This window comes from Phycodurus eques, chromosome 3, assembly GCF_024500275.1.
Source record: "Phycodurus eques isolate BA_2022a chromosome 3, UOR_Pequ_1.1, whole genome shotgun sequence".
NCBI lineage: Eukaryota > Metazoa > Chordata > Actinopteri > Syngnathiformes > Syngnathidae > Phycodurus > Phycodurus eques.
In genome coordinates, this window is record NC_084527.1 from 13,254,053 (window position 1) to 13,398,231 (window position 144,179).

At 40.6% G+C, this 144,179-nt stretch overlaps 1 protein-coding gene across 2 annotated transcripts; it reads left to right on the forward strand.

The window, feature by feature from the left end:
* Positions 1–32,902: 32,902 nt before the first annotated feature.
* Positions 32,903–101,673, forward strand: rtn4r (reticulon 4 receptor). 2 transcript variants are annotated; one of them, XR_009768280.1, is made up of 3 exons: positions 32,903–33,451; positions 92,043–93,526; positions 97,160–101,673. XR_009768280.1 is itself a non-coding variant. In XM_061672140.1 (2 exons), the coding sequence occupies exons 1-2, from the start codon at positions 33,430–33,432 to the stop codon at positions 93,422–93,424; spliced, it is 1,404 nt and encodes a 467-aa protein (XP_061528124.1). In that variant the 5' UTR covers positions 32,903–33,429; the 3' UTR covers positions 93,425–94,084. The 2 variants fall into 2 exon arrangements, 1 of the variants encoding a protein (XP_061528124.1); XM_061672140.1 differs by lacking the exon at positions 97,160–101,673 and having other exon boundaries at positions 92,043–94,084.
* Positions 101,674–144,179: the final 42,506 nt, after the last annotated feature.

Genomic DNA, 144,179 nt, shown 5'->3' on the forward strand with positions numbered 1-144,179 from the left:
GGTTTTCTCCAGGCACACCGGTTTCCTGCCACATCCACAACCCAAAAACATGCATTCTAGGTTAATTTACGACTCTAAATTTCCCGTAGGTGTGAATGCAAGTGTGAATGGTTGTTTGTTTGTATGTGTTCAGGGTGTACCCCGCCTCCTGCTAGCTGGGTTAGGCTCCAGCACGCCCGCGACCCTAGTGAGGAGAATCAGCTCAGAAAATGGATGGATGGATGCATGGTTTAAGTAGGAGGCATTTTGGGTTATTGGGCTTTTTTTTTCAAAATTTTATCTCCCTGATTGAATTACTCGGTTTTGAGGGGGTGGTTTTGTCGCAAAAGCACCAAAAATATCAGGAAAATCCTACAAGAACTGCTGAAATGTATTTAGGCTCAATCAGAGGCTCTTTTAATGGTGGCAGGTGTGTGCTAGCTCCCATTAAACATGAGTTTGAATGTGATTGGTTAATTCCAAACACAGCAACATTTCCAGTTATGAGGGTGTGCACACTTGTGCAACCACATTACTTTGGTTGTTTATTTTTACTTCCACTCTAGAAAAGATGTATTTTTTCAGTTGAGTTGTACAGGTCAAAATGGGGGAAAAAGTTTTGAAAGTATTTATCTTGGGCTCATTTTTTAATATCACAAAGACCTGACCTTTTTGAATCCGCTGTATATGTGTAATTATCCACTGTATATGTGTAATTATTACACCAGACCATTTCCCCTCAAAGGAGTGGAAGTTTATACTTGATTATATACAGCTCTTTTATTGGATGTCATTATACTGTGCTGTCCAATTGGTCATAATGTTGCAGCTGGTTTGTGTATAATAAATCAATATAATCGCAGCATCAAATCTTAAGCCTTGAGAAGAATGGAGGATTTTCTCCTCGTAATGTTCGGGGAACTCACTTGGATAATGTCTTGCGATATAAAATAATTTCAAGACGACGTCTCAGAATAACGATGATATAAAATTACTGATTAGAAATCAGCGATGCGTTAAACCAGCCACATCGTATTTCCAAGCCTGCTTCCTACATCTACGAATCACCGACCATGTGTGGCATTATCTGGAGGGCTCGAATGAAATCGCCATTTGGTGTGAAAGCCAAGCTCCACCATCCAATAGCTATAGCCGCCCAAATGTCAATGGCTAATTACTAATGGTTGCCTTAGCGTGGTTCCCAAGGTCCCAGCTAATTGGTTATTTAGACCCGAGGAAATGGCATTGCCTCAAGGCCAGTCACCCCTGGATACCTGGGAATGCACACTGTTACTTTTCAGTGTAAGAGGCCAAGTTGGATTAATCAGTCAAGTGCAAGACAACGAGGTAATGACTTTGAAGATTACAACGTACGATATCTCGCAAGGTCATAGCACAAAAGCTAATGAGCCATTAAAATAGCAAAAAATGGTTGATTTAGATTGGTGTGGTAAAAGTTAAGTCAGCATGGTGTTAATTGCAAAGTTTACACCTTTAATTTGAAAGGAGCTCTAAAGCCATAAGAGGATTTGTGAAGACGGTATCTTGGAAAGAACATACAAACGCCATACAGGAGGGCATATCACATAAACTCACTCAACATCATAATAATTTCAAGGTGTGATGTTTTAGCACAGACAAGTTTGGGTCTGTATTAGTGGAGAAAATAAATTGGCGATCACAAGGACCCTGCTTTGTGTTATTCCAGTAATAATGCTTGTTGAAAACTGAGCCTCAAAGAAGTCCAATACAGTTGCCAGACAAGGACTTAAGTTACCACAAAAGGGCTGCTGCCCGTCCATAGAGGACTGTTAAATATGGATCATTTAGTGCAAAAAGATGAGGTGTCCGTATTGGAATGTATAGTAACACTAAATTAAGGCCTGTTTTTCACCAGTCTTATTGGACGGGCCTTCGTTCCTCGCATGGATTTGCCGTCTCATGCTACAGTGACACCTCGCGCAGCTGCCAGGAGGAGGCGGAGAGAAAGGAGACCTCAGCACAAGTGGAGCTCTGCAATCTAGTGTGCGAGCACATGAGTGGCGACAGATCGATCCCTGTGATTAATTAACTTCTAATGAGTTCAGCTGAGCATTGAGAGACTGTGAAAGTTGGATGCGTCCCATCGTGTCTTCCTCCGACCTCTCCCTTTCTCCCGCGTCTTTTGATCCATCCTGAAAACAGTTGAAAATCTTTTTTTTTTTTTTTTTTTTTTTAACTCTTCTGGGATGTTTTATAACAAAGTCTTACATAACATTCTGATGTTTAAAATTCTCTCAAATCTGTTGTCGGTGCCCAATTTGAGATCAATGGAGATTGCATTGTTAACCGTTGCCATTTTTGTGGATGAATGAGGCGACGCACAGTGAAGAGAAGCTGACCTGTTTCTCTGAGTCAGAGCGGCGCGAGTTGTAATAGAGCCAGTAATGGTGGGCACACACGTTCCCACGTGTGATAACACGACCGTCAGTGGCCTTTCGGAGAGTGAAGCGAAAGCGAGCAGCGGAGAAGCAATGGTGATGAACGGTCATGCGGCTCGAGTAGTGGCGAATGCGCCGCGTGTCACTCAATTCAGCCAGTTATATTTATCTTGTGGGGAAATTGGTAATCGCACCGCCATCCATCATTGCCTGCGCTGCTATTGATCACCAGGGCACGTTTGTTTGTTCATATGTGCCCGGCGATTGGCTGGCGACCAGTTCTGGGTGTACCCAGCCTCCCCCCCTAAGATAGCTGGGATAGGCTCCAGCACGCCCGCGACCCTAGTGAGGATAAGCGGAATGGAAGATGAATGAATGAATGAATGAATGAATATTAACACATTCACACATGGGTCAATATCAATATAAAGCACCTTTGGTGTCCTCATCAAAATCACTTAGTCATCGCGAAAATGTGGCAGAATAATGAAACTCTGAGGTCTTATGTACGGTGACCTAGAAGTGCAAAACAATATAACTAATTGTGAAACACTTTTACATTTCAGAAAACAAATTTACAAAAACCGAAACAATTGTACATTTCAGAAAATACAGCAAAAGCAGAAAAACTTTTACAAAAGACCAAACAAATCAGAAACGTCCACTTTCACAGACATTCTGAGAAATCCCACGCCCTTTCTTGGCAAGACCCGCGCCGCTTCAACATGATTGGCTCCTGCATCGGGGGAAGGGTCAAACAGATGTAACGAGATGTTCATCCCAAATATAACAAAAAAAATCATTATGGTGAGGTTTAGGAGTAGGGTTGGGGTTAAGGCAGTTTAGGATGAGTTAAGGTTAGGATTATGGAGGTTAAGGTTGGTGCACACCGAGCACCGCTGCCAAACCTGACTGAACTAGGGCGCCGTGTGCGTCGTTTGGCAATTCAAGATTATAATCTTCGTTGCACACTGTCTTCCCGTCCCAGTTTACATTCAATCAAAATGCACAGAAGCTTCCCCCTACGGTGAAAATACATTTCCGGGTTTGCGAGCCGTGCCGCTGCGTTGCCTCAGCTCAAGCCATATAAATAGTACGTAACACATCAAATGTTGTTTAACACCAATGCTAAACTATATTCATAATGTATAATGTGACTGTTGATGAAAAAGCATAGCTTGTGACCAGAATGTATGCAAGGTAGATCCCTCGCTCGGTAAGTTAAAAAAATGAATGGAGCCGGCATCTTTTTTTCAAATAGCCACACATTCCCTTTAATTCTCGCCAGCTTCCTCTCTCATTAAAAATGGATAGTTGCAGAATAAATATTTCTGCTTGTTTTCCATAATTGTCATCATGTTATGTGTGCATTAGGATGTTTGTCACGCTTAATTTGTCCCCTCTATCATAACGATATATCAGATGTTATAAAAACCTTTCAATCAGAAATTCAGTCATCAGTTTGTTAAACAGTACACAGTCATCTTGCTAACTGAATCATGTTGCTAAGTGACAGTCCACCATACGCTCATTAAATGTTAAAATTAGCCAAAAATGTCCACCTTGTCATTGTCCATTCTGTCAGCAAGCTCATATAATATGCTATTTTCAGATCATTTATTAAAGTAAAGCGTGGGACCTTGACCAATGTGCATTTATAACAGCATAATATCTATTTAATACAAGGAAAATGTTGTTCAGTGGAAAATCGCAAATTATTTTGGCGAAATAATAATTTGAGTCTCCTTATGGCCTTTGACTCACTTTTACCTGGTCTGACTTTTCTACTTCTCATTTGAACAAAAATACACTCAGAAAGAAAACAACTACAAAGTGGCGTTCTAAATGTTAATGCCAATTTAACGCTGCGCACACAGATTAGAGGTGCTCTTTGGAAGGTGACAAGTGCGGAGCAGGTTGACACATAAGGGATTTCATCTGGCATGGCTTGTTATACTGCAGTGACACCTCTGTGACAAATGTTTCACGCTGTTTTCTTGTCCTAAATAATATACAGAGAGGAACATGCTGATCCAAGCATCTTGCTTGTAAATGTTCCGAGGGTGAGGAATATGACCTACCTTGCAGAAAGAAGCTAAAATAAATATAATCTTTCTTTTAGCTGCAGCTGAGGAAACCCACTGTAAGCTCCAAAACAGCCTTTTTGTTCCAAAAATGTTCATTACACCAGCAGCCTTTTATCACTGATGTACCCAGAGGTCACTTGTCTCTGCATATTCATGTGTGTCCTTTTGCAGTTGCAGGATAACGGTAGGATTTGCAGCTGTGAGTTAGATCCCCTTCGGGCCATTAACCCAGTATATGCTACAAAGACAAACATGATAGAGACCAACTATTAGAATGCATATGTGGGAGTTTGAGAACTAAATATGGCCCTGCAAGAAACATGATGACGTGGGAGTAATATTTTACCATAACAACAGCAACTTTTTGGTAGGGATAGGCGGTATAATCGGCCATTAATCAATTAATTGATTCCTCGTTCATAATTCGGACGATTGTGGATTAATTGTGGCTTGAAATGAATGAGGCAAAATAGAGTGCACTACTTGGCTGCAACCAGCAGCGCTACTGTATCTTTAGTAGTTTGATGTCCTCATCCATGGAAAAAAAACAACATAACATCTACAGGTAACATTATATTCAATACAATAGGATCAATACAACACTGACATGGAAACATGAAAAGATCGACCCAGATTGTTTCGCACACATGCTAGTGCTAAATCAGCACGTCAGTACATCAGCTTGACTGTGTTCATGGTCTCATAGTTGTCATTCTCAACAATCACCAGCAAGCTTTATTATGTTACGTTGAGTTATGTAACACGAAAGTTTAAAGTGGCACCTCACCAACTTGGTCCATTGTATTGGTGAAATAATCATCCCCAAACACCAGAGAGTTGTTGTTCTTACAAAGACAAATCCATTGAAGCCTGAAGGAAATGTGCTGAAAATGGGACTTAGCAGAACACTTAAAAGGATTGTTACCTCACTTGTGGTCACGACAACATCTACCGCTGCCATTTTGAACAGGAATTCTTAAAAAAAAAAGATTTAAAAAAAGGGTTGGTTACCATTGTGGTGAGAATCATACATTAAAACCGGGTACATTGGTCAGTTCAGATAGACCTATGTACTTTTTTTATTTTTTTTTTACATGAAACATGGTAGAAATCTATACTTGGCTTACAACTCCAGCGAACCAAGTGAGAATAAGCGGTGCAGAAAATAGTTGGATGGATAATGAAAAGAAATGGCTACGTCATCTGTCCGTTATCTGTGTCTGCATTTCAGCCTACAAGAACTCCACTTAGAACTTGAAAAATAAAAAAGGCTGTCTCTGCATTTGCAAAATGTAATGCTGGGTTCCCGTGGAATAAAACCAGGAGGACAAACGCAAATTGAATGCAAATTGCAGTTCGCCCCATCCCTCTAATCCCAACCCCCTTGGGGCTGTCTTTTCCTCGCTGTTGAAAGGGTTGTGCACATTCAAAAGGGGCAGGGAGAAAAACAATCCGCAAAATGTGCACAGCACTGAAGATAAAGACATAAATTCGCAGAACTCAATTTGTTTTTGGGTAATGAAACAGAGGAAAGTGTTGCTGATGAATATGGGGAAATCCACCTTTCAACGCGCAACATAATCAAATTATAGAAATTATGCAATTAATAATCTCTGACTGGTGAGCCTTTTGTTCTGTTTCATGTGTGCAAATAAAGAAAATTAATTTAAGACCATTTATTCTGGCAGAATTTACCAAAGTTTATTTTATTTAAAAGAATAATATTGTTTTAAAGTGATATTTGATATTTGACTGTTTGAATTTGCATATTCCTATTTTATATTTGTTTGTGTATTTGCCATTTACGCGTTATTTAGAAGATAAAATAGTCTGAAGTTACTCACCAGTTTACAAAAGACCAAACAAATCAGAAACGTCCACTTTCACAGACATTCTGAGAAATCCCACGCCCTTTCTTGGCAAGGTACCAGGTACTTGAGTAGTTTTTTTCATTGAATACTTACTCTTACGCAAGTAATTATCTATACCTTTACTTGAGTTACTGTATATCCACTAAATCTAAAGTAAGAATAATTTTATTTGAGTATGATTCACCTCTCATTGGATGCTTGTACCAGTAGGTTGTGAGTGGAGATCAGTTGTGTTGCAACAAGAGCTCAATGTTAAACTTGGTGACGCTTATCCTTTGCGTAAACGGTGTAATTTATGAGCAGAGTGAGTAATGAGTATGGCAATGAGTTTCATGCAGTAACAGCCCTCAGGAGAGGCTCAACACCGGCCCAAAGCTCCGAGGTACTTGCCCCTTTTACTGTTTTGCATCCGCTTCACTCTCATTTTCTCCATTTACAAATCCCTAATCTCAAATCTCAGGAATGGGACCTTTCCGTGTGATTTTCCGTTATATACTGTAATTACATAGTTATGATGTGTAATCCCACAGACTCCATGTGCTCTCAAGTACACGTTTATAACACAGCTCACAAGACCCGCAAGGACACAACAGTACATATATATTGTCCATATATTAGGGCTCAGCCTTGCTTTTTTTCTGCTTTGAAAATAAAGAAGTGAACGTTCTTCCTTCTGCAGTTCATTTTTCATCCTGATCATAAACCCTTTATTCCTCTTCTGACTTTACATCCCTGTGGATTCCACTTTCACACACAGCGTCACTCATCCTCGATGCTTGCAGTGCGCCCCGGGCACCCAGCAGGGACCTGCGAGGGCCTTCAGCTTGGCTTCCCATCTATCATAACTAGCCTGCAGCCATGATAATACACACCTCTTCCATCCAGCATCATGTTTTTTACTCCCTGCAATGATCCCATCAATGAGCCTTTTAGGTCCACTTTCCAAGCCTTATGTGTGGGGGGCAAACTTTAGTATGTCTTGGGCTACCAAGTTATGCAGTACAGTTGTGAAATATCTTTCCTGTATAAAGAAAGTGCTGGACCAAGTCTGAGTCTGGAATTGATTTTTCTTGTGAATGGGACATTAACTCGATTGGTTCAGCTCAAACTAAACTGGAGCGAATTGAACTATTGTTCCGCTTCACAAAGCACAAATTAAGCAATGCGCTAATTTGAAATATTTCCGTGGCTTGAATATTTAAGACAAAGAAACAAGCATATACACAAGCAAATTGTACTGTAGTAATATTGCTGCTCTGAAATAAAAGAAAATAAGTAAATGTAGAATAAATAGCCTATAGATGTGAATGCGAATGTTTTTTGTCCATGTGCCCTCTGATTGACCAGTCCAGTGTGCGCATCATATCATATCATATCATATCATATCATATCATATCATATCATATCATATCAAATCATACAGCAGTAAACCAGCTCAATGCGATTTACTTTGTTCTTAACAGTGCTAAAACGTGTTCTCTTTGATTGTTTTGAAACAGGAATTCCTCAGCCATTTTGACCTATTTCACCTTCCCAAAGAGCAGCTTATAAACGTTTGGGAGATCTTATTATGATCTGCATGTGTTATTTGTCGAGGTGTGCCGAGGTCAGTCGGGCCTGAATTCAGCCTGATAAAAGAAGAAGACAATTTGGTGCAGGAAACATTTCCCTTTCTTGATAAACTGTATATTTCAATCGTTTTTTTTGTCATTCCAGGTTTTAGCCACATACTATATATATTTTCCATGTGATGATCTGAGGCCTACACCTGTATTTATTTGTTACAATGTCATACCTTTATTGTGCTGTGTTTGGTTTGGTAACATTATTGTATTTTATTATCTCTTAACCCCTTTTACTGCCAATATTTCAGTTTATTTAATTATGATGGTTCTTGCATTCTCCAACACTTTTGGCAGCAAAAAAAAAAAAAAAGTGGTGTATAAGTAAAATTGACCTGGACCTTGACAAATTATACTGCCTTACAGCTAAGACTTTAGAAAATCTAGTGAGACGCCATCTCTGTTGATTCTGTGTGGCTTGTTTGGTATAGAACTGTAAATTGAACTGCATTGCTATACAGCGATAGCATAGCTATGAAAGTGGGGCTCAGTAGTGCTCAGTACAATATGACTAAAAGCCGCAATACGTCCACATCAATAAAATAGAACGCAGTCACCATGTCAAGCATCCTTCTCTCTTCATCAAAGTTCATGGAAAGTGACATTTTATTGTTTTTGACTTTTACTACACATTGAACATTTTTTTATTTTTTATTTTTTACACTTCCATGTAAGCCTTAGGTTCGGGGGTTCCAACTTCGAATCACGACACAGGCCTTTCTGTGAGGAGTTTGCTGTGTTCTTTCCAAGTTTGTGTGGGTTTTCTTCAGGTACTCTGGCTTCTTCCCACATTCAGAAAACATATATATACTGTATTACATTAATTGAAGACTCTAAATTGTCCATAGGTGTAAATATGAATGCGAATGGTTGTTTCCCTATCCTGTATGTACCCTGTGATTGATCGGCAACCAGTCCAGGGTGTACCCCGCTTCTCGCCCAAAGATAAATTGTGGATATTTAGGTTATTTTTACAATTGCATGACAGTGAGAAATGTCTCAAAAATACTTGAATTGCTAATACAGTTAACAAAGGTTTTATCATGCCTACATTTTGAACAATTTAAAGAACTTTCCAAAGAGATTATGGTCTCCCTCGGTGGTTCCAGTTTATTTGTGTTGAGCTGTTGTCGTGTGTGTTACTAAACAGTGACCATCAATAAATAACTGAATGCTCGAAAGTGTTTGGCGGACTGCATACATCTCTGAATCTCTCATCTTACAGATAACTGAAATACAACCCCAATTCCAATGAAGTTGGGACCTTGTTTTAAACATAAATAAAAACAGAATACATCCATCCATCCATTTTCTGAGCCGCTTCTCCTCACAAGGGTCACGGGCGTGCTGGAGCCTATCCCAGCTGTCATCGGGCAGGAGGCGGGGTACACCTTGAACTGGTTGCCAGCCAATCGCAGGGCACATACAAACAAACAACCATTCGCACTCACAGTCATGCCTACGGGCAATTTAGAGTCTCCAATTAATGCATGTTTTGGGGATGTGGGAGGAAACCGGAGTGCCCGGAGAAAACCCACGCAGGCACGGGGAGAACATGCAAACTCCACACAGGCGGGGCCGGGGATTGAACCCGGGTCCTCAGAACTGTGAGACTGACGTTACATTATGGACTGTATATGGCTTAAATTCCTTGCAATTGTACGTTGAGGAACATTGTCCTTAAACTGTTCGACTATTTTCTCACGCACTTGTTCACAAAGAGATGAACCTCGCCCCATCTTTGCTTGTGAATGACTGAGCAATTCAGGGAAGCTCCTTTTATACCCAATCATGGCATCCACAAGTTAATGATTATGATGATTTTTGTAGTGTATTCAATTAAATATAGGTTGAACATGATTTGCAAATAATAGTATTCTGTTTTTATTTATGTTTAACACACCGTCCCAACTTCATTGGAATTGGAGTTCTATAAGGCAACATCATAATAGTTATTATTGTTGCCCATAATTTACGCTATAAGAAAATAAAATGCCAACTTCACATTTAAGAAAGACTACTGGGGACAGTGAATTTTCACATCAACATACGGTATGTTTAGCCTCTTAAGTGATCCTCACTGTTGGCGGTAACCATCTTGAAATATATGAATGAGGGCTTTTTATAGTCCAACACTGATGTCGGTTTTTGATGCAGTGCCGCCTGAGGGATCGAAGGTCACTGGCATTCAATGTTGGTTTTCAGCCTTGGCGCTGACATGCAGTGAGTCCTCCAAATTCTCTGAACCTTTTGATGATATTATGGCCCGTAGATGATGAAATCCCTAAATTCCTTGCAATTGTCCGTTGAGAAACATTGTCCTTAAACTGTTTTCTCACGCACTTGTTCACAAAGAGGTGAACCTCGCCCCATCTTTGCTTGTGAATGAGTGAGCAATTCAGGGAAACTCCTTTTATACCCAATCATGGCACCCACCTGTTCCCAATTAGCCTGTTCACCTGTGGGATGTTCAAAACAGGTGTTTGATGAGCATTCCTTAACTTTCTCAGTCTTTTTTGCCACCTGTCCCAGATCTTTTGGAACGTGTTGTAGCCATAAAATTCTAAGTTAATGATTATTTGCTAAAAACAATAAAGTTGATCACTTTGAACATTAAATATCTTGTCCTTTGTAGTGTATTCAATTAAATATAGGTTGAACATGATTTGCAAATCATTGTATTCTGTTTTTATTTATGTTTAACACAACGTCCCAACTTCATTGGAATTGGGGTTGTAGAAGAAATCACTATCCCCCTCCCCTGAAGAATATTTGTCTAACATTTAAACACTTACAGACTGAAAATGCGTCTGGGATGTCCTGTCATGTGTCACAGGGGGGAGTGCCCTCCAGTTGTTAAATACATCAACACATGAGGACTCTGTTTTTAGACTTCGCACGTGGGCGAGTGCACATTTACCTTTTCAAGGTATCCTCCAAGTCAACGCTTGCAAATTACGTACAAAAACAAAGAGACAGCGACTGAAGGTTGAAACCATTAATTTCCCTGGAGTGAAGTGTACACTCGGCATGGAAGGAAATGCTGACCTTTTGCTGACAAGACAGGAGCGTCTCAAACAGGCCCACTGGACAAATGGCAAATTAGAACACAAGCAGCGGATATATATACACGAATCACTGTATGCATGCCTGCTGGTGACCCATCTGTATTCATAGAAATAGTGGGATATTTTTATTTGTATTTATTTATTTAATTTTTTTGCTGCTACTATTGGACCCAGTTTAATTATCATGTTATATTTCATTTAAACTTATTTACACCTTTTCTTTTGCTTGCTGTGAAGCATCAAGGTCTGATTAAAGAGAAGCAAGCGGGTAAATTGTCTTTGGCACTCCTGAGGATTTTATTGAAGCATAGGAAAGTTCTAACGACATCGCTCTCCTTTAATCAAGCAACATTTCCAAAGTCGTTGTGTACAAGTGTGAATTTTTTTAATTCCAAATTAAAAACTCTTCCTTTTTCACATGCTTTTTAGAGCATTTCCACATTTAAATGATATTTCTTGCGCTTTACGCTGTTTTAATTGTACTTTTATTTATCTCCTTGTTTTAAATGTAATATAAGCTGTTATTTTTTCTTTGTTTTTAAATGCTTTTATTCATGTGAAGCACATTGAGATACGTTATGTATGAAATGCGCTATATGAATAAATTTGCTTTGCTTTGCTTTGCTTTACTTTACATCTTTATGTATGACATCATTCGCCAAGCTTCATCTCGGATTGTTATACAGTTTTGGACAATACATTTTAAAGTAGCAGCATGTTGTGGACTTAAATTTCTGGTTTTGGGGCAGGCAGCTTGTGGCAGTTTTGAGTAGATAGCTTTATTAAGCTCATTAATATTAATGAATATTGTGTACATTTGATGCCTAGCAGTTCCTCTACAGTAAGGACTTGAATGGTGGGTTTTGATAATACCATTTAAAGGCCACAATTAGCCTTAAAGCATGCGTGGGCAAAGTATGGCCGCAGGCCTTATAGAGCTATTACTACTGGTATCTACGGAGGCCCCAAGGTGACTTGGAATAAAAAGTATATAAAGGTTTAAAAAATAACCCAAAAAAACTTTCATTCAAGTTAATGTGCTTCAACTTCCGGGTAAACAAACATAGCATCCAAGGTACGGGTGCTTGTAAAGTCACTCTTTTTGTAGCCATAAACTCTCACTCTTTTGGAGCGAATGAACAGATATCATTTTATTTATTTTTCGGTCACTATTTGTTAAAAATGTATATATATTTTTTCTGTTGTTTTTGCAGCTGCAAAAACCATACAGATGTTTTATGAAGTTGCAAAATGAAATAGCTTAATGAAAATGTTTACTTTGTATTGTCTTCCACTTCCCAGTGTACAGCATCCCTGTCTGGTGAAATGCAATGCAATACAGTACATCACTTCCATTTAACATATTGCCATGGTGATTGACTTGATGCTTCTCTCCAGCACTGACTGCATTGAGGAGACACACACATTAAAAAAAAATACACTCATTCGACAAAGAAGAAACAACGTGGCACCTCGTTCATTAGAGGAACATGAGAAATTTTACAAGGGTCAGCTGCGAACCTTTAGCCAACCTGCTGTGCTGCTGCATTATTTGTAAGCGTGTGGATCAGAGTAATAATCCAATAATATACATCTGCAAGCCCCCCCCTCACACACACACAAATCAACACCAACCCACAACAGTGACTAATGGCTAACACCTACTTACAGTATTTGGTCTAAAGCACACAGCGGCCACTTCACTTCAGTGGATATGGTGTACTAATGCACATCTCTAAACTGTGCACTAGAAAATACAGTAACTTTATTGGTGCCGGGATACAGTATATACTGGTAGACGCTTATTGTGTAGAATTAATGAGTTTTAACAACACAGCAAAGCTTGTCCATCGCCACGTAATGCGGTATCAGGTATTATTTACATTAAATGTGCAGCCGGAGTTAATGGAATGTATTACAGTATTTTATCAGTTCTGATATTTTTGACCTCTAATGCAAGCATGTGCAATAGGGTAATAGTCACCTTAGTACACTTATTGATTTAATTTTTTTTGTCACCGCTCTTGTTTGTCTTCACTGCTCATCAGTGCAACACAATGTTGACGGCCATCGTTTTTTAGTTTGAGAAATCATGCATGATTTAGTTCTGAGTGAATTTTAAAAGAAATAAAATGTCCCTTTTTTAATAAAGGAAAATAACATACATGAAAAACATTATAAAATATGCCATATGCCTCCAAAATTATACCATTTGCAGTTCATGTGAAACTTTATGGAAAATTATGCCATGAAAGTTGAACAAATACTTTCTGATTGGATCACACTAACGTGAGACTTCAGTTATTGTGCTATATTTTAATGATTGACTGATTCTGATGAAGACACCCAAGGCACTTTAGAGTAATGACCCAAAAGTTGAAGCATTGTTGGCTGCTTTAGTCTTATTAACTAAATTTTAGACTTGTATGACAGATAAGAATAATCAAATCTTTCGGTCAGTCATACAGTCAATAAAGATGTTAGGATGGCAACATTTTGACCCTGTAACAGATTGTTTGACTTTATTGGTTCCACTATAGCACAGGTGTGAAACTCAAGGCCCGGGGGCCAGATCAGGCCCCCCACATGATTTTATGTGGCCCACAAAGGCAAATCATGTGTGTCAACTTCCATGATTCTTGTTAAATTCTGTCAACAAGATTTAAAATTGTCATATTTCGTAAATAACATTGAGATATTGCAAGCATTTTTGTGTTACCAAATATGAACAATAGTTGAAAGACCCATTATACTCGATTTCTGATTCCAAAACTAGTTTATACATTTTGGGTGTAATAATATGATGAGGTGATTCGGCTGTTAGGCTGTTATAGCCGAACAGGACAAAAAAAAATAAAGAAATATCCATGCATTTTCTGAGCCGCTTCTCCTCACTAGGGTCGCGGGCGTGCTGGAGCCTATCCCAGCTATCATCGGGTAGAAGGCGGGGTACACCCTGAACACATACAAACAAAGAACCATTCACACTCACATTCACACCTACGGGCAATTTAGAGTTGTCAATTAACCTACCATGCATGTTTTTGGGATGTGGGAGGAAATCAGAGTGCCCGGAGAAAACCCACGCAGGCACGGGGAGAACATGCAAACTCCACACAGGCAGGGCCGGGGATTGAACCCCAGTCCTCAGAACTGTGAGGCTGACGCTTGAACCAGTCGTACACCGTGCCGCCTTAAAAAAATATGATGAGGTGATTCAAGATTTTAATGGTTTCACAGTCATAACGGCCCGCTGAGGAAAACCGTAACTACAATGTGGCCCGTGACAAAAAAAAGCAATGTGGCCCGTGACAAAAAAAGCAATGTGAATTGGATTTATAATCAGGGTATAAATTCATAAACTTACATGAGTGTTTTATATGTTTTTGTATGAAATACTTCTAAGATAGCAATTGAATTCTACCCCGGACTGGGCTGAGTGAAGAGGCTTTAATTAGATGTGAGCATATTGACCACAGTCTGTGTAATGTGCGGTCGATTCACCCGAGGTTGCGGTCAAAGGCAAGAAGACATAGATATTCAGTTTCATGTTTCCATGCTCGGGACTTGGGTGAGTCTTATCAGTCATGAGCTATTGTGCCACAAAGCAGTTCAGCGAGCTTCTTTAAGATGTCTGTGCTGGAGTTAGATACTCTCTTTTCCGCCTCCTAAGAGAGGTTTCTGGTGATAGACTGCATCAAATAAACACAGGGATGAAGAGCGGGTTCACGTCACAGTTCCATTTGGACTGTTTTCTGTTAATTTTTAAATGGATTTGCTGTGGCTTCTGAATATATATCCATCCATCCATTTTCTGAGCCGCTTCTCCTCACTAGGGTCGCGGGGGTGCTGGAGCCTATCCCAGCTATCATCGGGCAGGAGGCGGGGTACACCCTAAATTGGTTGCCAGCCAATCGCAGGGCACACAGGAACAAACAACCATTCGCACTCACAGTCATGCCTACGGGTAATTTAGAGTCTCCAATTCATGCATGTTTTTGGGATGTGGGAGGAAACCGGAGTGCTCGGAGAAAACCCACGCAGGCAAGGGGAGAACATGCAAACTCCACACAGGCGGGGCCGGGGATTGAACCCGGGTCCTCAGAACAGTGAGGCTGACGATCTAACCAGTCGCCCACCGTGCCACCTTCTGAATATATATATATATATATATATATTTTTTTTTACAATATTAGTTCCTTTGGCTTTATCATTCATTTCACCTGGTGTCATCATCCAATGAGCCCCTTTGCTTACTCTGCTATTGTTTTCTACATACAGTAGTTCCTCGGTTCAGTCTAGTCATCTCTTTGTGATTTATCACTTGAGTTTAAGTATGTGGTGCCAAAAGAAATGCGTTGACTACATTTGGTCCCACTCATGCTCAGAATAAAACTTCTTATTTGTACATGTACTTTCTTTGTACTTTTGTCACAAACCCTCAGAGATGTCACATGAGGCGTCATACGTTTTGAAGCAGCTATAATAAGAGGTAGGGAAGAATATCTACCTGGAGTAAAGGATCTCGCTTTTCAAAGCTGTAAGACAACAGCATCACCATGAGTGTCGTAATTTAATACTGGGTTAAGACATTGCGGTTTATTTCTGCTTACTTCTTTTTACACATGTACTGTATCGCGCTATAAAAGTTAAAAAGGTCATCTTTCTATTGGGCCTGCTAGGGTTACTACAAAAGTACCGCAATACCTCACAGTTAAAAATTACACGATACCACATGTTTTTAATATCCATATTTTAAGAGTGACAGTGACGGAGCCCGCAGCAGGTAGCAGTCTGTGTGTCTGCACAGTGCTCACTGACTCCTCTATTTTGACATTTAAAAAAATTTAAGTAAAAGTATTTTAAACTTGTCTTCAAAGCACAGCAGCTTCAATAGAATCCTTTTATTTTTGTTTGAGCAAGTTCAATAGCGGTTAAATGTTTAATAATTGAACTGCTGGGCCATTATTTTTTTAAATCTTATTTAATCAAGAAGGCACATACATGGTAATTTTCATTCATATCCTCCACGTTTTATCATCAATAATTCCACTGTTCTACTGATTTCTGTAGATTTTTTCCCATAGAATCGTTTCAGTATCAGTATTGAGGTACTTTATGCAAGTACAGTGTCAAAGTCAGAATTTTAGTATCCAGACAACACTAGTGCCTGGATCGTTTGTCATTAAATTGAAGGCTGAGTGTTTTATTGTACAATTCTATCTGAACAATAAATGGGATTTGCAAATGAAGCAACACAAATCCACCACAAAATCAAATCCCTCAAATCCTTTGCATGGTGTGAGCAGTCAGCCTGCATTTGTTTCTGTAAAATGTTGCCACTAGATTAGCTGTGTGACGTTAAAGTTGTCATGTGAATTAAGATGTGTGTGTGTGTATATATATATATATATATATATATATATATATATATATATATATATATATATATATATATATATATATATATATATATATGTGTGTATATATATATATATCTTCTTCTTTTCCTTTCGGCTTGTCCCGTTAGGGGTCGCCACAGCGCGTCATCCTTTTCCATGTAAGCCTATCTCCTGCATCCTCCTCTCGAACACCAACTGCCATCATGTCTTCCCTCACGACATCCATCAACCTTCTCTTTGGTCTTCCTCGAGCTCTCTTGCCTGGCAGCTCCATCCTCATCATCCTTCTTCCAATATACTCACTATTTCTCCTCTGGACGTGTCCAAACCATTGAAGTCTGCGCTCTCTAACTTTGTCTCCAAAACATCGAACCTTGGCTGTCCCTCTGATGAGCTCATTTCTAATTTTATCCAACCTGGTCACTCCGAGAGCGAACCTCAACATCTTCATTTCCGCCACCTCCAGCTCTGCTTCCTGTTGTCTCTTCAGTGCCACTGTCTCTAATCCATACATCATGGCTGGCCTCACCACCGTTTTATAAACTTTGCCCTTCATCCTAGCAGAGACTCTTCTGTCACATAACACACCTGACACCTTCCTCCACCCATTCCAACCTGCTTTGACCCATTTCTTCACGTCCTGACCACACTCACCATTGCTCTGGACGGTTGACCCCAAGTATTTAAAGTCCTCCACCCTTGCTATCGCTTCTCCCTGTAGCCTCATTCTTCCCCCACCAGCCCTCTCATTCATGCACATATATTCTGTTTTACTTCGGCTAATCTTCATTCCTCTTCTTTCCAGTGCATGCATCCATCTTTCTAACTGTTCCTCCAGCTGCTCCCTGCTTTCACTGCAGATCACAATGTCATCTGCAAACATCATGGTCCACGGGGATTCCAGTCTAACCTCATCTGTCAGCCTATCCATCACCACTGCAAAAAGGAAGGGGCTCAGGGCTGATCCCTGATGCAGTCCCACGTCCACCTTAAATTCTTCTGTCACACCTACAGCACACCTCACCACTGTTCTGCTGCCCTCGTACATGTCCTGTATTATTCTAACATACTTCTCTGCCACTCCAGACTTCCGCATGCAGTGCCACAGTTCCTCTCTGGGTACTCTGTCATAGGCTTTCTCTAGATCTACAAAGACACAATGTAGCTCCTTCTGACCTTCTCTGTACTTTTCCATCAACATCCTCAAGGCAAATAATGCATCTGTGGTACTCTTTCTAGGCATGAAACCATACTGTTGCTCGCAAATACTCACTTCTGTCCTGAGTCTAGCCTCCACTACTCTTTCCCATAACTTCATTGTGTGGATCATCAACTTTATTGCTCTATAGTTCCCACAGCTCTGCACATCACCTTTGTTCTTAAAAATGGGCACCATTACACTTTTCCTCCATTCCGCAGGCATCTTCTCACGCACTAGAATTCTATTGAACAAGCTGGTCAAAAACTTCACAGCCACCTCTCCTAGATGCTTCCATACCTCCACAGGAATGTCATCAGGACCAACTGCCTTTCCATTTTTCATCCTCTTTAATGCCTTTCTAACTTCCCCCTTACTAATCATTGCCACTTCCTGGTCCACCGCACTTACCTCTTCTACTCTCCCTTCTCTATCATTTTCCTCATTCATCAACTCCTCGAAGTATTCTTTCCATCTAGCAAGCACACTGCTGGCACCAGTCAACGTATTTCCATCTCTATCCTTAATCATCCTAACCTGCTGCACATCCTTCCCATCTCTATCCCTCTGTCTGGCCAGCCTGTATAGATCCTTTTCTCCTTCTTTAGTGTCCAACCTGCCATACATGCCTCTTGTTTTGCCTTTGCCACCTCTACCTTTGCCCTGTGTCGCATCTCAATGTATTCCTTTCACCTCTCCTCGGTCCTCTCAGTGTCCCACTTCTTCTTAGCTAACCTTTTTCCTTGTATGATTTCCTGTACTGTGAGGTTCCACCACCAAGTCTCCTTCTCTCCTTTCCTGCCAGAAGATACACCAAGTACTCTCCTGCCTGCTTCTCTGATCACCTTGGCTGCAGTGGTCCAGTCTTCTGGAAGCTCCTGCCGTCCACCGAGAGCCTGTATCACCTCTTCCCGAAAAGCTGCACAACACTCGTCCTGTCTCAGCTTCCACCACATGGTTCTCTTCTCTGCCTTTGTCTTCCTAATTGTCCTCCCCACCACCAGAGTCATCTTACACACCACCATCCTATGCTGTCTAGCCACACTCTCCCCTACCACTACCTTACAGTTGGTAACCTCCTTCAGATTACATCGTCTGCACAAGATGTAATCCACCTGTGTGCTTCTACCTCCGCTCTTGTAGGTCACCCTATGTTCGTGCCTCTTCTGAAAAAAAGTGTTCACTACAGCCATTTGCATCCTTGTTGCAAAGTCTACCACCATCTGTCCCTCCAAGTTCCTTTCCTGGACGCCGTACTTACCCATCACTTCTTCATCACCCCTATTACCTTCACCAACATGTCCATTACAATCTGCAACAATTACGACTCTCTCTCTGTCTGGGATGCTCAGAACTACATCATCTAGCTCCTTCCAGAATTTCTCTTTCACCTCCAGGTCACAGCCTACCTGTGGGGCATAGCCACTAATCACATTACACATAACACCCTCAATTTCAAATTTCAGCCTCATCACTCGATCTGATACTCTTTTCACCTCCAAGACATTCTTAGCCAACTCTTCTTTCAAAATAACCCTGACTCCATTTCTCTTCCCATCTACACCATGGTAAAATAATTTAAACCCTGCCCCTAAACTTCTAGCCTTACTGCCTTTCCACCTGGTCTCCTGGACACACAATATATCAACCTTTCTCCTAATCATCATGTCAACCAACTCCCGAGATTTTCCTGTCATAGTCCCAACATTCAAAGTCCCCACATTCAGTTCTAGGCTGTGTGTTTTCCTCTTCTCTTTCTGCCGAAGAACCCGCTTTCCACCTCTTCTTCTTCTTTGACTTCGACCCACAGTAGCTGAATTTCCAACGGCGCCGCGCAGGTTGACGGCGCCGGTGGCGGACGTTGTTAACCCGGGCCACGACCGATCCGGTATGGAATTCTTTGGATGAACGCTCATATTTGTTTGGCAAGGTTTTAAGCCGGATGCCCTTCCTGACGCAACCCTCTGCATTTATCCGGGCTTGGGACCGGCCTACAGTTTGCACTGACTTGTGCCACCCATAGGGCTGCATTATATATATATATATATATATATATATATATATATATATATATATATATATATATATATTTGTTTTAATTTCTTTGGTCAAACGAGAGCAAACCATGTTCAAAATAACCTGCTTCATCACAGCGCATATGTAGTCAACAACATCTCTTGATAAAAGTGTTTTTCCGAGGCGACCGGCGTCGCCTCGTTCTCGTCTGGAGGAGCACATCCAATCATGACATCACAGGCGCATCACAACAAATTAAATCTGCCGCCTTTCCATCTAATGATGTTTATCGCCTGATGTGTAGATGCAGGGACTTAATCACATTTCCTTCACTCGGTGTGAGGCTAAGTGTTTATCCCAAAGACTTGATAACATTTTTGCTTCGTGATGCTAAGAGTGTATCACGAATGGAAGGCTATCAACAGAGGATGTTCAGTTACATCTCCAAAAGGGGGAGGCAGGTTTAACACACTCCATGAAAATGCTACCCTCCTTTCAGTCAATTAAGGGCTTTTGACGAAAACGTTTTCATCATTCATCATAGAGCACGTCAGTCTTGTCAAGTAGGTCTGCTCCCGTCCTGATAAAAGTGCTTTTTAACACAACAGCCGTGTGACTAGTGAAATGTGTCAGAAGCGCAGATAGTGTTAGCACCGGCCCTTGCCAACTATGTGCCCAGTGAAGATAGCTCACTGAGCTGACTGTAATTAAACTCTACTTCCCTCTGATCTCCAACATCTCTTATGATATAGTCCTTACCTTCTCCCTCATTCCCATCGTCCCTCTAAGGAGGTATCTTCCATAAATAAGCCAGGGTTCTGAGTAAAGGGGAATTAATTGGCCTGTTTTTATTAAACCAGGATGCTCTCCGTGACCTTTCACAGAGATAGCTAGTAGCCTGAAGGCAGACGCCTGCAGAGTGAGAGCTTTTACCCATGAGACTATGTAAGGAGCTGCACTACCTGGTACAAGGTCCTTTCTGTGTCAAGACAGGACTGACCACTTCATATCATCGCAAACCTAACCAACCACCACATTACCGACGTTGAGTAGATTTTATAAAGCCAACCACAAATTCAATAATCAAGCTTTTGTAACCACTGTTTGACCTCCGCGGCACGGTGGACGACTGGTTAGAGCGTCAGCCTCACAGTTCTGAGGACCAGGGTTTTTTTCAACCTTGGCGGAGGTAAAGCGTCATTCTAGTTATGGTCCTGCATTGCGGAAAACAACAAATCTAATGGTGGCCTAAGACCTTCGCACATTCCAGTAAGAGGTAGAAACGTCAATTCTAGTGACTGACAGAGACTACAGTATACTTCAGAATAGATCATGCAAACCAGTTAGAAGTGTGCCACTCTTTTTAACTTTGTATTCCCAAGAGTTCTACAGGAATACATGCCACAAGATTACAGAGGCTGAAAATGGCAATAATGCTTTGAGACAGCTACGGTATGCTGTATATCTGAGGTCGCTTTGCCTTATTCGCTTCGCCATAACTGCATACAGTAATTAGAACCATGCTACATTGTGTTAGTGAAAATAATAATTCATGGTGATCCAAATTCAGTGATACTGGGCACACTCAAACAAACATCCTCCTGCTTCACAGTTCTGCGGTTCAGGGTTTGAATTTCAGCTCTCGTCTTCGTGTGGAGAGTTTGCATGTTCCCCCCATGCTTGTGTGGGTTTTCTCCAGGTACTTTAGCTTCCTTCTACATTCAAAAACATGTAGGTTAAATGCAGACACTACATAGATATACATGTGAGTACTTTTTGTCTATATGTTCTCAGGCCCTTGAATCGATCGCTACTGAACTGTTTTGGTTGTCTTAAAAGATGTTTCGCCTCTCATCCGAGCAGACTTAATCAGTTAATGCACATAAGCTGGATAGAAAATTTCGAATTTTATCACTCTTATGAGATGTCAATCGACATTAAGGTACAGTGGAGAGAGGCCTCTGCCCGCAAACGACACTCATTTGGGTGGAATCACCCTCGCTAGTATTCCATTCTGTTGTAATAAGGGTTGTAGAGGCTCCTGAAGGCCAAAAGTGTCTGTGTTTGTTTGTTTGTTATTTGTTGGAGGTTAAATCTTCTAGGATAGGTGGTGCCGTAAGCCTCATCCTCTGTTTAGAGGGGCTTTATCAACCTTGACATAAATGGCATCTCTCACTCTTTCAAACTATCTGTCTTCACTGTGAAGAATAGAAATACATTTTTTGTCCTCAAAAGAAAGCCTTTTCTATGTGAGTTGCAGGTCGACAGCTGAGTCTTAACCCAAAGAGTTAGCTCATCTATTTTGAGCCATGCGCCTGCTCAGTGGTTGCCTGGTTTCCCTAATATATATATCAATGTATTCCTTTCTGCACTGGACAGCATACACCAGATTGTTTCTCTTGGTATGAGGTGCCCCATCTTTGGGGTGTATCAGCCTATATCTGTCTATCTGTGCTCTGCGATTGGCTGGCAACCAATGCAGGGTGTATCCCACCTCTCATCTAAAGTCAGTTGGGATAGGCACCAGTTCATCCGTGACCCTTAATGAGGATTATCAGTTAATACAGTAAATGAATGGATATTTCAAAGACATCAAAATTATTGTTTTTATTCAGAAGTTTTCCGTCGTGCACAATGTCATCAAATATTAACATTAACTTTAGTTGGACTGTTTGGACAATGTTTTACAAAAGCCTTAGGCACATCTAATGGTTCCCTTTTACACATATCTTTGTTTGATGTTCCTTTAGCTCTTGGAAATCTTACATTCAATGTTATTAATTCATGAAGAAGATAGATTTATGTGTCCTTATTTAACAGTGTGTGGCCGTCGCATTTGAAAGGACACTACTCCAACACTATTACGTCTAGTTTGTCTTCCTGTGTTAGGCACATATAGCAGAACAATTTGTGCATTTGTTAAATAAAGATGTCATTGTGCAGATCCAGGTCAATTTAGGTCATGTTGACAATCGTTAAACTGGGTTGAGGAAGGATCTTCCTGTTTCTTACATCACGACCATTCTCGAATATTTAGGGGGCTAATACTATCTCTACTGTAGATAAAGCCGATTACACACTCACTGAATGGAATTAGACAATTTGCCTCACTATAGAGTAATCTGCACCGCCAACCACAATTCAACTAGCCTCCCACTTTGACAATGCTTCTCCTTTACTACTAGAGCCTGAAAAAACAAGTCCAAACTGTGGCAAGAGAGACGGAGTAGTTTGGTTAAAGGCAGACGTCACGGTGCAGCTGCTACAAAGGAAACAGCTCCCTCGATTCCACCTGTCGAATTACACAGTATTAAGGTGGTTTATGATTTACTAGAGAATTCCAGGCTGCTTTTTGTTCACATGTTGCGTTGAGGCAGATCTCACTGCAGTTCTGAATCAGATTGGATTATGGGTTTTGCCTTTTTTTTCTGTTCTCTTTTGATATTAGTGTTGGCAAAAGCTTCACAAGGAGTGCCGTGATGCAGTCCTTTCTCCCACTACAATCAGATTTGTTTCATTTCTATCAACAATTACTGTCTGGAGTCATCATGTCACAAGAGCTGTAATGTGATACACGCTGGAGAGATATTTACTGTACGAACAATTTATCAATTGATCATTTATCATTTACCACTGGAGTCCTGTATTTATAAAATGTAATTCCGAGCCACTGTTACTGAGTTTGTTGTGTCAGATCATATCATGAGATCTGGATAGTAGCTGGAAGTATATATTGTATACTATTATGCTATGAAATCAACTATGTGTGACATACTATATGTGTATTGCAATGCGATATGCAGTCTGATGCTATGTTTTGTGTTAGAATTCAGATGTGGTCTGCTGTGGAATCTTACCAAGGAGATATTGAGATTGTGTGAAAATACACAAATCAATCTCACCAAGATTTTTTAATTTTTTTCCCTTAAGCTTACCAAAGAGGATAAGACATTAAGATTTCACATCATGAGCATCAAGATTGCGCTCTGACAGACAGTAAACGACGGCGGCTACATGATGATTATCCCACAAAAACATGCTATGTCTTGAAGATTAGAATTAATCTGCACGTCTGGTTTTTCCACAACTGCTCCTCTTCTTCGGAAATACAACAAAGTGAAGCCTCTAAGATCAACATATGAATATACATTTACTACATTTATTTTTACATTTACATTTATTACATTTACCGGTATACATTTCCGAGAGGCATTGTGTTAATTTTCATTGTATAAAAAAAAAAAAAAAAAAAAAAAAAAAGTCTCAATTGTTTTTTTGTTTTTCTTTTAACACGGCCTGTGTGCAACTATAGCTTGAATTTATGGCACATTTTTCTCCATCCATCACATTAGTAGATTTTGTTTTTCATCTACCGGACATAATTTACCATTTCATCCATCCATTTTCTTAGCCGCTTCTCCTCACGAGGGTCGCGGGCGCGCTGGAGCCTATCCCAGCTATCATCGGGCAGGAGGCGGGGTACACCCTGAACTGGTTGCCAGCCAATCACAGGGCACATACAAACAAACAACATTCTCACCCACATTCACACCTACGGGCATTTTAGAGTCCCCAATTAATGCATGTTTTTGGGATGTGGGAGGAGTGCCCGAAGAAAACCCACACAGGCACGGGGAGAACATGCAAACTCCACACAGGCGGGACCGGGGATTGAACCCCGCTCCTCAGAACTGTGAGGCTGACGCTCTAACCAGTCGGCCACCGTGCCGCCTTTTACCATTTCAATGAAAAGCAATTTTCTATAGCGCTTATTCTGTTCAGGGTCGGAGGGTGCCGGAGCCTATCTCAGCTGAGCTCTGGCAAAACGGGGACGACTAGTTGACTACACCTGGGACTGTTTGCCAGTCACTCACAGTGCACAAAAATTAAGGTTCCAGGACTGGTGTCACAAAAGACATAAACTACAAACTATTACTCGAAAAAACTTGGAGGAGCAACCACCCTATTCACCTGACCTGTCACCCCCACCTGCATTTGCGCAGCCATTTCCTGGCTAGCTGTTCTGTGTGTAATGAACCGATGTGGTACGGGAGTTGAAGTCAACTGGCAATTTTGCCGCCTTTCGAGAGGTGGAACACCCCCACTGCGTAAGTGTAGTGTGAAGTTTACCACCTGAGCTTCACCGCCCAGGCTCCATGCCCCTTTGAGTAGAAAGCAACCCTCTCTGTCACGCTGACATCACCACACATAAGTAAGCCGAATGTGTGAAGACACAACTACTGTGTGAACCCGGCATTTTCCAGCTTGTGAGTTCTGTTTGAAACCGACAGCTCTCTATAAATGTATACTATTACACCACGATTTCACACATTTTCCAGTGAAGGCTATGTGAAAAAGGCTAAAGTTTCCTACGTTTTACAATATAATTAATAGCAAATCTGAGCTTTGATTGATAACTGATTCTCTACTGAGAGAAACACTGCTGATTTTGTATTAACATGTATACTCTATGACCCATAGTACTGAGAATAAAATGACAATAAATGAAACAAATAGTAAGTTTATAGTAGTAAAACAGTAATTTGTACCTGATGGTTTAGCTTTTCAAAGAGCTAACCTAACCCATGGAAAAGTGAAGGTCAGAAATGAGCGTTTCGTGATTTATGGCACCCCTGTCAAAAATGGGTACACTCCATGAATCATGCCAAAACATACTGTATGTGACCCTTAAACCTGCCATCTGCAGGCCTCAAAAAGACATGGATCACTATAAAAAATGCATCCAGCAGCAGACTGACAGACAGGCATCTTTTGAAGTTTTTGCCGAGGCTAAAACTCGTGACTATATTTTATTTGCGAGCTGTAGGCTATTATAAATTAAGCCGGAGTTGAGGGACTAAAGTAACAATAGACTAATTTTTTTTTTTTTTGCCTTTCAGCCAATGCATTCTGACTGAGAATTTCGCAGATCGTGTAGCTGCCCAAATGTTGATCAATTTGTGGAATTACACACCATTTCTGGTCCCAAACTCTTGAGCCTATATGAGGCAAATATTTGCTGAGCCTACTTATGTAACTGGTAGGGCTCCAGACAAACCTTTTTTTTTTTTTTTTTTTTTTTTTTTTTACTTGTAGCACAGTGGCTCCAACTTAAAATTTTAGGGGCGCAAGCAGAAAAATGTTGGGGCACACACTGTAAATCGACTATCAGTCTACATTCATCCATCCATTCATCCATTTTCTGAGCCGCTTCTCCTCACTAGGGTCGCGGGTGTGCTGGAGCCTATCCCAGCTGTCATCGGGCAGGAGGCGGGGTACATCCTGAACTGGTTGCCAGCCAATTGGAGGGCACACAAACAAACAACCATTCACACGCACATTCACACCTACGAGCAATTTAGAGTCTCCAATTCATGCATGTTTTTGGGATGTGGGAGGAAACCGGAGTGCCCGGAGAACCCCGGTCCTCAGAACTGTGAGGCTGACGCTCTAACCAGTCATCCACCGTGCCGCCAGTCTACATTCACATGTCCTTTAATTACCCTGTTAACGATAAATACTTGGAAAATAAATTTAGTAACAACAGTGTTTTAAATTCACATTGTATTGTCCAAGTTGACACAACATTAACATAATAAATAAATAAATAAACAGCTGAAATACTAAAAATGTAAAGTTAATGTTTAGGTCAGTATTATCACCCGATTTTGTGTTCCCCGCATGTTGCGGGTACCGACAGCAGAATTTGCAGTTTATTGAAATTAAATAAGCGCTACAGAAAATGAATGGATGGATGGATGAAATTCATCTCCCTGAAACACCTCAGGCATGTGGACTCATGCAGCCACTCATCCCCAGAACAGAATTTCCTTTCGCCCCGACCGTTTCCTCGAAAAACGAGTCGGCGTCCTCATCAGGATTTGTCTCCTCTGGCACATTACGTTTACTGGGGGAAAAGTGATCACTGATAGTCCTATTCATTGTTTACAAGAGTTTTGTGAAACCTGTAGATTGACCCGATAACCCCAAGATCCGCCTCTACACCTTAAGCCAATTAGGTCAGTCATCCCCCTCCTACCGTCTCAAATTTAAGGGGCAAAATGTGTCCATCTGGAGCTCTGCATTTGATTTCTAAAAAGTGAATACTGATTGAAATTGCTGTATTTACGAAGAGACCCACCATACCAAGAATGCAATTGTGTTAGAGCCTCACTCTACTTAACTAATACAATTTAAGACGGAATGAGATTTAAAGCCATTGTCACTCAAACGGTGAAAGCACCTTTATTCACATCTTTATCCAAATTTGGCCTAAGCAGCACCATTGCATGCATTCTTTTTTTTGTTTGTTTGTTTTTTTTGCATACTCTGTGTAATCATAAGTGTTTCACTCCTGCAATTTTTTCAATGTCAAAATGTAAACTAATCCTAACCCTTGCATATTGTGCTGCTGTTTAAACCAGACTAATTTATGTTTTAATATTATTTTTTATGTTAGGATTCTTTATGATACTCTGGTAATAGGGAAACAGCAAGAATGAGAAATTATATGAAAACAAACAAATGAGAGATCACGATTGTCCGCAAAAACAGTTTGTGATTAAAGCTAATTACAGTTGAACAAACAAATATAATAACATCCTTATGTAATATGGTCATTCAGGTTGAGCTGCTTTTCCATTACCTGAATTTCATTTTCTAAGTATTATTTGCGTCATTGTATTTGTACAGCACGCACGTACGTTCATTTTAGAAACGCCTACAACGTAAAAGTCAACAAGGAAAATATCTCTCTCTCGGGACTTTCAATGCTATTTTTACAGTGTGGAATATAGACTCCAAATCATAAATGTATCACAAGTTTTAACGAGTTGATATTGAAGTAATTTGAAATCATTACACATGGTTCCAACATAGCGAGCGTGACGATTGTGAAAAAAGGCAGCAGAAGGGAAGTCGTGCTTGACGTGTGCTATCGGCGCCCGTATCGCCTGATAGAGAAGAACAAATCCAATCCGCATGTGACAGATGCACAAAGCCACGTTCATCCGAGCATCACTCTTTGCCTCTCTCTCTCTCTCTCTCTCTCTCTCTCTCTCTCTCTCTCTCTCTCTCTCTCTCTCTCTCTCTCTCTCTCTCTCTCTCTCTCTCTCTCTGTGCAGCTCTGACATGAAGGAAGCGAGAGAATCAAGGTCAGGCCAGTTCACACGTGACTTTGCAGGAGAATGAATTTCCAAAGACTTTCTCTCAACTCAGAGACAGACTCAAGGAATGGAGCCTTGTCAAGCCAACTGATGTATGACTGTCGAAGATGCACGCTTTCATGGATGCCCCTGCCACCCCCCTCGTCCCCCGTGACACTGGCATCCTTAAAGCGAGTGATGGGTGACTAGGTGTTTAATTCATGAGCCAAAAGTCTGCCGTCCATGTTGTTGCTGTTTGAGCGGAGCGGAACCTCATCAAGACTTCAAATAAAATGAGGAGAGCGAGAGTGAGGGAGTGTGGTAGGACCTGAGTGAATCAGCATAATTACAGCCTTTATGCAAACAAGTCCACATTGTCTTTATTCCAATGAGTTAACGAGATGGCAGACTGGGGAAACTAAAAATAAATATAACAATTCCATCACGGCTAGTGTGCTTCTGCAGACTACCATCAACAATGTGCTGTCACCCGATCCTAAGGCGACTGGTTTACGACCCGTGCCATAATTAATATCTGACTCTAATGAGCAAGAGGCGGCAACACAGTGTGAACATTTTCTCCTGCACATTTGAAAATAGAGCGAGAATTAAAAAACCCAAACCAAGCAATAGGTGTTGCCCAGAGAGGACAGGGTTGTGATTGCCAGCTACCAAACAAAGGGCTGCAAAAAATGTGGCAGTTATTGAATGAATTGTATCTTTAATGAGTTTGTATTATATTTTGCATGTTACAAATAACTTGGTTTTATTCTTCCTGGACTATTCTCCAGGTGGGAAAAGGTGCATATAGAATGAATATAAAAATTATACGCACCGCTGTTCAAATGCCAGGTTTTGGTGATAGAAAAAGAATGAGACCAAGAGAAATCATTTGAAAGCTTTTTCCACCAGTAATGTGACCTGTACAGCTGAATTGAATTATTATTATTTTTTTATCTTTTTGAGAGGAAAAGGAAAAGAGGGTGTGCACACTTGTGAAATCAAATTATCTCAGTTCTTTAATTTTATAAAGAACTGAGATAATGTGATTGCACAAGTGTGCACACCCTCTTATAACTGGGATGTGGCTGTGTACGGGTTTAACCAATCACATTCATACTCATGTTAAATGAGAGTCAGCACAAAACTGCCACCATTTCAAGTGCTTCTGATTAACCCCAAATAAAGTACAGATGTTCAAGTACACTATTTTTGCTTATTGCAGAAGCCTGGAGTTTTGTCCTAATACTGGCAACTATTTGGAACTGTTCATAATTCCCTCCACCTTGTCTTAGGCCCCAGTTCCAGCTGAAGAAAGCTATTTTGATGATGATCAGTGTTGTGTTTAGGCCATTGGGCCAGACTACCTATTGGACCATAAGTCAGTGTTAGCACAAAACCTTCAGGCTTTTCTGCTAGAAAACAAAAAAAAATCTCTAGAAAAGCTGAAATGCAATTGGAGTTAATTAGTGGCTTTTTAAATAGTGGCAGGTGTGTGCTGACTTCCATTAAACATGATTTTGAATGTGATTGGTTAATTCTGAACACAGCCACATTCCAGTTATAAGGATATGCACACTTTGTACATTATCTCTGTTTATTTTTTAGTTCCCCTGTTGAATAGATTTTTTTTTTTTTAACATCTATTGATTAGTACACATTATATGTCACATTAATGGTGGCAAAGGTTTTGAAATGATTTATATTGGCCTCATTTATTTTTAATATTTAAAAAAAAAAAAAAAGGCATTTGAACAAGGGTGTGTAGACTTTTGATACCCACTTATAGGCACAACACATTTACTCTCTATGACTGACCTATAGTTAATGCAGTAATAAAGTAGAAATAGGAGTAAATATCTATATTAAACGCTTTTAGGCCATGAACATGATACAATCAAATGGAAAACAATTCCTTACCTTTACTCCTACAGTTGGCTTGCACACTGGAAAGGCCACAAACCAGTAAACTGCGCAAAAAGGCTGTGTGGGGAGACCATGATAAACTGAGAATCCATGTCAATCTTTGGACAAAGTAACTCTCAACCTTCACATAGTTACTTTTGGATACATTGCAGCTTTTGTCATGTAGTTTTCTTCTTGCATCACTTAAATTGTCACTTAGGAATGGTCAACTCTTGAACACAAAAGTACTTTTGCAGAGAGAAAGAGGGAGTGAAAGATAAAACGCAAGCGCTCAATCGGGACAAAAAGTTGTATTACAGCATCGGAACGCTTGATAAGAATAATCGGCGGTTTTCTGGGTCCCTGCGGAAACTTCATAACCTCAAACTCCTAGCCCGACATTAATTAAAGACCTTTTGAACCTATAGAGCAGTCAAAAAACTCCTTCTTTTTAATAACTTCCATTCATTAACTACAATTAACAATGATCTACCGAACTGGAGAGCCAATGGCAACGAGAGTAACGGCCGCATTAACAAAGGAAGTCATTTTATGCTCTCAGAGTACGGGGTCAAAAGAATAGTAGAGCGTCAGTCCAGGAGGTTGAATCCTTTTGAACCCAACCCATCATTACTGTCATGAAGGAAATAGCTTCGATCTCCATCGTCAAACGTGTGCATCTTTCCTCTCTCTGGTGGGGTAAACTGACAAAATTCTTGAATTGGTTGAAAATAAAACTGCGTCGAAATTCTTGAGCATGAAGGATACTCTCGGAAGTTTAGCGTTGGGCTGATTGGACCATTTTTCTTCCGTGATGCATCCGTTAACATGACCACCGTTACGAAGAAAACTACCTAGCTCTTCCACAAGTTTAGGCGAGGCGTGACCTTACTAATGCCTTTTTGTAAAAAAGATTGAGCTCCTCCCGACTTTACCAGGTTAGTGAGGGATTTCGTGAACATTAAGTTTCCTGACTGATGGAGTAGTAGTCCCCTCAAATGAAAGTCTTCGAGGCATTGGACCATGACGGCAAGTTTAACAAGTAAAACTGCAATGACTCCCCTGGTGATACTAAAAATATGAATAAACTTAATTCTCGTAAACGTAATTCTTAGTCATTTACTTAAGGTCTGCAGAGACCTTTGGGACACCCTGTACTTTTGGTCACCTTTTTGGTTTGGTGGTGTTGCCGTGGGATTTTTCTCATGTAAAATATTGTATTTGGCTTGAGTCAATCAAGGTTGGGAAACACTGCAGTGTAGAGATAATGGCTCATATGTCCAAATGCTTTTTTTCCATGTAGCATAGCTGCAATATTGAATATTATACCAGCAATGTTCTCAGTGTGAAGAGCAGACCTAGACTACCACTCTTATTCTGTAGCGTCTTTTGCGGAAGGACACACGGTTCCAACATACATGACAACATTATGCAAGCGCTCCTAACCACATTAACATTGTCACATATTGTAGACCACAACGCTGTGAAAGGTGACAGCACTTCGTCCGCTCTCGGAACGACCTCGCTCCCAGCCGGTCACGGCACCGGCTTCCGACCGCCTTTCCGCCCACCATCTGGCGCCCCCCCCCGCTGTGAGCCAGTCGAGTCAGGCCGAGTGGCTCGCTGACATATTTCTGACGTAGGCGTTTAGCGTAAACTTGAGGGATTATCTTGCTGCGATTGCTTCCATCTCGGCTGAATCCCACCTGGCTGTCGCGTCCGTTCACGACAGTTATCTCACCACCCGTACACAGTACATGCGATGCCCCAATAGGATGCTGGGCCAGAGTGCATCATCCTATAAAAGATGCATGTAGAGCCAAGCTGGTATTGAGTGACGGATTTAAACACTCAGCATATACACCAACCAGCTACAACATGATGTCCCCTAAAGTGATTCGATACAAGCGCTGTATGAAAAACACTGTACTATCTTTAAAAAGATCCATCCATCCATCCATTTTCTTTTACTGCTTCTCCTCACTAGGGTCACGGGCTGCTGGAGCCTATCCCAGCTATCTTCGGGCGGGAGGCGGGGTACACCCTGAAACGGTCGCAAGCCAACCATTCGCGCTCACATTCACACCTACGGGCAATTCAGAATCTTCAATCAACCTACCACGCATGTTTTTGGGATGTGGGAGGAAACCGGAGTGCCGGGAGAAAACCCACCCAGGCACGGGGAAAACATGAAAACTCCACACAGGCGGGGCCACAGATCATATTTACTATGTACTACTGTCAAGTCATAATGACTGTTTGAACCAATATGACAAAAAGTGATCTGACATGTGTTTTCCTGTACCGGTAGGGGGAGGTGAAGAGCTGAAGATCGGACACTGTGTTGAGAGCACATCAAACTCACCTCGGCTTCAGACCAGTGCCACCATGTATCCACATTCATCAGAGTGGGTCTCTATTGGTGCCATAAGGGAAACAACTATCACATAAAATGCATCCAAATATATTTGTTTAATGTCATTCTCTGACACAGCCCTAATACTATCAACTAATGGAATATATGACATACACACACAAAAAAGTCACACATGTGAACCCTCAGATTTAGCACGTTTTGACACCACCCCATTTTACTCTTTTCTTTTATGTTTTTGTCCAGGGCATGGGTCCAGCCTGTGAGGAGGCTCCAGGTCCCAGCCTGCATGCCTGGCTGCCCGCCCGTCTATTTGTGGGCTCCTTTCGCATGCAGGTGCGTGCCTGCCTTGTGTCCGATCCACATCAATTCTCCTCACGTCACCTTCCTATGCAAGCCACCCACCCACCGGCAAGCCAGCCAGCCAAGCAGCCAAAACCACCCGCATTCATCAGAGCGCATGCAGCACTGTACAGTAAGACATGTCTGTGTGAATAAGCAATTAAGTGTCAGATTCACTCTGAAAATCATCTTTACATTTAAAAAAAAAATAAAAATGTTCTTCCGTTAGGGATTATGGATCTATAAATAACTTTAGGGCTCATGTGAAACCATGCAGGCAGAGATCGCAGTTCAGAATGCAACTTTTGTTTTTTCTTTGCAGTGAACATTGTTTGAAGATGATCGGATGGACATTTTAGTAGCGTGATCCGGACACATGCAACATTTATTTCGCAATTCTCTCGATCTTGCTCTCTCTCTCTCTCTCTTTCTCCACCCACCTCCTCCTCGCAGCCCCCATCACCACCACCACCACACACACACACTGGCGCGCACCATCCATGCGCATCCACACACTTTCCCCCCTCTTTCTACTTGGGAACTCTATAGAGGACTATTGAACAAAAGGATATGTGATTTAAAAAAAAAACATGGATTCAATCTTGGTTTTTTCGCCTTAACCGCTGATCCGACTTTTTTTTCCCTCTCCATTTTTCCTGTGTGCGAGTCGACCCTCAGCTCTTCCTCGGAGCTGTTTTCTCGCCCTCCATATTTCGGCGTCGACTGGTGTCTCGATCCGAGCGCGCCGATCCCAAAGTGGATGTTTATGACTGACTCTTTGCCTTCAAGTCGCCCCCATGACTGAGCTCGGGTGCAGGCGCGCGCCGGGCTGCCCACTCGGGAAGACCCGCGGCTGAAGTTTGCAGGCTTCGCAGACCGGCCATCCCCTCGCATTTTTATCTCCGGATTTGGCAATTATCTCCTCCTTGCGTGGATTTCTGTCTGCAAACTGCTTGGATTTACCCGTCTTTTATAACACCGATAACGCCCCGTCTCAAACCATGAAGACCATTATTGCTGATGGTAAGTAAGACAGTGGAGAGTGTAAAATTAGCACATAATGCACACATGATGGATTACTGCGCACTGATCGAACACAAGCCATTACAAATGTGCGATTCGTATCAATTTAGATCGATCCTGCGTGTTTGATTAGAAATGTGCATTTCTGCAAATGAGGATTCGGGGATAAACTCTTAATGAATCCACGTTGTGAATACATATTTGCAATTTCGCACGCTCCCCCCCTTTTTAGTCGTGCATTCAGCGTGTGTGATTGCGCAACTTAACCAGGGCACGCACCTGGACGCTTTCGCCCCCTCCCTCCTCCTTCCTTGTTGAAGTTTGCAGACGGTCCACTTGGCGGCTCAGTAGCACCGCGCATTGCACGAGCGTCAACACTCCGTCTGATAATTGGTGATTTGCGAGCCACCGTCCCACTGTCGAGCGCATCCAGTAGCGTGACAGCAAACTGGGTCTTTCGCCCGGGCTGGACTTTGAGCAATTCTAATGAGCAAAGGATTGCTCTTCCCCCAACCCAGTCCCACCGGAAATGGGCAACAATCTCATTTCTTGGCAGGCAGAGGCACGGGTCAATGAAGAGAGGTGCATGCTGGGAGTACGATGCACCTGCCGTGTGCTGTTGTTGTTGTTGTTGTTGTTTCCCTCCCTGTGCACAGACACAATGTAAAATATGGTATCAGGATGCAGTGCTAAATTATTAACAACCCATTCTCCCCCATCAGCAGCACACTTGTGGGAATACAGTTGTGCCTTGAGATACAAGTAACCCGACTTAGTTTTTTTTTAAGATATGGGTGGATTTTTTCTGACTTGCAAGCAAAGATTTGTGATACAAATACTGTGTGGTGGTAGTGAACTCAACCCGGCTCACTTCAACAAGCAGCAGTTTGGCAGATCAATTCTTGTAAAACAGGCTTCAAGCGTTTTTGGTTGTTGTTTTGTTTAGTTTATTTTTGGCCCTCCCAGTGAAGTTTACTGTCAAACTGAACATAAAACTTCCATGTTGTGTATTTATTTATGTGTTTTAAACCAAATCACATAACTTTACTAAAGTCTGCCTGGATTAATGCTAACACAAAATGCAAAACGCCATAGACGGGCTAACAAATAGCATCTGTGTTGCAATGTCAACCCTTTAGGGAACAGATATATGAGCATAAATGGTAGAATAACATATGTAGACAGATAAAATAACAATATTGACAGGCACTACTATTCGAGGTTGATAGGGACTGGCCTGCACTGCAAGTTGCGAAAATCTGCGGATATTTGACAGTCATTGTAATCACAATGAAAACAAATTATTGAATAAAAGGGGATAAACCGCCATTAAGCATTTTTTGGGTTGTTTCCCCTAAAAAAGAAAAAAAAAGAAAGAAAAAAGTAAAAAAAAAAAAAGAAATATAAAATGGAAAAAGAAAATTGAAAAAAACCCTCCAAATCGGTGAATCCGCGGGTACCAAACCCCAGAACCCCAGAAGGAGCATACAATGTCCATTGAATAGAAGCAAAAAAAAATGCGTCAATTTGTCATTACCATATGGTTTTATAAAGTACAATATTATAGAGTGGACTTTCTCTTTCTCCACTGCATATATATATATATATATATGCAGTATATATATATATATATATATATATATATATATATGCAGTATATATACATATATATATATATATATACATATATATATATATATATATATATATATATATATATAACAAAAACATGCATGCTAGGTTTATTGACGACTCTAAATTGCCCAAAGGTGTGAATGTGAGTGCAAATAGTTGTTTGTTTGTATGTGCCCTGCGATTGGCTGGCAACCAGTTCAGTGTGTACCCTGCCTCCTGCCTGATGATAGCTGGGATAGGCTCCAGCACTCCCGCGACCCTTGTGAGGATAAGCGGCTCAGAAAATGGATGGCTGGATATACACACACACACACACACACACACACATACACTGCCCCACCCAGTCTCACAGACACACACACGCACACAGAGCCAGAGTTTATGCAACATGCTCGCACTCCTCCTCACGCTGCTCATTACGTGGCTAAAACTGCAGGATTACGGGAAGAAAGCAGCAGATTATGGCAGGTCGATCTTTGCATTTCCCATCGAGATGAATCAAAGCGGCATACCTACTTACGCATTCTCTTTGATATGTCACACCACGTCATACATATGCATGTCCAGACCCCTTCATTGGCACCGCCTCTCACAGAACCCCCCTCACCACCTCCACCTTTTATCATCAGTTTGCAGGTGAGATGTACAGTAGCACAGAGGACAAGCATTACGCTCACAAGGACACTACGGCCCATGAGAATAAAATTGTAAGTACGAGAATGTAGTAGGCATTTGGTGAATAAGGGCATTTTTTTTAACAAGAAAACAACCTTAAAACTAAATCAAAACAAAAACAAAAGCAATAAAGAATTGCTTTTATTAATTAAGAATTACTTTTATTTTTTTAAGAATTAATTCACAGACCTTCGTTACTTACGCTAAATAGTAATGGAATTTTGTCACATTAAAACCATCATTTGAATGTGACTGTGTAAACGTTTATGTCTGAAATCCCCTCTTTTGTTGACTTTGTGCCATCATAAACTGGAGGTGTTTAGTATATGGCATGTCTCTTTCCAAAGCTGGTGATTCCCACGTTTGTGTAAAAATGATAACATTTACCTGTTAAATAGATGAATGACTGTTTTCTTGAAAAATACAACTTTATTGTTATAATATTGCAACATTTTTCTAATATTGTTAAAACTAATTTTCTGCTCAGCCTTTCATTATCTCCTAATTTTCTCCTATTCTATGTCTCATGTTTCGTCACATTTGATATTTTAGGTTTTCTGTCCTTTCTTTTTCTTTTTTATATGTATAAAAAAAGAGTTTCAATGGCTAAAACCATTATGGTGGAACAGCACACTTTCATTTTCAGGAATTATAAACTGCGACAAAGTCAGGTTTCTTGGTTTTCTTTAATGAGTTAACTGTTTTTTGTTTTTTTTTGTTTTGTTTTTTCATTTTGGCAGTGCCAAAAACCACTGCCCTATTTTTAGGAAATAGGCCACAGGAAGCAACATCTGAGGTAGAGAGATAATTGTCTGAGACTTATCAGGCCGCAAAGAAAATGAGGACACGTGCAGAAAAAAAATAACAATGGCTGATTTGCATAGCAGCATTAGGCGGGATCAAACATCCATCCATCCATCCATCCATTTTCTGAGCCGCTTATCCTCACAAGGGTCACGGGAATGCTGGAGCCTATCCCAGCTATCATCGGGCAGGAGGCAGGGTACAGCCTGAACTGATTGCCAGCCAATCACAGGGCACACATAAACAAACAACCATTTGCACTCACATTCACACCTAGGGGCAATTTAGAGACTTCAATTAACCTACCATGCATGTTTTTGGGATGTGGGAGGAAACCGGAGTGCCCGGAGAAAACACACGCAGACACGGGGAGAACATGCAAACTCCACACAGGCGGGGCCGGGGATTGAACCCGGGTCCTCAGAACTGTGAGGCAGGCGCTCTAACCAGTCGTACACCCTGCCGCTTGGGATCATACATGTTGCCTTAAACTGACAATGAAAGGCGACATCTGCAACCCTGAGCAGCTCTATGAAATTGATCCATCTTTGTGTTTGGTTGGGCGTGCATATAAAGAGCAGAAAAGGAGCGTTGTTTATGTGTTTGTGTTGGTTTATTCTGATGCAGGTCTGGAGCGAGAGGATGGACTGCTTGAAGGTTATGGGATCTGGTCTTAAAGTTTATGTCTTTCATATATGCCAGTTAATGGCACAAGGCTCCCGCAAAGTGACAGAACGTTCACTATTTTCTATTTTACTTTCATAACAATGTCATTACTAAGGAATGTTTATTTTAGGTTCTAGTTAGGTTCTAATTGTGTTTCTTAATACACTTTTTAGGCTTGGAACAAGAACAGAGAAGGCATCTACTGCAGCATATAGCAGGAGATCTATAGAACTTATATATTGGAGCAAAATGACTGTAATATGTCTGTGGCATGGAGAGTCGTTAATCAATGCCACTGACTTATTGATCACACCGCCAACTGATAATAATAATTTCAAGCTTTTTGGCCTGCATTCTAATTTGGTCCATGTCCAAGTTGCCCAAGCCTGATTTACTCCCTCCACGTCACTTTAACTGTTGATTGTGGCCTAAGAACAAGACCTTTTCAGGTTTTATTACAACTTGCATGCTTTAGCAGTGGATTGGGGTCAGGGACAGGAGCTGATTTGTCTTCCATTAGGGAACTATGGGATGGGTTTCATAGATGTTCGTCTGGCACTGCAGTCTTTTTTGTGAGTATTCATGGAACACGGGTCACAGTTTTATTTGAGTCATAGTCAAAATTCAAGTATATAACAGTACATGTGTTCTCGACATGGACAAAAATCAGTACCACTTACATCACTTGTGATGACGTTTTTACTCCCTTCCCCATGTCATTCAAGACCATTTTTATTGGAACCTGATTATTTGGTTAAATTATGTTTTACTGATGTACAGATTAAAGGAAGGGAAGAAAATGACAGTTCACTTGGTTACATAATGATTGAGCCTTTGTCATCTACCTATTGGTAAATTGGGTAAATACAGAATGTCTAATTTGCTCCAAACCGTGATGACGTGCAGCTTTGGTTCCACTTGTCTGCTAAACACGTCAGGCCAGATTTACAAAAGGCTTGCGTGAGCAAAAACAGGTGCAAACTTGAAACAGATGTGGAAGCTGTTCTACTAAAATGCACAACCAGGATTGTGTTTGCCAAATATGCAAAATTGCTGTGAACTTCTTTTTGTGCATTCTGGGAAGAGTATATGCAAATAGATCAATTCGAGTATGATTTTTAAAATCTAAGACTAATTGCGCTGGCTGATTTTAGTCTGAAAGACAGGCAGAAACCAGCATGCAAAGGGGTGCCAGCATAGTGAAAGCAAAAGGAGAGGGGTGGAGAGAACTTTTCCGCTCCTGGAAACATTTTTGAAATGCCTGAAAACAAAATAATGCGACATATTGTCCATTCAGAAACGGAATTTTGGAGTTTGTGAATGATAGAAATCTGACGGGGAGCCTGTCACAAGAAGGAGTCATATCACCTGTGACAAAATTCCTTTCAACAGTGTTCGTGCTGGACTGTCCAAAGTTTGAAATGCAATGTTATGCAGGATGGCCACATATCTGTACATCCAATTGCCACACACTCGGGGCAAGTTCAATCAAACAAAGCATGGCTTTTATGTGGTTACTGGCTTCCACAAAAATGTGTTTGTTTGCTTCTTCCACTTACACTTCCCATTCCATCACTTCAAACTTAAATTTGCTTTTGCGGTGTTCTCCCAAATGTTCTGTGGTGACCAAAACCCTCTTTTAAATACAAGATACAAGCTGTCGCAGGGTTTGTGTGCAAAACCATTACCAAGGAGATGACAAGATGAGCTGCGGTCCTCCTCATCTACAATTCCCTAATAAATTGGCCTTATGGATACAAATGGCTCTGTCATCCTAGGAGAACTCAAGGGGAAAAAAACAATGTTTTGCTGATATAGTTTGCTGGGAACAACTCTTCAACTATTAATTATTGGTTCTCATATCGACTGTTTAGTGTCACAGTCCTTTTTACACCTATTGTCAACAGCCCATGCAATCTGTAAAAGTGAGCGAACATGAAGTTTAGCAACTCCTATTTGAGAGCTTAGTAAAAGATCGCAACTGAAGCAAATCAAAATGCAACACGCCTACCAATAGCCCGCGCTGTCTGTTAGATGAGAGCAAACATAGCACCCGCTATTTGGGATCTTTGAAAATCAGGGTGTTCTCAGCATCTTTATTTTGTAACAAGGTGATTAACATTTAAGAGGAAGTTTAGATTCTGCATATCCTTTTGAATATCTCTAAAATAAAATTTTACAATATTCTATATTAGACTGTCAAATTAACTAGAAATATCTCTTCAGACGCTTTTTTTTCTCCAACCTTCCAGCATCTTTCCTCAGTATTCTTTGTTCTTTTACAAAACCATTTTTAAGTATTTTAATTTAACAAGCCAAAATGTGACCTGTGACTGGACCGACAAATTCCAGATTTTTCTTCCCACAACTCCTATTGTCTGTAGGTCTGTGGTGGAGGTGGACCTGACTGCTCACATGAGTTGGCAACATTCTTGTCAGGTTTGTGCTTTTGCAGTGTTGGAAGCAAGGAAGTGGAGGAACCAATTGTAGGCAAGCCAGGAGTGCAGGAACATTAAAATAATATTTCATTCCAAAAACAAAGGCAAACAAGGGTCATGGAGGTAGAAAATGCTAAATTAACAAAGTCCAAAAAGCAAGGTTCCAAGTAACAACGACACAAGGGATAAACATAAAACCACTTGGGAAACATAGCTTACAGCAACAGACACAAAAAATAGAGGACAATGCAGCAACACAGACTGAACGAAAGCAGGAAAATAAATACAAACAAATTGACGAGACAACGAGGAACACCTGGACATGACACGAGAGGCTGGAGGGAGCTGATTGGTTGACACAATGTAGAGGGTTGACGAGAACAGGTGAACACAATAACTAAATGAGCAGACAAGACATGAACGACATGGGACACAGAAAACATGCAACAAAACTATCCATCCATCCATCCATCCATTTTCTGAGCCGCTTCTCCTCACTAGGGTCGCGGGCGTGCTGGAGCCTAGCCAGCTATCATCGGGCAGGAGGCGGGGTACACCCTGAACCGGTTGCCAGCCAATCGCAGGGCACATACAAACAAAGAACCATTCGCACTCACATTCACACCTACGGCAATTTAGATTTTTCAATTAACCTACCATGCATGTTTTTGGGATGTGGGAGGAAACCGGAGTGGCCGGCGAAAACCCACGCAGGCACGGGGAGAACATGCAAACTCCACACAGGTGGGGCCGGGGATTGAACCCGACTCCTCAGAACTGTGAGGCACACGCTCTAACCAGTCGCCCACCGTGCCACCACAACAAAACTAAATAGTCTAAATTAAAACACAGACCACAACAATTCTGGAAGAGGCAATGTTTCTGTCTGGGAGGACGAATTGGGTGTTAAGTCAACCACTGTCAGGCTCCATCTCACATTGTTAACTAAATGAAAAATTATTCCTGTATCCACCTCGCATTGCTGTGTCCTTTTCCTCTGTAAAAGACCTAAAGGACAAAATGTAGGGGAAAAAAAAGCCATGTTATTAAAACATGATGATATATGATGATACGGGATATGCTTTAACGTGAATCTGTTGATTTACTTTTAAATAATAAATTTTATGCATTCATTACATGTGTCTTAATGAAATAAAAAAACCTAAGATGAAGATGTCAGTGTATTGTGCAACAGAGGCTTGGTGCTATTAACGTCACGGTCACATTGGACTGCAGCAGGTGGAACTGAGATGTTCACTGCATCGTGATGAGCGTAGTCCAGCAGGGAATTCTGTTAATTGGCTGCACCCTTCTTGTAGCGCTGGTAAGCTACACACGTGTACACGACCAGCGAGGGCGTCATAGTCATTTTTATTCTGAGCCACATCAGCATTACGGTCGCCCACAGTGGGCCAATTGTGAATGGAAAACTGTGTAAACGTATCTTCATTCTACCTCTGCTTAGATTGTAATTGATTCTATCAACAAACTGATACAAACTGTACTGTCACTAGTTTTGAAAGAATACAAATTAGCAGATATTCACAACAACTGTCTTTTAACTTGAATCTGTGCAATTGCTCCCTCAATATCAGCTGAGATAATTTCCAGCTCACCCGTGACCCGAATGAGGACATATGAGCGGTATCGAAAATGAATGGATGATTGAATAACCTAAATTGCAGTAATTTAGTACAATGAACCGAGCAAAAATACAGCACAGGAAAAAAGGTGCTTATGTGCAAATGTATTTTCACCATTGGCCTACCTGGTGAGATTGTTTAATTACAGCTGTGGCATTTATGAAAACTAAATGGCTGAAATACAATCACCTAATAAATGACTGTAATGAAATTACATTGCTTCAAGTTTGCTTTTCTGGGAGGCTAATCAAATTTTGTTTTGATTGTTTGTTTGATTACCGTATTTTCACGACCATAAGGCGCACTTAAAAGTCTTACATTTTCTCCAAAATGGACGGGGCGCCTTATAATGCGGCGTGGTTTATGTGTGCATCGAGTTCCAAAATCTGTAAATGTTGTTGTGTGACTTTGATGAGCGCTCCGCTTGACTGACTGGGAGCATTTCCTGCCGACACGGTGCTTATATAGAGGAAAGGCGGACGTGACTGAGGACAGCATCAGGACGTTAAAGGGGAAGGGTGCGTGTGAAAGAGGACGCTAAAGGCACGCCCCAGTAGGTATACAGCGCCGGCGTGTGCAAACAACATCGGTTTGGCTAAGGACCCCCGAAAATGGCACCTACGAAGAGACACGCTTACGAAGCACAGTTTAAACTGCAAGCTACGCGGAGGAACTAACCCTAACTCAGAGAATTCAAGATCAACAAATCCATGGTTCGCAAGTGGAGGAAACAGGAAAACGCTGGCATCATTGCTGAACAGCCCTCCGGCAACGAGACTGACTCCGACAATGATGAGAGGGAACCCGGCATGTTGGATGGAGAACTTGCCTAGATGTTCATTTCGGATACAGAAGATGAGGACTTTGACGGATTTGTGGATGAGGATTGATCAAAAAAATAACGTGAGTACATTGTTAAATACTTAAATAAAGTACAACCGAACTCACTGTTTACATTGTTAAATGCTTCAATAAAGTACAACCGAACTCAGTTTTGCTCCCGCTGCCTTTTTAAAAACATACGCTAGCATGCATGCTAAACATTCACTACGACAGGAAACGTGACATAACTTGGGGAACGTAACTTGGGGCAACAACAATGAACAGACACAGACTGAAAGAAACCAGCGAATAAATACAAGTAAAGTGATGAGACAACAAGGCACACCTGGACAAGACGTGTGTGATTGGCTGGAGGGAGCTGATTGGTAAACATAAGGAACAGGGCTGACGAGGACAGGTGGAAATGAAAACCAAATGAGCAAAACAAGACATGAACATGGGACACAGGAAAACAAGACATAACATGAAGCAAAACTAAATATAATCTAAAGGAGGCAGATGGGACCACAATGGAAGGAGGATGTTCTATAAAACAAAACAAAAAAAAAAACAGAATAACGGAACAAAAACCGAAAATACAGAATACAAAACCAAAAACTCAACCTAACCTACACAAGGCAGGAATTCGAAAAACGGATGAACACAGCAGTACTTACTCAGAATACCATAAAAAGTAAGCAAGAGACAAATTAATACAAACAGTCGCAACAACTGTCAAAAGCAATCTAATGTAATAATCCTGCGCCTTCCTTCCACCAAAACTGAGTTTAATTTAAATTCAAACTGGCAGGTGGGGCAAGGAGGCGTCACCAACCAATGCTTCCAAAAGTCAGTGTGGAGACAAAGCAAAACCATGAACAGGAGTTAGGAAAACAGGAACATTATAAAATTGTCTCACTTAGTGTGAAATCTGGGCCTCTTTAATTGAACATACTGTAAACTGATATACTCGCTGATCTCACGGTACGCCAGTGTTCCACGGCACCCTGGTTAGGAATCACTGCACTGGTCTTAAACGTACTTGGAATTGTTTTGTTGCAGGGAAAGTAAAGCTAATCCTTTCTCAGTTGATGGAATGTTTGTAGGAACAAGATGCAGCCTTTCTGATGACTCTTGACTTGAAGATAGCGCCCTCTGTGATTTAATATGATGCAACTACACCATGGTGGAGCGGATGCTGTCTCACGCCGGATTTCTTAGCGTCTATTTACCAAAAACCACTGTGACACTGTATCATAATCCTTTTAAAGGTGCTTATGCATGACTGAGCGGGTCAAGCCTCACAGTGTGCCTGAGCGCAGCCTTCAAACTACAAGCATACAATATGCAGCCAATATACAGAGGCGAGGTACGTATTACTGTCTGAGCCAGCGCGTAGCACCAAAGCACCCTCGCTGCAGTGAGAAAAGGCTTTCTCTCGCATTGCCACCATGCTATATGGCGACGGTTATAGCGTTCACAAACAAATCGCTGATTTATTATCTCATTCTGTCATGTCGACTCATTTTGTGCTCGCCTTGACTTTGTAGCCACTTTTCTGCCAGTGTATTCTATGAAAGCTGTGCGCTTGTTGGAGTCCAGTTGCAAATGTGCGCCTTACTGCCTGCACGCTGATGACACTGATTACACCGCCATGAAGGAGGTTGACTGATGGCCTGGTAAATTGTTAATCAGACAGACCCAGAAGCAGCTCTTAAATTAGATGCATGAATGGAACCCTTGTCAACATGGGCCCCAGCAGACCTTCGCATGTGGCAGTGCCACATCGATAGATAAATGAATGGATTAATGGATAGAAACCAGATCAACCTTTCTATCAAATAAGTCACATATTTGCATGGCCATATGTTGCTAGGCAGAATTCAAAGCCTCACGACGATTTGCTCCTTGGTACCTCCCCGACTCCCAATAAAACCCTGTCTGTCATGCTCACTCTGCTGATTTCATGCAAATTTTGGGGGAAAGGGTTTCACACAGCAGAGAAAAGTCAATAGAAAGATAGATAATGGACAAATGTATAAATTGTTGCACAGAAAGATGGATAGACAGATAGATGATAGCTGGATGGGTACATGATGGATAGATGAATAGACAGTAGAAAGACAGACAGACAGATCACTGTAACACATGCGTTTGATGTATTTTTTTCTTGTACTTGCCTTTATTCAAGGCCACGTTCTTAGGGGCCTTTTTTTTTTGCCTTGCTTGTAGAAGCACTGTGCTTTTCATGTGAAAGGCGAACACTGCATACCTGATTCCAGAGGCTGCATATTTTATAGTGAGCTTTTAAAAGGTGCTCTTTCGTGTGAAGGGGCTGGGAACCACTTTGAGAGGAAGTAAGAATACCACGGTGAGCTGTAGCTAGGCTAGAATCTGAAAGATTTTATAAGAAAATGTATCATTTTTGCTCCACTCGAAGTTGTTAAATGTACCCAATTATAAATGTTTTAATGTCTTTGGTATGAAAGGAGCGCTTACTTAAATTTGCCAGACTGAGTGACCTTGTGCTTGTATTTGTTAGACAAATTGGTGGAGGCAAGTAAAAATGATTCTCCATCAAAATGTTGTGAATCAACATCTCTGGCAATTTTTAAAATTCAGAGGCTAAGGCTGCACAATTGGCTTGTGTGGGTTGGATGCACAATTTGTTTATGAGCAGCTATCGCTACGTCAAGCCATAAAAGGCTTTAGTGGTAAAGAATCTTAAAACATTTTGTGACTGAGGTTTAATCGACCGGATGTTATTGAGCACAATTGGGATTCAGTTCCATATACAGCAAGGCGACAGTAGCTGTACGTCCATTTTCTTTTCTTCCACTGCAGTCTGTGGTATTTCATCACTCCTGTCGGGTGTGAAATGAGAAACTGACTTGTCTTGAAGCAGGAGATCATCATTCTTTGCTGAGCCGACTTATATTTTCCAGACCATTTTTTCGCTTTACTCTGCAATGGCTGGAACTGGGACTGTAGCAAAGTAAAATGCCTCCAAATAAAATGATTAAAAGTGAAAGTCAAAACTGTGGATAAAAAAAAGTGCAGTCAGTGTATTATAGTTATATCCCTGGAGAAATGGATAGCTTAAAAACAAGCAGGAAGTCATTTACAGGAACTAGGTTGTCACTTCCTGGCTCAGCAGAAATTGATCTGTTGATCTTTAAACAGGAGTTCAGCAAATTTCTGGCGGCGCACGTACCTGTCCTTCATACACAAATCAATATATTCATTGGCAGGTTGTTGAAATGCATAATGCTTTTTTGTGTGTGGCGGTGACAGGACATCGCGCTCCAGAATGGTGGAATCTGCCACGTTCAGGATCTTTGACGTGAATCTAGTTTCGCTCTGAGTAATCTCTGTGGGTTATTATTATTAAAATGCAAATCTGATTTGTGAACTCTGCTTTTCTTACGTACCTGCGGATTGTCTGACGAATACATTCGTCATGATTTTTCACAGTTGTCTCTCTCTGCTTCCTCCTCTTACCTCGGAGATCCCTCTCTCTTTCTAAATCTGTCCTTCCCTCCGTGGCGTAAAGCCATTGCTCATCTCCTCCTCAACACTAGCAGGTGTAAAATGCTGATTCCCTTGTGTACATACCAGGCTGTGGTAAATTAGATGTGACCGCACCTTGCCTACCATGACATCCATTTAATAATATCTGTAAAATGGAAGCAGATTTAGTACAGATCGGGAGGCTGGCAGAAAAGGGATGGTTATGGACCTTTCTACTCTGAGTTGCAAGACTTCGTATACCTTGGAAGAGAGCTCATGAACTAACCAACAAAATCTTGGATTTTGGTTAGTTAATTTTGACATAATTTGATCTAAATATGTATTATAGATTCTTCTATTAGAACCACTGGCCAACCTAAGGATACAGAACTTAATTGCCGCTACCCAACTTTTTAAAATTTGTTTCCATCTGTCCAAAATGTTTTGTTTTTGAGGCAGAAATAGTGATGGCATATTTATTCGCTATGTTTCTCTCCCAAAATCTTTTTGTCGAGTTGGCTATTGTAAATTTGAATTGTTGTGACCATTTAACATTCGGGCACAGACTCAACAATTTTGTCTGCATTTTTGAAGTGATGATCAAATGGCATTCACTTCATTTACAAACGAAAGTTTCCCAGACTTAGTGTCATTTTAATTAGCCTGCCCATTTACAACAAGATACAGTGGGTACAGAAAGTATTCAGACCCCCTTAAATTTTTCACTTTGTTATATTGCAGCCATTTGCTAAAATCATTTAAGTTAATTTTTTCCCTCATTATTGTACACATGGCACCCCATATTGACAGAAAAAAAACTGAATTGAAATTTTTTTTTGCAGATTTATTAAAAAAGAAAAACTGAAATATCACTCAGCCATAAGCATTAAGACCCTTTGCTGCAACACTAATTTAGTATATTTATTTATATTTAACTCTGGTGCTGTCCATTTCTTCTGATCATCCTTGAGCTCGTTCGACACCTTCATTGGAGTCCAGCTGTGTTTGATTATACTGATTGGACTTGATTAGGAAAGCCACACCCCTGTCTATATAAGACCTTACAGCTCACAGTGCATGTCAGAGCAAATGAGAATCATGAGGTCAAAGGAACTGCCTGCAGAGCTCAGAGTCAGAATTGTGGAAAGGCACAGATCTGGCCAAGGTTACAAAAAAATGTCTGCTGCACTTAAGGTTCCTAAGAGCACAGTGGCCTCCATAATCCTTAAATGGAAGACATTTGGGACGACTAGAACCCTTCCTAGAATTGGCTGACTGGTTAAACTGAGCAATCGGGGGAGAAGAGCCTTAGTGAGAGAAGTAAAGAAGAACCCAAAGATCACTGTGGCTGAGCTCCAGAGATGCAGTCGGGAGATAGGAGAAAGTTCTAGAAAGTCAACCATCAGTGCAGCCCTCCACCAGTCGGGGCTTTATGGCAGAGTGGCCCGACAGAAGCCTCTCCTCAGTGCAAGACACATGGAAGCCCGTATGGAGTTTGCTAAAAAACACCTGGAGGACTCCAAGATGGTGAGAAATAAAATTCCCTGACTGTTTTTGAATGGCCAGGCCAGAGCCCTGACTTAAACCCAATTGAGCATCTCTGGAAAGACCTGAAAATGGCTGTCCACCGTTAACATACAACCTGACAGAACTGGAGAGGATCTGCAAGGAGAAATAGCAGAGGATCCCCAAATCCAGGTGTGAAAAACTTGCATCATTCTCAAAACGACTCATGGCTGTTTTAGCTCAAAAGCGGTGCTTCTACTAAATACTGAGCAAAGGGTCTGAATACTTATGGCTTATATTTCAGTTTTTCTTTTTTAATAAATCTGCAAAAATGTCAACAATTCAGTTTTTTTCTGTAATATTGGTTGCTGTGTGTACATGAATAAGGAAAAAAAATAACTTAAAATATTTTAGCAAATGGCTGCAATATAACAAAGAATGAACATTTTAAGGGGGTCTGAATACTTTCTGTACCCACTGTATCTAATTCATGAATGTTCCGCTCAATCTGCAAAGCCAAGAATAAAGCACAGAATATGAAAGAATGATCATAAAAGTATTTTTGTGAGTTCTCTCCATTGCTCACCTGTGCCCCGTAACAGGAGTTGGTAGAAAATGGATAGATGAACACGCTAGGATATCTCTCAGGTATACCACTGCAGCCCCAATTGTAGCAGTCTATCCAGAGAATTCTTCTCCATTTATGGGGAGGTCGGCAACCCCTGCAGAACATTGTCATCCATATTAGTCAAATTCATTGCAGGAGAAATCCATTCTGCAGCCGAGATCCCTTCTCAAACATATCCGTCATTAGATTTAACAAATGGGAACGTAGCCATGTAAACATGTGGATGATTACATCATAAGGGAAACACTGAGATTCTCCCTGCTTTGTACATTTGATGCAGGAGTCAAAGTGCCAAATAAGAATTCCCGTAGGCCGCCTTTGGCATTCAGTATTAGCGTGCTTGAAGAAATAATTGAGCTGATGAGGAAGAAGGAAGGAAGGGATGTGTTGCACAGCAGTGTTGCCCTCTCCAAATGGACTTGTTTTCTCATGCCTGTTAAACTCTTCTCAATCATTACAGCAATTATTCCTGTGAGAGAGACAAGCGGAATAGACACTCCATCTCTGAGCTGTAAACAAATTATGATGAAGGTTTCTTTGCGATGCTTGCGTGAGAAAACCAGTTCTTGATGGTCTCACTGTGGCATCCTGGGACCTCTGCCAGAAATTGACTTGCTGACAGACATAAGAGCTTTGACAGATCAGCCTCCCCCCCCCATCAGAGACGCTGAGGTTTAGTGACATGATTTTTTAATGAGTCAAACAACCGGTGGCGCGTTTCAATTTATTGCATTTTTCAACTCATTTGTCTGCGGCAAATTTCCGGTGGTTTTCCATTAATCTTTTAGCGGTTTCCCCGCGAGTAAATGACAGGTTATGTTTTCTCTCCTGCCATCGCTCCCTGGGAAGACAATAGCATCTTGAGTTTCAAGCTTGATCATGAAGCGGGTCCCACCATGCCTTTAAAGGGCATCACACGAATAGATTGTACATTATACTGAGCAGGGCTGGGGGAAACTCAGCTAAATCGACTTAAAAAAAAATAGGTCGATGCAGAATATCTGCCTCGAAGCTCCACCAGGACCCCCCCCCCAAAAAAGAAAGTTTTGCATGGAACTATGTTTGCGCCGCCGGAAACAATGTTTCACATGGGCATTTATTGCAGATGGACGCAGTATTGGGCCACTGATAAGCTTTGCCAAAAACGACAGAGTAGCATCTGTAAATAATTTTTGAGACACTATTAGATGTATAATGTACATTTAACATGTATGAGTGAGCTGAATGGTAGTTTTTTATTTTTATTATTATTATTATTATTATTTTATACTGCTTGCCAACTCACACGTGGTTTAGGAGGCAGACAAGAGAATCTTCACAGCACCTGTAGTTAACTTTGGAGAAAGTGCCTGGAGATTGCTACATCCTCCCTTCTGATTTGAAGACACAAACTTCTTTTCCTTTTGGCTTGTCCCTTTAGGGGTCGCCACAGCGCGTCATCCTTTTCCATGTAAGCCTATCTCCTGCATCCTCCTCTCGAACACCAACTGTCCTTATGTCTTCCCTCACAACATCCATCAACCTTCTCTTTGGTCTTCCTCTAGCTCTCTTGCCTGGCAGCTCCATCCTCATCATCCTTCTACCAATATACTCACTAATTCTCCTCTGGACGTGTCCAAACCATCGAAGTTTGCTCTCTCTAACTTTGTCTCCAAAACATCGAACCTTGGCTGTCCCTCTGATGAGCTCATTTCTAATTTTATCCAACCTGGTCACGCCGAGAGTGAACCTCAACATCTTCATTTCCGCCACCTCCAGCTCTGATTCCTGTTGTCTCTTCAGTGCCACTGTTTCTAATCCGTACATCATAGCTGGCCTCACCACTGCTTTATAAACTTTGCCCTTCATCCTTGCAGAGACTCTTCTATCACATAACACACCTGACACCTTCCTCCACCCGTTCTAACCTGCTTGGACCCGTTTCTTCACTTCCTGACCACACTCACCATTGCTCTAGACGGTTGACCCCAAGTATTTAAAGTCCTCCACCCTCGCTATCTCTTCTCCCTGTAGCCTCACTCTTCCCCACCACCCCTCTCATTCATGCACATATATTCTGTTTTACTTCGGCTAATCTTCATTCCTCTTCTTTCCAGTGCATGCCTCAATCTTTCTAACTGTTCCTCCACCTGCTCCCTGCTTTCACTGCAGATCACAATGTCATCTGCAAACATCATGGTCCACGGGGATTCCAGTCTAACCTCATCTGTCAGCCTATCCATCACCACTGCAAACAGGAAGGGGCTCAGGGCTGATCCCTGATGCAGTCCCACCTCCACCTTAAATTCGTCTGTCACACCTACAGCACACCTCACCGCTGTTCTGCTGCCCTCGTACATGTCCTGTATTATCCTAACATACTTCTCTGCAACTCCAGATTTCCGCATGCAGTACCACAGTTCCTCTCTGGGTACTCTGTCATATGCTTTCTCTAGATCTACAAAGACACAACGTAGCTCCTTCTGACCTTCTCTGTACTTTTCCATCAACATCCTCAAGGCAAATAATGCATCTGTGGTACTCTTACTAGGCATGAAACCATACCGTTGCTCGCAAATACTTACTTCTGTCCTGAGTCTAGCCTCCACTACTCTTTCCCATAACTTCATTGTGTGGCTTATCAACTTTATTCCACTATAGTTCCCACAGCTCTGCACATCACCTTTGTTCTTAAAAATGGGCACTAGCACACCTTTCCTCCATTTTTCAGGCATCTTCTCACACGCTAGAATTCTATTGAACAAGCTGGTCAAAAACTCCACAGCCACCTCTCCTAGATGCTTCCATACCTCCACAGGAATGTGATCAGGACCAACTGCCTTTCCATTTTTCATCCTCTTTAATGCCTTTCTAACTTCCTCCTTACTAATCATTGCCACTTCCTGGTACACCACACTTGCCTCTTCTACTCTCTCTTCTCTCTCATTGGCCTCATTCATCAACTCCTCGAAGTACTCTTACCATCTAGCTTAGCACACTGCTGGCACCAGTCAAAATATTTCCATCTCTATCCTTAAACACCCTAACCTGCTGCACATCCTTCCCATCTCTATGCCTCTGTTTGACCAGCCTGTGTAGATCATTTTCTCCTTCTTTAGTGTCAAACCTGCCATACATGTCATCATATGCCTCTTGTTTGGCCTTTGCCACCTCTACCTTTGCCCTGTGTCACATCTCAATGTATTCCTTTCGCCTCTCCTCGGTCCTCTCAGTGTCCCACTTCTTCTTAGCTAACCTTTTTCCTTGTATGATTTCCTGTACTGTGAGGTTCCACCACCAAGTCTCCTTCTCTCCTTTCCTGCCAGAAGGTACACCAAGTACTCACCTGCCTGCCTCTCTGATCACCTTGGCTGCAGTGATCCAGTCTTCTGGAAGCTCCTCCTGTCCACCAAGAGCCTGTCTCACCTCTTCCCGAAAAACTGCACAACACTCATCCTGTCTCAGCTTCCACCACATGGTTCTCTGCTCTGCCTTTGTCTTCCTAATGTTCCTCCCCACCACCAGAGCCATCATACATCCAAGATGGCGCCTACCAGTGTGGTCGCCTCGGTAACGCGCTCTCTAGTATTGTCTTTGTTTTTGTGTTTTTCATCCGTCTTTGGAGACCTTACACGACTCACTTACACAAGGGGAGACCTGCTAACCATCATGGAGGCTACTCCGGACTTTCTGTCACCAACTTTCGAAAATCCGCTCAGTTTTTTCCCCGAGTTACTCACCGGAGCGGCGTCCGCGGTTTTCGGCGCATGGATGCGGAAGCGGCGCCACAGAGGAAAACGAGCCGGCATTCAGGTGAAACTCCGCAAGAGAGGACACAGATTGGCGTTCCCGTCGATCCACCTCACTCCCTACCCAACAAAATGGACGAGCTTCATCTTCTGTTAAAGACCAGTAAAGACTTCGGACGTTCCGCGGCCATGTGCTTCACGGAGACCTGGCTTTGCGACGCTGTACCCGATGGCGCCGTCACGCTTCCCGGCTTCAACATTCATCGAGCGGACCGCGACATGGAATCATCGGGGAAAACGAAGGGCGGCGGGATATGCCTCCATATAAACGAAAAATGGTGTACGGACGTCACGGTGCTCAGCACACACTGCAGCCCGCATTTGTAGTCGCTGTTTTTGAACTGTAAACCATTTTACTCGCCACGTGAGTTTGCATCGTTTATACTGGCTGGAGTCTATATTACACCGCAAGCTAACACGAACGCCGCATTGCTAACGCTCGCCGAACAAGTAAACGAAATTGAAAATAAAACACCCTGACTCACCCCTCATTATTCTCGGGGACTTTAACAAAGCTAAACTCAACCATGAACTCCCTAAATACAAGCAGCACATCGACTGTCCTACCAGGGAAAATAATACTTTAGACCACTGCTACACTACGGTAAAAAACGCATACCGTGCTATACCTCATGCAGCCCTGGGCTCATCTGATCACTGCTTAATTCACTTAATACCGACGTACAAGCAAGAACTTAAATGTGCGAAGCCTACAGTGAAAACAGTCAAAAAGTGGACCAATGAAGCAAAGATGGAACTTCAAAGCTGTTTAGACTGCACAGACTGGAGTGTCTTTGAAAATTCAGCTGGCAGCCTGGATGAATATACGGACACTGTCACATCCTATATCAGTTTCTGTGAAGAGGTTTGTGTACCAACAAAATCATTTCGGACATTCAACAACAACAAGCCGTGGTTCACTGCTAAACTTAAGCAGCTTCGCCAAGCTAAGGAAGACGCATATCAGAGCGGGGACAGGGCCCTGTATAATCGAGCTAGAAACCAGCTGACTAAAGAAATTAACATTGCAAAGAGGATCTATGCAGCAAAGTTGGAAAAACAGTTTAGCGCGAACGACTCAAGATCAGTCTGGCGTGCATTCCAATCGCTGACTAATTACAAGCGACGATCCCCCCAAGCTGAGAACAATAGCACACTAGCCAACGACTTGAATACCTTCTATTGCAGATTTGAAAAGGACAGTTTCACTCCACACACCCACCCGGCCGCACCAGCGACCACAACCACACCTCTGACTTCTGCGTTAACCATCCATGAACAGGATGTGAGACGCATCTTCAAACAACAGAAGATTAACTAAGCGACAGGCCCGGATCAGCACTGGGGCGCCCCAAGGTTGTGCCCTCTCTCCGCTGCTCTTCTCTCTCTACACGAACGACTGCACCTCAGCGAACCCGACTGTCAAGCTCCTGAAGTTTGCAGATGACACCACTGTCATCGGCCTCATCAAGGACGGTGACGAGTCTGCATATCGACAGGAAGCGGCTGGAGCTGTGGTGCGGCCGACACAACCTGGAGCTGAACACGCTCAAGACGGTAGAGATGATCGTGGACTTCAGGAGGCATCCTTCGCCACAGCTGCCCCTCACGTTGTCCAGCTGCCTTGTGTCAACCGTCGAGACCTTCAAGTTCCTGGGAATTACAATCTCTCAGGACCTGAAGTGGGCGAACAACATCAACTCCGTCCTCAAAAAGGCCCAGCAAAGGATGTACTTCCTGCGGCTTCTGAGAAAGCACGGCCTGCCATCGGAGCTGCTGAGACAGTTCTACACAGCGGTCATCGAATTAGTCCTGTGTTCTTCCATCACAGTCTGGTTTGGTGCTGCTACAAAAAAGGACAAACTCCGACTGCAACGGACAATCAAAACTGCTGAAAGGATTGTCGGTACCCCCCTACCCACCATTGAAGACTTGCACGCTGCCAGAACTAAGACAAGGGCGTGCAAAATCCTCTCGGACCGTCTGCACCCCGGTCACCGGCTCTTCCAGCTCCTTCCCTCAGGTAGGCGCTACCGATCAATGCAAACTAGAACTAGTAGACATTCCAACAGCTTCTTCCCTCTTGCGATCAACTTCTTAAACACCTAACCTATAATTCCATTACAACAAGCTGGCAATTTTTTGACTTGAGTTCGTTGTCACATTTCTGTGGGGCCAATTATGTATTACTCGTGCACTCACTGTAGTTGTCTCGCCATGCTGCACTATTTGCATATACTGGCCACTCATGCCAGAGTAGCATCTGCTCCATTTGCACACTGATTGAGGAGTATCTGTAACATTTGCACAACCAACATTGTCCCAGATTCGCACTTCTCGTCACTTTAAACCGCATACACTCCTTGAAGTCTCACCGCCCTTTGCACAATGGTCATTGCACCGGACTATTGCAATATTAGTCGTTCGAACTGCTCTAAGTGCTAGAGGACTCTGCATCTTTTTGCACAATTGTTTTTTGTCAATGTCTTGATGTCCCCAAAGTGTTCTGTAAATTGACTGTCTGTTGTACTAGAGCGGCTCCAACTACCGGAGACAAATTCCTTGTGTGTTTTGGACATACTTGGCAAATAAAGATGATTCTGATTCTGATTACACACCACCATCCTATGCTGTCTAGCTACACTCTCCCCTAGCACAACCTTACAGTCCGTAACCTCCTTCAGATTAAATCGTTTGATGTAATCCACCTGTGTGCTTTTACCTCCGCTCTTGTAGGTCACTCTATGTTCCTGCCTCTTCTGGAAAAAAGTGTTCACTACAACTATTTGCATCCTTTTTGCAAAGTCTACCACCATCTGTCCCTCCAAGTTCCTTTCCTGGATGCCGTACATACCCATCACTTCTTCATCAACCCTATTTCCTTCACCAACATGTCCATTACAATCTGGACCAATCACGACTCTCTCTCTGTCTGGGATGCTCAGAACTACTTTGTCATTCACATAATACATAACACCCTCAATTTATATAATGATGCATGTTTTTGGGATGTGGGAGGAAACACCTTGCCCTATATATATATATACACACACACACACACACATTAGTGATAGTAAACGGTTGGATTCCAATAGACATAAATGTCCACAGCAGTGAATGAGTTGATTGCCACTTCATTGTACCTTTTGAGGGCGCATTGATACTAGAGACAAAAATAAGCACACATGCTAACTAAGCTGTTTTATTTTAGCGTCATGTACTCCACTCTGGTACAGCGGTCCTATTTCTTGTTTGGCCTCACTCTCCTGTCAAATAAATATAAAGGGCCTTCTTATCCTGACCAACATCCACATGCTGAAAAAAATAAATAGAAGAGATCCTCGCTCTCCTGTGTTGCTGTTTAACTTGTCCACAGGGTCGAGTAGCTAAATTCTATTTTTGCTGTTATCCACTTGCGTATATCCAGTGGGATGCAACGTAGTCCTTTAATCTGATTACTCCCTTTTTTTCTTGCCCTTGCGCTTTGCATTTTAGTCACATATTATAACTTTATTTTCTTAACCATGCCTGACTTAGACTATTTAGCTCTTCTGGATCCACCTGTCTAAAACAACAAACTCCAAAGAGCGCTGGGATGTATTTCCACAAGAGTTGATAGAAATCCCGGTGCAACTAAAGTAAATGCCAAAAGGTCCTTGTTAGCTGATGTCAGACACAGAGGGGTTTTAACAAAATATTGGCGTTAGACTCAGAACAAAGAAGCTGGAAGTGCAGTCTTCAGACCTCTGCCAAGGACAATGTAAATTGAAAAAAGAAACAGCTTTCCCCAAGATTCTCATATTTTGCATTGTATAATACCTAAAATCGCTATGTACCAAATCAGGTCACCCCTTTTGAATTAGAATTTTGACAGTATATTTGTCATGTGGACAAAGACGATCGGATCTTTCACTGTATGTCCAGGCTTTTAAAAGACTTCCTGTCTGTGGGCCCTGCATAAAGGTCTCTGTGCGTATAAGCGAATAAATGACAGCCATTAAAGCATTAAACTGTCTGACTGACTGTCAGACAGTTTAAAAACTTGCACGAGTTATGAGCCCCTCTTGCTGATAACCACATTCCACAACGGACATAGCCTTCCATTAAATGTGAGCGGCTATGTCGGTCAAGACATATACATTCGGAAATTCTAGGAGGTCACTTGTGGTCCAGCGTTTCCCGTCAATGGATTCCATCTGCACACAAGCCCGTAATAGAAACCTTTTATTTCAAAAGCATAGTGCGTTAGGAAGCATACATTAGTTGCACGTGGTCTGAGAGCCCTGCAAGTCACCAGTGAACGCCAAAGCATTACTCAGCAAAGAAAACGTTACTGAGGATGAGCAGAGGACATCTTTTACTGCCGTGGTCGTGATCGCGATGGAGGAATCATTGAGCAATCATTGTCAACATGGGTTTAATATTATTCACAAGGGTTCCTCTTCCTGACCTGTAGGTCACAGAAACCATTATTTGGTTCACACATGGTTAACCCCCATCATTGATCCCAAGATCTTTCCTTCATTTTTAACGGTTTGCTCCGTATGTTAGTCGAAAAACAGGCAAGACCACAGCAGCTTCATTTTTTCAAATTCATTTTTAATGAATTTCAATCAATAATCTCAAACATTGCACATAATCCCTACTGGCACAAAACAGCACTGTCCTCTGGTAAAATTCAAAAACCGAGCCATGTCATTCCCTAGTCCTTTAACCTTGGGCAATACAGATGTGTAATCTCCCAAATCCCTTCTGTCAAGCTTCACCACAATTTGATTGGCCTGACCAATTTGTTATGTTTTAGGAGCAAATACAGGTAAACTATATATATATATATATATATATATATATATATATATATATATAGTTTACTTGTATTTGCTCCTAAAAGATAACAAAAAAAAAAGATTTTTTTCTTCATTATGTTTGCAGTGAAAGGAGGTGGCTCAATGTGGCTCCTTTTCTTCCTACTTATCCTTGTGCATAAAGAACTTTCATTGGCTCTCCTCACCGATATGTTTTCCACTGAATCATCATTTCTTCTTCAGTTCCTTTCTCTTCCTTTATTGAATAATTGAGTCCTTCCAAAAGAGATAGTCTGTCAATAGTGCAGCAATGTAATTATGCTCTCCACATATTAGAGAATTGAATGGATACCACCTGATACATGATACCCTCTTTATTACTGAATAGGCTCATCAAGCCCACCGTGTGCCGTCGGCACATAACCCTCTCCCCGATGCGCCACCTTCCAAAATAGAGAGACATCGGACGTGCGTATATTTGGCCTGTGTTATGGTATTGACTCTCCAAGCAGTTAACAGGAAAATCAACTCAATTTACAGCTAATTAATGTCATTAAAGGGGGCACATGCTAATGCATTTATAAGAGATAACAGAAACACAAGAGGCAGTGGCAGCAGGGCAAGATGAGAGTAATTAACTGGGTATTACAGCTGCGGTGTTATGTGTTTTCCAACTCGTCAAGTAGGCAATTCAGGTGCTCGGCACTGATACGGAGGTTCTTTTTGTTGTCCAGATCAGTGAAAGTTACAATAAATGTATACCTATATTTTATTTTACAAGGTTTGAGTGCAAACATGGTGCAACAAAATGCAGAAAAATGGGCAAATGTGGTTCCTTCCTTTGACTTTAATCGCAGGGTTTTCCCAAATGTGGTTTTCACATTTCCCCAAAAAAAAAAAAAAAAGAAAAAGAAATTGGTGGTATTTGCATAAAATTATCTTGTAATTCACTGAGTTATGCACTTCAATGTAGCAAGAGATTTCCACTTGATAACATTGTCTTTATTTCTAAATGAGGCTTATGGAAGTTAATAGTCCCGGACTGCACACATGGACAGTACACTCCATATTCCTGAACAGCCATTATCCCAGGATGTGGCCTGTATGTACGGAGTTTTACAATCGAGATTTGAAACATCACATGTACAGTGCATTATAAAACTGATGGAGGAGGCAGGAGGAGTTTGTAATTGTTCATCAAAAAGACAAAACTGCTTGATTTTGCAAAAAATAAATGGTTGAAAGCAGAGTTATTTGAATACCTGTGGTGAGTTTGCAGTATGTTCTTTCCACTGTTGTGAAAAGACAAAGAAAGGGAAGGGAAGACAAGCTGTTGCCAGATTGACTCCCATCTTCAAAGCAATGTTAGCATTCCTCCAGTTGTTTTTATCTTGCTTTTCTCCCAAGGATGTAATCAAGATGCAAAATGAACCTAAACCTAGGTGATTAAAACAAAACAAAAATACATGGCTGTAAATCACATTTTTGCAGGTAAGTGAACACTTTTCATTGCCAAAGCCTAAAATAATATCTGGAGATATTATTTCAGTCACAAAACTGTCGATATCATTAAGCTTGATAAATTCAGCTCATTCAGTTTGGTAAAGCCTCGAGTATACGTGCATGCATTTGAAGAAATAATATACTTAAGGAAAGCTTTTGTGATTGCATCAGGCACCAAACCCTAATGAGACCCAATAATTTCTGTATTTACTGGGATGAGCTGGTTTGTGTTATTACGATTTTATCGGCCTGATCGGTATCGGCCGATAATTAGCATTTTAGGCTGATCGGCTGATTGGCTTTAATGTCATAATTCGCCGATCCGATCAATGACGTCATTGATCGGCTCCGCAAAAGACATTGTCGCCATCGTCCACAGTATATGTGAATCCAAACGCTAGTTTCTTTTTAGCTTTGTCGCGTGTCTTTTGACGTAGTACTGTAAATATCTGACGGCCAATAAAGTTATTGACATTTTTTAATTTATTTTAAAACATGTTGGCGGTGTGGGACAGACAACACGTCTGAGACAGACAACACGTAATGCCCGGATCAGACTACAAGACAAATTTGCTCTTTCATGATTGCACTATGTCAGTCTACTGCAATAAAATCTTGTATTCCGATACCACCGCATCCCGTTTTATACGATCATTGGGCTTTATCTTGTCCACTCAAATGCGACCGGATACACTTGATATCGTGGCGACGACAACAAGAGTGGATCGCGCCGACTATATTATAAGAACAGACTGGGGAACAACGCGTGTTGGTGGTCACCGATGCTCAGGACAGAAGAGGATGTTTGTTTAAGGCTTGCTTGAGGTATGTTCACGTACTTTTAATACAATACCGCTCACAAGCAGGCATCAAAAATGTTATGTAGCCTAGCAAGCTAGTGGTACCACTAAAGTTTCAGTGTGGGTGAAGTAATTTAATTACAATAAAGTAATTTATTACAGTAAGTTAGCACCCATTATTTCTGTCATGTTGTAATGTTGGTTTGACCTGACTGATTAGAATACATGACCTGACGAGAGCAGTGATTTCCAACCTTTATGGAGCCAAGAAACATATTTTACGATTGAAAAATCTCACGGCACAGCAACAAACAAAAGTGTCACAAAAACTGGATACATTAATTACTGTATGTACTTCCTGCCATCTCATAGAAGACCATTATTTTGTTCTGTCTGTCACTGTGCCTCACTGGCATAAATAGATGAACATAGATACATTATTTATTGTAAATATAATTTTTTGAGCAATTCATTTAATTAATGAGCAAGGTGTCTATTTAAATGAACAGGTCATTTAAATAGACACATTACTCCATCTTGTGATGGGATCGGTGTTCGGTTATCTTTTTTTTTAAAACACGCTGATCGGTGATCGGCCCCATAAATCCTGATCGTGTAAAGCCTAGTTATTACCAGGTGTCCTTGCTCTTTCATTGGCATGCCAAATAATGCTCCAAACAAGCACTTCAAATAACTGCTTTCATGATGTTTTTCCACACATGAAAACAATTCCAGTTGTGCAGCTGTTCCTTTCTTCGTTTGTTAAAGATTAGCTGCTGGTGAGGTGATATGGGATCCCAAATGGAGTGTGGAAATTTAAAAAAATAATTGCACCATATGCAACTTGCTCGGAATTCTATCACTGGAGGATTGTAATAAACTCCATATGGGCCAGCCATCAAAGGCTGTTCTCATCAGTAGGGAAATAGGAATAGCCCAGACAAAACACCCCGTCACTTTCTGTCACCCCGGCCCAATCCATATTTTATCAGCCCTGCATTTCTTTGAAAGTTTCTCCACTCTACTCAGTTTGCGCTCACACTTCGTCGATTGCAATCGTGGCCCCTTTTCCAGGAGTAAACATCCTCCTTCTCTGCTCCGTGAGCCATGTTTGAGATCGAGTGTCAAAACATCTCCGAAGACGTTTACCGCTGCTCTTTCCCCATGTGGCACCACTGTCACCAGCAGAGAAGATAAAAACAGGAAGAAAAAAACATTTCAGGTGATGATGATGATGATCTCGGGCTGGTGACGCCACAGCTATACACACTCAAGAGTAGGGTTGGCAGAAATTTTGTGGGTTCCCACTTTAAGGCATCCCGCACACCGAGCAACGCGACCGAGCGTGACTAAATATAAAGATCGATAGATGCATACATACAGTGTACATACATACATTGCTGAATAGCTAGAGAGTGCTTTACAATAATACATAACTATTTTTAGAATTTCATATGTTTTATATCTTTGGGTAAAAACCGAGGCCGTCTCTGTTGCTGAAATGCACCAGTGCATTAAATTCTGGGGCTATCATTCCCATTAGCCTCTCAAACATCCACACTCTCTACTTTATTCTCACCCATTTCCTCTGTTTGTATAGTTATAGTATAGTTGTAGTGGGCGATCCACTTCTTCCTTGAAAATCCACAAAACAACAAAAAGTGTTGTTTGTGGGTCAGTAAAAAATATTACAGTACATTACTATATGTGGAGCCTCAAAATGTTTTTTTACTGATAAGAATACCGCGGTCGCAGTTTATGTCGTTGCAGTGCGTCAGTTGGAGTACCGGTAGATGGCAGAGAATCACTGATTTGTTGGCAACTGTTCAGTTAATTCGCTTTTGGTCACGTTGCTCGGTGTGCAGCAGCCCAAAAAAATTCTAGTTGAAGTCGAGGGAGCAGGCCTGCTCCCTCGTATCTAAATAATTAAAGAGTTTATGGCCATATTCAGATATGCGTTCTGGACCAGGGTTATTTTCTCAGATCGGATTTTTGTAGCAAACAAATATAGCATACAGTACATAAAGCAACAAACAAACTTAATATGGACTGTTACACATACTATAATTGTTTGACTGTCTTTAAAGGAGGACTATGGTGGCCCTAAAGAGTCAAAAGGGTCATTTTGTCAAAGCAATCCATCGGTACCACTAACATAGTCATCGAAGCTTGTAATGAGCAACAGCTGTACTTTCCACGACCTGTGAAACCCTGCTCATTGTGTCTGATAAGTAGCAAACCCACCCGCTATAGGGAAAATTTTGCAATATAGACAAACAATTTACATTTTTTGTACAGCTTTACCCCTCATGCACTTTTTTTAAACACATTGTAATTTGAACACACAAAAAACTGCAAGAAAAAAATGGCATAGTAAATACTGTACATATTATAGTGTCTATATATTAGATTTGTGCTTTTAAGAGGCGAGCTTGGTGGGGTGGTGCGTGAAATCGGCGACTGTATGTAACCTGTGGCCGACAGCAGCTACCGTGCAAATATGGTCCGTGTTTGTGTTATACTTTTCTCACGACATTCGATAGACCACTGAAAAGAGAATTGTAATTGTGGCTCTCCTTGCCCACATACGAGGTCATTACTGTGAATAAGTAACCACTAGAAAAACAAAAAAGCGGTAGGTGAACCACGATACAACAGGGAAGATTGTAGCCACCCTTTTCCCTTGTTGCTGTTCCGCTTAAACGGCACTGGCACAGAATGAGGACACTGTGTTGTTCTGCCAACATTGCACCTTCAGAGGTAGTGTAAGAGCTGGGATTTTTTCTTTAGCCCTGTTGTGCTGAAAGCAATGTTCATTGTCTAACGAGTAATTTTATGTCACACTACATGATGGTACTGACAACGTCACACATCTAAAATCTCGATCTCATGGTGTGTTTTTTTTTGTGTAGGATCTCTCTCTGTCAAAGAGGCTACTCTGTAATGCTGACTGTTTGACAGTATGCAGTCTACACTGTAGAAGTAAACGGGTAACCCCGGCCTTACCCAAGTAACATGAGTTTGGCTCCACCTCCACTCACTGCTTTGATTTAGGGTTTACGAAAATGATATGGATGGATGGATGGGTGGATTGTCAGGTTTTTCATACTTTGAAACACCCAAATAAATCCATAATTGCCCTACAGTTATCAGGTCAATATATAGTACAGTACATGCATTTGGTAAAGATCATAGAGAATATTTACAGTTTCAATATGTTTTACACACAGTGGGTACGGAAAGTATTCAGACCCCCTTAAATGTTTTACTCTTTGTTATATTGCAGCCATTTGCTAAAATCATTTAAGTTCATTTTTTCCCCTAATTAACGTACACACAGCACCCCATATTGACAGAAAAAAAGGAATTGTGGAAATCTTTGCACATTTATTAAAAAAGAAAAACTGAAATATCACACAGCCATAAGTATTCAGACCCTTTGCTGTGACACTCATATATTTAACTCAGGTGCTGTCCATTTCTTGTGATCATTCTTGATATGGTTCTACACCTTCATTGGAGTCCAGCTGTGTTTGATTATACTGATTGAACTTGATTAGGAAAGCCACACACCTGTCTACATAAGACCGTACAGCTCACAGTGCATGTCAGAGCAAATGAGACTCATCAGGTCAAAGGAACTGCCTGAAGAGCTGAGAGACAGAATTGTGGCAAGGCACAGATATGGCCAATGTTACAAAAACATTTCTGCTGCACTTAAGGTTCCTAAGACCACAGTGGCCTCCATAATCCTTAAATGGAAGACGTTTGGGATGACCAGAACTCTTCCTAGAGCTGGCCGTCCGGCCAAACTGAGCAATCAGGGGAGAAGAGCCTTGGTGAGAGAGGGAATTAAGAAGCCAAAGATCACTGTGGCTGAGCTCCAGACATGCAGTCGGGAAATGTGACAAAGTTCTAGAAAGTCAACCATCACTGCAGCTCTCCACCAGTCAGGGCTTTATGGCAGAGTGGCCCATCGGAAGCCTCTCCTCAGTGCAAGACACATGAAAGCCCGCATAGAGTTTGCTAAAAAAAAACCTGAAGGACTCCAAGATGGTGAGAAATAAGATTCTCTGGTCTGATGAGACCAAGATAGCTTTTTGGCCTTAAATCTAAGCGGTATGTGTGGAGAAAACCAGGCAGTGCTCATCACTTGTCCAATACAGTCCCAACAGTGAAGCGCGGTCGTGGCAGCATCATGCTGTGGCGGTGCTTTTCAGCTGCCGGGAAAGGACGACTGGTTGCAATCGAAGGAAAGATGAATGCGGCCAAGTACAGGGATATCCTGGACGAAAACCTTCTCCAGAGTGCTCAGGACCTCAGACTGGGCCCAAGGTTCACCTTCCAACAAGACAATGACCCTAAGCACACAGCTAAAATAATGAAGGAGTGCCTTCAGAACAACTCCGTGACTGTTCTTGAATGGCTCAGCTAGATCCCTGACTTAAACCCAACTGAGCATCTCTGGAGAGACCTGAAAATGGCTGTCCACCAACATTCACCATCCAACTTGACAGAACTGGAGAGGAACTGCAAGGATGAATGGCAGAGGACCAGGTGTGAAACACCTGCACCATTCCCCAAAAGACTCATGGCTGTTTTAGCTCAAAAGGATGCTTCTACTAAATACTGAGCAAAGGGTCTGAATACGGCTGTGTGATATTTCAGTTTTTCTTTTTTTTTAATAAAGCTGCTAAAATTTCAACAATTGTGTTTTTTTCTCTCAATATGGGTTGCTGTGTGTACATTAATGAGGAACAAAAAAAATGAACTTAAATGATTTTAGCAAATGGCTGCAAAATAACAAAGAGTGAAAAATTTAAGGGGGTCTGAATACTTTCCGTACCCACTGTACATAAAGTTTGAATAGTATTCTGCTGGATCTGATGCCATGTCCGTTTGAGCTAAAACATCCCCAATACTGGACTAGTGTCGGAGACCCTTGAGGCTTTCACCCAAAGGGGAACAAATATTTGACTCTCCTTGGCCCTGACATCACACACTACACCACTGCCTTAGTGAAAGACAGACAGATGAGAAGCTTGCATACGGATGTTGGCCTCTGCGTCCTTGTGTCCCCTCTTCTATTTTACATACGGGGCTCTAAACTTTTTCAACTTTTCCAATTCACTGTCCTCCTCGAACGATGCCTCCTACACAATCTTCCTGTTTGCATGTAACTTATTTTCGCCTGAAGTATCTATGAATCACCAAGCTGGAGATATTGTGCCATCCATCTGTCATCCGGATTGCTAGCCAACTACTAGCACCTTGGTGTCACACTGAAGCAGTCTATGCCACGTAGAAGTCATTTACCGGTGGCATAAAGTCGGTAATAACAGAGACGCCATATTGTCTTGGCTAATTGGCTTAGAAAATATGTTACTAAGATGATAAATGGTGGTGTGGCTGCGTAATATGTGTTATTAGGTCCACGTATAGAAAAGGAGGTGTTGAAACGTTCTGATAGTGGGGAAGTGACGAAAACACTGAATTGATTCATGCTGGCGGAGATGAAGCTTTATAAGGTGTGACATGTACTGTATATGCATATATTTTTGGCTCAATGCAACGATAGAACTTGTTTGTCACAGTGCTGTGAGCGTGACTACAAGATGGCTTGTGTGGTAAAAATGTAATGAAACAGACGACCATACAATTTTTAAAATGGCTGCCAGGTTTTACAGAACTTATTTTAATGGTAAAACAAGGACATGAGTGAAATTATTCAGCAGCTCATCTGTTAGCAGCCTCTTTGTTCTGCTTTGACCTTTGACTGTACTTTATGAGTCCCTATGTGTCTTATTTCCACTCAATTTCAGGATTCACAACAAGGAGATTGTGTGTTCTTTGTTAGTAAGTGGGATTGTGCATAAGTTATTTGCAGAATTTGTTCGCTCCACCACGCCACAAAATGGTGTGACGGAGCATACAAATGAAAGCTCTCACATCACAGTAATCACGCATTGTTATACATGCACTTTTAATATTCAAGTAAACTTGATGGAAAAAAATGTGTCAATGTGATAATTGCTTTCTATGACGAATGTATAATTATGAGCTTGTCATGCTCCTTCTGTAACAATGGGTAAAGCAACATATTTCCACAAAGCTGTCAATGTCATGATCTCATTCACTTTTCACCTGGATGCATATATCAGACTCGAGTGAGTAGAGCAGTGACGGTTCTGGAGGAGAGGCAAAATCAACTTCACCCAGCCCCCCTTACCCGTTGACAGCTGGAGTCCGCCCTCCCTGAAAATACCCTTGGAGCTAGTCTGGCCACCCCCCTAAAATCGGGGTAGAACTGCCACTGGAGTGGATACATGCATGCTTTTACTAAATATCAGCTCAAAATATTGCATTGATTTGTACAAAGTTGTCAACGCTGACCAAACAAATTAAGGGGAATTGGCTCTTGTGTTCACTTGTTTCAATATGGTGACTAGATACCTGCTGTAGAAGCGATACTTGTTAACACATGCAAATATAAAATACATTTATTGATTTAGCTACAAACTTTGACCGGTAAAAGCGAAATAACACGTATCATCTCATTATGTTTAAGAAAATTGTCATGAAATTCACTTTGATCAGATAGCAAATTGTGTATCTATGAAGTGGTACAATTTGGTCCCAATACAAATTATTATTCAGAAAAGTTCCAGGACTGGTGTCACAAAAGATATACAGTATTTCAAAACCCTTATAGCCAAACTACAAACTCCTAAGTTTTCCTCTTTCAAGTAAACTGCTTTGAGTCTAACGCACATTTCCTAGCCTTCTCCTGCATGCCTTGATGCACTGCTAGAAAGATTCTGCCGGGAACCGCCGCAGCTCCATTGTCGCGGCCATCTTGATGTCATCCACGTCTTCAAAACGTATATCCTTGAGGAACCGCTTGAGTTTTGGGAAAGAGGAAAAAAAAATCACATGGAGCTCGGTCTGGTGAATAGGGAGGTTGCTCTAGCATGGCGATGTTCCCCTCAGGAACTGCCAGATGCTCACGACATTGTATGCAGGCTCGTTGTCATAGTGAAGCAGCCACAACTTGTCCTGCTTGCGCACTGAACGAAGCCAACGCCACAGGATCGCTTTGTCGATGTGCTGGTTCACTGGCTGACCCACATTGATGGGGGAAACTCGTAGTTTGTATACTGGAAATTTTCTGCCATACCTCATAGGTAGGCACATTAAAAAATCCTGGAAGGTGATGGACAGTCTGCCTGTCACATCGATTACAGTCTAATCATAAATGCAACCCCAAAACAAAAGTGAAATAACCCTAGTGACATGACCATGACACAATCGCTGTAATGGTGTTTCACAATTCTGCTCAATTAAGTCCGATGAGAAACAGTTTGTTGAGTGCTCTAAAAAGCCTGACATTCTAGGCAGATTTTCACCTGAAACGCTCCGGCTTTTACTAAAACACGGAAAAAACGCATCGCCGACGTCATGTTGAATTTGAAAGCGGCCACAAAAGATTGAAGCTGACATGTGTTAGGCAGCAAAGCGACATGTTTAACTGTGGGGTTCATCTTTGGATAGAAAATCTCCAAATAACAGTGAGAGAAAGGTCAAAAGAATTACACTTTGTCAAGTCATTCACACTTAGAACACATGGCCGCAAAACAAGTCAAGGATTCCCTGCAATCTGAAGATGACATGCTCTTAAATCGGCAACATGGAAAAGATGAGCAGAATTTGGATGACATCGGTGCTTAACAAGAGCCGCAGCACAACATCTGCTGCTCTGAAGTCGCCTTGGGGGGCATGGTGCCCGAGCTGGTTTGGGTTCATCCTGTTTGTGTTCTAGCTTTATTTGCTGTGGCAGGAATGAGTCATAACTAAAATAGGCAACAGGAGGTTGGAATTAACAGATGGAGGGATATCTTCGAGAAGCTTGATTTTCATTCAGGTACGACTTGGCATTAGATTATTTTTCCAGACAAAATCACAAAGATATTTATTATTCTGACAAGGAGGTGCAGGTTTTCATTTGTTGGCGAACAGTCTGCGAAGAAAATAATCATGAGAATGTTTGCCAGAGGTGGGCTTTGGGCCAAGCAGAATTCAATTAGGTGTTGAGGAACCAGTTTTCTCAAAATTTACAGACAGTTAAGACATTTCTCAATGTCTTTTATTAGTTTTATTCTATTAGACTGTACAATATATTAAAAATCAAAAAGAGGTTATAAACGTACCTGTGTTTCTAATACTTGTATTTTAGGACAAAATATTAGAAGCAGCTCTGATAACATTGCAGTGCAGTTCTAAATCATTGCAAACTATCACCAATATAATAAAGATATTTTAAATTAAAAACCTTTTTGACAGTGTCAATCAAAACTGAACATTATCTTTCAGCTCTTGTACTGGCTTTTACTAGATTGTGTTGTGGCCTGAGCATATTTTTAGTAGTAGTACTGAAGCCTGGCGTATTGAAGCGAGCGGCACCATGAATGAAAATACTAAAAAATTTCGTAGTCTAATGGCCTCTTGACCTGGCTGCATAATACATAGCGAAGGTCTTCAGTTTGGTGCCAGTGTGCCCTCCATGTTTTATCTGGGCAGCAAGTCGGGTCCACTTGATTGATGCAGTTTCATCTTACGGGCTGTCACGCTCTCCTGATGAGCAGATACTTTATCGACCTCTGTCCCGACGAGTGGATCTTGTCTCAGCACGGGCGAGGAACTATAAGCTCTTTAAGTGAATAGACTCCAAATGGCACGTCAAGCTCAGATTTTGTGTTGATTTCAGTGCAAGGTCCAATCAGATAAGTTCCCCTGGTGGGACATTAGTCTCGAGGAGAGGGCCGGCAAGCAATAGACTGTCGCATTCTGCCAGATCCGATTGGCTGAGGAGCAATTTGTTGATGTTTTTTTGTTTTGTTTTGTTTTCCACACCGAAGTGTTGCCCTGTCGCCGCTGACAATAATGTTTCAACTCGCAGCATTTAAAAAGTGCCACGGGTCTCTTAGTTCATTTAGAATTATGACGATTGCTTATCCTGGTTGTGTGCTGTGATATTCAGTTGAGGGGGAAATACATTAACATCTGTAATCCACAAAGTCTTCCCCCCCTGCCGATAAGATGATGACTTTGCATTTTCCCTCCAAAGCTCTGCAGGCTGGATCAGAAAGGAGTTATGTACACCCCTGAGTAATTTGCTTCTACAGCAAAACGTCAGCTACTTATCTTGTCAATGTAGGATTTTTTTTTTTAAATGACTGATGTGGGGTTGAAACATAAGACCAGGACCACGTGTCCCGCTCTAGGTGAGCTGACCATCGCCACAGACAAAGGAGACACAGTACACAAATCCTCTGAATTGAAGACTTTGTTTCAGACTTTTGTCTTCCCCTGACCCCTTTTTCCTGTATCGTGAACTGTGCAAGGGAGTCTTGCTTAAGACAACCAATTTGTTCAACTAAGAGAAACGGATATGCTGAGATAATAGGCAGCAGGATATCAAGGGGCATGTCAGAATTGTTTTCCATGCTCTGTTACCCCTTAATCAAAAGACAAGCAAACTGAAGGTGAAAATAACAAGTTGACTGATTAGAAGTAATAGCTTGTTCCCATTGTTCTTGTGTTCCAAAGGCTAGTGGCTTTATTTGTATTTTGAACATGCATGGGTGTTTTTTTTTTTTTTTTTAAACCAACAAAATAAGCCATGTGTGTTTGTTTCAAGGCCTGCATGATGCACTTTTTTTTGTTTTTACTCAGCTGTGAGTTAGGATGCTTACAAAATTACAGCTGAGTTAAAAAAAAAAAAATAATAATAATAAAAATATCATAGATTCATCATAGATCATCATCATAGATTTTTAAGACAATACAGTCAGAGACCGTCAGAGTGCAACAATACAGTGACTAACATAGGCTTGAATTGTGGTGACTTTGAAGTCTGACATGATGCAGTTCTTGATAGTTTGGTAACCACAATAATTTTTTGAAGACTTTACTGATGTCATGTACAATATTGGATATATTGTTAACTTTACAAGTTGTGGTATTACATTGGCATTTAAATAACCATAAGAAGAAAGCTTATATATGGTGTAGCCGCTGTCATGCATGATGTCATAAAAGATGCTTCACTCGTAGCAGCGCTTTAAGTCTAAATATTTTTGTCAATTTGACACACCACAGGAAAGAGTGTTGCTAACAAACCTGCCAAATTTGAATGATTAAAAAAGGCCTCGGAGGCTTCAAAATGGTCTAAAATCAATCTGTTTGCTCTGCTCTCAAACCCTGCGGCGTGTCAGCTGAATGTGCTGAAACCACGCCCCGCTCAACTGTCAATCAAATACCAGTATTAAGACTTGTAGAAATGTATGCAACTTCGTCGAGCAACTTTCTAATGCCTACACATAACTACATGGTTGAGCCGTGAAAATATATTCACTTAAAAGTCTCCAGTGCCCGGAGTGTATCGCCCCGAGTGTATCGAGCCGGGTCGTTGCAGGGCTTTTCCACGCCGCAACAACGAGGTGCTCTAATGCCGCTCTAATGCGACCACGCCAGCACGATGTCGCTGTCCCCACACTGGCAGTCTTGTCAGACTTTTTCTTCCCCTGCTCTTCTGTTTTTGCTCCGTGACATGCACACACTCATGGCCGACAACAAGGCGCTCAAAATTGGTCACGTAAGCCCAAAGCCCCTGTCCGCACATGGCTGCCAAGTATGGCGTTTGAAAAAATAAAATAAAAAATCCCCCTACTCCCTCTTCCGTCTTTCTCTGTGTGACATGCGTGCACTCACAACCGACAACAAGGCGCTCAAAAGCGACCAGGCCATCGGACTAGGGAAGCATTTTCAGGTACTGTAGCTAGCTCACTGCTTGTCACAATTGCACCAGGTTACTGCTGAGGTGAACGAAAGTGCCGGGTTCTTATATAGTGGGGGAAGGGTGACTCATGCAGCGGCCAAGGTACGTCACTGGGCCCTGTTTTAGCCACACCCCCAAAAAGGCAGTTGCTCCCTGTGACCCTGAACAGTATAAATGGGATAGAAAATGGATGTATGGATGGAGATTTACATTATATTCATGGGGTCCTAATCCAAATCCCTGTAAGAAACTGGCGGGTTTGCATGTCTGTGTTGCCATAGCGATCACTGAGTTCACTGAACTATTGATCAGGATTATATCCCCACCTTCCTGGAGGATTTATTCCCTTTTTTTATAAACTGTATATTAGTGTTGGATGAAAACCAATCGAGGCAGTTGACCCTTCTACTGAGCTACTAAAAACCCTATTGATAACTGCGTTAGGCTGATGACGGCTGAAATGCGGTGGCCAACATGACTGTGATGTGACGTTCACTTATTGACAAATTTATTTTTGTGTAATTATAGATCATAACAGACGCACGAATATCAATATGTTCCAATTTGCCAGTCCATGTCGTTTTTGTTGAATACATTTATATAATTTCCTCAGTGAAAGCATATTGGCTTTTGTGAGTTTTCTTGGTACAGCTTCCCTGGTGCTGGTATTTTACAGTGCTGCAACATTGCACATTATTTAATCATAACTGCTGCTGGCAAATACAAAATGGAGAAGAGGATGAGCGCTGTTTTTAATGGGTCAAATTGTTTTCTTCTCTCAAATAATGTCTTTTTATGATAGTAGCGCTGACTTTGGCATTGTCACCTCTCTCTATCTACCTACCGACCAACTAATCTTTATCTAATCTACTGTATCTATCTAATGTATCATCCATCCATCCATCTGGTTTTTAAAAGCTTTCATCTGCATTTGTCAAGTCTTTCTCAAGGAATCGGTCCAACAAGATCTGATGATAATGCATGACATATTTAGCTTGCATTACATAAAAATAAGAGGAATTAACCAGAAAAAAGGAGATCTAAATGAATCATGTGAAGCCATCTCAGCAAAAAGAAATCCATTTAAAACGAGAGGTACAAAGACCTTTTGAGCAGAAGATGAATAATATTCATCAAATATGTAGATCAATAATTCCAGGGGCATGAATGACTTTGGCAAAATAAAAGGGGCTTGTACGATTAAAGAAAGGAGGGGGGAAAAGGCCGGGTCTTGATTTAGATCTGATCGCATATTAAAAAAAAACAAAAAAAAAGTTATTTGATGTCTTGTGCTCCCCTCCTTTTGCACAGTTTGGTTGCTTTAACAATTGGGTGCATATTCATGTATATACAAATCCAAAACTTTAAAATCATATACAAAATACATGGAATATCTTGTACTATTATTATTGTTATTATTATTGTGCGTACATTGTATTTGTTTTATACATTTACATGTTGTCGTAAAAAAATTACCTTAAATGCAGCTTTTAAGTGCACGGTTCTGCACACACTCCTTGACGAAGGTAACAATCTGATACCCTTTTGCCCTTATTAGTAGGCTCCAGCTGACCCAGCACCATAATGAGGACAAGCGCTATTGAAAATGGATGGATGGATGGCATTATGATGTGTAAAAAGATGTGCACGTCTTTATCATATTTAGCACAATTTATTTTCTTTCTTCTGCTTTTCACTTTGCTGTGTGTGCTCGCTTCACGGTGGAATTCGCCTGTGACAGACTGTGAGCTAACACGCTTGGTTCGTGTTTGTTTAACCCACACACATAATATGAATCCAAAAATAACATTCAAGTGGGCCACTTAGCATACTGATGAAGGCATCTGCAGACATTGTAGTTTAAAAATGGCTCACATACTAAAACTTCCCTTCCCCTCCCGTTTTCTGTGCATCCTACACTGTTTGTGAAGTTGCAAGCTCTCTTAAAATACACTCAGCCCATCATGCTTTCCCCTCATTGGCTACATTCTCATGTCCGCCATCTCGCTTGTTCCCGCTGCCTCACTTTGTGTGAGCTGCCTAAATTTGTATCATTCCTCGGTGTGCAATGTCAGCTCTGGCCTGCTGATCAAATCCTAACAAGCTGATGGCATTCTCATCCTGCATTTAGCCGCCGTACTTCCATGTCACTGCCGCCGTGTTTCCCACAATTCATTGCTGGTACAGGAATGGTGCCCGGGCCCCGAGTCTGCTGGTCTGTCTGTTGTTTGTTGCCGGGGATGAGTGAACAGATGGTGTGTTACGTTTCCCCCCGCAGTACAGCATCATGCGAGTTGTGGTTTAGTGCGCACGACTTCCTCAGTGGACCTCTCTGTGCACAGACGAATACTGCCGCTATTTTTCTGTAACTGCATATTTTTACTTTGCATATCACCATTTGTACTCCCACAGATATAGGTAAACTGTATACTTTACACCCCACAGTAAACAATTTGGTGTGTTCAAAGGGATTATTCTACACTAGATTCACTTGATACTATGATGGATTATTATAATTTCACTTACTGTAGCTGTACACGATGTACAGAGTTTGAGGTACTTAGGGTGGGCGAGTTAAGTTGTTTTATTGATTGTTATAAATTGTGTTGGCCATGGAATTAGGTTATGTTGTAAGGTTGCTACATTTTTGGCCAACCTTTCAAAAGAGGGTGAGTTTTTATTGAGTCTCATTTTCAGGTAAGGCTTGTTACTCCATGTTGGAGTGACTATATGTTATGTTCTCGTCATTTGTATTTTCACAGCATTTGTCTCTGGAGCAAAACAATTTGTGATTTAGGTCGTGACTTGATTTGGGAAACCCCGTTTTTGGCAATGACGGCGTCATGGATTTCCCTACTTGCAGCAAACAGCAGAAAGAAATTAATCCAGGCCAAACTAGATTGTCGCTTAAGGGGCTGCTAGAAATCGAACAGAAAATAAACTATAATATAGAGCAAGGTGTCATGTGAGCCTTTGTAAAATACAACTTGAAAACAACTGTTTTGTTTTAAATATTTCAACACAATGTACGTGTATACTTGTAGAAAGTAAATAGAGTGAGGTTTCCAAAACTGACAAGGTTAGTGTATCGAGTCGCTTTCTCTCTGGCACTTTTGAAATGTGCGTTTTCATCTTCTGAACTGACTGTCGCAAAACTGTTTGTACAAGAATTTGAAGGATGGATTTTTTTGTGTTGTTTAATTGAGACAGATTTTAATAGGAAATGGGTTGTGGAAAGTATAGATTACATTGAGGAAAACACTTGTTTGAATTAATAATTTGGGAAGAAATGTCATTCAATTAGAATGTCTGCTTTTAATATTAAGTTTATGTGGAGTTCCTGTAGCTACACATGGATTATAGTCCACGAGCATCTGTAGGGGAACCTATCAAGCCCACCCCAGATCGCACAGACTCTCTTTGACCATTTTACATGAATAGTGCCCTATATATCCACACAGTGGATCTAAAAAGTCTACACAAACCTACTCAAATGGCAGGTTATACTGATATACAAAATGACACCAAGATAAATAATTTCAAAAGTTTTTCCATCATTAATTTAACCTATAATCTGTACAACTCAATTGAAAAGAAATGAAGTCTTTTCAACAGGGGAAGTAAAAATAAACAACGGAGACAACGTGGTTGCCCAATTGTACACACCCTCTTATAATGTGGCTCTGTTCAGAATTGATCAATCACATTCAAACTCATGTTAAATGGGAGTCAGCACATACCTGCTGCATTTAAATTGCCCCTGAGTAACCACAATTAAAGTTTAGGTGTTCTCGTAGGGTTTTTTTTGTTGTTGTTTTTTTTTACATTTTCTTTGCTTTCTAACAGATCCCTGGACGTTTTGTTCTAACATTTTTTAACTGTTCATAATTCCTTCAACCTTGTCTTAGACCCTTGCTTCATCTGAAAAGAAACAGCTTCAAAGCATGATGGGGGCACCATCACGTTTAACTGTCGTCAATGTGTTCTTTTGGTGATGAGCAGTGTTGTGTTGCGCCAAACAAACATTTTGGAATTATGGCCACACAGTTTTGCTTTGTTTTTCATGGACCATAACAAAATCTCCCAAACACATATGGTATCTAATTAAACAAAGTTGAAACTTTTTAACCAATTCCAAAATATGTGCTTGGTGCAAACGCAACACTGCTCATTACCAAAAGAAAATCATACCTAGAGTGAAGCATGGGTGTAGCTTGTAGCCTGTAGAAACTGGGGACTTGTTGAAAGTGTGAAAGGAATTATGAATAATGTGAGTTGCTGTCAGGGTTATCATAAAACATTTGGCTGACAGCAAAAAAAATAAATAATTGTTACTCAGCAACTAAGTAATTGTAACAGTAACAGGGTAACTGTACCTAAGTATCTGAAGCAAAGTAAAAACAAAAAAGGGTAAAATGTCAGTAAAAGCGTACTACAACATCAAAAAAGGATGGTAAACCAGATTTAATCATTTATGTTGGTCTCATTTTTTATGCTGTATCACAAAAACCTGGCATTTGAACAGGGGTGTGTAGACTTTTGAGATCCACTTTTACATGTATTTGATTTGCAATGTACTGAGAAGCTTAGGTTAAAGCTCAATTGCTCTTGCTAATGACAACAAAAGCCACAGGATTAGTTGTGAGAGATTGAGTCGGGATCCTTCGCCCCACACTGCTAATTGAGGTCTTATCTTGACCCAGTCTGTAGTGCCATTCAACATATATACCATGTTACGTTCATGAGCAAGTTCTCTAAGCAATTGGTGAGTTGTCCGTGGAATGCAATTCACAAAGCTCCACAAACTTTGGGAGATATCTTTGCCAAGCAAACGTAGTAGTGTTAGTCATTGTCTGCCCACTGCCAGAAAGTGATTGTCCATGGAAGCATGACAATGTTTTTCAGAGCAAATAAAAGTGGCTCCATTTTCATGTTTATTTTACCAGAGGGAGTTTACCATAGATATAACCAACAAGTGTATACAGAATCCAAAGTTAACATCTGCAGTTGTGCTATTGTCAGATGTCCTGTAGAAATGTTCTGGTACCTGTGAAGCTTCTGCGATAATCTTGCCTTGAAGCTATTTTCATCCTCAGGACCTTTTGATTAAAAGGCTTTTCTCCTCAAAAAAAGAAAGAGAGGAAAAAAAAAAAGGTAACTTCTTCACCCTCTGTCTTCCTTTTGTCTCATGAATAATTTAAAGGACGGGCTCTTTATGAGTGGTCTAAAACACGAGCACACATCACTATGTGCTAGTAAATTCATCACTATGTGCTACTAAATTAGCGCTGTGGTGAGATTTAGGCAGCTGTTTTTTTGGGTTTTTTTTTTAATAAGAATGTTACAAGCTCAGCGGAATGATTGAAATCCCTGCTGTCAGGTGATACGGCAACACTAATGCCTCACTAAGCAAAATGAACACTCAGGTTGGTTTGATATAGAAAAGGTTATTCACCTATTAAAAATCAAATACATACTGTTTTGTCAAGCCATGTACACTTTCCAAAATATACAATGCAAGTGGCTAGTCATAGATTTTCATAAGCACAGACCCGAATGAGCGATAGCAATTACTTTAATTAATGTACAACAATACTCCAATAAAACCATAATTTGTTTGAATATTGTATCTTACATAATATAGAATTGACTACAGTAAATTAGGTGTTACGGTTGTTTTTATTTTATTAAGTGGACCAAGAACACAGTGGCCCCCTCTTGCCTGTTCCCCATCTCCCCTCTTTAGCACATCTGCCTTACAGTTCTGAGGTTGGTACTTCAAATCCAGGCTCTGGCCTTCCTGTGTGGAGTTTGCGTGTTCTCCCCCATGCAAGTGTGGGTTGTCTACAAGTTCCCCACATTCCAAAAAACATGAATATTAGGTTCGTTGATGACTACATCACGGGTACTCAAATTTTTTTTTCAAATGGGTCAAACGTCCATTTATTAAGTTCCATCAGACCATGTGATAATACTCATTCTTAACAAAAAACAAAAAAATAGGAACTAAAACCAAATGTCAATTCTATTGTAACAGAAATTAAAATAATTAGTTGAAAGAAACAAAAGATGAATCTGTCATGAATGTCTGTCACCCTGTCATAAATCCAAAACATATATATAGGGATTAAGAACATTTATCTTTTAAAATATAAACACAAAGAACCACACGGAACAAGGAAATCATATGATTACACTTACAAATGATATCGGTAAAGAACACTGTTATCTTTGCAACATTGACACATTTAACGTAACACTTCCGGTAGGACTATTGTGCTTATTCTGAAAGACAAAACGCACCTGTTTCAGTGGCAGAAGTAGCCAATTTTGCGAGCGATATGTGGAAACTTTTACTAATTAACATCACTTAAAACACTCTAATAACCTATTTTGCTGCAACAAGTAATGACTAATGCTAACGAGGTACTTAAAGTACAGTATACTTGTGTCACTACTCACTTTGTCATTGACGCACACAGCTGAACAAAAATTATAACCTGGTACATATGCTACTGACTGAGTCGCACATTGTACTTCCAGAGTGTTTCACATGTGTGATAATACAACACATGAAACTTTCCCTTATTTCCTAAGGGATTGGGGTCCAGTTTGGACCTACCCACAATCTGTTACTAGTCGGAACCCAGAGGTTGGGAACCCCTGTTGTAAATTACAACAATTTGGTGTGATATTGTGTCCAACATGTCAAGACATACAATGGTGACGATATGATATTAAGAAGTGTTGAGTGCATGTATTACAAAATAAACTCTTTCAAAGAGGGTTGAGTTATTTTTCTCCAGTGCTCGGTCAAGATTGGCTTGAACAGATAATTTATTTATATTGAAAATGTATGAGAAAAATAAACCCATTTGTCACTTTTAAGATTAAAGTCAACTCTTTCAAGCACAGCACAGAGGGCTACAGGTACATCCTAATCAAGAGGGTACAAATAATTTGTAATATTCCAGCATGTCAGGCTCATTAGCGGTGACATTGGCAATGCTATTGCAAGCCAACGGGTGCTTCCAAGATGGAGCTTCAGGGACAAAAAGATGTGGTTTAAAAATACCAGATTGCTTTCCTCTGGGGCTGGAATGACTCATTACTCAGGCAGCAAAGCAAGAAATGCTGTCAGAGGGGTCATCCCGCAATATAGCCACACTCCCAATTGCGCCATTGTGCATTACAGTGGAAACACTGCAGTTGTTTTGGCGCTGCAAAGAACACGAATTTGGACTAAAAGTGGTTGGTCCACACCTCTTTTTCAATTCAGTAGTAAATAATGGATTAGGCAAGACCCCTTGAATCTTATGTCAACATTTTACCAAGACATTTTGCACAAGTCTATGCGTTTGACTTTGTGGGAGCAGTCGGATTCAACATGAGGGTGCCCACTGAAGAAAGCAAGTTCCATTAACGCATTCTTGGATACGTTTGGGAAGGAAGGCCGGAGGATACAACCTTTACCTCAACCCTAAAGAACTAAACTGGCCTGTAACCTGGCCCTCTCATCTAACAACCACTCATAAATGGACCAAAATAATCCCAGGGACACACTTCAAAGTCTTACGCAAAAGGGCGGATGCTTTTTTCATTTCCTGTCCGTGCATCAGACAGGTTTCCCAATACATTTGTCCATATAGTGGAAGATTCAGTCCAGCAAAATCACTATTTTTGATTGTTGGCTATATGTTGCCGTGTGTCCTCAGAGGTGCAATAAAAGCAAAACCTGGCCAATACTTTGCTCTGATACAGCGGCAGCAAGGTGACTTGCCAATATTGGATCTTTACTCTTGCCTTATCTGAGGCCTTCCATGCCGTGAATTGTGAAATGGGAAGCTCAAATGTCACCTCCTATCTCGATGGACGTGACCCAAGTTGATGTGAGGGAGGTGTTTTTGAAAGCTGGGAGGGCAAGCGAGGGGGTATGTGGGTACTCAGCCTTGGATCATCCCTCGCGTGGGAATTAAGGCAGGAATGATGACTTCTTGCATGAACTGAGAGTTGGGCCTGTGTGCGACCTTTGCAGTAACAAAGGTGACTGATTTGTGGCGGCCTTTGATGTAAAGAACTGCCTTTATCAGGCCAACAGGGAGGAGAGATAAGGGGAGATAGCAAAGAGCCTTATGGAAGGAAATGCAACTGATTCTTTAGCCAGGTGGAGATGTTTAAAATCTCTCTCTGCCTTTGTCCCCACTTTTTCCACTCCCTTTATTCCTCTTATAAGAGATCCTCTGCAGGGGGGGGAATCTATTTTCCTGCAGCGGAATGCTTTGTCTGCAGAGGGTGCAGGGGTAGTGAGGCAACTGGTAAATAATGCACAGATTTTTTCTCTCCTTTCATTCTTGCAAAGGCGGGAACACTCACTGTTAGACAATCTGTGAAGCTGGTGTATTAACCCAACAAGACCACAGCTGTTTTTATTCCCATTTTGCAGGGTGGGAGAAAGCGTGAATATGCCTAAAAACGTCCACTGCAGCAGCGTATTAGTTTTCTTTCCTTACCAAAAGATGAAATAAACAATCTTAGGAGGAGCAAAGCGCTACCAGACTGAGCGAATGTGCTTTTGTTGGAAAAATGTTGTTCTGATATTGGGACTGATAGTAAGATTATGTTGTCCGTCTAATTTGTGTGACTGATGACATGTTTTCAAATGTCACTGACAAGTATCTCTGAACCATGGAAGTCATTCTGTCTATTCTAGTCATTCACTTTAGCCATCAATTCTCAATGAATTGATCTTTTATCCATTATCATCCATCCATTATTGAGCCAACAATGTGTGAGCCATGCATCGGTCCATTATTTATTGCTCCAGCTGTCAATGTATCATCACACAATCCAAAATATATTGATCTGTCTATCAGGTGTCATCCATCCACCCATCTGTAAAACAGATGCATAAGTATCATCAATCTATCCATAATGCATTAACCCATCCATTCATGTATATTCTGGCCATTCACTCAGACATTAATGTATTAAAATCATATAATTCTCCACTCCCACCTTTTGAAGTTTTGCCAACTGCAGTTACAGTGTTGTGGTTGATGAATAAGACACATGCGCATATGGCAAAATGCCACACCTCACTCACCAAAATGCAAATCCATCAACATAGAGCAGCACAAACACATTTCAGGGTGATGAACTTTTTAGAAAGACTTTGGCATTTTAAATGTAGCAGAGTCCAAACACTGCTAAACACTGTTAGAGAGTGGAGCAGCAGAAGTAGGCCTCTTGTTATCAACGTGAATACATTGATGAGAAGGGGATTTTTTTTTTAGGTCAACATGCCTCCTAAATAGATTTAAGAATTGGCCAGATTTAGCCAACTTTCACACAGTAAGGAAAAAAATTAATTAAATAAAATAGTATCAATCGTTTTACGGAATTTCTTTTGTGGGCACAGTGTGTCTGTGTTTCCAGTGTATGTCCGATGAGCCACACACCCAAAGAGATGAATGGTAACTAACAACATCAGTGATCAAGATTCACATGAATTTAAACACTATTCATGTGGTGATGTTCTGAAACATAACCAGAAACAATAAAGTCTCATTTTTAAACACAAATCAGTCTGTGCGATGAAAAGCAGGCCTCAACCGCACATCCCCAGTCATCTCTGCCTTCCCTTGCTCTCGCGACTTCATAGATAGAAATTGACTCACACCATATAAAAATGTCCTAGTCTCAAGGAAGAAAAGCTACAACATTCAATCCAGTGTCGCTGCTTTTGACACAAGCATTTTGTACGTAAGCGCTTTTAGTCTCTGCACTGTGGGTCTTACAGAAACATGAAACCACATGTGGTCCAAAATATTATTTTCTGACTGATTTCACATTCGGTATTAGAGAGAAAACTGCTTCTGCTTTCTATGCGTGGCTGCTTTCATGTGTCCCGCTATAAATCTTATCCATGTCTGCGATGTTGAGTGTCTGTAGTGACTGCAGGAGACTCGGTATTTTGCATAGTCAGCCGGCGAGTCCACCAGAGCGGAATATTGCCCAACTGAAGACGACACAGTTTGGATATATTATGATAGTAAAAAGTGTGACAATGGTGGTTTGTCTCATCGAGTTTCATCTCCACCTCTCTTCTTCACTGGTTACATTCACATAGAAAGCAAAAACCCAAATGACAAATGGATAGATACCTGTACCCTGTACTTTTATATTTGTATTATTGGATTCTGGCAAAATGGTGCAAAAATCCTGAGAGGGCGTTTGAGAGTGATTGTGTTTACTACAATGGGACCAAGATTGGAAAACGCCACGTTTTAATTCAGTTAACTTCTAATACGTGTGTAAAGTTTTTATTAACATTGGCTTGTTCAGGGAACATCAACATTTGAGGTGTTTCTTAGTGAAAAATGATCAGCATTGATAGTTCTCTTTTTCAGCGTAATGTAATCAGAAATCTGTTTAGAGGGCAGCGTTGCCAGTGCCTTAATTGCTAATATGTCTCCCATATTATGTCACATATATTTGTATGGTACAGCGTCAAACTCATAAGGTGACCTGATCAGATAGTGGACTATAAAAAAAAAAAAAAATGAAAAAGAGAGAAATATATTGGCCATAAGATATCTCATAAAAGTCTCAGGTTGTAAAATAAGGTTTTGGCAACCGCAACTTAGAAACAAAAGGTCACCAAATGAAAAGGGTTTAAATTTCAAAAAGGTTATCTTTTCAAGCAAAACAGGAACATCGAGGAAGTCGTTCATCAGAATAAAAGGGAGATGCTGCCAACTGTCAAGCTGAACAGTCTCGGTAAAACAAAAAAAGACAGCTTTGATATCTCACACAGAAGTGTTGCGAACTTGAAACTGTGAGGCATTGCTCATATTTTGTCCCGTTCCTGTAGCTAAACAAGGTAATCAGAACTGAATATTCCAATGGGACTTAAACACCACAATTTCAAGGAGGCTCTTTGACTTGAGATGGTAAATAAACTTTAGAAATAGAAAAAGAATTTCTCCTTTGCAGGGTTTGAACTTTTGGCATCAAAATGTTGAATGTTTATTTGAGGGCAAAACAAAGTTATACATTTAACTGTTTTTCTAAGTAATACTTTTAATAATAAACCATGTAGCAACTTGAACTAAGGTTCTTTTCGTGATTCCATAGTCGTCATTGGCATTTTGGCTCATCAACACTGTTACCCTTGTGAAAAGGTTGACGAACAAAAACGCCAAAACACAAATAACTGTTTGGAAAAACACATCCTGGAAGAGCAGCTGATGTGTACAGAATGGAATTTCTTTTTTTTTAGTCACAGGTTGCAGTCCCAGTTATGCTGCTCACTTGTTTTACCTTCAATCCAGCATTTGTTCCTCATGGATAAACACAAAGACAACTACTGCCAAATTTGGGGATTTGTAAGATTGACCCTGCCAAAACATGTTGTGACATCCACCTTCTTCTCCACCGCCTGGAGTCTGTAGCTCACAGTCGAGAGTGCAGTTTTTGCCTTCAGCAAAGACACGCTACAGTGCAATTCCAAAATGTTTCAACACTGATTGAAGTGTGCCTTCCGGTCAGACCACCTCCACTTCTGTTATCATCAACAAGTCTGAAACTGCCTTGGTTTCTTTTATGGAAGTGTTAGCGTTATCTGAAGCTACAGTATAATGTGATGTTCACTGGTGCGTTCAAGCTTTTTAAAATGTCTTTCATCAGGGTTCCTTTGGGTTCATGTGTTAACTTTGGTTGCTCACAGTCCTCACTGGAAATGGATGCTGCACAAAACGTGCACGTATTACGTTACTCAAGGGCTAGCATCATCTCGATTCAAATATATTAAATTGTATGCCAATCTGATTGTGAAAGTGTATGACAGTGTGAAGCATAAGTGCAATTGTATTTGTAAAATTGTTTATCCTTAAAGCCTGCTCTCCATTCATACAGTTAATTCGTTTTTGAGAACCTTCTGCAGAAAAATGCCATAATATTATAAAAGGTGTGGCAGGCCTTCTAATAATTATTCTTATATGATCTTTGCACTGCAGAGAAAATATCATACAAATGATTGAAATGCAATTACTAGCCGTACTAAGGCTGATCAAACAACACGACTGGGTAGATGCAGTGAAAGACTGAGCCTGATTTCATTCCTAAGCATCCACGTACAGATAAGATAAAGCCTGAAAGACTATGTGAGCCAAAGTTGCTTTGCAGCCAGGACCAAAAAAAAAAAGTAGGGCATTTGACATTTTTGCTCCTCTGTGGCTGGAGCGATCCATCTGGACACCTTCACATGTATGGCAGATATTGTAACTGTAACCCACCCATACATAGTGCATGGTTTCACTAAAGCGAAATAGGGAATTGAGATACCAATATGTCATTTTCACACTTTGTCACAATTGTTGTGTAACGACTAAACTACAATTCATCTGTTCTACCATCCCATAGGTTGTAAGTCACAATTATTATATTTTCTCAAATAGTAACCTCTACTACAATAGATGCCACACCTAAATTATTTGCCAGAGATGTCATACACTTGAAACAAATAAGCACTTCACCCCAAATAGATGTTTCCTTTTATTTTCCCTAGGAAAGCCCATTTGAACTCTGTTGCTAAGCATCACCTACAGAAGTACGTTAACGGTCTCTCAGATGAAAGTGCCGAGTCCTGGAGGCTGCCAATCAGATGTCATACACAAATTTCCAATACGCCGCTAAAGTTAGAGATTGCCCACAGGAATCGCCTACGCCATAGGCCTCATTATTCATTTTAAAGACTGAATCTAGGAGCAAATTAGTTTTATTACCATAATTTTTGGGGGCTTTGAAATTTGAAATCCAAACAAATAGGAAGTTGACCAGTGTCCAAGAACGAATTGTGTTAGACCTTTTTGACATTCCACTGTACTTATACAATTACAAAAAAACATTACATATTCAGAAACTGTATATTCCCAAACTGTTTGTTTAATAGAATGCTAGCAGCGTCAATATTATACTGTTATTGCTAATGAAGGAAAAGTGGAAGCAGCATCTTCAGGTTGAGTTGGAGCTACAGAGTGAGATAACAACTTTGGCTAACCTAGGAGGGCAGCAAATCACTCAGGGCCTTGATGATAATTTGATGGTATTTGCTGGAAGGGGAGAACTCTTCACTTCCACTTTCCCATTCAATTTTTCACCAGTCAAGGGGAGATTCAATCCGACAGCCCTCGGATTGCGATCGCATTCTCTCGGTGTCAGGACATTGCCATCCCCCCTCCCACTGCTTTTAACTGCATCCATTTTAACCATGTGACAAGATGTGCCTGCCAATATTATCCGAAAGCATTGAATATGCCTTATTGATTTTCATCTTTTCTATGAAACACTCGCATATGCATGTGTGTGTGTCTACCTGGCCCCTCTGTTGACACGCACGCACACGAGAAAAAAAAAAAAACACACCGTTGTCTGGTCATGCCAACCAGCGCTTCTCTCAGTTATTCATGAGCCATCTGCTTGGGCCAGTGCTGTGTCACAAGGGTGTCAAACAGGACCTCATCTGTCCCCTCCCCTCATCTCCAATCCGGCCATCTAATTGTGTCCTCATCTGCATTCCAAGAGTGCCACTCATGCCCCCGCAAAATCTCTGTTGTGCCCCTCTGCTCATCATGTCCTAAATAACCTGTTTGATCTGACTTCTGCATCTTCATTTAAGATCAGAGCATCTGCTTCATCTATGTCGTAAGGACATGTCAAGTTTTGTTAATATATATTTCTCTGTGTGTGTGTGTGTGTGTGTGTGTGTGTGTGTACTGTTTGTACTAAGTATGTAATAAGATGAATCATATCCTGCCAAGATACAAAAGCACCCACAACATCTCCAAATAAAACATATAATACATCAAAGAATATTGATTCTGATGACTAGTTTGATGCTAATACCAGCTGGAAGCATATAGTGAAAAATGCTCTAATCAGCTCTATTTGCGATTTCAATAACTGATGAAATTCCCTGTGACATAGTAAATAACACCATAAAAGGTACAACATGTCCTTCTGATCACTACTTCCTCAATCGGAATATGACCTTCCAAACAACCCTTGCACTTTCAGAATAGTCAATTTCTTCCTATGCTGTGACATTTTTCTCAGCTTTATAGGCAAAGAAGAGTTCAAAGCAAACTTCCTTCAAATAAATTTCCAGGTCTTCCACGGCCTCCGTGCTTAATCCTCACCCAAGTGTCAAAAACGTTGAATTTTGGAGATTAAAATTTATGTAAACTGTTACCTTTCTTCTTTGACAAAATCATTTTTGCACAGCTAAAATTTAATGACTCCTTTCGTATGACTGAACACTTGACCTGTCAGTAACATTTAAAAATCAAAAAAGGTTGAAAAGTTGATCAGACATCTTGCATAAAACTTTTTTTTCACGTCATTGCTGATACGGTCATTTTCATTTTTTTTCCCCCACACATCGATACGATTGGTCTTTGACCACATTGGCTGTTATTAACAATTTAAAGGGTTGAAAATTGCTTGAGAACAACTCTAGTGAATCTCCGACACTTGAACTGTCTGAGAAGTGTCTTAAAACCCTTTTTTTTTTCCTGACTCCACAGAAGCCGTGTGGCAATATGTCACCTGAAGATTGAAAGCGTGGACGTTTTTCAGACAATAACCAGTGAAAATAGTTAGGTTCGATATATTTGAGTAACCCTATTTTGTTAAAATGTATAGTTGTAATGGTTTGGTGTTGATGGAACTAGTTAGCATGAAGGTATGTTTAATTTTCGCCTATGACACTGCTTAGTCAGCTCATCGTTTTATTTATTGCTCCACTCATAGCTCTTGGACCTTTGAAAAAGCGTTAAGGAAGGTGATGTAGCCACAGTCATTTGCTTTTGTTAGGTATTGAAGTTTTTTTGTCTGGGTCGGCATGACCGTAGACTTTGATGTATGGCTAGTGGTAGAGACCTGTCATAACCATTTTAAGAAATTAGCGATTTTTTGCAACTTAAATTAGTGTTTAACATGAGAATGGGGTGGTGATGTGTTGATGAAGGTGCGCAATGGTATAAGACAGCAATGTAAAATATATGACCCACTTGAATGATGTGGTATTTGGTAACCCAAACAAGATGGTGTTTTTGTTGTTGTTTGTTTGTTTGTTCAAATCCTAAAGTGTAGGTATTTTGAAGATGTGAGGATTCTGCTCAACAGCGACAATATATTAATTGAACATTACTGAAAAGCAAGTGCGGGTATACTGTATAATACGAAAGGGGTTATCTCAATCTGCATGTATTCTTCTGCTGCATTGTGGCTTTCTGTTCAAGTCTCGCCGTCCTGCATGCCACAACTCTATTGTGATTGGACGGCTTTTCAGTCACTCTTCATTCACTTCTTGGACTCTGACAAGTCAATCATTATAACAGCACTACTGTCTGGTTACGATGTCAGTCATCGTGTGTACATGATAGTCATTGTTGTCATAATGTGATGTGCAGGTACACCTGATTCAAATTCTCAAAATTTTGTATTTATTCCCTACGTTTGTCAAGAAAGGATATTGATTACCACAAGGGCCAAATATTATAGAACAAAATCATTATTTGACCGGAAATTACAGTATTAGACCTTTTTGCAATGTTGTGAGTGTTTTTAATTCCTTGAGCAACAACATATATACATTTAATAGCTTGTCAAGGCATATTGACTGCATGCAAGGTTTGTTTGCAATGAACACCAGAAGGCAGCGAGCCTCTGTTGATATGCTGGAGAGCAAAAATAAATGTGCCCAGACAAAGCAGTTAATGTGAAGCAATAACTGATGACAACAAAGGTGGTGGAGTCCTTGTAACATTCTTGTTTAATCAAGGTATAAATGCAAAATCTTAAATGACAAAAATGACCCTGACAACTGGGGTTCAAAGCACCATTCAGATTAGTCATTGATAGCCTAATCAGAAAATAGGCTTTACATTGGTTTTATCTGAAATGGTTTCTCAAAGCCTTGCAAATGATGAAAACAATTTATATACGCTTAACTGGAGTCACACAGAGCTGGAGCCTTAAAGGAAGGGATCGCAACTACAATATATTGAAATGCAGGGCTGCCTCCGACCAACAGAAAAATGTGTGGTTCTATAAAGAGGCCAGGAGGTCCCAGTGGAGAAGAATGTGCTTCATCTCTGACAGATACGTCGCTTCCACTCGGGTGCTAGGGTGATGAGACTGTCATGTTGGCCGCCCTTGCCCAATCCCTGGCGTATCTTAGTAAATGATGGCTTAGTGTCTCCCTATACTGTCCTGACATGACCTTTGTCTACTTTGGGAGTTAGAGGAAAGTGCTTGTTGTGTTTTTTTTTTTTTGTTTTTTTTTTTGCACCGGGAAAAATTTGTGTTTGCGCAAAGTTCTAAACTTACCAGGGATTCATGTTGGCTCGCTGTTTAGTCAAATATTCATTGTTTTACACCCGACTTCACCGTTACAGTACTTCCTTATCATCATCATCATCATCAGAATTGTGAACCATACATTCGTGTATCGCCGTCCTTAGCTTTAAGCTGTTTACTGTACTGTATTTTTAGGGGTACAGGCATGTATAAAGTAGGCTTTACAGGATCAGGATTTTGGGGCCGATCACCGATCAGCGGGTTTAAAAAAACGACAACCGATCACCGATCTGATCATAAGATGGAGCAATGAAAAAATTTAAAATATATATTTACAATAAATAATGTATCTTTGTTCATCTATTTATGTCATTGAGGCATAGTGACAGACAGAACAAGAGAATGGTCTTCTATGAGATGGCAGGAAGTACATACAGTAATTAATGTATCCACTTTTTGTGACATTTTTGTTTGTTGGTGTGCCATGATATTTTTCAATTGTAAAATATGTTCTTTGGCTCCATAAAAGTTGGACACTGCTCTAGTCAGGTCATGTATTCTAATCAGTCAAGTCAAACCAACACTACATCATGACAGAAATAATGGGTGCTAACTTACTGTAGTTTAATTACATTATTGTAATTAAATTACTTTACACACACTGAAACATTAGAGCATGAGTCGACAGAACGCCGGCATGTTTACGTACAACCGTTAGTGCTAGCACTAGCTTGCTAGGCTACATAACGCTTTATTACCTGCTTGCGAGCCGTATCGTATTAAAAGTACGTGCACATACCTCAAGCAATCCTTGGACTAAAGTCCTCTCCCGAGCACCGGTGACCACCAACACACGTTTTTCCCCATTTTGTTCTTATAATACACATGGGTGGCGACGTTGTCGCCACGGTAACGAGTGTAACCGGTCGCATTTGAGTTGACAAGATAAAAGGTAAAAAACGGGATGCGGTAGCATCGGAATACAAGATTTATTGCAGTAGTCTGACATAGTGATATCGTGAAAGAGCAAATTTGTCTAGTAGTCCCACACCGCCGACATGTTTTTTTTTTTTTTTTTAAATAATTTTATTGGTGGTCAGATATTTACAGTACTACGTCAAAAGACACGCAACAAGGCTAAAAATAAACTAGCTTTTGGATTCAAATATACTGTACAAGATGACGATGCGGAGTAAATGTCTTTTGGCGAGCTGATCAATGACGTCATTGATCGGATCGGCGAATTATGACATTAAAGCCGATCAGCAGAAATTGCTAAATATCGGCCGATACCGATCAGACCGGTGTAAAGTCTAGTATAAAGATGTTTGTAAGCATTTGAAATACTATTACAGTGTTTTGGGATCATAGTTTGCGGTATATTTATGGGTTAAACTATTAATATAGGCAATTCTAAGCATTTTTAGGGGACAGTCAATTATTTACAGGAATTGGCTATTTCTGGTCGGGCTCGATCCCTATTCCCCATATTAAAACAGATTTCCCAGGCTGTCACATTTGAAACCAACAAACTGAAATCTTATCCTTATCGTCGTGACACTACCCACTCTTTTCATGCTGCAGGGCTGGTGACAGTGTATGTTTAAGTGCTTCCGTGCATCCAGTAAAAACACCCCTGCAGCAAATACTTTATTGTGTTGTATTCATGCATTACTGGACAGGAAAGATGGAACTCACATATAACATTCAGCTTCAGAAACCTTTTTGATTAGGTAGATTTATGTAGTGGTTCACATATTTGCGTGCCATGCAGCTTGCATGGGATCAATTTCCACTCACTGCGGTGCTCATAATCACCCTGTGATTGACTGGCGACCAGCCCAGTCCGCTGGCGTAAGCTCCAACCCCTTTTGTGACCCCGAACTTGGTAAGCGCTCTAGAAAATGGATGCTAGATGAAAAGCGCATCATGACCAAACAGTTTTAGGATCTTTGTTTTGATGGAGAAATTGTTTTGTCAATCAAATGGAGTATGGCTGAAGTATAATAATTCCAGGAAAATCTGTCCTCAACCGCCATATTGCTATTGTAAATTGTATAAAGGGTGCAAAGCTATGTACTTTAAGATGAATGGTCCACAGTCAGTCAAGAGGAAACAAAAGAGGCTCATCTGCTCGCACTGAGTGATGATTGCTGTTGTACAAAGCTCTAGCTCTCTGAAGATATGCCACTGGCAGGGTCTTGAAACAGGGAGCCTGTGCTCAGAAACATGTTTTGACACAGCAGATAGGGTGAGATTAAGTGTTGAAAACAAAACTGGCAGAAGACGATAAGGAATACATTTTATTTACCACCACCCTGCAACCTGGGTGTTGTATTTTTAGATTGAGCATCAACAGCAGCATTAAGAACAAACAGACACGCATCGAACCCCCCCCTCCAAAAAAAATACGTGCCCTCAGTGCCTTAATATAGACTGACAGCAAAGGTAAAGAAGTGAGGAATTATTATTCTGTTGTCCAAACACAACCCTGATAAAATATGTACATAACTGTCTGTCCCCTAAAGAAGAATGGGTCTAGAACCCAAGTCACCATTGACACATACTGTATTTTCACCAAATGGTACAGTTCTGTGTGTTTCCACACGACCTGGTGGTTCAGAATGCTAAACCCTGATCTGGCTTGTTTCTGTACCACAGAGTATCTATGCATTAAGCTTGAGTACCAGTGAACTGGACCAGTGGTCCCTAAAAATTCTGAACTGGCTTCCTGTGAGTCATAGAATAAATTGTATTTTTGGTCTACAAAGCCCTGAATTGGATCTAAATGTATTTGAGACCTTTTACTTCCCTGAGAGACTTCCAGACCCCTCCGGGTGTCATGTGCTGGTTTATTGAGTGTATCCAGAACCACCATTTTGTTTCTATGCTCCTCAACTGAACAAAATCCCTGAACACACGGGATCTGCTCAAACTGTTGGTAAATTTAAATTTGGTCAGAAAACGTTTTTGTTCGCTGCTGTTTTTCCATAAATCAAAAATATGATTTCTTGTTTTCCCCATCGTGCTATTATTTTGTGATTTTAACTTGATAATCTGTGTCTCGTTTCATTTTTTCATTTATTCTGCTTTTATGTTTGTATTTCATCTTGATTTTTCTCTTTTCACTTAATCTTTTTTTCATCATATTTTTGCCTCTGTAAATTGGCCTTCTGTATGAATAGTGTTATACTGTGTACTGCTATACTTGCCTTGCCTTACATGGCAGCCTGTAACTCACCAATGAATTAAACAGAAGGAAAACTTAATGGTAAAGTGCTGCATGCTGACATAAACGTCTTTGAATTGATCGGAATCCCCCTCATATTCAAAATGATGTTTTTGCTTTTCTTCCATGTCCAATTGTAACACAGAAGTGAAGACTTTATGTTAACAAAACAAATGGGTCGCAGTGTGTCTATGTCCACAGTTTTGAACTCACATTTAGAAATTAGCATCTTCCCGTTACTCAAACATATTTCCTTATCGACATACGCAAACTGGATAAACGAATGATAAAAATCACAAAAAAGAAGCCGTTTACCATTAATTAATGCTGAGCAGTGACCGGTTTTAGATTGGGTAAGGCTACTTTACAATGTAAACACACTGTACCAAACAAAACCGAACTGTATCGTTAGGTGGGAACGCAGCTACAACAACACTCAGTGTTATTGTTTGTAGCAATGCAATCACTGTTGTGCAGATGAGAGAATGTTGTTACTGTGCTGATGACGACATTATCAATCGAACGCTGTCATTCTAGCAGATTCTAACAAAGACAGGACATAATACGTCGAGAGCAAAGGAAAGCTGACTTTGACATGAGACGCATCGGTGGAAATAGCCTGTTAATAAATAGACAGTGGAGAGGGGTTGAAAAAAAGAAAGAAACGACAGAGGAGATACACGGAGCGTGCTGTGTAATAAAATATTGCTATTGTTAGGCACTTCTGGGAGAAAAAGTGCTATGATGCAGAAAGAATGGAAAGTCTTGACAGCTTTCCGGTAGCAGTGTGATGGCTGAGCAGGGCGATAGGAAGGGAAATGCAGCAGAGGCCCTCTGTAACAAGTTCAAAAATGAGCTCCACCCACAATGCATTGCAGGGAAATGAGAAGAGATGGCTGGAAGGCTGAGTAAGACTCATGCTTTTTTTCCCCAGGTCTCAGCACCTGTCGTGGCTTTAAGCTTGGGATTCAAACGCATGCATGGGAGCGGAGAATAGAACATCTCAGCTCCTTAGACAGGAGCTAGAGGGATACAGAGATGTGAATGTTGGTTCTGCAGTAATGTGCTTATGCTAAGACATGCCTCTGCCACACATGGACTATTTGAGCTCCGAAAGATACACATCCGTTTTTCCCCAGCCATTCCAATTTCAGTGGAACCCCAAGTGATAATTCACATAGTAATCCAGTCCGTTTCACTTTAAAACACGCTTGCATGCGGTAAACTCAGTTGAAGAACACTAGTGCACGAGAAGGCATAATTAATGGCACCAAATGCAGACTATGGCACATTTTTAACATTGATGCCTTGAGGGCAAGCTAAGCTCTAAGGCCACATAACATATCTCTCTGTCGCAAAGGGTTGTGGCTATGCTATGTCGAGCCTTCTTTTCACTTGAGACCCAAGCATGGACTTCTTTGCTGGGCATGAAAGCTTATCTCTGAGTGAAAAACACCATTATTTATGTCTGTCATGTTAGACCAGGCATTGTTCACATAATAGCAGCTAGGGTTGGACATCGTTTGAATTTGGGTGATTCTGGTCCCAATTCCAGTTTACATTTCGATTCCGGTTCCAAACGATTCTCGATTACGATAATTTTAGGGGGCTGGGTCAAAAAGGTTTGCCTGGTTTATATAAAGGGAGTTCAAATTGTGAACATACATTTTCTTAGCAGCCTGCACCATAAACTAAAATGAACATTTGACTCGGGGTTCTTTATAACCAGTATCCAGCTAAAATGAACTAAAAGGCGATGTGTGTGGAACTAACCCAATTGACCTAATATTCATTAATTATAGTTTCAGCTAAAACTTAAACATCCATCAATCCATTTTCTGAGCCGCTTCTCCTCACTAGGGTCGTGGGCGTACTGGAGCCAATACCAGCTGTCATCGGGCAGGAGGCGGGGTACACCCTGAACTGGTTGCCAGCCAATCGCAGGGCACATAGAAACAAACAACCATTCGCACTCACAGTCATGCCTACGGGTAATTTAGAGTCTCCAATTAATGCATGTTTTTGGGATGTGGGAGAAAACCCACACAGGGAGAACATGCAAACTCCACACAGGCGGGGCTGGGGATTGAACCCGGGTCCTCAGAACTGTGAGGCTGACGCTCTAACCAGTCGGCCACCGTGCCGCCGAAAGTTAAACATAGCATTGTTAAATTACTTAACTGTGACTGTTTAGCATATGAAATGGTTTACATGTGCAAGTTTTAACTTGACTTCCTGTTTTAAGAATTTAGCCTTTTATTTTGAAGGGTACTCACCGGAACTCAGTTTTTTTAGCACGTAAAATAATTTCACACGACACCGGTAAAAATGAAAGTAAAACAAGACAAGGATAAGAGTAATGAATTGAACCAAATGCTCTGTAAAACAATGACTGAACATTGAACATTGAAACATTTACCTACCCACAGATGAGACACAAGGTTAGTTTGTGATACTGTGATACGTTTTTGTGTCTCAATTCATTGTGATGTAAAGTTGCTAGTTGGACCTAGAAGTTTTAGCTCAATGTTAAGCTTGTAATGCGACTGTTTCTACTTCCTTTCCAGGATGGTAAAGAAATTTATATTTTATTTTTGTGTCTGTCATCAGCGCTTGGTTGGTTGCTTTGAAGACTAAAATAAATGCCAAAAACCATCAGTGCAAGAGTGCAACCCACTGTTCAACTTGTTTGCTGCCTCAATGTTGGCATAGATGTATTTTTATTGTTTCACTCACCCAATTTGACTTGACTGAATTTTCCGCGCGGTGTAGGCTAAAGCATAACTGAGAAAGTAGAGAAGTTGATTTATACTTGGTGTGCAACTTGAATCAAATCATGTTCTTTCAAGCGTTGTGAACACTATATTCACTGAAACGTATGTAAGTTGCAGTCAAGCCATATTTGCTAATAGGTTTTCTGTGTTTTGTTGTGTTTTTTAGGGGGGAGACTCCTGGTTCTGATTATGTGGCTGAACTTTGCACCTCAAAGTGACAGCTGCCCTGCTAAGTGTGTGTGCTACAGTGAACCCCGGCCTTCTGTGTCATGCCAACAACAAGGACTCTTTTCCATCCCTACTGAGATTCCTGTGCGGAGCCAGCGAATCTTCCTCCAGAGCAACAAGCTGACGGTAGTGAAGTCCACAAGCTTCAGCTCTTGCCAAAATCTCACCGTCCTGTGGCTCTACTCTAACAACATTAGCTACATAGAGGCCGGTGCCTTCTACGGCTTGGAGAAACTGGAGGAACTGGACATTGGGGACAATAGCAACCTTCGAACAATCAGCCCAACAGCTTTCCGAGGCTTAACTAAGCTGCACACACTCCACCTGCACAGGTGTGGCCTGTCAGAGCTGCCCGTTGGGGTTTTCAGAGGAATGTTCTCCCTACAGTACCTTTACTTGCAGGATAATAACATTCTAACCCTGCATGACGACACTTTTCTGGACCTTGCCAACCTTACCTATCTCTACCTGCACAATAACAAGATCAAGATAGTGACCGACAACATGTTCCATGGTTTAATCAATCTCGACCGCCTGCTGCTACACCAGAACCGTGTAATTTTTGTCCAACCAAGGGCTTTTAGTGATATGGCTAAGTTGAAATCCCTCTTTTTGTTTTTCAACAACCTCACCGTCTTGACAGGGGAAACAATGGATCCGCTCACCACGCTCCAATACTTGCGCCTAAATGGTAACCAGTGGATTTGTGACTGCCGGGCCAGGACCTTGTGGGAGTGGTTCAAACGTTTCAAGGGTTCCAGCTCTGAGTTGGAGTGCGACGTTCCTGAATTCCTCGCAGGAAAGGATCTGAAACGACTGAAGAGCGAAGACTTGGAGGGATGTGTGGAAACGCCTCAAATCCAGACCAATCTCTTCGCCTCTAAAACCCAGTCTGGGAATTTCCCGTCCACCGAAAATCCACTTGGGGACGCGATTCCCAGGTGTTGTCTCGGAGATAACGACAAGTCCTCTATCCTGTCTGGCAAGAGTCGCCAAATTACTAACAACCCCCTGAAGGAAAAAGAGAACATGTCTAAGACGAAATTTAAAGATCCAGAAAGAACGAAAAATGACACCCAGAACAAGCAGAATGATGGACCTCTTGGTACCTTATCCAACACCCTGGACAAGTCTTTGGAAAATATGAACCCTAACCTTATAGACGGTCTAGAATCTTCTACAGCCTCAAACAAAAAGAAAAAGAAGTGCTCCAAAAAGCCCAGATCAGACACCCACTGCATTAAAGGCCGGGGTTCTACATTGCAAGTACTGCGTTGTCTCCTCATTCCCATGATCTGGATCTCTCTAGCCATGTCTTAGGACTCCTGATATGATTCTAAATGCAGGACTGAAGATTGTGGATGCCCATGACAATGATAAGTGATGTATGCGGTGGCATCTGCAACAGACAGTGACTGAAAGGTGAGTTGTTAAAGACACCCGGCGAGGGTGAGGACAAATGAGGATGATGATAGAGTACATTTATCAAAAGGATGCCTTTACAGAACATTACAGATTTGATGTATATAATGAATCGGGGCCCAAAATTGTTTGTTCTCTATGTACTGAACTGTACTGTGTCTGAGCTGCATTTTGGAGATTTCATCCCATTTTCCCCTAAAAAGCTCCTACTGCTTAAGAGACCACCGAGAGATGGAGTGAAAAAAATTGAAAGAAATCCGACACAGTAAGCACACGACGAATGTTGGGTCCATTTAATGAAAACAAAGGAATCCCTCCCAACCCCCAATATTTATTGAAAGTGATGCATCTGTTTGGTAATGTTATGTTTTTTGTTATAAAAATGTTTTATCTTACCCCATTTTTAGTTATATTTTCATGAGAGAAGGGATATATGGGTAGCATTTGCCAAAAGAATGCTGTCAATTTGTTTATTGAAATGGAACCATAGATATGCATTTTATTTTACTTGTGTACAAGTATGAATATATTATGAATAAAATTTCTTTTTTCATAGATTTTTTTAGAGAGTGGTCTTTTTTTTTTTTTTTTTTTTTTTAGGACTGTACCGTTCCAGTGGTCACTGATGGTGTAGTGCTTTGGTGCAGGCAGCGTGGGTTCAGTTCCCACTCAGTGACGGTGTGAATGTGAGTGCAAATGGTTGTCCGTGTCTATATGTGACTGACTGTCAACCAGTTCAGGGTGCAGTCCGTCTTTCGCCTGAAGTCAGCTGGGATAGGCTCTAGCGCCTCGTGACCCTTAACAGGATAGGCGGTGTTGAGAATGGATGGATGCATAGATGTACCGTTCCACCATTTCCTCCAATGCCCTCATACCCTCGATCAAATCGTTGATTGTGCTTTAATACTGTGTATAATTTTAAACAAGGGGTCTTCTGGCAAGCAGAAGCAAATCACTGATTGTGCTATAAATCTCTGTGTAAATTCTATCCACGTAGCATATTGAGAGGCCGTTAGTGGCTGTTGCCACAGGCAGCATCACAGAATTGAGCATTTCATTAGAACTGGTTATTCATATTGCAAACACTGCTGCAGTTGCAATTTAACCCAACTTATCAGTTGGGTTAAATTAATAAACTTATGATAATAGTGATGCAATATATTTTTTCAGTTTACATTATAACCCTGACTTTAGAAGAAGAAATACTCCAGGCATAATAAAGTAGTATTCTTTGCATACTATAGATCAGGCACAATGATTTACTGTGACAATTTTTTTTTTTTTTTTTTTAAATCAAACGTGGCTTCCTCTCTCCAATTCAGCACTTAAACAAATGAACACCTCCCCTCAAATAGTGTAAACCTTCCCCGGAAGTTCATCAAAAAGAAAAAACATGGTACACTACAGTGTTCTGTCTTGTAAACAAGAAAAGCAAATGTCTTTAAACCATTGCTAATCGCAAGTTTTTTCATCACCAAGTTGCATACAAAGTAGTTTTGTTCTTAAGAAGAAAAAATAGTATTGAGAGCTTTGTTGAAAAACATATCATGTAAATAAACCGTACAACCAACAAAATGCACAAAATCTGTATGCTCGAGACCGTGCAGCAACTGCATACCTAAGTGGTCGCTGCTCATGCATGTGACATGCTCAAACTAGAGTAATTAGTCCTACTTGCAATTGCACTGCGTTATTGATAGGAACTAATAAAGGACATGAATAGAAACTGCTAGAGTGAAGCACATTCCTTTAATAGTATAACAACAAATTAATTATTCCCAATCAACAGGTAGCATTGTTTCTATCGCCACATTTAATTCCCAACACCGCTTATCCTGGTTAGGGTCGCAGGGCGCTGGAGCCTATCCCAGGCGGAAGGCAGATTACACCCTGAACTGGTCACCTTTAATTCATTAATTTAATAAATAAATGATGCTGACCACTATTACAGAAAATTCACTGCTGTGGCGACTCAATATTGCTCTGGTATAATGTACAGTTGTAAGTGGAGAAAAGTGAAATGATTGGATGTGGGGTCTCCATAAGTGTCTGGAGCACTCCATTGTCCTCGATTAACGTGAAAAAGATAGCGGTCTAAAAGAAACCTGAGATGATATTATTGATCAGGAGTGAGACTCAATTAAGTAAATCAACAAGGTCCCTCCAATCGACTGTAACTATCCTCCACTGATGGACACTGACAAGCTCTAAGCAGTTACAGCCTGGGTGAATCTAGGTAATTAGGTGTCATTTGCAAGAGTCAAAAACATTCCACTGCTTTTTAATACAGTCTAGCTGACCATGTTATATCCCCACATGAACTTTCCTGTATGGCCTGACATTTTACAAAAAAAATGCAATTATTTAAATCTGTCAGGGTTGCCAACCACATCACCTTTTCTGTGCTGACCCACTTGCATAAATCACGCTAATATACTAGCCAAAAAGAAAATATTTGAGCAATAACAAGAATTGAATTTCAGACTTTTCCCAGAGACACTTGTACTAAAAACCAGTTATCATTTGGCCAAGCAGGAATAATATTTGGAACATTTGGCAAGAAAATGGAATTGTCAATTAGATTTCTCACAAGCTGCAGCACACAGTGTTCTTGTTACTTTTGTTTCACACTATCTTTTCATTCCCTTGTGTCTCTTAACCTTCCTATATTTACATCTGTCTCTTTGGTGCCACCCTTGTGCATTCTTTTTTTATATAACTTGCACACTTTTTGAAAATATAGTTTTTAAAGCAACTAGTAAGTTTCAATCAAAGCTATAAATGTTGGCTGATGGGGTCGCATTTATGTATCCAGTATGTTGCATATCAGAGCTAACTCAAAGTGAGACCAATCTCCCACCAAAAACTCCATGTGCAATCAAATGAGAACCATACACTGTATTTGAGCCACACAATGCTATCACAAGAATGAATTTGAAATAATAAGAGAATAAGTCATAATTATATACATCATTACGGTGATTAGCAAGGTCCCTTGCCTACACTCGTCGATTGCAGGGCACAAAGACAAACAAATATTCACACCAATGGGAAATTTAGAGTCTTCACTAAACCTATGTTTCTGGAATGTAGGAGAAAGATGGAGTACCCAGAGAGGGGTGGGGGGGGGGGGGGACCAAACATGCAAGCACGGGGAGAACATGCAACTCCACACAGAATTTCCAACAAAGATCCAAAAATTGACTTATTGGCTGTGAAGCAGATAACCATTATTCTAAAATAAGAAAATCCTTAAACATTCCAAAAACATGCTTTTTAGCTTAATTGAAGACTGCGCACAGGTGTGAACGTGAGTGTTGATGGTCTATATTTGCCCTGCGATTGACTATAGGGACCAATCTATGGTGAAACCCGCCTCTTGCACAAAGTCAGGTGGGATAGGCTCCTACTCACCTGTGACCTTAAATGGTATTAAAAAAAAGGTTAATACAATTCTGTCAACAACATCACCAGTCTGTGTTAAGGTAAGCTAACCCTTTATTCTTAACATTGTGGAAATGTTGGTTGGAATTTTTTGTTGTGTTTATTTTGGCTTTTACTTTCGAAAAGCAAGATTGTTGAACCTTGACCGAAGTGTTTGAATTAAGTTAATGACAGGCTCTCCTTCTGCAGTGAGGTTCTGGATGCAATATGGATTTTCGTCTTGGCAAGAAATCAGCGATTGAGGTAAAGTGTATTCCCACTTACATACCTGGAAGCTGCCAAATACAACCACAGTTTGATCTGCTGGCCACTGTGAAGCTCCACTGGAGCATTTATGGTTAATGGTCTTACTCAATCGAGGTTGTCATTAAGGAAAGGCAAGTATGCACTCTTTACCGACCCTGACTCATGCTGCCCGTTAAGGGAATCAACCTATAACCTCCCCTTCCTTGCCTCTCTAAGGGTATGGTAAAAATAATCAAATAAAACCTGTAAAACAAAGTCTACAAAGATTATGAAATACAACAAATGTACACATTGCTTATCTTGACAGTTCATTATTTATTCAAAAATTTCCCTGTTCACATCTTACTTTTCTGAGTGTTAATTTACTTTTCACTTTGAGACCTACTTTGAAAGTTGAATCCCCGAAACACTGTGAATAGCCAAAATGACAAAACGGCCCTGAAGCTGCCTCAAAATTATCCACAACCTGAACCATACTGCATAATTACTTCTCCATGAGTCAAAGCTTATTTATCGTGCCCATGTGGCACTGTTGGGCTTCTATTTGTCTTTGAGATTGTTGTGCCATATCAGAACAAGATATACTATAACCTATCATCAATTAATTTTCTACTTTTTATCTTGTTGCGGGTTGTTGGGAGCTGGAGCCTATCCCAGCTAACGTTCGGCAAAAGGGAGACTATATTTTTCTCATTGCAAAGTTTGACCACTTTCAGCAAAAAGTGTTTGTGAAATCAAAAGCTCGGGAGCTCAAAGGGACGTCGTTTGGAATGAACGACTAGTTGCCCAAGGAAATTAATGAGAGGCGTAAAATCTTGTACCCATTGATGAAGCATCACCGTGAGAAAGGCAAACGAGCGTGGCTAGTTGTCGATAAACTATATGTCGTCGGCCAACTGTTTCATGATGCCAACGTCACGCCCTGGCTCTTCTAGATAAGTACTTCTTTTGATCTGTTGTCATTATGAATTTTCAAAAGTGTATTGTAGCTTGTGTCATTCTTTCCACTTTTGCTTAGATAAACAAAAAAAAAACAGAATCACGCATGTCACGAGCATGAATTCTCACTCCTATCTGTCTGCTTTCCTGCTCTGCTTGTTTCCACACGCACTAAACACACAAGTCGCTCAAAACTCTTCTTGTGCACTCCAAACAACCACTACACACCATATTATCCCCTTTGGCACTCTTTGTTTTCTATGTTCAGTGTTTGTTCGTTACCCTTCTATGTACCCTGGCTTTGCTGTACTTAAATATAGTATCTCTATCACCCTCTCTAAATAACATTTGTCAACACAATACGAAAAAATCTCCTGGAAACTGTCAAAAACAACAACAAAGAATACATAGTACTGAATCTATTTAAAATTAAAATTATGATACACGCACCCATTATATGGCACACTTAACTTTTGTGTCATACTTAACTTTTGTGTCACACTTAACTTTTGTGTCAATGGCATTCGAGGCAAAGAGAATTAAGATTATGGATTGTATCACTAAACTTAAAACAGACCACCTCCTATTACAAGAAACACACCTTATTGAGTCAGAAGAAAAATGCCTCATTGACTCTAATTTCACTCAGGCTATCTCTGCCTTTTATAACAGTAGACAAAGAGGAGTCTCAATATTAGTTCGTAAAAGACTACTTTTTGCAATACATAGTACAGTAGCAGATCTAAAAGGCCGATACATAATTATACAGGTTACAATATTTAAGAAACTTTACACAATTGTCAATGTATACGCTCCTAATAAAGATGATCCAGCCTTATTTCACATGCTCTTTTCACACTTGTTAAACTTGTCAGCCAATTCTACAATTATCATGGGAGGTGATTTTAACCTTACGCTAAATCCGCTAATAGATTGCTCAAATCTCCCCAATATACTAGGGCAGTATATGGACGACTTTGGTCTTGTTGACATATGGAGGCTGAAAAACCATACAAAAAGAGAATTCACATTTTTCTCATCGGTTCACCGCTCTCTCAAGAATATTTTTTTTTCTCTCAAACAATTCAGCAGCTCAAAGAATTACCGCCAAAATGTATCCAGTCATCATCAGCGACCATGCATCAATTTCTCTCAATCTAAGAATTTAGTCAAGTCTGGAATCCCCACCAACATGGCGCTTCAACACATCCTTATTGAAGGACCCGGATTTGGATTCTTTCGTGAGGCAGGAATGGGACGAGTTTTGGAAATTCAACAACTCCCAAACCGTATCCCCATCTCTGCTGTTGGAAACCGGGAAAGTTGTATTGAGAGGTCAAATCATATCATACTTTTCATATAAGAAAAAACAAGAACAAACATTTGAAAATGAAATTTAAGATACACTAACTTTGAGTACCTTGCGAACCAACTTCAGCGCAATAAAGAAAAGTCATTAATTACAGCCATTCAAGATTCAAACGGCAACTGTACACGGTCACCGTGAGAAATAAATGAAATATTTTACAAATATTGTAGCTGATAATACGCATCTTCGAACAACCCATACCAAAAAGAAATTGAAACTTTTAAGGATCTAAATATTCCTCAATTAAATACACAAATTAAAGACAGCCATGATGTTCTTTTAACCGTCACAGAATTACATAACGCATAAATAAGTGGTAAAGAAAATTGATTAAAAAATATGCAATCGGGACGAGCGCCTGGCCCAGACGGAATCTCCGTTGAATTCATTAAACATTTCTGGCCAATACTAGCACCTTTATTTTTAAAAACAGTCAAGGAGATAAACAATAAAGGTAAAATAAGTAGCCATATGAACACTGCTTCAATTAAATTATTACTAAAATCAGGTAAAGACCAGACTCTCCCGGGTAATTATCGGCCCTTATCACTGATTAATGTAGATATTAAGATTATCTCAAAAGCCCTCGCAACGAGACTTGAAAAGGTACTCCCGTCAATAATCCACTATGACCAGACAGGCTTCATTAAAAGGTAGAAGTTCCACAAATAATGTCAGACATCTGTTAAATTTAATAAGCATGTCACAGCATAAAAATCAAAATGCAATCATCATGTCACTTGACACAGAGAACGCTTTCGATAAAGTTAACTGGGCTTTCCTGTTTACGGTACTTCGCAAATTTGGCTTTGGAAACTCATTTCGACATTGGATAGCAACACTATACAATTCGCCAAAAGCGACAGTCACCACAAATAGGATTACGTCATAAAGTTTTACTTTACAAAGAGGAACTTGACAAGAATGTCAACTCTCAAACAATGCTATTTGCAATATTCATCGAACCTCTTGCTGCCACTATACGTCAGAATGCTAATATTAAAAGGTATCTGCTCGCTAGTGACAGAACACAAAATCAATCTGTATGCTGATGATATTCGTCTTTATTTACAGGAACCCAAGTATTCTCTTCAGGCAGTCTTAAAACATTAAAAATTTTCACAAATATTTTATTACTCTATCAACGGGACAAAATCAACAATACTCCCAATAACAGCAAACTCATGGACTCCTGCAGATCAAATCCCAGATTACCCCAGTCCTGTAGGAAACTAACTATTTAAGTATTAATATTTCGCCAAAACTCACAGAGCTAACTAATCTAAATTACACACCACTTCTGGATAAAATCTCGTCCGATTTAAGATGCTCGAATAACTTGCCTATAACACTACAGGGAAGAATAGCCACAATAAAAATTAAAACCTTACCTCAAATAAATTGGCTGGCGGGGTGGCATTGGCTCCCTACGGCTTCCTCCGGCTGCTCTCTGGTGGACGCCTGGGCCAGATCCCGCCCCTCAATTGATTGGGTGGGGTCCTCAGCCTCCGCGGTGCAGGCACAACAATTACAGAACACTTCTGTCAGTCTTTGTGCATACGAAACGGTGTCAATTCACTTGCATGTGTCCGCAGGCACACACCCCTGGGACTCTTTCGCTGGGTGTGGGGCCACTCATTTATTGCGACAAATACTCATGAATATGCAAATTGCTTGTGTATCCCCTCACTCACACTCTCGTCCTATAGACTTTTATCATTTACATAGTCAATCCCACCACGCTTCAGTTGTACAGCCGGGTTCACGGCCCTTGTCCTGCATGCTCCTTCTCCTGTACTTGTCCTGTTCTATCTTGTCCTGTCTTTCCCTCACAGGGTGTAGTACTACAGCCCCATACAACACTCATAACTAATGTTTCATTGTTGAAGATATGTAATGATTTACTTTTCTCATCCTGTTTATAATTAGTGCTTTGTCTTTTGTCTTCGTTTCTCTCTCCCCTCTAGAAACTTTGTTCTGTTCGACTGATCGACTCTGATGCTCAATAAACAATTATAATACTAAGAAACCACAGCGGCAGCTTAAAAACTCCACTGTGACACAGTAAAACTGTTCCGGCATAAAAGGGATACAGATCCTCCATTCTGCTTGACCCAACAGGTCAAAAAACAAAACAAAAAAAACTCTGTATGTGTATGTGTGTATGTATATATATATATATATATATATATATATATATTTTTTTTTTTTTGTTTGTTTGTTTTGTTTTTGTTTTTGTTTGTTTTTCCTGGATTAGTCGCCTTTCAATTACAGGGCGTTTAAGAGAGACAACAAGTCAAACTCATCCACACAGTCACTGATTGGGAACCAATCCTTGGCTGGCTGCATAAAGCTGGGTAAACCACTACGCTAACAATGACCCAATGGTGGCTAAGCAAGCAAGTCTTCTATGTCTGTAGATTCCTGATGGTCCTCTGTCTTAAAATCTTTCCCCTGATGTTTCACACGTCTAACATCTTCTGCAGCCTGTTAATGACTCATACGTCACGCAAGCTGATATTTTAAAAACAGGATACCCACAAATTTCTTTTGGCGACACTCCAAGACAGATTAAACTGAAAAAGCTTTTTGGAGCCATTGGTAGTGTAGTGGTTCACATCGCTAACTGTCATGTAGCTGGTGTGGGATCATTTGAAATCAGCCTTTGAGGACAAGCAGTATGCTACAAACTTTCAGGGATTTTTGTCATGTCAGAGCATTTTAGATTTTACACCCAAGAGAGCTTTAAAAATGTTGGGATTATTTCTCCACAGGATAGCTGAGGTTTTCATTAGTTTCACTAGCAGTGCAACCAGTTACAACTTTCAACTGATTTCTCTGACTAACTGTGAATAAATTAAGGTCAATCTTATGGTTGCATTAGTGTGTAAAATGTGCCAGGTTTAAAGTTCACAAGGAAGGTGATAAAACTCATATTAAGAGTTAATGATAATGTGTGAAAGCTGTTTTCCGGGTAAAAAGAGCTTATAAAACACAATGATTCAACGCGTGTTTCTATATCTCCCTCATCGCTAAAATGACCGGCCTTTAACTCCTAATGCAAATTCGAGCAGATGTTCTGTCTCCCCTACACTAAACACCAACCTTTGATCATCAAGTAATAAGGCATTTCCCTGGAAGCTTCAGTGAATGTGACTCAAATATTTCAGCTTGTACCTTTAGGCAAAGGCTTATAAGAAAGTTTCACTACAGACAAGAGTCAGACTTCGACAACGTTTGCCTTTTTTCTGCCGACTACAGCATCCCCCTTCATTTCTCACCAATTCCTCAGCCAAAGGTGCAGACATGACATTAATGCATGTTTGGAAAGGTTGAAAAAAACAGCACAGAAAATTCCAGAATATAAAGCAAGTTTCCCTTAAAAGAATTTTAAAATCATAATCAGTCAGATATCAGATAGAATCCCATGGTTTGACCTCAGCTACCACAAAAAAAGCGCTGATATAAAAGAAAATGAATAATCAATTAATTGTTATTGTTTTAAGGAGGCGGCACGGTGGATGACTGGTTAGAGCATCTGCCTCACAGTTCTGAGGACCGGGGTTCAATCCCCGGCCCCGCCTGTGTGGAGTTTGCATGTTTCTCCTCCCACATCCCAAAAACATGCATGGTAGGTTAATTGACCACTCTAAATTGCCCGCAGGTGTGAATGTGAGTGCGACTGATTGTTTGTTTGTATGTGCCCTGCGATTGGCTGGCTACCAGTTCAGGGTGTACCCCGCCTCCTGCCCGATGATAGCTGGGATAGGCTTCAGCACGCCCGCGACCCCAGTGAGGAGAAGCGGCTCAGAAAATGGATGGATGGATGTTTTAAGGAGCTGTCATAGCATCTACACTGTAGCTCAACTTTCCATAGCTAATTATTTTCACAGCAATCTATTTGAGAAGCAGCAGTCCACTCCAGTTTGCCTCAGTTGTGTTAAGACACAATCATAAATTATTTCAAGACATTAAGCAACAAGTCAATTAGCTGATTCATGATTATGCCCATCCTTTGCTCAAAACCTCTATGGGGTCCTATTATGACATAAAACAATACTTCCTGAGTCTCATTCAAAATTACATACTCATAATTTCTTTGTTGACTAGCTAGTGATTTTACTGCCTTACAGGGAGCTTGAAGCAGAGACTGAAGTTACCAAATGCAACAATAAATACTGTAATACTTTGTTGAGTTGTTTTTTTCTAATTTCAACTGGACCATAGCTGCTGTGTTGATGCTTTCCTACTGGAAAAAAGCAGGTACTATCTGCAGCACTTGGTCAGTAAGGGTTCCAAGCATGCTCAGCCAATACCATATGGGTGAGATAAACCACTGCTGTGCCCTAATTGGGGTGCGGCAACAAGAAATTTTTAGTGCCTTAGCTTTTGACACTGCAAACATTTTTTTTTAGTTCACAGTCTCATCTTTGCTGAAGCGGCTGGTTTCACTGCGGCCCTTGAATAAAACAAATGTCCTGACTGTGATCAACAGCCACATTTTGAGTTGTACAGTAAATACAAACCCTTGACTGGTACATTTAACATCACAGTTTTTTGTTTTTTTTGCAGCACTTTTTTTTGTGAGGTGTGTAGAGTTGAGCAAATTCAAGCCGGTACTGTGCAATGGAGAAGGATAATTTGATACAGTGTGATCCAATTGTGATTCAGAGCAGAAATGAGGTGTGCAGTGTAATATAGAAAGGGATAATCTCTTGAACCATTTATGAGGATTGAGCCGCTCATTATTTTCCAATCCTGCAGGATTTGTTAATACAGAGTGGCAATTTGTTCCCAATCCTGATTCTCCCAAATTAATGCTGTACATATGTTCACAGCCATGCCTCCACTAGGCGACACAGTCCCTATAAAAGAGGCAACAGGAAGCCGCAGAGCTTTTGATGCAGATTAGGCTGATAGCCAATAGGATTCGGTCCTGTCCACCTCGTGAAAGCATTGTCGAAATGGGTTCATCTAATGATCCAATTTGATATGATTAAAAAGAACAAAGCTAGCCATATGTAAATGGTCTCTGTGGCTCTCACATGCCCTCAGCTTTAATAAACCGGGCCCACCGCATTACCGCATTTATGTGTTCACTCATGCAATGATCATTCCTGATGTTTGATTATCCTCAACAGACCAACAACGCACGCAGAGTCTTGTAATCTTTTCCAAAACAAATGTCTACTATGAGAGTGCATGGTTCCCACAGACATACTGTACGTACTACTGCATTAAAAACTAGAAAAACGGTAGCCTGCTCAAGATTATCCTCTGACGCAACACACAAACCCACATTAGCTTATGGAGGACACATTTTTTTTTTATTTTTTATTATTAGCTTTTGATGCCTTGGTGGTGTAAAGTAGTCATAAACTATTTCAGAGTTCAACTCCATGTCCGCTCATGAAGGCATGATCATGAAATGCAATATGAAGATACACTTTCAAGGGGAAAAGACACCTGAGCTCACCAGAATCTTAATTACTGCTCCAATCAAGACATTTTGGTTAAGTGTATACTTCCTACTTTGTGGGGGTTTGGGGAAGGCCATTTTTTGTTGTAGCATGACTGTGTCCCACTGCAAAAAGAAAAGTCCATAAAGTCATGCATCAGTTTGATGTGGAAGAGCTTGACCTTAACTCCATCATACCATTAAGATGACCTACAATAGAGATTGCAAACCAGGCTCTCTCTTAAGTCCAACACCAGTGACGTCCCCCAGACAAATTCCAGTAGCTTGTTAAATGTTTTCCCAGCTGTTATAGCTGCAAAATGGAGTCCAACTTCCATTTTCAATTACCGTGCTATTGTTAGTTATTGTTATGTATATGGAGTGTAGTTGTGTCTTTCATAAGATTCAAATTAAACACCTGAAAGCCAAATGTGTATTTTTGTCAAGCCACATGCCCATCAATTCGATTGTATGGAAATTTCAATTAGGAAGACCTTTGTGGGAATTCCTGCCAGATCCTGTTTATCCTATGCCACCTGTGTGCCTCCATACCATCAAAATATTTTCCCATCCGCAATTCTGCTATCGTTTCATCAAAGCAATTATCGTACTGCCTACGCTCTGTGTGTCTATCAGTCTCAGGTCCATTAAATGTCACGCCAGCTCTTCTCATCTTCACTGTCAGATAGTGTGATGATTCAGCCCACCTGCTCCCCATCATTGTCCTACTCAGTCTGGATCAGGATTCTATATCGGAGAGATCAACCTCATCCAACACTGTGATTCCAGATGTTCCTGCGGAAGTTGGATCTCTGTTCCATAATGGTTCTTTGGACTTGCTGAAAAAGAGGAACGACATATTGGAAGCATCTCAAGTAGAGATTTAAAACAGGGAAAACTATGATAATAAATAAAATGTTTGCTTCATGTTTAATGACTAGTCATAGTTTAATGGGGACAACTGGGTAAGGATAACAGTGACATGGTTGTTCATTTCCATAAATATACACTTCAGTGTTCTTGTGTGTCAGTTTGACCCCAAGCTATTTTAATTCTTTAAAACAACACATTTCAAACTTTGTTTTGGATGATATCGTGGTCATTATCAGATGCATGGCACTAACTTAATCAAAACCATAAGTAAAGCAATGCAATAGCCACTGATACAGTCTGTCACACGATGTGACGGAACGGAAAACACCCTTCTCGAAAGAACTTTGGTGTCTCCCAATTTGTGGAGGCGGGAACGTGGTTACGGTGAAGATATTGATCGTTCACTGGTATGGAGCAACCCAATCCAAATTATAACTTTTAAAGTACCTGGGGCTTCATGTACAAAAGGTGCGTACGCACAAAAACGTGGCGTCCGTTCTTTTTCACGGCAAAGTTCAGATATATCAAGAGTGACATGACCGTGGAAATGTGCGGTGCCTCACGCCAACTGCATGGCTGGCGTACGCACGTTTCTGCAGCTTTTGGTGCTTTGGCGACACTTAGAGGTGATGCTGGGAAACTGTTCTCATAAATCTGCACACCAGAGACACATGAATAATTAGCACTGATGAACAATTCATGCCCGGTAACATTTGATTTCAACAATGCAATTGAGGCAAGGACTGAGAATTCATTTGTTAACCAGTGTATTTAATGAACCACTGATATTTGTGAGGACACCTATTAATTGATCATGGCGATCATTTATGCCGCCTATTGCCCTCACAATCGCTTCGTGACTCCAGCACATGCACTGAAAAAAAGTCCTTTGAATTTATTTCATTTGAACATGTACATCGGTTGCACATGATTAAAATGTGTTTAAATTGACATAATTTACCCCTCTTCTCCTAAAAAAAAATTTTAGGAGATTTTTGATTTTTTTTTGTCAGCGTGCGTGTTCTCTCCTGTGTATTAAAATAATACATTGAGTCATCAAAAAGGAGTTAAAGTTTTTGATATCCTCTTTGATATGCTGATATGCTTCTATTTGAATTCAAAAGATTGATTACAAATACCACACATACAACATTTACGCATTAACCTTTATCTCACAGGGCTGAGTGTAGGTTACTGTATGAACACATTTGTTATGAGTTCTAAAAATACATGGTATTAACCTTGTGGGGTGATCAGAGTCAGCCACGTGCTCCCAGCACCCGAAAGAGTAGTGTCACCCATGATCGCAGCGATTCTCTCCTCGAACGGGGTGAGGCCCTCCGCGCCGGTTCTTCCGGCTTTTTTTGGCCACACTTTGGCGGTGGGCAGCTGTCCTCCGCTTTACATCCACCTTAATGTCCGACCACTTCCTTTTTAGTTTAAAGTGTGCGCGCTATTCTGTCTCCACAGCATTGACAGCCGCACACGCGCTGTTCCATTCACTCCTCTTTCACGTGTTAACGCCGGAGGACAGCGTGCCAAAGAGGATTTTCTTGCGCGCCTCCACTTCATTGAGCAACTTCACATTCAGAAAAAATATTTTTCTTCATTACCTTGCTCATTTTCCTTTTCTTTCTGATCATGCAGAGATCGGCATCTCAGGTGCAGTCGGCTCCTCCAACATGTGCGCTCAATTCTACGTTAATTGGGATGTACGAAGGAAATGTGCTTGGATTCATGAGTACGCAGTTTCATACATCTGGATATTTTTGTGCGTATGTTTTCTGGATTTGAGCGTACGCCATGTTTTAGTAGCAAATCCACGCAAGTCTTTGTACATGAGGCCCCTGGAGTCTAACTCGACACCAACTTTGAAGCATAACCCCTTAACCATAACCCTATCCTATCCCCTAATCCAGACACTAACCATACCCAAACCTCAACTGTAAAACTACCTATAAAACTAACCCAAACTACCTAATTCTAGCTTGTAGCGAGCTGCTAACTTGGACAAACAGAAAAACATTGAGCTGAACACCACCATCTTTTTATCACTGTGTGCTGATGCTTCTCTACAAATTATATTTGAATGTTACCACTACACAGAAGACAAGACTGGCAGACGGTAGAAGGATGACACATTTGACGGGACTGAAGAGCACAGCACTCACTGTTATTTAGTGTTGTGCTACTTATCACATGTTATTCATTGTAATCACTTAATTTAATTTTCTGTGTCAGTCCCACAATAGTTTGGCAAGTTCAGTTAGCGTTTGTCCTAGTATTCAATATTTTACATTTTACATATTACATTTCACATCAAGGTTGGTAGTTACTCCCAATCATGCATATTAAAGGTTGCCGTCAGATGCAATTTAGGAGCTCACAATTAACAATAGTTTAATAGTACAGCAAACCAGGTTAGCATCAGGTGTACTGTTAGCTATAGGAAATAACCGGTTGTAACAGATTTGATGCCAACACCAGGGTCTCATTTGAGAAAGGAGTCAATTCCAACTGAGATGGCGACAACCCAATGGCCGCATTAAAGGAAAGAGGCCGTTTCAGCGGAGATGACGCCCGGAGTCAGGAGTCCACAGACGAGGAAGGGGTGAAATGAGCGCCCTACTCCTTCATGTGACGAGCCAAGTCAACAATTCATCTCGACGAAAGAAGCCCCTCATCAAAAGAGGTTCTCCTGCTCACAACACACATTCCCCTACAAACGTACGAACATGCATCGTGATTATCAGAACTGTGTGTATGTTACATCCATCCATCCATTTTCCATTGAGCTCACTTGGGTCACGGGGATGCTGGAGCCTATCCCAGGTGACTCTGTAACACCCTGAACTGGTCGCCCGCCTGTGTATGTTACAGTCTTCTCATAGTGGGACACAGACGATATGAGGAATATCGTTTGGTGCAGGGGTTGACTTAGCCCCAAAAGCCTGAATTATATTGTAGAATGACCTGATGTGAACTCCAACTCAGTGAGGTGAGGTCAAGAGGACCCAAGTGTATGCAACTCTTACGAAAACATGTTCATCAAGAGTTGAATTCGGGGAACGACTGCTCTTACCTTTCCAGGAAAATAAAAGGTCCTTCCGTTGGTGATGTCATTGTTATTGGGCAGAAACCCCATTTGAACCGTGTGTCCAGTAAACAAGTAGCCCTGATCACTCATAGGCAAAACGTGTCTATGTGTCACCATTCTTAATACATGACAAACAATACCCATAACCATAACCCTGACATTAAACCCAAACCCCACACTTTCCCTAACACCAACCATAATCCCTGACACTTACCTTAAAATAAGTCTCTTAACCCTAAAAGTAACATCCAGTCCTACATAACCCAAAAACTAACATTAAACCATTAACTTTAGCCTAACCCTAAAAGTAACTCCAAATCCTGAGCTGTTTCATTACATGCAACAATGATGCAAAAAAGGTTGGACTACAGCAGCAAAACGGAATTGACATGGAGGAACATGTTGCATTAATGCACTCTCTACAGTACTGTGAAGTCATCTTCAAAAGCATAACATGCTCTTTACTGGCAGTGCTCGGCAAGCCAACATTTGTGGATGTTCCTCTGGGTCTTAGGGGAGCTGTCCAATTCTTTACACTTCCATGGGTCCAACTTTTTCTCTCTAATGAAGGATAACATGTTTCAATGCTATGTAGTGAAGAAATATGGAGCTTCCATTCATCATAACACTTTGTGGCTATAGAGTCACATTAAAGTAAAAAAAAATATTAATAGATGGATTCTGTTGATTTACAATGCAGTATGCTACGAATAAATTACAATGTAATTCCATCCATCCATTTTCTGAGCCGCTTCTCCTCACTAGGGTCGCGGGCGTGCTGGAGCCTATCCCAGCTGTCATCGGGCAGGAGGCGGGGTACACCCTGAACTGGTTGCCAGCCAATCGCAGGGCACATACAAACAGACAACCATTCGCACTCACATGCATACCTACGGGCAATTTAGAGTCTCCAATTTATGCATGTTTTTGGGATGTGGGAGGAAACCGGAGTGCCCGGAGAAAACCCACGCGGGCACGGGGAGAACATGCAAACTCCACACAGGCGGGTCCGGGGATTGAACCCGGGTCCTCAGAACTGTGAGGCTGACGCTCTAAATGAGGTTGCATATCAATGAATAATAAAATACTGATATAACAAAATTAAAATAACACAACTATACATTTAAAATGCAATGTAACAGATATACGGTAGGTATATCACAATAAATTAGACTTAATTTATCTGAATAAATTGAATCCGAGTTTCACTCACACTTTGAATTGCTCTACTAAAATAAATGAACTTTTCTAACATATTCCAATTCATTAAGATGCAACTGTATTAAATACACCTGTTGCTTGCAAAACAGGCCTGCTTATCATCCAGTAATATTTAAATAGTATTCCTAAAATGAATTGGCAAAGCATGAGTCTGAAGCTGCTGCCCAGTATGTTGCATTTAGTTTTCCCACGAGGCTATGGTACCACAGAAATTCAGCAGTCAATTTCTAATTAGTGGTCTTTTCACATTTCATATTGTTTTCTAATGCTTTTTAATTGTAAAGGTCTCAACGTGAAGTTACTTTTTATGTGCATTATACCCAACAATGATGTCACACTAACTAACTAACAATAAAATTCCATCCATCCATTAATTTTCTGTACCGCTTATCCTCACTAGGCATCAAATGTCAAATACGATATGTGGTATTTATTCACCCAAGTAAGTAATTGAGAAATTTGCAGAAAATGAAACTGATGTTCCAGTCGAGCAACTGGCCAGTGTATGCTGCTAAGGTACTGAAACATTCAAGTAGTCAGCATTGATAGTAAAAGAGGACAATTGTCAACTATCGGCGATTATAGTAGGATCCAGGGAAACTGTCAGCGTTTATAATCCCGTCCTATTTTCCCTTTATCTGAGTCACAAGCTTCTCGGTGTGAGATTACAAACATCTGGCAGGTCATCTATTCTCAAGCTGTTGTGGTAAACTAGGCAGAAGGGGGAGGCACAATTTACTGATGGAATATCCCACGTAATACAAGCCCAAATGCACTGCTTGCACACTGAAATTTGATCCACCACTTAATGGCCCGCTAGTGTGCAGATGTGATTAAAGAACATAATCTGAGAGGTTTGCATGGGCCGATACGCAGTGTATCACTTCCACAGCCATTCACTCTACAATTAGTAACTAATGTTTAGTGCAGGATGCTGCAGCTTGATGGCGTTTTTGTGTCTTCACGAACTAATATATTCTCCCCGCGAATGTTTTAGTCTAGGAACAGTCATGACCATCTTTAAATCAAACAGCCTGGTGAATCCCTTCCAAAACATCTGAAACACACATTTTGCAAAATGATCAGTCCAAGGGCCAATTGGAGAACAGAGGTTTGTTGGAAGGTTTTTGCAGGGCTGGGCTTTAGGAGAATGTAAAAAGACGTCTATCTGTCAAACTATTTAGCAAGTGTGCTAAATAGTTTGACCAGTATCTCAACGACCACCAAATGGCTTAACCCAATTTAAAAATACCAAATAAAATGAGAATTGCATTTTTCTGTCAAAAATTCACAAGCATACATTTACTATAGTTGGTGTGGGATAAAATATCAATATCCTGAAATACTGCTTTGCTACTCATGTATCTCATGTTACAGTATGTAAGCATAAACTTTGGATAGTACTGTCACAGTCTGTTGTCCAAGTTTGTGTGGTTGTACACTTAATGAAAGTTTGACTTTTTTCAATGTGTTGTTTTATCACCACTGTGTACCACAACAACCCATGAAAATGGTTGATTTCATTAGGTTTTTAAAATCACCCAGCCCAAGTGTAGCGTCCCCGTTCACACTGCGCAGATGCACAGCATCTGCAAAGCAACCCCAAACAAACATGTCGGCTCTTATAGCCAATAGCACTCATCACAAATACATTTTAAAAATTACAGCGAATCCATATGAAGAGTATCGGCAGTGATCGGCAAATCTCACTCATGGATTATCGGTGTCAGAATCGGCAGCATAAAACCCTGATTGGAGCACCCCTACATTTATCATTTTAATGAGGGACAATAACAGTAATTAGATATTCAGACATCAAGTGCAGCTTTGGGCAATTAATCACATTGTGAGTGTGAAATATGACTGTTTTAATTTAATTTCCCATCTAGAGCATTTGGGGATTTAAAGGAACAGATGTTCAAAAACAAAGTATGCTCAGCTTCATTGAGCAACTGAAAAGCATATTATATTTTCAGACTATGACCTGACATAGCTTGCTTTTTCCTTGCAAACACCGCATATTCATTTAGGCTATTTAATTTCTCCAATGCTAAATATAACTCCCGAGAGTTGCAACCTTTTAAATGATTGCACCTGGCAAGGCACCATGCAAATTTTCGTGTTTGCTCGCACTTTGCAGATGCAAGCAGAACTTCCAGAGAATCCGAAGAGAAGGGGAGGGAGGCAGGAATTAATAAATACATGGTGAATCACCCATCCTGGCATCTTTTATACTCTCAGTTCTTCCCGATAATCTTGCCCAAATCTAACAGCTGGTGGTGAACAGAGAAAGGGAGCTTGTTATGATGTTAGTGTAGAGCCGAAACAGTTTATTGGTCAGGGGTTTAGTGTATCTGAATTCATTGTGGAAACCCTCTGATCCAGGAGGTTCAAGGGCTAGGGGGAAAACAACATTGATTGTTTAGTGTCCCGTCACCTTTTAAGGCTATATATATATATATATATATATATATATATATATATATATATATATATATATATATATATAGTGTTAGCCATTTTCAAAACAGTTTCTATCCACTCCTTGCCGAATGGATAAGTCTAATTAATTATTGTAAACAATAATATTACAGTGCATATAGTAAACATTACTGTTCGAACACTTGGTTCATACCTTATAAAGTCTCACAGTTCATAAAATAAGATCAGGTTGATTAATTGCTTCACTTAAAGTAAAAATAGTGATTCCCTTCAAGATGAATGTTTCCCTCATCCATCCATCCATTTTCCGTACCGCTTTATCCTCAAGAGGGTCACGGGCGTGCTGGAGCCAATCGCGCACACATTCACACCTAAGGGCAATTTAGAGTCTTCAATCAACCTACCGTGCATGTTTTTAGAATGTGGGAGGAAACCGGAGTGCCTGGAGAAACCCGACACAGGCACGGAAAGAAAATGTAAACTCTACACAGGCGGGACCGGGATTGGAACCCCGGTCCTCAGAACTGTGAGGCAGATGTGCTAACCAGTCGTCCACCATGACGCCATGTCCCCTCATTCTAAGAAGCAAATGCACAAATCTCCATAGAAACAATTGCTCCGTGCACTCCTAAAATCAAAGACAAAGTGGCTGTTTTTGTAGACGACAGCTTAAGTTGCATCAGACCGAACATGAATTTCACAATGACTGCTGCGAGCTATGTTGCAATTCCATGGAGGGTTTTTGTGGAAGAATTTAGCAGCGAAGGAAGGTCGTCGGAGAGGCATTCACCCCACGAGCCTGTCTTGGAATAGAACACATTAAAAAAGGATGAGCCTGCACTCAGAGATGAGATTTGCGGATTTTCTTATTGGTGGGTTCAAATATCACAACTTGTCCATTTACCACCATCGTGACTAAATTAATTTTGAGATGATATACTAGTTAATATAAGATAATGGAATGTTTTATTATTAGTGTCATATGTTCATTGTTATTAAAGTTACTACAACAAGGACTCTTATTTCAGGCCAATGTTTTTCTCAACCGAACTCAATCCCCAACTGTATAAATTTGTACTCTATGTACTCTATATAGTAATATAGCCTATTTATTGATACATGTATATTTGTTCTCTCTTGCTTCATGCAATTTGGCTACTTGTTCATATATATCACACTTATTTATTCATGTATGGTTTCCCATTCACATGTGCATATATAGAATTTATTATTCATGTACAGTTGACACATACAGTGCTGAGCAACACAAAGTTTTACATCCATTACTGTACTAGCTTTAAGGTTGAGACTTGTATTCAGATCAAATAATAAATAAATTCCTTTATGCAAATTTTTATTGTGCACCAAAATGTATGGGCTCTCTCTATGGCACATGCTCTGCCTAGTCAACAAGTTTCAGAAGTCAGTCGTTTTATTTCTGCAGTATCCTTGCAAAACAACAAACTAAAACACCAACCAAATAAATGACGTGTGACCATACCTCTCGCCTTTGCTTTTATGCCCTTGGAGGATGAAAAAATGGTGAGTTCTGCCACACAACATGGTGGAAATGCTTCCATCATGCTGCATTGAAAAAAGATATGTAGGTTGGGAGGGTGGACGTGAGGGTCAGAGAAACCTTGAATTACTGTCAATAATTTTAGGATGACTTCTACTGGATTTTTATGAAATAGAAATTGTCAAATGAAAATAGCAAAAAAACATTTTCTTGTAATGTATTCAGAGAAGATAAACGGCGAAGCCAAATTGCCCAGGTTTTAAATGAGCCTGGGAACTTTATAAATTCCTCGAGAAATTTCAAATTGTTATAGGTGGAGTCTAAGAAGTACACATTTACTTTTTTTTTTTTTTTTAAAGGAATGGAATCTTATCATTTAATTGAGAACTCTAAATTGCCCGTAGGTGTGAATGTGAGTGCAAATGGTGAATGAATGAATGGTTGTTTGTTTATGTGTGCACTGCGATTGACTTGCAAGCAGTTCAGGGTGTACCCGCCTCCTGCCCGATGATAGCTGGGATAGGCTCCAGCACACCCGCAACCCTAGTGAGGAGAAGCGGCTCAGAAAATGGATGGATGGATGGATGAAATCTTATCATGTCTGGTTGGTTCCTGAATGCTCCAGCACACTTTGACGAACTGTGTTACGGTATGCAGAATTTTCAACGATTCATTTCATTTTCCACAGCTCTATAATTTATGTTACTGTGAAGGCAGTCAGGAGGATAGAATGGCGATTTCCAGAAAGGTCATTTCACTAATGAAGAGCATTGGCCTGCGAAAACCTCTTTAACAGCAACTGACCATTTTGTGGCGCACTGAAGAATAGAAGCTAAAAACTTTGAGGAATTAATAAAGTCACAGTCAAATATATTAACAATTCTCTTTGAGGGGACAATTACAGTTGATCGAAACTGTCTTTTGTTGCAAGAAAAGCCAAAGAAAAAGCACATATTTATGAGGTCTCGCACAGTTTGCAATTTTATAGGCATATTGTTCCTGAATCGTACAACCTTGGGGTTGTTTGACTTCAGATAGTTCATGAAAACTTTATTATGAATCCCACTGGAGTTCTACGCAGAACACGCCCTGCTGCAATATGACTGGCAGCTACATCCAGGTAGGACACACACTAGACTACACAGATAGAATTAAATGACCATTCCAAATATGTATCACGTTTGTGCAAAATAAAAACAATTAAATTGGTTAAGGTAAGGATTATGGTGGATTAAGGGATTCATAATAACACTGATACACTGAAATCAGATACTGCTCTTCCCACCTGGATGCAGTCGGGTATGTCCTATCTAGATCCAGCAGCCAATCATATTGCACCACGGACGTGTCTTATAGCCAATCATTTTGCAGCAGGGCGTGTCCTCCCTACAAAAGTGGGATTCATAAATAACGGCGCTCTGAATTTTTGTTATCAGGACTCTGACTTCCTTTTTCTGAACAAGCTACAGTAACGCTAAAGGCACAAAATTAACATTACTTATGAAAAATCTCTGAGTGAAACTAACCCCACAAAACAGGACATCAGAAGATATATTCCACAAAAGTAATCTGCAATATATTGGCGCTATTCTGTAGTATGTATTACAATGATGAGGCATCAGTAGATGGTTTTCATTCTGTCTCTATCCTTGCAGTGGTGAGTCACTGGGGCCTGCATCATTGATGCCAAATGAGACTCCGTCAAGCTGAAGTCGGGCCTCTCCAGCTTGAGTGTCAATAAGAATGTAAACAGTGCGGCTGTCAGCTCATTACTGGAGCCTCAGCTGTTTTTGCCATGGCCAGCGGTTGCCGCTCCCGCTCGACTCCCGCAATTCATTATGCCATCCGCCAACGCATGGCGGAAGCCGGCAGGAGCTAGCACCCCCATTACCCACTAAATCTTTTGACAGGGGCTTTAACTTGTTGAACGACACCACTATTGATTAAGGGTGGGTGTTTTGAGATGTATCGATGCATATTGCTTTTATTTGAGAAAGACTGAGTTAACTATAGATAGTATCAATAATTCCGTATTTTCCCATTATTTTAAAGCGTCAATATCTGCCCTCAGACCGTGTTGCAACTCTTCTATTAAACATGTTCGACAAGAAAAGAAAATTACTTGCTAGACAGAACATTACACGTGCTCACTAAAGGGAATGTTAAGGTATTTTTTTTTCTGGTTGATTCCGCTTCCATCTAAGTTTAATAATCCACTTTAACACACCAAACAATAAGATTTTTGGTTATTGAGGCCATCTGGCACTCCATTCTCCTCACTCGCCTTTACACACACCTTGAATTTGTCAGTACAGTTCTCTCCTGGTTCCATTCATACATATCTGACAGATGGCAGTTTGTCTCCTTCAATGGCTCCAGCTCCCACTCTACCCCAGTAAATCATGGCATGCCTCAAGGCTCTGTACTCGGTCCCCTCCTCTGCACTATTCACATGCTTCCCGTGGGCCAGATCATTCACAGGCATGGTCTGAATTTTCATTGCTATGCTGACGACACACAACTGTATCTCAACATTTCACCTACCACCCTCCTCCCTCCGCAGTCCATTGTCAAATGCCTTATCATAATAAAGACCTGGATCATCGCCAACCTACTCAAATTTGACAGCAAAAAAAACCAGAACTCCTGATCGTGGCTCCCAACGCCCTGCATCATAAGGTTTTTATCCTCGGCTCGGCTTTGTCCCCATTCCATGAGGTTCGCAACCTGGCGGTTATCCTGGATTTCTCTCTTATGAATCCCACATAAAATCTACTGTCAGATCTGTCTTATTTCAGGTAAAAAAAAAAATAACATCTGCCTACTCAGGACTTCAATGTCTGACCATGTTGCTGAGACCTTCACCAGCACATTCATCACCAGTTCAGGCTCCCAAGCAAAATACTGGACAGTCTGCAATATGTGCTGAACTCAGCTGCCAGGGTTCTCCCCTGGACCAAACCGTGGCAGCGCATCAGCCACAGCTTGGAACATTTACATGACTTCCAGGCAAATTCTGCATATATATAAAACACCTGCCAGACAAAGAGAGCGAGATGAAGACCGAAGTCTCAAATCTGAACTGATATCACACTTGTTCACCTTGGCATTTTGGACCTAGTTTGGTTGTTCTGTTGTTGTTGTTTGTTTATTGATAGCGTCTTTGTTGTCTGCTTGTTGTGATTGTCTACATGTAATGCTCCCTTGGGTTTCATGAAAGCCGCAATATAAGATACATTTATTATTATTATTATTATTATTGTTGTTGTTGTTGGATATTCAAAACCACACAATACTACAAACACGGTTGTGATTGGACACCAACTAAACAATGTGAGGAAAACACTTCATAAACACTTTCCTAATTAGTCACAATAAACTTGCATTGTTTAAAACTATGGTGTGCAATTTCTTAATTACATTTTACACAATTACTCATCAACTTCATTTTTCTTCATCACATTTTTATTGTTATCTGTTTTTTATTGTTATGTCCCACAGCTGACATTTTCACTGGCAATGTAAAAACAGAGAGAATAGTAATAATAAATAGCCAAAATGACAATGACAATGTTGTCACATGCAGAAAGCCTTATAAAGCAGTCTACTGAATGTTTAATTTTGGAATTAATTCAGTTAGTTTGCTTTCTTTCAAGCCATATCATTTACCATTTACACACATTTAAAATGTTGTTCTATTGCAGTCATAAACATCCCAAGGGCCAAACACAATTTTAAATGTTAGACAGAGTATATGGAAATGGTTGACCTTTACTTTGTCAATTTGTGTACATGCAATTCAAATCTTCATGATAATGTGTACTAAAATTATAAATTATTTTGTTCCACTGAGGAGCAAAGCAATTGTGTATTTGTACTAAACAATATCAACTGACTTAAACAAAATGTGTGTTTTTGAAACATATTTAAAAAAAAAAAAAAATAATGAAAAGAACATAAATGGAAAAGAAAATACAACAACATTATCAGGATATAGAGCTAATTGATTTGTTTACTATACACAGTATATACATTTATTACTCCAGTCCAGGGTGTGTGCCACCTCTTGCCCAATGTCAGCTGGTATAGACGCTTTTAGTCTTGCATAACTTCAGTGAAAGATGACTTTATCTACCGTTAATACACTATAATCATTTTTACACGTTTTCATACGTTACTGTATATAACATTTTCCATAGTTTGTATACTGTGTGTGTTGTTCCACCTCCAGTTATGTCTTTATATCACTGGAAATCCATTTCCTTTTCAAAGTGTGCTTCCTGTGGAAGGGAGGACAACCTTGGTGGGCCTGTGATTCATGATCCACCGTGAAAATAAAGCTAATAAATTCTGCAAGATTGGAAAGTATATTGCCCCCCCCAAATACTTGAGTGTGTTACGCCGTGTTCTTGCAGCACAGCGAATGCTTGATGTAAATGTGTATTTGCTTTTCAAGAAACATTAATAGAAAATACTGAATGGACACTTCCTGAGGTACACCTCCACAATTGTATGATATACAATAAAAGAGGATGAAGAGGCTTAAAATTGACTGAAAGCTTGGACCTGCCCATAGGTGTCAATGGTTTGTAGGTTATACCTGTATGTGTCCTGTGATTGGCTGTGCAGTCCACAGTCAGCTGGGAGGACAAGCGTTATAGAAACTTGATGGATGTATCCACCATGAATCCACGGTGAAAGCGTTCAAATCCACCACAGTACCCTAGCTGTCTCACAGTTGAGAGGTTCAGGGTTTGCATGTTCACCCCGTGCTCGCATGAGTTTTGGTCTTCATCCATGCATCCATTTTCTGAGCCGCTTCTCCTCACTCGGGCCGCGGGCGTGCTGGAGCCTATCCCAGCTATAATCGGGCAGAAGGCGGGGTACACCCTGAACTGGTTGCCAGCCAATCGCAGGGCACATACAAACAAACAACCATTCGCACTCACATTCACACCTACAGGCAATTTAGGGTTGTCAATTAACCTACCATGCATGTTTTCGGGATGTGGGAGGAAACCCGAGTGCCCGGAGAAAACCCACGCAGGCACGGGGGAGAACATGCAAACTCCACACAGGCGGGGCCGGAGATTGAACCCCGGTCCTGAGAACTGTGAGGCAGACGCTCTAACCAGTCGCTCACCATGCCGCCCGTTTTGGTCTTCATGCATCCGGAAAAAAAAATGCTTGTTTGGCTAATAGAAGACTTCATTTTCCATAGGTGTGAATGAGATTGTGAATGTTTTGTTTGTTTGTTTGTTTTTGTAGTCTATATGTGCCCTACAATTGGCTGCACAAATATATGTGGATGTAAATTTCACAAACCAATTGCAATGAGCTGTTAAATTGTTTACAAAATTAGACTGAATTGGGATGTCTTTAAAATTTAATTAAAAAAAAGTTAGACAGCCCACAATTTCAGCTTGGTTATCTCAAATGATACTGGATTTGATAATTTTGTTATTTTTGTGGAAGAACAGGGGCCCAGCTCATTTTTTCCTTCTCCGAGGAGAGGCTTAACCACAAAGTAAAACAAAACAAAATAAAACGGCCAAATGTAGCTGCACAGATTTTTTTTTTTTTTTTTGATAGAGAAATTTATTTTCTTTGTTTCTTTGACTGAAATGGTAGAATTCTGTCAGTGTATTCATTCCTTCAACATTTTTAAAAGTGAAGCTTCCAATCCCTTGGGAGTTTGTGGTAGGCGTAGCAGCTTGAGGGGGAAAAGAAAAATAAATTTAAACGTTAGGCAATGGTAAACGCACAATGGATCGATTTTAGTTGCCGTGCTGAGAATGGAAACTGAGCATGGGACGAGCACAAAACCCCAGAAGATTGAAGTCGACGACAGATATTAAAAGGATTTTGAAACGATAATATGAATGGCAACGCTTTGCATGATGAATAGTAGACCTATTGTGGTCTGTTCAAGAATTCTGTGACCTGCAATTTCACAAAAGCCTATGAGCTTTTGCTGTTGATATTCTTTGCTTATTATTTATTTTTTTAATAAAGATATTTTTGCCTTTAAAAGTTGAATACAGTCTTAAAGATATTTAGAGTGACCACCGGGAGATTCAGTATAGAATAGGTTTCTAATTAGTTTTTTTTTATGGGAGTAGGTGAGGCCGCAGCTGAATAGAATAGAATAGAACTGATTCTTCTTCACTTAATTAATACTAAAAAGTATTTGTAAACTAATAAAAATTAAAAGTAATTTTAATAATTTTACTGTATACTGTTTACTGTCTGTTTATTTGGCAAAATGGAAAAAACATCTCTAAAAATGAAATAATTTCCCTTTTATTAACTTTCATAGTGCTCATACTGAGAAGGAAGAAAAAGCTAGCTCCCAAAAGACCCTGTTTCCATAGCTTTGCTAATACTGTGACCTGACTAATAACAACAACAACTAAAGCTAAATTAGCTAATGATAACAATAGAATTTTTTTTTGTTTTTTTTCAGACTGGACAGGGAATGTTTGAACGCCAGAAGCTGGCAAAAGACACAACCGAGAGAACGACTCATTATTGTAGTCGACAACATCAAACAATTCTCCATTGCGTCAGCGTCGTTAATGCTCTCTTGTTCAGGTTCTTCATGTCGCTGATGTCCTTGTTTTTTTCTCCTCGATATGTCTCTAAGATCGCAATCAATCAAAACCTAACCATGGTTGACTTTACGTTCATTTTGCATTGTTTCATCAGCCGCAGAGGTTGAAAAAAAAAAGCCTTTATTGACAAATTACAGTGTAAAGTACAGATATGTTCTGGAATGTAGGGAGTAAAAGTTAAAAAAAAAAAAAAAAAAAAATCATCAAAAAAATAAATACTCAAATAAAATATAAGATATCTGAGAAATTACGTATTTACATTAATTTCCCACCACCTCATGTTTAATTTTATCGGTAAAGACAGCAATAAGAATGACAGACAATACATGCTTTTTCTTTGCCTTCTTTGACCCTTGATATCTCTGCCACTGCCTGGAATCTATCCAACATAGCGACCTTTAGGGCACTATTGTGATTAGCAGATGATAAAAGCTATAGCGGAAGTGGCTGATATGTCACAGATCATTAGATGACACTGTCTGGGGGCGTAACTGTGTCAGCACGTGGCTTTATATCCATCACTCTAGATCCTCCTGTCATCACCTCACAGGTTGGAGAATATCCTCCTCACTCCTTCGAGGGTGGAGACACAATGAGTGCAGTGATGCATGAGAGGTCAGCTGATGTACTGTATGTGTGTGTGTAAAACCCACGTACATTGTTAGTGTTACACATACGTGATGTGTGTTACCAAACATGACAGGCATGCTTAATCTCTTGAAACATCCAGAGTCTAGCTAAAGGGAGGGGGGGAAAAATGTATTCATTGATGTTGGCAGGGTAATATTTTTTTTATCATGCAAATAAAGAATTATGTTTATACATTTTGTTTGGATTATATTATTAAAACATGTTTCAGTTGGTGACCAGTGAGCCTTCAGCGTTGATATTGGTGCTCAAGCCACATGTTGCCGCACTGATGTAGCGTCAAATTGTAATCACTAATCATGCCTTCGGGATGGGGAAAGTGTCCCAGATTTCGAGCGGCCTCTGGCTGACGGATCAATGTGACATTATATTATTGCGAGCTGGAGCTGCAGTCACATCTAATATGTTACATGCGGAATGAAGAGGCTCAACTGCCCGTCTAAAAATAATTGTTAGTTTAAACAAGAAAGTCAGTCGCGTTATGAACCCACGAAAGAACAGTTGATGAAAATTAAATATAAACTGACATTGAGTTTGGAGAATTGCTGCACAGTTGCGAGATCCAAAGGACTAAAAAAAAAAAAAAAAAAATTTATATATCAGTGAAGACCTGACCTAACCCATGCATTTGGAGTCAGCTGTCTTTAACATTTTTTTAGTATTCTTAGTTTGACATAGAATAATTGTCTTTGGAGGTTTGGTTCAAAATTGTGTACTGAAAAAAAATAGGAGGCACAAAACTGTCAGAGCACAATTTGAATTCGGGTTGACCACTGGGTAGTTTCAGTCAATCGTGTAGTGATTTGAACATTGACCTCAGCTACTTTGGCCATCTTGTCTCGGATATGATTCAAAATTAATACGTTTCCTGAACTGTACAGGTTCTGGCTTTGGAATGGGGTCATCCATCAACGTTTTGATGAACATTGTGACTGTTAAAGCTTCTTCTTCTTCTTTTCCTTTCGGCTTGTCCCGTTGGGGGTGGCCACGGCATGCCATCCTTTTCCAGATAAGCCTATTGTAGTATAATCTAACAGTACTGAAGTCAGAATTCTTTTGAGAGGACCAAGTGTTTTGAGCACAGTAATCAAGCCAACCATCTTTTCTTTGTATTTCTACATCAAAGGAAAGCCTACAGACATTTGTGCGTTTATCAAGGTTTTCTTTCTCTTGTCAGACAATAACCTGTCTTTGGTTTACAACAGGGGTTCGGGTCTTCAAAGAGGACTGTTTTGCATCTTATGAGATAAGGGTACCATTTGTTCGCCTGGTTGGCTGTTCGACGCCAGCAGGCAGGTGTGGGTATTTCACGGACACAGAGTGCCACCTTGTAACCAGCAGAACACTCCAAATATGGTCATGCAGAGCGTCCACATTCCGGTTAAAACCAGGGGCTGGGTTAATTCCATGCCCAGATAATTAAACCTTTATAAACTGGCATCCTGGAGTTTTTTTTTTTTTCTTTCTTTGTTCTGGCATTGTAAGCAGCCCCTATGACACTAAGGCTTGTTCGATAAATCTAATTAGCCCAAAAGCCACAGTGTCTCTAAGTCTTCATTCATTCCTGCCCAACAGAAGCCGATGTTCTCCCGGGACACCAGTGGCTCAGAACCACAGGCGAAAAAAATCCACATCACCTGCCCTCATGTCTTCCCTCACTGCATCCATCAACCTTCTCTTTGGTCTTCCTCTAGCTCTCTTGCCTGGCAGCTCTTTCCTCATAATCCTTCTACCAATATACTCACTATCTCTCCTCTGGATGTGTCCAAACCATCGAAGTCTATTCTCTCTAACTTTGTCTCCAAAACATCTAACCTTGGCTGTCCTTCTGATGAGCTCATTTCTCATCCTATCCAACCTGCCTACTCCTAAAGAGAACCTCAACATCATAATTTTCGCCACCTCCAGCTCTGCTTCCTGTTGTCTCTTCAGTGCCACTGTCATCCTAGCAGAGACTCTTCTGTCACATAGCACACCTTCCAACCCGTTCCAACCTGCTTGGACCAGTTTCTTAACTTCCTTACCACACTCACCATTGCTCTGGACTGTTGACCCCAAGTATTTAAAGTCCTCCACCCTTACTAACTCTTCAAAACCTGTAGCCTCACTCTTCCCCCTCCACCCCTCTAATATATTCTGTCTTACTTTGGCTAATCTTCCTCCCTCCACCTTTCTAACTGTTCCTCCACCTGATCCCTGATTTCACTGCACATCAGAATGTCATATGCAAACGTCGTGGTCCACGGGGATTCCAGTCCAACGTCATCTGTCAGCCTATCCATCACCACTGCAAACAGGAAAGGGCTCCCTGATGCAGTTCCACCTCCACCTTAAATTCGTCTGTCACACCTACAACACACCTCACCATAGTTCTGCTGCCCTCATATATGTCCTGTATTATTCTAACATACTTCTCAGCCACTCCAGACCTCCGCATGCAGTACCACAGTTACTCTCTGGGTACTCTGTCTTAGGCTTTCTCTAGATCTACAAAGATACAATGTAGCTCCTTCTGACCTTCTCTGTACTTTTCTATCAACATCCTTATGGCAAATAATGCATCTGTGGTAGTCTTTCTAGGCATGAAACCATACTGTTTTTCGCAAATACTCACTTTTGTCCCGGGTCTAGCCTCCACTACTCTTTCCCATAACTTCATTGTGTAGCTCATCAACTTTATTCTTCTATAGTTGCCACAGCTCTGCACATCACCCTTGTTCTTAAAAATGGGCACCAGCACACTTTTCCTCCATTCCACAGGCATTTTCTCACCCGCTAGAATTCTGTTGAACAAGGTGGTCAAAAACTCCACGGCCACCTCTCCTCGATGCTTCCATACCTCCACAGGTATGTCATCAGGACCAACTAGATTTCCATTTCTCATCCTCTTTAGTGCCTTTCTAAGTTACCTCTTACTAATCATTGCCACTTCCTAGTCAACCACAATTGCCTCTTCTACTCTTCCTTCCCTCTCCTTTTTCTCATACAGCAACCATCTATCCAGCACACGTGTTCATCAGTGAACACATTTCCATCTCTATTGTTAATCACCCTAACGTTCTCCACATTTTTCCCATCTCTATCCCTCTGTCTGGCCAACCTGTATAGATATTTTCTCCTTCTTTAGTGCTCAACCTGGCATGCATGTGATCATATTCCTCGTTTGGCCTTTGCCACCTTTACCTTCTCCCTACGTCGCATCTCCATGTATTCCTTTCTCCTCGCCTCAGTCCTCTTAGTGTCCCACTTCTTCTTAGCTAACCTCTTTCCATACATGGTTTCTTGTACTTTAATATTCCACCACCAAGTCTCCTTCTCTCCTTTCCTACCAGAAGATAAACCAAGTACTCGCCTACCTGTCTTTCTGATCATCTTGGCTGTAGTGGTCCAGTTGTCTGGAATCTCCTCCTTTCCACCGAGAGCCTGTCTCACCTCTTCTTGAAAAGCTGCACAACACTTTCCCTTTCTTAGATTCCAACACATGGTTCTTCTTAATCTTCCTCCCCACCACTAGAGTTATCTTACACACCACCATCCTATGATGTCTAGCCACATTCTCCCTACCACTACCTTACAGTAGTAACCGCCTTCAGATTACATCATCTGCACAAGATGTAATCCACCTGTGTGCTTCTACCTCCGCTCTTGTAGGTCACTTTATGTTCCTGCCTCTTCTGAAAGAAAGTTTTCACTACAGCCAATTCCATCCTTTTTGCAAAGTCTACCACCATCTGTCCCTCCAAGTTCCTTTCCTGGATGCCAAACTTATCCATCACTTCTTCATCATTTCCTTCACCAACATGTCCATTACAATCTGCACCAATCACGTCTCTCTCTCCATCTGGGATGCTCAGAACTACTTCGTCTTGCTCCTTCCATAATTTCTCTTTCACCTCTAGGTTACATCCTACATGTGTGGCATAGCCACTAATCAAATTTATACATAACACCCTCAATTTCAAGTTTCAGCCTCATCACTCGATCTGATACCCTTTTCACCTCCAAGACATTCTGAGCTAACACTTCCTTTAAAATGACCATCTACACCATGGCAAAATAATTTGAATCCTGCCCCTAAAGCTCTAGCCTTACTGCCTATCCACCTGCTCTCCTGGACACACAATATACCAACTTTTCTCCAAATCATCATGTCAACCAAATCCTGAGCATTTCCTGCCATATTCCCAAAAAATTCAAAGTCCCTACATTCAGTTGTAGGTTCTGTGCTTTACTTTTCTCTTTCTGCAGAAGAACCCGCTTTCCACCTCTCCTTCGTCTTCGACCCACAGTAGCTGAATTTACACCGGCGCCCTGTAAGTGAGGCAGATGTTGTTCACCCAGGCCACGACCGATCCAGTACGTAATTCTTTTGATGAATGCTCATATTTGTTTGGAAAAGTCTTAAGCCAGATGCCTTTCCTGGCGCAACCCTCTGCATTTATCCAGGCTGGGGACCAGCCTCCATTTTGCAGTGGCATTATTGTGACTGCTAGAGCATTAGAAATAAAAGTCACTGATATGTCATGTGACCTATGACGACTTTAAATTGGTCCTCTTGTGGTAGTAATAATACAAAATCAATTACATGCTTACTTTGGTATCAGTCAAAATCCCTAGAATTTGAAATGTTTAAAGCTACTCTGGTCTTTTCTTGATATGATTAAAAAATCAATAGGATTTCTGGTTTCTAGTTGGTCTTACTTTGACATGGAATATCTTGATGGCAGTTAAATTTGCTGATTTGTCCTGTTACATTTATTACTAGTGACTGTGGATTGATCATATTTTGACCAATAGGTTAACAACGCTCTTTGTCTAGTTCATCCAGCCACATGAATATTCCCATTGAATGCAGAATCTTTGTTGTGACCCATCTGCCTTCTGTTCTCATCTTGCCTCCTGCTCACCAGCCGCACTCACATTTTGGAACCCGTCCCCTGCCTGTCTGCACCCTGCACTCAGATTCCTCTGAACCTCCTCGCCCCCAAACCTTTCCCTCCAGCCATGGTCATATCCGTCACGAACAAAAAATATTTTTGCACCTGGGTCCTTCTCACAATCGGGACCTTAACAATGTTAATGTACTGTGATTTGGTGTAAAATTGTGACTGGTAGAATCTTAAAACTTTATTGATTTAACCTTTGTTCTCAGCCACAGTCAAGGGAAAAATGTTAACCCTTAGATAACCCTTAAAATGTTAACCCTTAGACAAGAGACAGAAAAAGCCCGCTGAGAATAATGAGACATACAATTTAATAAAAAACAGTTTTTAAATACAACCTGATGGCTGCTTTTTAAGAAGTGCATGTCTCGTTTTCTCAATTAGACTGTGTAAGAATAATGGTTCTAGACATTCTTTTCAATCCAACGAAGTGGGCTTGAAACCATAATCGGCTACATCTTTTATTTCAAATTTCAAAGGAAAAAGTTGGAACTCATCAAGAAGTGGAGGACCAGTGATCTCCCTCAGTCAGCATTTCAACTTATATCTTTAAAAGTTCCAAGGATCTTTTGGAACACTGTGTCCAATTCAGTGGCAATTTATTCCTATTTATTATTTGGCAAATTCCTTATAAAGCAGCCACGTTGGACCGGGAGTGCACAGCTACTGGTGATGGGAAATTAAATTGTAGCTTCTCTCTACAGATAGGACAGTTTCTGTTTGGTATATTTCTAATTTTTAGGTTTCTCAGCAGGCAACTGCCTCTTTTAACTTCATCTTGTATTTAAACATAAAAGCATGTCAAAATAATTCACAGATATGATTTTATTATATTCGATGTATACAGGTTAATAAAAGCACCACTGCCACATTGTTTTCCACAAGACAACAATGAAAAAAACAACGCATTGTATGCAAGTGAGGATTATTATCTAGGTATATAATTATTATTATTTTATTTTCCTCCCACCCCCCTCCAAACTTCCTGTAAAGCATGACAAATGTGACAGGCAGAACCCAAACACATAATTCCTAAAACATGCCACAGAGATGAGACAAAGGGATATTTGATCTAGCACAGCAGGAGCACATTTGTGACTTTTTGACAGTTTTGTTAAAAAAATAAAATAAAATCAAACATAAAATAGTTCTATTCAAACCCAGCTGATTTTAAGTAAGAGATGGGGAAACCCGGATAGAAAAACAAAAAATATATATTAAGTTGTTTGGCCATTAAAATTGAAATGCACACTTCACTCCAGAGAGCTAGGATGCGGAATAATAAGGCAGTGTAGTAAATGAATTAGTTAGATAACTTGTCATTGTCTACGGTATGTATGACAACTACAGTGGAAACTCTAAAATGCAACACAGTCAATCAAGGATGCTGGTAAACCTCTGATTTCTTCAGAATTCTGAAAAACATCTCCACTTGGGAAAAATGTAATCGATATCATCTGTTCCATTTTCAAAACTTAATTGACTGCACATCTAATGAACTACAACCAACAGAACAGACTGTGCATAATATCCCATATGATATAATGAAAATAGCCTTCCACGGTCGAACTGTCCCCATCATAAAAAATGTATTACTAAAGAACTAATGTTTTATCATTCTTAATACAAGTGTAAAAAGAAGTTGACAAAAGTTAATAAAAAAGTCAAAACACTTAACTTTGACAGGATAAAGTGCCAGAAAATGCCAAAGAAAAGCAAAACACAGACAAAAGAGGTAATCCTTTGATGTCCTCTGAAGCGAAGCGTTATTAGGTAATACTTTGACGTCTTGCCAATATGGGAACATCCTGTGTGACATGCATGATTTTGTGTGAAGAGGAGTATTTCTACCAAAAAGATGTGTAAAGTTGTCAGTCAAATTACTTTTTACTGCATGTGACAATATACAAATAGTTGGGTTTCTGGCTGCCCACCATCCATCCATTCAATTTCAACACCGTTTATCCTGGTTAGGGTCACGGGAGCCTGTCCCAGGTGACTTCGTGCGAAAGGTGGACTACACCCTGAACTGGTCACCAGTCAGTCGCACAGCAGATATAGATGCGGACAACCATTCACACCGTCACTTAGTGGGAACTGAACCCACGCTGCCTGCACCAAAGTCAAGCCAGTGTAACACTACACCATCAGTGACTGGCTGCCCACCCATTAAGTGTGAAATTAAACAACTAAGTCAATTTTTTGTTAGCTGTCTCAGAAAATGTACCTGTGAGTGAGCCGTTTGGCACTTCTGCCTTAAAAGTAGTGCTAATTTACGTAACAACCACCCACACACCAAATTTCTCCACACATGACTCGGAAGCCAGGCTGGTTGAAGATCCAGAGCAACTTTCCATTGGCGGCCGAGGTCCATCCACCAGATGACATTGTCTGAAATATTCCATACACTGTCTGAAACTTTCCATCCAAGGTAAAAGATAGGCATAGTTGCGTTGGGTTTTCTAGGATGCACCGATTAGCAGTAGCATAACCGCATTTACAGCTGATGAGTGACATTTTCTTTGCTCGGTGAAGTTGTCGACAGACACAAGACACCCGCGAACTCTAATAAAACGTGAAAGAAAATAAATAAGAAAATATACAATGTTGCCTTTGAAGTAGCACTAGTTACAATGCAGACAAACCATTTCTAATGAAGCATGGAAGCTTAGAATTCTAATGTAGTAGTCAGAAAATGGATGGATGGCAGGATGTGCTTCTGCCCCATTTGAGTGTTTCAAATAAAATATTAGCATTTAGATGTAGTTATTTATTTATTTTTCCATAAAACAACCAGTGCCGGACTATATAAAACACACTATGACAACGCAATAGGATTCTTTTTAAAAAAAAAAAAAAACAGTAGCCCAGTGAAATACTATTGGATTAAAACACACAAACCAAATTGAAACTACCCAAATAATTGTTCCCAGCTTGAGGCTTTGACATTGATGCTGCTATTTAAACTTTGTTTTGGTGAGGTATTTACCGCTTCTCAGCGGGGTTGTTCCTGGAATTAAGCCAGCATTATCTATCAATACATGGCAGGATGCAGGAGCTTAGAAAACACCGGAGGGGGTCAAGGGCATGCTGCCCTGGGGAGTGTTTTCCTCATTATTTGACTGCAGCTTCGTGCATTATTTTGCAAGTGATCTGTGGATATATGAACATAACCAAATGAAAGACATGAGAGGGAAGAACATAGTGTTGTTCACTAAATTGCACAGATGCCTCATTTCTGAGTCACTCGTTTTTCTTTTTTTTTAAGCATGGGAAATAGTCTGATGGACATACATTAGGCATCATTTTATATATCCTCTTCCATTTAATGATGTATTTGATTTTACTCATATACATTTTATATATTCAGTTTCAGTCACCAGAAGCTTGGCCAAGTGACTCCTACCTTTTGCAGTAGTTCTGCAGATTCCTGAAGCTCAAGTGAAGAACATCTGTGTATTGGTCTGTGGCTGATGCTAATATTTCAAAACCCCACTCGCTCACAAGACAACAGCTGAGGTTTTGTCTATCAAGTCCCTAACTGGACCCTCTTGTCCAATAATAACCTCTTCATGGAACAATCAGTAACACCAGAGATAGTCGTGTCGAAATAGAAATGGTCTTGATCTGCTGACACTACAGACCTCAACAGTTAACAGTAGAGTTGCATACATACTTGATATTAGGACTGTTGACACTGTAAGACTTGAGGCAATGGCTATGAGAGACGAATGCAGCAGTCTCTTGATCTATTCTCGTCTACTGGAGTTTTTCTGTTAACGACAGAATTCCGTTCCTACGGCGTCAATGTAACCCAAATTTTCAAGTATAACACGTATAGTGGCCCGTATTATTATAATATTTTTAATTTATTTTTTTATTGAACCACAGAAACATGGCGTGATGGTCAATTGGCAATGATCGATTGGCCCACACACTGAAAGCACCTGTGCACTTCTGCGACACAGACTCTCCACTCTTTGCTTTCGAGCCACAGGTACAGTACATCTGAAATTGTAATTATAGTTGAATATTATTGAACTGTAAAACACAATATACAGTATATTTACTGAATATACTGTATTGGTACGGCTTGGCACCGCTGACCAGCTGAGTCTCACTTACACTTAGAACCTGGAAACATCTGTAACATTGCGATGCAGTTCACTAACGATTCAAATTTGGAACTGCAGCCAAAGCGGTGGCCGACAGTCCCCAACTCATGAAAACTAGTTACTAACCATTATCCACACACATGCTTTTAAATGGTCTAAGTGAAAAGCTATCGCTATGGGATTCATTAGAAAAACAAATATGTGTCTTTGTTAACTACAGTGTTGTATTTTTTTGGGCAGGCTTTGTGTGCAGGAAAACCTAGATCAAGCAGTAAAGTACATAGGTGGTGCTGAGGCCCAGGCAAGCCAGTGTAAATGTCCTGGCCAACATCCACGGCCCACAGTGAGTGCACTTTGATTGAGACTATACATCAACACACACAGGCCAGACCAATGCAAGTGACATGCACGGCTATGGCTATGGCAAGGTGGGACAGATGGCAACACCTTTTTTAAATTGTGATTCATTAAGCCATTAATGAGGCATTTTACAACATGTCAGCTTGGCCGTGATTGACGAGTTTTCATCCAGGCACAATATACAAACGGAGGCATTATTTCCCAGAACCCGGGCTCACACAGCCAAATGTCTCTAACACAGCGGGGGGAGATTATAAGAAAGCACAGGATCATTAAGGACTAACTGCTGTTGGACCACTTTTTTCCATCTCTATTCACAGCATCCTATGTTAAAAGTGCAAATGATGAGCTACACAGGCAGAATCATAAGAAGCGAATTACTGACTTCCCACTGTCTCCATCAGAAAAACAACTGTAATCTGCTTTAGGATGGACACAAAGGTATCCTTTTAAAGCACCCATATGTGTATTTTTTTTTCCAATCATAAAAGACGAAAAACCTCTAAAAAGACTTGAGATTTGGCTGATGCAGGGTATAAAAAGTAATGTAATAGCATCTTTTATACACAGTTAAAGGGGGGTGTTCGGTTTTTGAAACTGTTCGCAAGATCTGAATGTATCCTCACTTCCCTAATCCCTCTCCCCTTGAGTCTCTGACCAAACCCGCGCCCCTCACTAAAATGATCATCCACGAGACATGCACTGAATGCAATGTACACTTGCTAATTCAATGTCGCTTCTGAATCCTCAGCTGCCCTAAGTCCCTTGCTCTGCTTGATTTTTGCTAGTCTTTAGCCCGGTTGTTAGCAAACAAGGGATGGACATTTATTTTACTTTTTTTCCCAGAGGTGGATCTTCTACCATAGTTTCAGCAAAGATCCCGAAGCCCAAACTAATTGGTCAACGGGCTGCTGCTGGGGTGTGCCAGCTATGTGTGTGCAAATGATTGACACCTCAGTTAGATTTTCTGTCTCTGATTATTTGTTTTGCCTTCTTAAAACTCATATTAGACCAGTGGTGTTAAACTCATTTTTGTCACGGGCCAAATTGTAGTTACAGTTTCCCTCAGAGGGCCATTATGACTGTGAAACAGAAATGCTTAATCGCCTCTCATATTATAACATATACACAACAAATTGATTGGTAGCTAGGTTTGAAATCAGAACTCAAGCACAGTACTTTGTTCAACTATTGAACAATATTTTTTTGTTTTTGTTATTGTAAAAAGGGATTTTGTAAGAAAATAATGCTTGCAATATCGCAACGTTAGTATTTATTACATATGGCAATTTGAAATTTTGGTACAGATTTTAGCAATGATCACAGATGTTGATGCACAGGGAGTTTGATACCTTTGTATTAGAGGTACAAAATGTGGCCAGAGAAGGCTTATTTTTTTCACAGTTAATTTTTCTATATACTACTGTCAGGTCCCGCTGACAATTTAAAAAATATGACAAAAATTGTTGTTGTTTTTTTAAACTGCAAACTACCCCGTTAAGTCTTAACTTCACTGCCATTGACGGCTTTAGAAGTCAAATATCTATGTTAACTGGGAAGGCTGGCAGTGAGTGAGATTTATTTAATAATAACGGCTGTGAATCACTTCAGCGAGTAGCATACAGGTGAGAGAGAGCGATCGCCATGGTTGAGGATGAAAAGCGTGATGGACTGTCTGCTCTTACTCAGGCTGACATTTGATCCCGAGCACACCTTATCGGGCACAACCTCACGAGTAAAGCGAGCCTACCGAAGCTGAACTGTACCGAGCCGTAAATGACAGCAGAAACAGGAGAGAGAAAGAGAGAGGGGGGAGTACAAATTGATTGTAGATTTGCAGAGGCAGAGCTCCATGAACGCCCTACAAATGCCAGGGAACATCATAAGCTGGTTGTCTGCGTATTTTTAAATTGTGTTCATCTGACAGGGGGAAATGGCATGTCAGTGAGAGGCTTGTGATTACAGCACTACAGGCAGCAGAAGTCCTTCGTTACACAAATTGCCGGTAGTTATCTAACATTCGGATCAATACTGTAACACAGCCTCCTTCTGCAGGAAATAGGCCTGCTTTTTAATCAAACACTGGTTTGATCTTTGGACTTGACACTTTCATAAATCCTGCAACATCCTTCCGGTCACACTAATGGGTCTAATTCCTACATCGTGAATGGCAAAAAGGATTATATCAATGATTTATCTGTTCAAGAAATAGAAAATATAGTACAACCACTGAGGTGGAACAAAATGTGTTCACGAAAATTGATCTACCTGCGATGAGGAATTTATTTCTCCCATAAGAAATCATAGAAATAGAAATACGGAGGGTCCTCAGTTTGCGAAGGGGTTCTGTTCCTGTGATGGCAATGCATCGTGAATCCTTTGATATTTTCGTGAGGTGAAATGACGATCCCTTACGTGATATCATACAAACGTGGTGTTTTTATACAATGCCAACTTAATGTTCAATCTGTCAGTGTTACATTATGGGTAGGATCCCTCTATAGCAGAGGTGTCAAACTCATTTGTGCTGCGGGCCGCATCATAGTTATGGTTTCCCTCGGAGGGCCGTCATGAGCGCGAACACATATACAGTAAATGTACAATTGCCTCATGTTATTACATATACACAAAAAAATCGATAAATAACTATATTTGAAACCAGAAGCCAGTAAAAAGTTGTTAATTCAGTTTAATTTGAAATGGGGATTGGTAACAAAAATGCTTGCGATCCACACTACAATAGGGAAGACGATTTGCAATGTTGTTATTTTAGCAAGAAACATGAAGTCAACGCACTTGATTTGCTTTCGCGGACCACATAAATTGATGTGGCGGGCCAGATGTGGCCCCCGGGCCTTGAATTTGACACCAGTGCTCTATAGGATCATGCATATTATATAAACTAAGTTGCTTTTATGTTTCCATCAATACATCCATGCGAGGAAGTACATTAAGCCAGAACATATGCTGCACGCATATCCCGATACAATGCTCAATATTTCATACAAGATTCCATTTAGTTAGAGGACACCATCCTCAAGGTTCTTTTTAAATTCGCTAAACCTTGCAAAAGAATGTAAAAAAATAACACTCTTCCATCAGTTTACAGAATTAGTAGGTTTGTACGAGCTGTAGCTTTAGTCTTTCCTTAAATATCAAATATTCAAGTCTTGCCTTTGGAGCCTGCTATGAAATTAAAACAATGGCCAGATGATTTTAAATAATTTGCCAAGAGCTTGTGTAAGGAAATAAATAACGAGGCCAAACACTAATTTTGAACTTCATCAAATGTTGACGTGTGAAATGTAGCAGGTGGTAAAAAACAACAACAAAACAATTGAAGTCACAATGGCACTTCCTGTTGATTACATTACAGCGAATCACCCTTGAAATTGGCCCAAATTCTCTAAATGGTGTAAATAAAAATGAACTGACATCTCACCACCCACTGCATACTCAGTTTATGAATATCTAAACATGGTTATTTGTGCACATGCTGGCATACACAGAAAACAGACAACCTGTTCAAAAATGTTTTGAATGCATAAATACTTTCAGACACTCTCTGGGGAGACAGATTCACATATATGTTTGTATTTACATTTTTTAGATACGGAAATAAAAACTTTTATTTTCATTTTTCACAGCATTCACTTCCAGGTCACTTTCGGCAAAAATAATTGCAAATTAATAGTATTATTATTATTATTGTTGTTTTGCAGCACAATAGAGTAGTGCAGGTTAGCAGTAGCATTTCTGCCTCACAGTCGAGAAGTTCTGCATTCAGATCTCGAGTAATTGGACTTGAAAGTTTTTCGCAGGTTTGAATGTAAGTCACAATGTAAGTCTGTGAATGTTGACCAGTCCAGAGCGTACAGTTCACCCAAAGTCATCTGATGAGGATAAGCATTGTAAATAATGGCTGTATGGTTAGTGTTTTTATTTACAGTGAATTTAATTTAAAAAACGCATGGCCAAATCACTTATTCTATTCACTACATTTTAAGAATTAAATAGGACAGTTTGGACTTTTTCTAGTTAAATTTTTTTGCCCCCTCCTTTTGCCTTTTGATGGCCTTTTGGCCTTTTGATGGCGCTTGATTGATCACCTGAGTCTTGCCATTTATCCAAACGGAAGACAAGCAAAAAGAGCTGCAGTCAGGGGTATCAGTTGCCTTTCAGAGGTTGACCTTGGCTGTTTGAGGCCGGACAGCTCTGCCTCAGGCACTTTAGCCTGAGTAGAATAACACCTTGATAAGAATGTGAGCTAGTTGAACATCAGTCCATGTTGAAGAACTCAGGGAAATGATAGTTTAGGGCTTAAAAAAAAAAAACAGTTGCCTGAGATAATTTAGTTTGGAGGGTCGGCATCATATTTCAAATTTCAAACCACTTGACTAAAACTCATCGACGGGTGTGAGGGAGTTGTCGATCATGATTTTGAGTGGGACTGGCATACCTCGCTGGAAGTTACTTCAACCAGCATCAAAACATAAATTCAAATTCCAGCATGGCTGGTGGTCCCGGTTGTTCGCCATCTGCCAACAAACAACAGAAGAAGTCAAGTCCAGGTAGAAAGATCACCAGCCAGTTTGCCGATGTGTGCCTCGAAGTGTTTTATTGACTTGTGGGACAGTTTATCATCGTTATCATGCCCTGGCCATTTGTAATTTAAGAGTGTTAAACTGTTTGAAGACATTATTAATACCATTACAGTAAGTGACTTATCTATACACAATGGCTGTTGAAAATGTTCATAAAGATTTTATGGGAGTATCATAGATATTTATGACACGACAGTATGACCTTGGTTTATGGTGTTTGCATGAGTTGCATATATAATATTAATTCATTCATGTTCTATAGCACTTGTCTTCATTAGAGTCACATTGAGCTGGATCTTATCCAAGCTGACTTTGGGCGAGAGGCGGGCTACACCCTGGACTGGTCGCCACTAAGTCACAGGGCACATATAGACAAACGACGATTCACACTCGCATACATATTTGATTCTTCAGTAAACCTCACATGGATGTTGATGAAATGTGGGAGTAATGCGGAGTACTCTACACAGGACCGACTAAACAGAGATGAACCTCAGAACTGTGATGTAGAAGTGCTAAACATTTCTCCGTCGTGCTGCACAGTATTCCACTGATAATCATTTACAGTACATGTGACAGGCTACATTTCCAATTTAGTGTCAATAGCATTTCCAGCAGCAGCACGGTGCACTAGTGTCACTGTCGAGAGGTTCTGGGCTAAAATCTCAGCTGCAGCCTTCCTGTGTGGAAATGTTCTCTTGTGCCTGTCTGGGTTTTCTCCGGGTCCTCCGGCTCCCTCCCACCTTCCAAAACCATACATATTAGGGTCATTGAAGACTCCATGTTGTCCTTCAGTGTTAGTGTTAATGTGAATGGTTGTAGTTGTGCTCTTCGACTTACTGATGACCAGTCCACGGTCTACCTGCCTCTCGCTTAACAGTGAGCTGGAATAGGCTCCAGTTCACACTCCACGCTAATGAGGACACGCGCCATCGAAAACGGAGGGGTGGATGTTACAGGATACATTTTTAATTTGGGCTCAATAGCATTTCCAGCTTTGTATAATCATTGAACTGCACATTAACATACATAAACATATATTAGAAGAAAATAGCGTAAAGCCTGTAAGAAGCATAGCTTTAGGCCACAAATGGCATAATAACAATCATAGAAAAAAAAGCAAGCCTTGCCATTGTGCATTGTGGCACGCATTGCATATACAGTATAGTTTGCTTTTCAATCTCGCATGCATCACTACATGTGCGCATCTACATGGGCTGTGTAAATTTACAATACAAGAACTGTTTAAATATGACTTTTCAAACAAAATCATTCTTGTATTCACTGTTTGCACAATGCAAACAAGACAGCTGCAAAGCCTGTCAGCTTGGAGGATTATACAACAGTGAGACAATCAATAGTGTGCACCATCTTTCTCTGCCTCACCTGATATTTTTATTCCCTGTGTGTGCTTCATGATGAGACTTTGGGGGCAAACATACAATGTAATTGGTTCTCTTGGGATAGGGAGACACCGTGCTTGGCAGTCAGTGACTCACGCCTTTCTCAAAGGTCCATAGTGCACCGGGGCTGGGAATGCTTCCCACAATGCATCAGTGTTTTCAGCAGTGTGATGTAACTGAACTTTTTCAGCAAGCAGCAGCAGTGGAAAATGTGCAACTATCTTTTATTTATTTATTTATTTTATGCCACATGCCGGCAACTCTGCACAGAAATGTTCATCCGAGTAGTCAAAGTTAGAAGAATGTTTCGGTAAGAAAGGGAGAATTCAGCCATTGAATAGCAGTCATTTAAGCTCATTTAATTATTGTATATGGATACAATTTATCAATTTGAAATACTTGAAATGCATTTTGTCATATACTGCCCTGCAGTTCCATTATAGTAGCCTGGAGGGCTCTTTTCGTTCTCTCTGTCTCCCCCCTCCCCTCTCTGTTTTCAGCACCTGTCTCCAATCAGCCTCATCACCACCGGTATTTAAGCCTGCCTGTTCCAGGAACTCCTCTCCAAAGTATTGCAGCCTCTCCTACCGGTACCACGGCCCACCGTACTCAAGTAAGCCACTTAACTCCTTGTTCCCTTGTTAACTCTTGTGTCTCCTCATTCCCAGTGCTCCCCTATGTTCCCGACCCATGTCATTCCTGCCACCAACCCAGCCGCCTGATCTGTCCACTGCCTGCCACCTGTCCATGGCGCTGACTGCCAACACATCCAGGACCACCTCCATAACCTTTGCTCAATAAATCATTCATCATTTTACATCTGCCTCCGCCTGCTCTTGGGTCCAGCTACTCCCCACACGTGACACATTTGCCTCATTTCAATGATTATTTCAGGATTTTAACGACCCTGATCCATTCAGTGGTTGTTTTTTCAACTTAGTTGAAAATTTCTCTCAGAGTGCTTTGAGGTTTAATGGCGAGCTTGATATTCCAGTAACTAAATACCAGATAAGCCATTTATAGAAAGGGATCTCTGTCTTTATAATAGGGAAGGTAGACCTTTAATTGAATTTTCAGCAACTAAACACAAAGACCATGCTTGGTCGTAATTGAACCATTAATTACAACTCAGCCCAGCAATAACGGCTGTTTCAGTGCAAAGAATGAAGACTTTTTTTTTTTTAAACAAACAAAAAAGGGAGGTATTCAATGCAACACTGTACCAGTTTGTACAAAGCAAGCCGTCAAGTCATTTCTGGACAAAGCTGTAATCTGAACAAATTATCACTATGACAGTAAAACAATAATTAAATAGGCAGCGATGCCTCCAGGCAGGCAGTGTTTCCAAGTCAACGCCACTTTAAATGTGCCTTTTAAGTCCTCCAAAGGGATCATTTGATTCAGTAATGCTTGACTGCAGCATGAAAAATATTTGCTTCCAACCCACAAATTTGTCAGAGCAGATGGACACAACATTTGTTTGCCAGGCCTATCTAGATTTTCCACCACTTCCTAGATGGATTTTCAGTGTCATGTATAACCAAAGGCAGGCTTTACAATATATGTTGACTAGATGATAATTACTTCTGGTAGAGGCCAAAATGTCTACATGGTCTAAAATACAAATCTATAAATATTTTTTGTGGTCTAACACCATATTCACACCAACATTGAGTATTAGAAAAATAAATAAAATTAGATTTTACCCGGCGGCACGGTGGACGGCTGGTTAGAGCATCTGCCTCACAGTTCTGAGGAGCGGGGTTCAATCCCCTGCCCCGCCTGTGAGGAGTTTGCATGTTCTCCCCGTGCCTGCGTGGGGTTTCTCCGGGCACTCCGGTTTCCTCTCATATCCCGAAAACATGCATGGTAGGTTGATTGACAACTCTAAATTGCCCGTTTGTGTGAATGTGAGTGCAAATGGATGTTTGTTTGTATGTGCCCTGCGATTGGCTAGCAACCAGTTCAGGGTGTACCCCGCCTCCTGCCCGATGATGGCTGGGATAGGCTCCAGCACGCCTGCGACCCAAGTGAGGAGAACCGGCTCAGAAAATGGATGGATAGATTTGACCCACCATATCATTTTATGTGGCCCACAAAACCAAATCATGTGCATCAACTTCATGTTTCCTGCTAAAACACCAAAAACTGCAAATTGTTTTCACTTTTAATAACGTTGAGATACTGCAAGCGTTTTTTGTTACGAATCCCCCTTTCAAAATAAACTGAATAGAAGTTGAAGAAAAACTTTTGAATAGCTTATTTCGAAACTATCAGCAATTTTTTGGCGTATACTGTAGATAAAAATATGAGGCAATCATACATTTATATGGGTTCACAGTTATAACCTCCGTCTGAGGGAATCCCTAACTACGATGTGGCCCGCAACAAAAATGAGTTTGACACCCCTGATTTTCAATGAACGTAGCATGCATATTTTTGGAATGTGCGAGGAAGCCGGAGTACGATGTGGCCCACAACAAAAATGAGTTTGACACCCCTGATTTTCAATGAACGTAGCATGGATATTTTTGGAATGTGCGAGGAAGCCGGAGTACCCGGAGAAAGCCCATGCAAGCAAGGGAAGAGCATGCAAACTCCATACAGGAGAGCTCGAGATGAAATTTGAACCCAGAGACTCAAAGCAGTGAGTAATGCCATAGTGTAAATAATAGTTTTGAAATCAAAGGTAAAAACAAAAAATGCAAAAGAAAAATTATTATGCAAAACATAATTTTAAAAATTTAGGGATTTCATCATCTACGGTCCATAATATCATCAAAAGGTTCAGAGAATCTGGAGAAATCACTGCATGTAAGCGGCAAGGCCGAAAACCAATATTGAATTCCCGTGACCTTCGATCCCTCAGGCGGCACTGCATCAAAAACCGATATCAATGTGTAAAGGATATCACCACATGGGCTCAGGAACACTTCAGAAAACCAATGTCAGTAAATACAGTTCGGCACTACATCCGTAAGTGCAACTTGAAACCCTACTACGCAAAGCAAAAGCCATTTATCAACAACACCCAGAAACGTCGCCGGCTTCTCGGTGCCCGAGCTCATCTAAAATGGACTGATGCAAAGTGGAAAAGTGTACTGTGGTCTGACGAGTCCAAATTTCAAATTGTTTTTGGAAATTGTGGATGTCGTGTCCTCTGGGCCAAAGAGGAAAAGAACCATCCGGACTGTTATTCAGGTCAATCTCACCTGACAGTGCTATCAGATGTCTGTGCACACATGCGACTGCAGAGATTAATTGAGCCAATTTTATTTGATTTTGCTGAAAACACAAGAAAAAGTTTGAATTACTGAACTGACACTCTGATTTATTACATCTTAAACTAGCATCTGTTCCACCAAAGTATAATTATTAATGAGTGAGCCATGAAATCTGTCTCATGGAGTATTCTGTATTTTTACTTTTTATTTTTTTTTACTTTTGAGGCATAACTTTTATTTTCACAATTTAAAACAAGGTTAGTGATCTTGGCTTTTGGAACGATCAAGAGTATAGCAGATTTCATAAACTACTGTAATTTCTCGTGTATAATGCATATCCTCCCCCCCAAAAAAAAAAAAAAGTCAAATATCAATAGTGCGCATTATACATAGGTATAGGGGGAAATGGGGAGGGGGGGGCTTCACATTTTATAACTATATGCCGCCATCTAGTGGTAATGAAAAAGCTGTACACTTTCATTTCAATATGCCATCGCAACCCAGCGGTTAGGAAAAAGGTGTACACTTTCATTCTTGTATGCCAACGCCACCTAGAGGTTTTGAAAAAGTGTAGCCGATACTTTCATTCCAATATGACAGGGGTACATATGCCTGCATATTTGTAGAGTTGTATTCATAAGTTTACATACCCATGCAGAATTTGTGATTTTTTTTTTTTTTTTTTTTTTTTTTTTTTTTTTAAGTATGACTGATGACTGAACAACAGCTATCATGAATGTTTATGTTTTGTTTACTGATAATGCTTTTCTCAAATGCTTGACAGTTTAATTTGAATCCCATTAAAATACAATTAGATGTGTTTTGCCTGGTCCTTCATGTTTTCTTTAAATAATTGTACAAACAATTAATTAAAGTGATGGATAAAAAACCAAGGCACTATCATCACTGTGCAATTTTAAAAAAATACAGTCTTTTAAACTGGGACAGTCTTCACATATTTGCAGATTTCAATTTGATTTATAAAGTACTGCATGATTTGGCTCCAGCTCCTCTGGCTGAGTTCATCAGCCAAAGAAACAGCTCTGAGCGTGTCACTCGATGTTCTGTCAGAGGTGACTGTCTCATTCCTCTGCGCAGGAGCACTTTCAGTAAGTCAGCCTGGTCAGTGAGGAGCGCTGGTGAGTGGAACTCAGTACCTGAGGAGGTTAAACTGCTTACAACATACAAGGCCTTCACAAAAAAACTGAAAATGTGGTTAGTTAACACCTATAGCTGCCAACACCAAAAGACAAGTATGTTATGATGTGTTTTTTTTTTTGTTTTTTTTTTGTTATGATCAAATGATTTGTGGTTTTATTCTCTCTTAATAGTAAGTCTTAATGTATCCTGTTTTATATTATATTGTCTTGTAGATGTATTTTACTGCTTTTTTACATCATGGCCAGGGGACTACAGATGAAAACTAGCCTTCTGGCTAATTCTGGCTTTTTTAACCATGTGTATTTCATGTGTTTTATGAAATTGCATTGTCCCCTTTCAAATAAACTGATTAATAATAATAATCCATCTTTCAAATTCTGCCTGGGTAATCAAATATATGAGCATAACTGTGTGTTTTCTCATTTACTAAATAAAAGTAGGGCTGCGAATTTAAAAATGAGAGAAAGTAAATGAAAAGAAAGTATTACATGTTCAAATAAAGTGCTTAACTTCAGAATAATTATAATAATTCTAATACAGATAATATTTCATGTTTTGATCATATGGGTAGAAGCAAAATCATGGATTGTAAAAATGCATTATACATAGGTAGAAGGGTTTTCCAGAATTTTGAAGTCAACTTTGGGGGCCCGTATTATACATGGGTGCATATTATACACGAGAAATTACGGTACTTGTATTTTTCTTGTCTTGTTGAAAACAGCTTGTTTGGAGAGGGCGAGCGCTGCAAGTGAGTGCAATTTTGCACCAAATGTAAACAATGGACTGCGAACTGCAAAACCCTAGTAAGAGCTCAAAAAGGTAGCATGGATTCTATTTTTCCCTCATGGAGGCAACACCAAGCCACCCAATTAGACTTTATCAGTTACTGTGTGGACTGTGCATGTTGGCGGCGTTTTTTATTTGTTTCCATTCCCTTCCGTCGGTCTTTACATGAAACCGGTCCGTAGTGCAAAAACTTTGGGGAGCACTGTGCTGTGCTGAAAATAGCAATTATGTCATCAATTAATAAACTTTAACTCAACTTTCAACACATCATAGTTGACTACAAAAAAATCTTGAGCCTTAATGGCTAATTAAACCACGCCCCCCAATTTCACAATTATACCAAATCTCTATTGACGTGCATCATTTTTCTATGCTGAACATAAAAAATACAATACAATCGCTCTTGATAAGACATAAGCCACTTTATATGTCTCGGAGTGTTAGTTTTAAATTGGATTTTGTCCATCCAGAGTTTATCATGAGTAACACCTACGTGTAGAGGCTATAAGGGGGAGTGATTCTTGTCTTCTGGAAGATGACTGATCTTAATGTAGGCGAATAGTGTGCACAGTTATGCTGTCAGCTGTCTGTATTGCAGGAAGATGTATTTTTCGTTCTTGACTATAGTGGCTGCTGGTGTTGATTTGGTACAGTCTAACAAAACAGAGATGCTGTCAAACAATATCTTCCTGTCGATGCAGTTGCGCACAATATTGCTGCACTCTAACAGCTGCACCAAACCACTTGGGTGTGTGATTTACCTCACATTTACACCCAATTTTGCAGCTAATGAGAGCAATGCATTTAAAGTTTGCACCCTCCAGGTGGTTGGGCCAGCAATTCACATTATAGTCTTTTAATTTTTGTGTGATTAATTATTGATATAATGTTTCTGATGTGGCTGGAATGGAGGAAACATGAAGTGAGAGCAGGTTGGCACATGAAACTAATTCCGATAAAGTTGAAATGATGCCCGTGTAATATGAATACAGTACTCTGCATGCATTCTGGGGTTCCATGCCACAAATTCAGAATACTGCAAAGATGGACTGGGTCTGAAAAAGGTCATTAAATAAAAATGAAGATGGAGCCAAGGGTCCATCTGCGACATGGTTTAATCCATCCTCTGAGTAGGTTTCAATCCCTCCGGGAGCTTTTTAGAGGCGGATCTGTCCGTTCGTTCTCGCTTGTTTGGACATTTTTGCTTGAAGGTTGTGCTTCTGCCACAGAACAGAAGGCTGTCCAATGTAAAATGTTTCCCTTTTTGTCTGATTTAATGGTGGTAGTTATTGTTATGTCGTTCTATGTGGCGCAATGGCCTGCACAGTTAAGACCGTAAAGTATCAACATTTTTGAACCAGTGTTGCAATTTTGGTGAGAGCTTACAGTGAAAACTTTAAGGTCAAACACAATATTGTCCACGATGCTGGACGACTTCCGATTGTTGAGATTACCCATTCTTTTCGACAAAAGGTCACAAAAAGAGTCACATAAAAAGCATGCCCAAGGTTATTTCTATGATGCTTTCCGATCTAAAGTCTCACGAGGGATGTAGACATTTGTCTTAATACAGGTTACCACTATCGAAACATTTTTATTATTGTATTTATTATTTAGAGGCATTTGACTTTAAATGTTCCTTTGCTTTATCCATTCGAAACATTTTTGAATCATCTCAACAGCAGCGTATGCGATGCAGATAAAATAACCTAGACGTTTTGTAGGATGCCACATCTTTGACGAGCGTCACTTCATCAGATAGAAATCAAATTTAAATGGGAAAAAAGACCGCAACCTTGGAAGCCAAAGTCATTTTCTCAAGTGTCTGTAGTGTATTGATCAGTGTTTGCTAGATAGCCTGTGCCTCCATTATAACACCGCCTCGGTACATTTGAAGTTATCATTCTCCACATTAGGTGGGGAGAACTCTCAATTGGGTTGGATGGGAGGAATTTGCACAGAAATGAAAAAATACTGACCTCCCTGAGAATGAAGTGCCTCGGACTTAAAAATAGATAAATCTAGTCGTATTTCTGAGCTTTTCTTTTCTCTCTTTACAGTCATCTGGGATGTGCACCTTACATAGCAACATTAATGGAGCTCATTTATCTGAATTACACAGCATGTTGATGCATTGCACAGTGATTCATGTGCACCAAGGTTTGGAAATGCTGCATCATTACA

Coding starts and splice junctions, on each gene's coding strand:
- rtn4r (XM_061672140.1), top strand. CDS start 33,430: ATGAAGACCATTATTGCTGATG. Junction 33,452..92,042: donor GAAGACCATTATTGCTGATG/GTAAGTAAGACA, acceptor TGTGTTTTTTAG/GGGGGAGACTCCTGGTTCTG.